General features: G+C 36.1%; 1 long non-coding RNA gene across 1 annotated transcript; it reads left to right on the top strand.

Annotated features, from left to right (window-relative positions):
• The first annotated feature begins 19,380 nt into the window (after positions 1-19,380).
• On the top strand, positions 19,381-58,900 carry LOC109495683. Its single transcript, XR_002739089.2, has 2 exons — positions 19,381-19,616; positions 58,099-58,900. It is a non-coding gene; the product is annotated as an uncharacterized LOC109495683 (long non-coding RNA).
• Positions 58,901-121,896: the final 62,996 nt, after the last annotated feature.

Raw genomic sequence — 121,896 nt, 5'->3', positions numbered from 1 at the left:
ATTCTCTCCATTCTGGAGAGAGTCCCTGGGGTCTCCCCCGTGTTCCTCCTTCAGATATTCTCCTTTCTAGATGCTACTCAGCTTTTCAAAAAAGCCTTACTTGGGTTTTTTGCAACAGAGGAACCCCGACAGTGTCTCAATTATACTAGTGCCTGTCACAACAAAGTAGAGCAAAGAAGAAGTGTGTCAGGCCATCATACTTTCCTCCTTTATAAGTTCTGTGTCTCTGTGCCCCTCACCACTGCTGTGTGTGAACTTCTGGTTTCTGGTTCTTCACGGGAGGAGCTTGGGGGTCACCACTCTATCCAAGCAAGAAATAAAAAAGCTGAACAGACTGAAAAGTCAACAACTCTTCTTGGACCTATAAGAGGTCCAAGGTAGGTCTACCTTCTGGGAGCTAGAGCTGGGGTAGGAAGCTCCATACTGCAATTGACGAATTGCTAGCAGCTCAGTGCAGACAACTTTGAGAATCAAAAACTCCAGGGGGACCTACTCATGCGGAGGGCCCTCAAAACATTGTGTGATTTAGGGGCGCCTGGGCGGCTCAGTCAGTTAAGCGTCTGACTTTGGCTTGGGTCATGATCTCACAGTTCGTGGGTTCATGGGTTTGGGCCCCACACTGGGCTCTATGCTGACAGCTCAGAGCCTGGAGCTTGCTTCGGATTCTGTGACTCCCCTCTCTCTGCCCTTCCTCCACTCATGTTCTTTCTTTATCTCTCAAAAATAAATAAAACATTAAAAATTAAATATATATATATATATTTGTGCGATTTAACTCCTGGAGTTCCCCCAGGTTCCTACAGTGAATATGGAACAGAAATACCCTTAGACTTCTGGCAGAGGGAAGGGGAAAGGAAACCATTTGAGGTACATCAGTGTAACTTATTCTCAACAAGAACTGACCTCATGGGAATCTGCTTAACCAGAGCTTAACCTGCTGGCGGTTATAGGTGCCTAACTGACCCGGGAAGTGAAATGAAAACCTCTAGCTCATTCTAGCCATCCTGTTTCACCTAAGTGCTGGGGAGGAAGAGGAAAAAAACAAAACAAAACAAATAAAACTCTTGTGAGGTTCACAGTCCAGAAGTACAGTTTCACTAAAAGGCTGAGACCTATTCAGAGGGCCAGAGAAAGCTTTCTCTCCTCTCATACCTCACTACCACATTACTAAGGACCTATTCACAGACACAATTTATGTCCATTATGTCTGCTTGTCAAGAATAAAAAAAAATTACAAGGCATACCAAAGGCAAACAACACAATTTGAAGAGACAGAGCAAGCATTAGAAACAGGCATGGCAGGGATGTTAAAAGCAGACCAGGAATTTAAAACAACTATGATTAACAAGGGATCTAATGGATAAAGGAGACAGCATGTAAGAACAGACAATGGAAGCCGAGAGCTGAGATCCCAAGAAAGAACAAAAATGCTAGAGACAAAAACATTGTAACAGAAACGAAGGATGCTTCTGATGGACTTGTTAGTAGACAGGACACAGGGGAGGGAAAATCTCTTCCCCAGGTGCTTAAAGACACATCAGTACAAACCTCCAGGAATAAAGAGCAAAGAGAAGAGTGAGGAAAACAGAAGACCCAAGGACGGTGGGACAGCTACAAAAGGTATAACGTATGCCTGATGGGGACACAGGAAAGAAGAGAAAGAAAGAAAAGAACAGGAGAAGTATTTGAGACAATGACTGAGAATTTCCCCCACATTAATGTCAGACACCAAACCACAGATCTACAAAGCTCATAGAGCATGAAGCAGGATAAATGCAAACAAACAAGCAAAAAAAACAAAAACAAACCACCTCAGCATATAATTTTTGGGTTACGAACACCAAACATACAGAAAAAAATCCTGAAAGAAGGTAGAAGGGGAAAAGGCCCACCTTACTTATAGAAGAACAAAGATAAGAGTTACATCTACCTTCTCCTTGGAAATCCTGCAGTCAAGAAAATAGTACAGTGAGATATTTAAAGCTTTGGGAGAACGAAGGCATCAACCTAGAATTCTGTATGCTGCAAAATTATCTTTCAAAAGCGAAGGAGAAATAAAAACTCAGACAAACAAAAATTGAGGGAATTTGTTGCCAGTGGATCTGCTTTATAAGAAATCATATAAATTTGCTTTATAAGATCTGCTTTTTAAGAAATCTTAGAACTTTCTAAAAGCAGTCCTTTAGAAAGAAGGAAAATGAGACAAGTCAGAAGCTTAGATCTACAAAAAGAAAGGAAGAACATTGAAAACAGAACAAGTGAAGGCAAAATAAGCTTTCATTCTTCTTATTTTTAATTAATCTAACACAACAGTTCAGAATAATTGCAACAAGTGTTCAGTATGTATGGTTCTGTGTATATCTTATAATAAATGTGTATGATATATATGTATTTATCCATGTTTATGTTTACTTATATATAAGAGAAATGAGTGAGAGCAGTGATACGAAGGGAGAGGAAGAAGGAAGTAGGATTATTTGGTTGTTACGAGGTACTCACACTATCCATGAAGTAGCACTGTGTTATTTGAAAGTGGACTTGGATTAGTTGTAAATGCATATTGAAAGCTCTAGGATAACCACTAAAAAAAGTAAAAAAAAAAAGATATTAAAGATATGCTAAGAAAAAAATGGAATCATATAAAATGCCCGATTAAAGCCACGAAAGTCAGGAAAAGAGTGAGAGAAGCACTGTTGCTAGCAGGGAGTGTTTGGTTATTCCTCAGCTATCAGAAATGCACTGATTTTGTTGGCTCAAGTGACTCTATCCAATAATCTGGAAATTAATGACAGAACCAAATTAGTGAAACTCTGATGGGTGTACCTCTTCTGTCTTTACTGTCTGTGTCCTCAATGGTGGTAAGGGGTACTTCTGCTTATTGGAAGTCCTGTTCCTAAAATTGGCCCAACTCCTTCCCATAGTAAATCTATGACTTCTGTCTTTACTGCAGGATTACCAGAATGTCTGTGTGGGCAGACTTCTGCAAAACTGCAGGATGGACCTAACAGTCCCTTACATGAGGAGGATTGGGCACGCTACATGGATGGAAGAGGGACATGTGACTCCTTCCTCTTAGATTCATGTGACTAGGACTTTACCTTAGAAAGAGGGAGAAGCTTCACAAGTGGCCTCATCCCTGCTCTTGTTAGCATAGTTTTCTTTCCTCATTTTGTCTAGAATGGCTCACACATTCTGCTCACGGACTTGGGTGTTCTTCTTGTCATCTTTAGGGCACTTGAGAGCTTCCCAGAGCATCTCCAGTGCCTTTTCCACTCTGTCTATGTATCACCACTCTCTTCCTTCAGCAAAGAATTTCCTCTGCCACCTTCTCCATTGAAATAAACGAAAGCCAGACTTCAACTATCCCCTCCCATTCTCTCCCTTTCTAACCCACCTTTGATTCAATTGATAAACTTGCTTTATCTCACTTATTCCCACATCTCCTATACCACCGTATGCCCCAGAGCAGATCATAGCATTTCCTGTCCTTGTTTTTTTCCTTACCCAGGCACTTGAATCTGTACTTTTTGCCCCGCCCATTCAAAGTATAGGCTGTATTGCTGCACACTCACCATGGTTGTATTGAGTTATCACAGAAAAAAGATGAATTCAACCAGTTGAGGCAATGTATTCATCACACAAAAACAAACGTTCATGTGTGGTTATGCAGGCAGTAGGGGGTATCTGGCCAGCTCAAGGGACCTCCAAGTTTCCTTAATTTAAATTTTTTATTTTAAACCAGTTCCAGGGGCCATTTAGTCAACATTTAATGTATGAATATCCACCATGTCACGATACTTAGGAACTCTTTAACTTAAGGCTTCTAATCAGAGGTAGAGTTTTCCAAGTAGAGACTACAATTTTTCATAGTAGGCCTGGCAATGTCTATACTGCTCTCACAACCACTCATCCTAATCCAAATCTTCTCCCTACATCAGTGTAATCCCCACATTGCCACCAGAGTTATTTCCCTAAAAATAAATCAGTAAATTTGGTTTAAATGTCCCATTTTCGCTCAAGGCTCCATGCCCTTCAGGCTCTACATAAACTGTTATAACCTTCTTCTCTTTGAATTTTTATTCTACAGACCTAACTCAGACATGTCACTTACATGAAACCTTCTGCTAACCTGCCTGGAAACTAGTCATTCTTCCCTCTGTGGTGTCTTTTCAGAAAAAAAAAAAAAAAAAAAAAAAGAATACAAAGTTTATTTATTGAGTTGTTTTGACATGTAACTGTCTCTGCAAGGCTATATTTGGCCATACACATTTCTGGAAATTTTTATAGCATATAGATAATTACTCATAAAAACAGATAACTTGTAGGAAAATAAACCCTGAATGTAAGCAACCACAGTAAGCACATTTGCAGAAATCTGTTTTGAAAGTCTAGTGCAAATGTGAAAACTACCTAGTGGTTGGAATTGAAACCCCGCTGGATAGGCTTGTAGCAGCCAGTTGTACACATGTTCTCCTCATGTGTTCAGTGATGTCACATCAGCCACATTAGGTGCATTTGCATCATGGAAATCAGCAAATGCTACAAATCAGGACTCTTTCCTACCTCCTCTGTACCCCTCCCCAAATCAAACATTTTTCAACACTCCACTGAGTAACGTTCCTTTTTACAAAACCATCCCGCATCTGTGGTTTGTAATCAAACCTTCTTTATTATCCTTATTTAAAAATTCTTAGTCTTATCATCAGATTTTATTTTAAAAAGCATGCTTTTGCTTACTAATACATTTCATGGCAGTATGAATTTATCTTTTGAGGTTATTTCCACAAACACTTGACTAGTTAAGCTCTATAGTTGACTCAATCAGCTTGATAAAATAATTCTGAATTTTAAAATCAATATTTTATATCGTTATTATGGGAGAATATTACATAAAAATACAAATGATGTCACCAAAGTTAAAAATTATTTATAAGAATGAATGATTTAGGGGCGCCTGGGTGGCGCAGTCGGTTAAGCGTCCGACTTCGGTCAGGTCACGATCTCGCGGTCCGTGAGTTCGAGCCCGGCGTCGGGCTCTGGGCTGATGGCTCGGAGCCTGGAGCCTGTTTCTGATTCTGTGTCTCCCTCTCTCTCTGCTCCTCCCCCGTTCATGCTCTGTCTCTCTCTGTCCCCCAAAAAATAAATAAACGTTGAAAAAAAAATTAAAAAAAAAAAAGAATGAATGATTTAAACAAACTATGAAGTATAATGTGATTCTTCTATTATATTTAGCTTGTTTTCATTTTTCCTTGATACTTACATTCTGTTCCTTGTGGCTTGTAGCCTCTGGTGTCTGCTGGCATTCCTTGGGTTCTGGCCACATCATTCCCGTCTCTACCTCCGTCATCATCGTACCTTCACGTGTGTGTGTGTGTGTGTGTGTGTGTGTGTGTGTCTTTTCTGCTTGTGTCAAATCTCCCTGTGCCTCTCTCTTATAAGGTGACTTATAAATGTGATTACATTATAGCCACCTAGAAAATCTCAAGATATTACCCATCTCCAAATATTTAATTACATCTTTAACCATTTAAGGTAATATTTACAGGTTCCAGAGATGAGATTAGAACTCAATATCATCCCACGATATCATTGATCATATTTTAAAAAACCACTAAGTATTTGTAAAAACCTATTCCAAGGGAGCCTAAGTGTTTCAACCATTTTTTTCAGAGGCTTGAACAAAGTTGTCTAGTATTGCCAAGCATTCACTGAACACTCAGGAGTGGCAAAAATAAAGACACAAACGATCTATCTTATTAATATTTATGGATTATTTTGGTTATTTTTGAACTTCATTCTATGCATGTCATTTTAAAGTTTATTATGTATGAAATACCTTGTTTTCCACCCCCCCCCCCTTTCATAGGTATGGTACAATCCCGTGTTCATTTTTAGAGTTGGGTTGTTTATTCATGAACAAATATTTTTCAATACTCACCTTGTATTAAGTACTTTTTAATTTCTTACCTGAACATTTTATGACAGGTGTTACCAATGATGTATTTTTTCATAAGTCCCAGCATACATGAATCAAACTGATTTGCCAAGATTCCTTATAATCATGATTTGAATTATAACATTCCCATTGAAAATGTTTTTATTGAATTCCAAGTATGTCTACAGTGCTTTATCATCTTCTCAGAAAAAGAAAAAAAACCACAAACTACTGTTAAGGAATTACAGAGTTTTAATTTTTTTTTAACGTTTATTTATTTTTGAGACAGAGAGAGACAGAGCATGAACAGGGGAGGGGCAGAGAGAGAGGGAGACACAGAATCTGAAACGGGCTCCAGGCTCTGAGCTGTCAGCACAGAGCCCGACGCGGGGCTCGAACTCACGGACCGCGAGATCGTGACCTGGCTGAAAGTCGGACGCTTAACCGACTGCACCACCCAGGCGCCCCAGGAATTACAGAGTTTTAAAGGCAACAGAGAGAAGTGAACTAGTGCAGCAAGATCGAGACCTTCAGCCATTTCAGCTGGTTTAAAACAATGTATGAGAGTATTGATTCATATGATCTTATTCTGCCAGGGTTTCATGTTTACTACCTCCTGTATTACATGGAATTTAACAATGGAGAAATCATTCATGAGTTATAGATAGCTTAGAAGGGTGATGGGGGATGTTTTTGGATTCAGACTTGGTTGGTTTCTTGATTCTGGCTCATATGTGGACAAATCACAAAACTAAACAAATCATTACCTTGCTGTATTCATTTATACTAAATGAATAGACATAGTGAGCCTCCCAATATATGATAATGCCTACTAGAATAAATAAAGTATGAGAAGACTTATATTATGTGGTTAGAGACTACATGTGCTTATGTGTACGGGATTTTTTTAATGACAATTATTTTTTGAGAGAATAAGAGAAGGCTTTAGGAAGGAAGGTCTTCAACCTTGAAAGATTGAGGAAAGGGATGAGGAGAAAACACATTACACACACACACACACACACACACACACACACACACACACGAAGGAGGAATAAGATCAGGAGGAAGAGGATAAAGTTGTGGCAGATGAAACTAACATGGTATGTTTATATGACAGCTGGAAGCAGCCCTGACTGCATTAGGGAGAATGTTAGGTAATACTAGGAAATAACGTTCCACAGCTAGAAGACACAGACACTATAGATCTTGAAAATCAGGGGGAAAAATTCGTTACATATGATGAGACAAGAGATAGAGAACCATTGAAGGTTTTTGAGCAGAAGAGTGACATAATGGAAATAGTTGATAATTTGCATATATAGTGAAAGAGTTTAAAGAATACTAATCAAATGAAATTGGGAACTGAGAAAAATATTTCTTCTGAAATAGACAATTTAATGGAAAATAGTGACAGTATCCAAGTAAATAACATAACAAGAAAAAGACTTTGCAGAATATTGATTTAATGCATCACTTAAGCAAGAGAATATCTCAAACCTGTATTATCTATGCTCTATTTCCTTGTACCTTGGACAGCTTATCTATTTACCTCCCTCCAAAGAACAGGCACATTTTTCTACATGAATTGTTTGCTTATGATGTATAGTATTTAACAGTATGATAAACTGCATCTCAAAGAGTATTCAGCACTTTTAGAAGTTATGTATTTGTTAATATGCCATGGGTTAGAATATCATAATAAAAATGACTAAAATTAAATTCAGACCAGCAGAGAATAACTGCCATCATCATCATCTGTTGAAAACATATCACTGCCAAAGAAATCACTTTCAATATGCACAAAAGTTTGTAAATTGCAATTTGACCTCATTGTATAAATTTCAATAGTCATCTGAAACATCAAAAGAACCCATTTAAAATAATTATGTTGATTCTAAATTGTACATTCAAATGATATGTTCAGTTCACAGATTGATGAAATGACAAGAACATATGCCATAAAACCAAGATGAAAAGTTGAAGTTAGTTATCAAGCCTGTTGTTAATTTTTAGATGCAGGTATGGAAAATCTACCTCTTTAAATTAAGAGGTCTAATCTGAAAAAAAACCAAACAAAGAGAAATTGTGTGGTTATATCTATGTAGTTACCATATTAGAGATAAAATTAGCCTTTATTACAAGGAAAACTCTGGAATTCTTTTAGGATAGGAAAATAAATGTCATTCCCCATTAGAACGAAGCAAATGCCTTATTTGGTCAAGGCAGCATGCATAATTTAATTAGATGCCTTAATATTCTGGAAAATGGCATGAAAGGGCAGCTCAAATATATTTAGCAGTTCTGAATTTTAGAGACACAGTAACTAAAAGATGTGTATCCTTACAGAACACTTTATGATAGCATCATTTCTGCTCATGGGTGCAAAGGGTCTTAGTACATTTCTACTTCCCTGAAACAGCAGGGCACAATGGGAACAGGAATGAATGAATGTGAAAGTTGAGAACCAGAGAGCTTTATGAATTTCATAACAAGGATCTGAAGAGATCAAGGTTTGCAGCAATCTGGAACTGGTAAGAGCTACAAAGGATGTGGCTTTAGGGAGCAGAGGGTAGAGAGAGGAAAGTCCTTGTAATTGAAATTCTTTGGGGGGATGAGAAGTTTGATCTCACTTTTGTTTTCATGAATATAAGCAAATAAGAAAAGTGATATCTTATTATTTATAAAACCCTGAATATTTTGACAAACCCTAATTTAGGGTTGGAAATCAGAATCGAATGAAATACATCAGTGTCATTTGAGTTTCCCTCCCCTGGGAGTTGATTTGACTCTAGTTCAATGAGAGAATCAGTAAACGTGAAATGATGGAGATGAACTCAAAACATTGATAAAAAGCTCTCTCAAAGAGCTTAATGAAAATCGTACCATTTACAGGCACTACAGAACACTCCAAATCAGAAGGAAAGAGTTGTAAGAGATATTTGCAGAGCGGTGCTCTTAGTGTTGACTGGACTTTTACTTCCTTAATGTCAAGATTAGTTTTTCTATTTTTGGATTATATATAATACATTACATATAATTCAATATATCAAAAGAAGCCTAGAAGTCAATGCCACATTTATTATTTTAGGTGCATTTCAATGATTCTATACCTTATCGCTTCCTGTGAGGTAAGAAAAGTCATTCTCCTCATTTTCATTTTCTCAACTAATGATAGTGCTGGGTAATAGTACATTGTCAATAAATATTTATTGGCTGACTGATTTAATCTTACTATGCATATTATAAGTGGAGAAAATGTTTAGGCCTCATATGGTGCTTGAGGCAAACTTAAGGGCAATTTTGCAGTCACTCCATGGGACTTGAAGTGACTGATAAAAGGGATATGTGTTTTTCTATTCAAATGCCATTTATTACACAAGTTAGAAGGAAAGTGAGGTTAATTTACATATCATACGATGGTTGTGATCAGAAGTTGTACCACACCTGTACGGAATGGATGTCTGTTTCTGTAACCGAACTTTGTCTCATCTGAATCAAAGGAACGTATGTCTTTGGGGGTTGAAGGAAAGATGGCAGGAAATCCGAGGGTCAGAACATAACCAACTCTTAGGACCGAGACCAGACTATGGCATTATACAAAATTCAAGAACTGTACCGTCCACATCTGTAAGCTCCTGTGCATCACTCCTAATTCTTGCTGATGATTTGCTTTACTTCCTAGTCTATGGTCTTGCTGAAAATGGACCCTCAATCCTGTATAGTCTATCGACTAACGCTAAAATCTTGTAGTCACAAGTTCAAATTCCTAGTTAGCTGGGCTTAGATGAAGTCCCATCTCTGGACCAACACGTGGTGGGCTAGGTAATAGGAGACAACTGCTCCAGTTGCAGTGTGTGGATGAAACGCTGTGATGAGACTTTCTAGAAAGTATCCAAGAGGCATTCCTGTCTACCTGTAGCTGCTGGCAGGAATTCTCTCAATAAGAAATACCTGACAGTGGGACTTAAACACCTTTTCTCCCTGCCATGCCTCCATATCCTCCCAGGTGTTCTTGGCTAGATATTGGCCACTACATTTTTATTTGATCTAGTAGCTATCAACCTAAGGACCAGTCTACAATCATCTTAGTATGCTCCATCCATTCCTGCTTTCTTTTACTCATGCTCGGATCTGCAGCTCATATTCTAGCATGCTTCACAGCCGATTGTGCCCACTGTAGAGTCCTTTCTGTCCTCACTAAGAAGCATATTTTTATCATTTGCTTTCCATTCCATGAGCCCATTTCTAGTGCTAAAGCTCAACCCAGAAATTTCCAACATAACAATCATCTGTTAAAGCGGCCCAGTGATGTTACTATCCCCCCTCACCTCCCAAATCCGTACAAGTGGAAAAAATAATCCATTTGGGGAAGGCAGCAGAAGGATTCCATTTTCTTTTTAACCTTTCTTTCAATAATTTTTATATAGACAAGAAGGACTTATATATTCAAAGTTTTATATAGACAAGAAGGATTTTTTTCCTGTTTTCAAAGTATTTTAAAATAATATTGAAAAGGACATCCAACAACCCATTTTTCTAACTGAAAATTTCATTGCTTATTCTGAAACTTTAAAATTTCAAGCTTCACTGATAAAACTTTCAGCATAAATTATTAATCCAATTTAATTTAAATTTTCATAAGTTATTAAAGAAGATTGCATGTGAGTAACCAATTTTCAGATTTGGTAAGTTCTAATTCAAGACAGCGCTAATGTGCAGCCTTTGGGTATTAACTTTCCTTAAGTAAAGCATGAAATAATTTCTTTCATCCAAGACAAAATGTGCATGGCAGATGCTTTTCAAAGGGTTTAATTAATTATCTCAATTTTAGACCACCCAAGAGTTGGAAGTAGACTTGGAATTGAGTATATAGATACAACTCAAAAGTAATGTGATGTCTGGTAAGGCTAACAATTTTCATAACTGAAGATCTTAATAGATAATTTGGTGTGTCTGTGAAAGCCATGCACTTACGTAGGTTAAGAAACTAGAGTTGGTGAGTGAATTATTATTCTTTGTGACTTCCTTATTTTATTTTCTAGGGTCAATAAGATAATTTCTTAAAGTTAATTGCCTAGAAGGCACTTTCACTAAATACAGTTATCCATTCAGTCATTATCATAGCCTGAGGATTATTTTTGAAGATAAGTAAGAAATAACAGAAAAGAAATTTTCGTGAAAGAGTCCTAGGAAGACTAAATGAGCATTCTGCAGAAGTTTCCATAAATATTTACAACTCCCTAAATAGGGCTGAAAGTACTTCAACCTTGGCATTTCACTGCGTTACTACCATATGGATACTCAATTTATACCAAGGAAGCTAGAACAGCTTAAGTTACTCATATGTGTGATATTAGAAAAAACAAATGCCAAACCCAGAATGCAGTAGATAGCACATCACTTAATGGTGTTATTTAAGGATCATAAAATAATCTCACCTCTTACCAAAATGTTTCCTCTCCAAGTAGTCATTGCCTAAAATTTTCACCACTGGATATCCAAATGGATAAATATCTTACCTAATTATATTTATTCATGCAGGTACTGTCTCGTGGAACAACACCACTGGAGAATGCTCTTTAACAAAATCAGTCCAACAATAAATTTCATATATTAAAAAAATAATAAAATAAAAAATAAAATAAAAAAAAGAAGATTAAAAATAAATAAATAAATAAATATTTCTTCTTATAAGGGCACTAATCCCATCCACGAAGACTCCAGCCATGTGACCTAATTACCTTCCAAACGCCCTATGTTTTAATATCATTACAGTGGGTGTTAAGGGTTTCAACATATGGATTTTGGGGGGACAGAAACATTTAGTCTGTAACTGCTATAAATTATATTGGGGCTGCAGTAGATATATAGATTAATTTGTGGGGATTTGATAGCCTAAAAATTCATGAACATGGTATATCTCTTTAATTGCTTAAATCTTTAATTTCTCTCAGTAATGTTAATTAGTTTTTGGTACATAAGTCTTACACATATTTCATTAGATTCCTCAAATATTTTGATTATTTTGGTGCTATCATAAATGATCTTTCTAAAATTTTATTTTCTACTTATTGTTGCTTACTAGCCACAAATACAATTATTTTGTTTTATAAAAATATAATAATTCTTGTATATTGATTTTTCTTGTACTCAGCAACTTTGCTACATTTATTGTCAATTCTAAAAGTTTACAGATTCTTTTGTATGTTGTCGTTCCACAATCATGTAAACAATATCAGCTTTACCCATTTCTTTTCTATCCTTAGTGCTTTTTTTTTTATTTATTTTTGGGACAGAGAGAGACAGAGCATGAATGGGGGAGGGGCAGAGAGAGAGGGAGACACAGAATCGGAAACAGGCTCCAGGCTCTGAGCCATCAGCCCAGAGCCTGACGCGGGGCTCGAACTCACGGACCGCGAGATTGTGACCTGGCTGAAGTCGGACGCTTAACCGATTGCGCCACCCAGGCGCCCCTATCCTTAGTGCTTTTTATTTCTTTTTGTTTGTTAATGTTTCGTTGTATCTGTTAGGGCAACCAGTAGAATATTGAATAGAAATAATGAAAGTGGGCATTTCTGACTTCAAATAAAGTTTTCAATATTTGTAAAAAAATTCAGTCCAGCAAAATGTTGAGCAAGCATTTCAGGAAAAAAATTATATTATTTTAAAATTTATTTTGGCATAAAAATATAACAAAAACTAGGCAAAAATTAGTTTTCATAGTTTTAAGTCCCCCCCCCCCCCAAAAAAATTCAAGGACTAAGTGAGATCATATCGGAGTGCAAATCTGGATTAAAGATGACTGTAATATCTCAAATGGAGAAATAAAGTAGCAGTACTCTGAGCAGGAGCTGTGGCATGGCTCAGCAGACATTTTATAGATTCTGCTTGGCTGAAGATCAGATAAGAATGTTGTGCCCCTTTTTTAAAGGCATCACCTGGAGTTCAGCAGCTGCATGAAACATCATACGCCAAGTAATAGCAAGGTGTGACAAAATGTGGAGGGTGAGGGAGAAAATGGACAGCTGAGGAGAAAGGGGGGGAAAAGAAAATGAGAGAAACTCTCCCACTGGAGATAATTAGTAAGCCGTATTGAGTAGTTGGTCCCTAATGCTATGTTCTAATCTAATACTTCTAAGTGGCTTCCAGAGCCTTGCTAATAAAAGTGTCCTCAGCTGACCAGCATCATCAGCATCACAAGGGAGATTGCTAGACAGACATGCTGAATCTAAAACCATGCCCCCCCACCTACGGAACCAGCTTTAAACCAAGTCCAAGGTAATTCATGGGCACATTAGTGTTAGAAAAGCATTGCCATGTGGTAGGTAGATATAAACACTCAAAAGATGTACTGATAAGTGAAATTAAGACTCTAATGAAATCATTGTTCTTTCACATAAATGTAATTGTGTTATATTAATCTGAGACAAGCTAATGACGATACCTTGTTTTGGTGACTTTTGTTCTAAAAATTAGAGTCTCTGTTTATAGACTGTATGCTGTCCACATAGCTGTTTCCTTCTGATTGGAAGAAACAGAAAATGCACTTTGCTTTTGATCATCGAAGGCATTAGAAGTCGGGAGATTTAAGACAACAGTAGGTCAGCCTACTTCTCTCGCTTGTTCACTTTATGCCAACACAGCCACATGAAAAGTGACAAGCCAAAATAGTGGGGTTTTTACTGTGTTCTACATTAATCATGTGCATATTTGGGAAATCCTCTATGTCTGGATATTAATTTTTACTTGTAGGAAATGTGAATATCACACTCAAGAGAGGGTAATAAACTGAGAAAAATCAAAAGCATTTCAGTCACTTAAAGGTAAACATCTAAGTTCATAAAAGGTTTGTCTTTTACGAAGTTCAAAAAAAGAAAAAGAAAAAAGAGTAGGAAGCAAACTCTTCAGTATGTTTGGCCCAACTCCCTGAGATCTGACCACACATACCAATATGTGCTCATTATAAATTCAGAACAGTTGAGAGACTTCCTGCTCAGATATCTCTCATTTTCGTCTGATCCCAATTTTCCCACCCAAGTCTCAGACCACCCATGACAAACAAAATTACTACTAACAGCTAATTTTATAACAAAAAACATTTTGTATGTAAATGTGTGAAAAGCAGAAATTTTTATGTGTCCTTTATTTCAGAATACAAAGTTGAGGCCAAGTTAGAAGGCTTAACGTAATCCAATAATTTAATACTTGCATATTTGAGCTACGGAACTCTTAACCTCCTGCCCTCGTATAGCCCACATCTCATGACATCATACCTTGTGTTGCGAGTGCAGAGACATGGTACTGATTCTATGTTGCATTGTTTCTATAAATCATGTAATTTTCCACATCTTAGTCTCTCTGTACATAGTCAAGGGGATAGCAATACTTTTCTCACTGAGTCATTGTAAATATCAAATATAACAGTGGGCCTTAAAGAGCTTTGAAATATAAGATATATCAAGTACATATCAAGTACTGTAGATATAAAAGACAGTTACTGGTAAATGTGTTTCTTAAAGACATTTTAGGATTTATAATATGGTATGCATTCTGGGATTATTTAATAATATGCAATTTAGAAGGTCCAATTCTTCCATCAATGACATTTCATTCTTTAATAGATTTTCCTTCAGAAAGTTGAAAGTATAAATTGAGCTTTTTAATGTAGAAAGAGTATTTTTATTTTTTTATTTTTTACTTTTTTTTCAACGTTTATTTATTTTTGGGACAGAGAGAGACAGAGCATGAACGGGGGAGGGGCAGAGAGAGAGGGAGACACAGAATCGGAAACAGGCTCCAGGCTCCGAGCCATCAGCCCAGAGCCCGACGCGGGGCTCAAACCCACGGACCGCGAGATCGTGACCTGGCTGAAGTCGGACGCTTAACCGACTGTGCCACCCAGGCGCCGTGTATTTTTATTTTTTGTAAATATTTATTTATTTATTTTTGAGAGACAGAGAAAGCCAGGGAGAGACAGAGAGTTCCAAGCAGGCTCTATGCTGTCAGCACAGAGCCTGACATGGGGTTTGAACTCATGAACCTTGAGATCATGACCTGAGCTGAAATCAAGAGTCAGATTCTTAACTGACTGAGCCACCCAGGCACCCTAGAAAGAGTATCTTTATGTAACAAAAATATAGATATACTCTTTTTATTTATTTACTGGACTTAAATAATTATAAAAGCACATAGATACAAATTTTAAAGAATCAGCAAAACATATAAACACAAAACTAATTTATTGGTGTTATTTTAATTTTATTTCCATCACCACTGCATTGGACATTTTATTCAGTTTCATTTTCTCAACCAGTCCTTTGCAGCTGAACATACTGAATGGCTGTTATATAGGATATTTGGAATTTTTTAGCTCAAAGTGTGAACAATAAACACAACAAACTTCAGAAAACAAGGCTCATATTCAGGTGGGGAGAGACATATGGCAGACAAGTACATTTGGAAAATGATATATTTTCTGATGCTAATAAGTTCAATGGGCAAAAAACAAATCCAGGCAATAAATTAGATTGGATAATAGGTGGGTGTCATTCTATGAAGAAAAGTTTGCCTTGGCAGTAACATGTGAAGAGAAACAGATGATGAGGGAGCCAACAGGTAAAGATCTAGGACAAAGGTGTTCCAGGCAGTGGGGACAATGAATCAAACAGCTTGAGGAAAGTCTGATATATATATATATATATATATATATATATATATATATATATGGCAAGGACACAAGCCAGATTGCATAAGTAGAGAAGTGAGAAAAAAGAAACTACAAATAGTGAATGTCACTAAATCATTTAAGAGGTTTACCCAGGAAAGACACAATACAGGATGGGGGACCTGGTACCTAAGGCAAGGATTTTCAAATATCGAAGACCCTTGAACATCTTAAAATGCTAGTGAAAAAACTTTGTAGGCAAGGAGCTGCTGACAATTTGAGAAAGGTAGAGACATTTAAGAAAAGTTTTCTGAAAAGAGCAGGAGGAGTTATCTAGGAACACTGTAATTGATTTGCCTTAGGTAGGTTGAAAAACTTTTCCATTGTAATGGGAAAGAATAAGAAAAGGATGAATCTACATTTTGGCAAGTTAGTTAGTTCCTCTAAGGATGGGAAGGCAATGCAATCTAGGGAGAAAGAGTAGAGAGAGAAAAAAAGAGTGGATAGCATTGTGGAAAATGAGAAAAGCTGAGTGAGCAACCACAAGTTTTATACAGCATTGGGTAGTCAAATCTGGAGACTCTGAACTTATAGTGACGTCTTTTATAGATGGATTTGATTTTTATCTAGCATCCCTTGGAAGCCCAGAATAGAGGAGATTATCCTCTGTATTTATCCTAAATTTGATTTTGCCTGGTGGAACTGATGGGACATCAAAAGGCAAACCAGACAAGAAAGTTGGGTATCTTGACCAGATGTGGTATGATGTCATGAAATATGGCTATACTAGGGCAAGGCGTATGAAAGGAAAGGGAATGGAACATGGAAGAGAATGATAGGTAAAGAGACAATGGAGGAGCCAGAGAATTGGAGGTATCAGAAAAGGTTGAAAAAGAGGTGTAGAAGGGTGGAAATAGTAGATAGAGAGTAGGTGACTTGACTTTGTAGTATTAACAGTACACTTTTCCAATCTACAGTTTGTGTGGAGTGATTGTGGTGGGAGTGGAGGCGGCCCCATCATCAGAATTGAGATCAGTGAAGTCAGATATTAGAGTGTTGATTAGACTGCCTGTATGAGCATTGAACTCAACCAGGGTGATGGCAGAACTAGAGATGAAGGGGGAATCTGAGACCCAGAAGCCTTGTGTCCAGTGAATAAGGACTGAAGACAACAAGGAAGAGTTAGGTAACTGTGTGCCAACCTTGCGACCATTAGTTCAAATCAGTGTAAGTGTCCTGTATGATTAATTTAGACCAAAATTGGTGAGAATCTGTGGTCTCAAAATAGTTTCCCTATTTGTCCTCCAGTGTCTGATTCATTTATTTGGACTTTATTTTAAAATATTCTTTTTAACACACGAGCATTATTTATCAGATTTTTTTGTGATCTGTTGGCTACCAGTGAATAGGTCACTGCAAAACAAACAAACAAAAAAAACAGCAAAAATTAGTGTCATCTCTACTATGATAGGAATTAAGAGGGATTAAAAATAGTGAAATACAATTCAGCCCTTGAAATATGTACACTATAGTAGAGAAACTTAACAAAAATAGGATAACATAATATTATCACTTGAGTGTTGTATGAGAAGACAGAACTAGCAAAATTCTGGATGGGGTGGCAACAATTTATGGGAAACTAAGCACCACTCAATGAAAAAAATATTCAAAAAGAAGAGGACTAAAAATTATCTTCTAATTCTACTTAGGACCTGCATAACCTATTCTAGCTACAACACACTCTAGGAGATAGCAGTATGTACTTTAGATTGCATAGATGGTGAGGATGCAGTCATATTTCCTTCAGGAATTGCCTCCAGTCTACAAATAGGCCACATGGAGATGAGGAGGAGTGAATGCAAGTTCCTTAGGCTGGAGGAGGGACACATTCAAAAAACTCCAGGAGGACTCTTGATATTTCCCTAGCAGAAATAGAATTTTTGATGCCATTTTGGAAAGGATCCATGACTTGTCTGATCCTATTAATTCATGGGTTTCAAGCTCCAAACCAGTTGCAGGACTCCTTAAACTACAGACTAATGTTCTGGGAAAATGCATTCCTTCAACAAATATGGAAGCTTCTATTGTTACAAGATTCTATGGAGGGGCTCTCTCATGAGGCCCAAAGAAAAATATGGCTCCATGCCTGCTACGCTAATGCCTATTTATAGTCACATTAGGGTCACTTTTAATGGTATGGTCTAGGTCTGATCTAAGCACACTTACATGACTGTATATTCTCTGTTTATGCCGAAACATTCAAATATATTATACCAGAAAGAAAAAGGAAGGAAGGAAGGAAGGAAGGAAGGAAGGAAGGAAGGAAGGAAGGAAAGGAGGAAGGGAAAAAATATCGTCTTATTCAACATCATGATGACAATCTCTATACAATACATAGTAAAATGGATGAAAATTGGTTTGAATCAAGTGCCACCAACTACCAACTTTATGACACTGGGTAGTATAAACCCCATTTTCTCTTCTACAGAGTGGGGATAACAGAATAACTAACCTATTAATAGTTGTAAGGATTGAACAAGATGATGTGAAGTGCTGTGCACATTACCTCGCATACACAAAAGGAAGATACCTATAAGAGATAACCATTATTGTTTTAGAAGGGAACATATCTATTTGAAAAACAAGGACATGAAATCAGTCAAATATGGGTTCAAAACATGACAGCAAATTATCTGTCTTTGCCACAGAGAAACGAAAGTAACAAAACAATCTATGGATTGTTGTAATGATTGAATTAAACAAGAGTGATTATGTCTCGGTAGGCACACAAGAAAGAGCGAACTCCTATTCACTTCACTATCCATTTATTTTGCATAACTCTGCGGATCAGTGTGAATGGATAGAGTTAGTATTTGTCAGAGACCGCCTTCCTCACCTTCAACCCTAGAAATATGGCATTTGATCATCTCTTGGGTAACTTGTACCCCTAAATCTTTACAAATGCACCAGTGATTTTTAGGAATCGGGTGAATGAAATCATCCTGAAGTGACTGAAAAATAAATTCTGGCTGTCAGTATTATTACAGTTTTGCATTACCGTAAGTGCTAAATTAAAGAATGACTTTAGAAAAATTATACTTCCTCTCCAGCCCTGCTTAGCTGAAGCCCTTACTTTGATTTCTTTGACATTGTTGCCTTTTAATGTTTTCCAGAGTTATTTTTCCCCCTGCTTTCAGCAGCAACTCAAAAAAGTTAATTCTATTTCTGGGTCACTATTGAATAATTTAGTCTGCTAGTTTAGAACTGCATAAAGCTTGTGTATCAAAATAAAATCTGAAAATTCATGATTGACAAAAAGAAAATGATTTTGTGCTTCCAAATGTGATTGAGTTCCACAAAGGAATGAGATGAGAATTTACTTTCTGTCACCTCCAAAGTTAACTGGGAAAACACACACACACACACACACACACACACACACACACACACACGTTTTTCTGACAGGCAACCAGGCAAATCACAGACAAAACTGCAGGGCAGGGGGATAAAAAGGAAAGAAAAATCTTGAAAAAGCTGAGCTTCCAATCTCCTCCCACTGGTTTCTGTGAAGGATGACTTCAGTCCCTTTCTTAACTAATTCTGTCACTGTAAAATCCTACAGTCATTCTTCCACACATAAAGGACAAATAAACTCAAGAGGAGGATCCAGATGCTTTCAGTTTTAACTATTCACCAATGGTGGAAAAGGCAGAATGCCTAAGCTATGTCTTGGTGGCCAATAGGATGGCTGTGTATCTCCCACATGACTCGCTGCCTCTGTCTTTCACATGGGCTGTAATTTAGTTCAATTCAGAACTGCAGATAGTACAGCTTTCACAGGAGCAAGGATGCCTGAGCACAAGTGGCTGAGTTCCGAGTGACTTTATGAAGCACTTTCCTACCTCCCTCCGTCATGAAAACGGGGATTCTGCACCTGCATCAGGGACAGTCTGGCAAAAGCCTCTGCTATGCCTCCGGGGACAAGGAACTAGCACAAATAACCATTTTGAAATTGTAAGTATACATTTCTTTCCGTCAAGTGTACTGATTAAAATAGTTTTATGTCATAAGCATCAAATATTTGAAGATTTTTTTAGGGTACTCTTTTATACGTGTACGGAAAGGTATTCAGCAGGCAGGAAAATGTTTCAGGGACAATTGTTGCATGCTTTATTACGTTAAAGATAAAGAATTAAAAATAAAAGTCAGGCATTCCAAAGAGTAGCTGCAGGAAGCTGCACCCCGGAACATTGCTCCAGTATGCTGCTTTGTTCATAAGAAAAAATGAAGGCACACACATATGTACTTACTTCACTTCTTTTCATTCTTTATGTCTAATCAGATCTGATCTGTCCCCAAGAAAAATAAAAGACAAACTTTGCTGACTCCACTGACAAGGGTACCATAGACTTTCCAGACATCTGACAGTTATTATAATTAGCTATGAAAGACTGCTAAGACACTTGGGGGCAAATAGCTCTGAAATTCTGAACAATGGCTTCAAGCCAGAGCTTTCTTTTTATTTATGTTTTTTAACTACCACTTTTCATTTCATAATAATGATAGAGACTGAACTGGTTTCAGCATTTTAGTCCACAAAATGTGAAATAAAGTCCCGGCAGAAGTGAAAGGTGACCATGTAAAGTGGTCAGTGTAAAGACAGAAGGAAAAGACAGCTTTCTGTATCAGGATCCAGCCTTCCATGTATAAAGATTTTTTTTTTTTTTGAAATTCCTAATAGGGTGGAGTGAGGATGTGGGGGTGGGGAGGAAGCATGCGGAAGCTTCTTTATAGAAGAATGCTTGAAGAATAAAATAATTTGGGATTTCTTCTTACTAGAAGGCAAAAGATATGCTTAGCATCTCACATTCTTGGTAAGGTTTTTTTGATGGAGTTTCAAACAGAAGCGACGTACAAACCAGTTTTTTTAAATTTATTTATAAAATAATTGGAAACAAATGGGGGAGAATGATCCTGTATTATTGCTTTCTTTTTACATTCAGCTAGGGTAATCTAGCAATGCATTATGCCTTTACTTCTAGAATCATCCAAATTCTTAAAAAGTTATAAGCTAAGTCTCATAAGAAATTAAAAGGCAAATCAAATCGACGTGATTGTGACTGATGAAGATTTTGAACGACAAAGCCTCCAACAAAAAGAGAGTTTGTAAGAAAACATTGCCCTCCTTATTTTTAAAAGAGAGTATCAACTCCATCAATTATTGAAAGGAATTATTCAAAGGCTCCAGACATAACTAATTATGGCTTAAAGAGATCTGCCAGAGCAGAGCTTGCGTTCTAATTATAAAAGTCCAAGACGGTAGGATTCATTTTTTAAAGAGGACTTGGACACAAATTTTCGCATAATCTTTTTAAAATACACCATTTTTTTTTCTTTGTCTGCTCTCATGTTATCTACACCTCCCCCACCGCCGCCCACTGTGTGCTGAGACACCTGAAGGCTAGACATAATGATCAACAGAGCTCCAGCCTGTCTGGACTCCAGCCAGGTTTTTTTCCCCCCTCTACAATCAAGGAGCTTGCACGCAATGCATGCCGAGCCTATTCCGCTGCTATGTGCAGATCCGGGATGGAAGTCTTACACATACTGCGGAAAGATTAAAGACAACAATATCCCCTTTCTTTTACCCCAGACAGCCTCAATTTTTAACCCTTTCATTACCTTTACAACCAAGACGTCTTATCCTTTCAAAGGCAGGTCTCAAGGGACCCTGCAAGTCCTGCATCGTATTATACAGATACACATGCCTCATTTGGTATAGAAATCTCATCTCAGCAGACCCATCGGGGGGATATTTTAGGATTAACAGTGTGCTAACTAAACAAAACATAATTTGCCTGTGCGGGAAATGCATTTTTGAATGAACTTAAGCTGTAAGAAATCTGGAAAAAGTCAAAGGTCTGTGGAAAGATTCTTGCAAACCTTGCAGAAGGTTATAGCATTTCTGATGATGCTGTTCTTTAAGGCTCTCTGGTCTCTCTCTCTCTCTCTCCCCCCCCCTCTCTCTCTCACACACACACACACACACACACACACACTCAAGAGACACACTCAGCCAGGCAATTATATCATTATATCACAGAGAAACCCGGGTTTGCTGGTGATGTCATCACATATAAAATTTCGCCTTTGTGGGCAACATTTTCAATCACCTAATCGCCAATGTCTGTTGGGTGTGTGCCCATAGGAAGTTCACATGTTTGTGGGGTTAACCAACACCCACAGGAAAGGACTATTTTATTTGTAGCTATCTCTTTCTTGAAGATGTGTTTGTGGGGCAGCATGGGCATGTTTATAAAGATATATGTAGTCAGGCAGAGTTTTTTCGTTCTGGGAAGCGTTACTAATATGCTGGTTGAACGTTTCAGAGGTGGTTGAATTTCAATGATATGAATAGGAGGTAAAACTCCAGAACATTTTGCAATCACTTGGATAAAAATGTTATAATGCTGATAGATGTTATGACTTGGTGATTCTTATTTGCCATTTAAATTTTTGCAAATATTAAATCGTTTCACTCTCAACTTATTGGTTAAAGAATATATGCAAATGATTTAAATATAATGCTTATTTCATGTGCTCTGGGTTAGATGTTAATTTGGTTAAAATTTTGTGGGCCGGTGTAGAGCTTATATCTGTTTTCAAGTTTATTTTGTGGGTTTTACACTAGACAGTTATCCACCAAAGGAGTGTCCAGATTGTTAATAATGTGTGTATTTACTTGTACTATTTTATTTTACTCAAATAGAACAAAGTTGAATAATTTTACTGAAACATATTGCCATATCTGAGACATCAATACAGAACAACTTTGCATACATAATGTTTCTTCATTACTAAGTTTTTATATGTAATTTAAATTAATCTCTATTATTCTAGAATGGCCAGGTGTACTTAACCAGTTCTTATATGCCAAACATTCGATAAATTCTGTTTTAAATTTTGGAAGTTGAACTTAATACTCCCTTCTTGCACACTTGGGAAAGGATTAATTTTGAAAGGATTTGTAAGACACATGTATATGAACAGCACTATTTATACACCAACATACAAATTAATGAGATGAACCTTGCCGATGTATTGTGTGATTGTTTTAAAACAAGAGAAAAAGTGTTTTGTTCTTTTTTTGCTTTCATGTTACTTTTGTTGAGAAAAGTATATAGCTCAAAGAATGGACACATTTTGTACTTAGAAAAAACAAGCCACACAAGTTAGGTGACATTCTGTGGGGTAAAGACTCCAGTGTGAACTAATAAATAACTTTTTTGAGAAATTTTTGGGCCTGACTCCATAATTTTTACATAAATAGTTTTTCCAGCGTATAGTGGAGTTCTTGCCTGAGGATGAGTTAAGAATTGTTTTATCAAACATAAAAAATTAAAAATTGTTGGATTTAAATTTCACCTACTTTCTAAAAACAAAACATGACATTGCCCACTGGGAATACAGGTTACTAAAGAGGCATCTTTCAAAGAGAAGAAGATAATGGACTTGATTGAAATAGTTGAACTACGTAACGCCAATTCAAGAACAAATGGTTTTTCAGAGCATAAAGGAGAAAGAACAATTTACTATAGTACAGTTTATTCTTCTTACACAATAGTAATGATTTATTTGAAATGGCAGAACAAACATAGTAAATATACAAAAACAACCAATGATATCTTATGTCAGAGATCTGTCAAGATTGTTGTGTTTCATATATGAGAATATTCTTAATTCAATTATTTTTCTGAAGACTTTAGTGAAAACCTACACTCTTGCTTAGCATATATGTTGATATTATAATCGTGTATTCTTGCACATGTGTGTAGATACAGTATATATAAAATGTATTTGAAGAGAGTCTGATGACCAAATATAATTGTTGGTATTTTATTATAACCAGAGTTATTTTTAAATGCTGTTCCATTAGGATATTAACATATTTTAACACAATGAAATTTACATGGGGAGGTCAACTAGCTATGTCTATGCTAGCAGAAGGGCATAGTCAGATAATGGCCAAATTAATGTGTTGATGATGTAATTATTGCAAATGCCTCATATCAAACTATATTTCAATCATGTCCAAATAGAGACGACTCTAATGTGGCAAGAGGTATACAATGTTATTTAAAGAAACTTTGTTTCTTTACATTATGAAGATGGTTTCTAAAAGTAGACTCACACTCAGTTTCTCTTATGAAAAGACAGGTTGGTTTTTTTTTTTTTTTTTTTTTTAAAAACTTAGCCTTTAGGCTTTGAGGCCTGAAGTTATTTTGAGTGGATGTCTGAGCACCGCAAAGAGAATGCCCAGGAACCTCAAGTCTCAATGAGAAAAGAAGGAAAATTGGTTTGGCTGCTTCATGCCTCAGATTTTATTCTGTCAAATCTACCTGCAGACAGCCCTCAAAATTAAATTGAGTGAAAACTATCCAAGTTATTTTCACAATTTTCGAAAGACCCACGGTCCTGTTGATATCCCATTAAGGAATAGTATTCTAAGAGTGATTGAATGTTCCACTGCCTGAAACTCAGTCAAGCTCAGTGAGGCGCTGGGGTCAAATGGGCTCATGAATCACAGATAGGAAATGATCTGTGTATTGCATATTTGGAGGTTTAAAAAGAAACATTTGGGATATTTTACCGTAAACAGATTTGGGGTTGGTTTTTGGCACATCTTTTTAAACACCAAGTCTGCAGTTCAGCTGAAATAACTTTTTATATGTATAGCTAAGACCAGATGGCCACGTGCTCCTTTCTTATTTAGATGAGACTTTTCCTTTCAATAACATCTTTCTTCCTGACCTGCTTAAAAATTCCAGCGAATGAAATCAGCTCAGGATTTTCAATTCTAATTGACCATGTGCAAAGGAAGGGCCAGTGGAGAAATCAGTGGAGGCATTGTGAGGCTCACTGCCTCAGTTTTGTCTTTGTGTTTTCCCCTTACTAGTCAATCTAAACTAATTGAAAACATTTAATATTTAGTCATATTAATATAGCTACAAGATTATTGCTCAATGCAAATTATTTGAGTCGGGTGTTTCTGCCATTTCATAAGTAATCAAAAAAAGTTATCACACACCTCCATAGTCTCTCAACTACCTGGTAAGCAATTTATGGGTTAAAAAAACATTACAATATTGGCATAATGATTGAATTAAGATGAAAGAATTATGATACTAAACTTATTTGAACACAGCATTATTATTGAAACACATATATACTGTTAAATTTACCTTGAAAGTATCTACGATATAAAATTCCTGGTCCATTACATGTGAAGTCATTATATTTATAATTTTTTTTCCTGGAGATTTCGTTTGGACTTGGATTTGTAAAAGATACCAAACATTGAAGATGATCTATAGGGTCAATGGCTAAGTAGCAAATCATATATGCTGGTAAAGTGGGCATGTGAATTTTTAGGGTGTTTTTCTTCTTGACAAGTTCTTGACTCAAATAATTTTCTTCATAGTTTATTACTTCAAAAAGTCAAAGATGTTCCCTTTTTAAAAATGTAATTTTAGAATGGCAAAAGTGTTAGATGAAAACAAATTATCCTTCTGATACAGACATTATTTTGACTAATAAAGACAGAAACCCGTACCAAAGGTGCAGATTTTTAAAATACATGCTAGCGATAAGAAAAACTCTGAATTAATTATCATTGTTATTGAGAAAACACTGGCCTCACAGCAACACTGTCTCAGATTTGGAATTCTTTGCTCATTCTTATCCAGGTAACCTTTTATCCACTAGTTATCAAAAATGGGATGCCTAATCAAAAGCCACACTAGTGCAATTGTTTGAAAAATGCTTTTTATGAGTGATAAGATCAAAACGAATTTCTTTGCGTCAAAAGTACACAAAAATTGACATGCGGTTGGTCATGGGATTCACATCTATGAAGGCATGTTCTATGCCACCAACGTATAAAGTCAATTCTTTATGCACCTTGTAAAACTTATATTTCTGAGATTTTCATATATGTATATTATATATATATGTATATATATATATATGAGTCAATTTGTATTAACAAAATATTAAAACTCCCATTGCATCAAATATATGTGTTAGTTAAGGTGTCTCATATTTTATAAATTTTCCTCCTGATTTGTGAATCATAAAAATCCATTAGAAAAAATATATATGGCAGGGATTTAGCACATTTTTGTTCTACTACCCGAAATGAGTAAAATATATTTAGGGACTTGAGACATCAAAATATAAACAGAAAACCTAAGAAACACAAAGTCTAAAAATTATACATATTTTTAGCTTAGTTTTACTCCTAAAAATAACAGATTCCAAATGAAAGTGAATGTGGCTCTTATGTAGGAGATAATGGATAACGGGATCTTGAGAAAAATAGTGAAAATTATATTGGCGGAGTAATTTCAGATGGTTGAAGCTAAGATGGTCAAAACGGATAGGTAAAAACAAGGAATACAACTGGGAGTTACTCCCACTTTCTCTTCTTCCATGTTATTCTGAAAAATAGACCTCAATTCTGCAGGATCATAGATAATCAGGCATTTTAAATGAGCTTTACTCTTTTTATTTATACGGGGTCATGATTGAGACTTGCTACTCTGTTTTCCTGTATATCCTAATTCTTTAGATGAAGAGCACAGGAGAAACTATAATCAGTTTTGGGAGCTTTGCAGCTGTGCAAGATGTCTGCCCCTCACTATATCCCCTCTGCTGTTCTGTAAGCCTGTGATCATCAGTCAGAAACAGAGATCCTTGAGAAACCCAGGCCCCTTTAATTCTCTGGGGGCACCATTTGTATCTGTTTTCACGTTCCTTCTGAAGAATCTTTCCCCAGACTAGAGGACACATCTGAACACTTGCTTCCCACCCAGTTTGCTATGTTCACAGCCATTTCTGCTTAGGTAAGACTTTGCCTCATCCTTAATTATGCAGCTACGGTTCACACTCAGAGCTGTATTTTTTTTTTAATTTTATATTTTTAAACTGTGAAGGAAGTGGGGCCAACCGGGTCTACGTGACCTCAAAAGAATAAGTGTAGGAGCAGACGCAGATGTCTTTGGCATTCTGAAAGTCTGCAGTGTGGTAAACAGAATAACAAGATTGCACTGAATTTGATTGGACAGCTCTCGCTTCCAGCAAGTGGACTATGCTCACTTTGGAGGGGAAGTTTTCTCTTAAGTAATGCACTTGTGGTGGACTCTTCATTCCTGCAACTCATACTTGATTTGGTGTATTTCCTGCAGGGAAATTTCCTGTTTTAATTTAAAGGGCCTAACCTCTCCCTCAGCAAATGCTGAATAGGACAACGGTATGAAAAGAGATTATGTCCATAAGCATATGAGAGAGCAAACTGCACCAGATGATCCAAAACGAGGCGAATATGTCAAAAAGTTGATTCGAGTTAATTATATGTTTGTCACGCATATGGGTTATCTAGTCATCTGTAGGTAAATGCAACCTCTCTGTGTGATGGGAAACCAGAACGGAACCAAAATTCTATTTAAGGTTTTAAGTATTATGTTTATTGTTTAGAAGCATTCGTAAAAGAGACATATTTCACTGATTTGTACAGTCGTCTGATTGCCTTGGTACTATCAGCCATCGCTAGGATATTCGTCCACGTTAAATGGGAGAAAATGCCAATGCTCTGGTTGTTGTAAGCACTTCGCAATGTGTTCCCCTCACCCTGAAAGGACGTAAAGATTTAAGCTGACAACAGTGACCGGGAAGAAATTCGTTCTTTGGTTAGTCTGAGGACAGAAAAGGGTTAATTTTTCAGATCTCTGTGAAGAGGTGGGGAACAAGCCCTGGAAGATAAAAATCAAACCAAAGCCTAAGCTGCTAGTGATTTGGTTGTATTTATGGATTATACTACATCTTGAAAAGAAGAAAATCAGAGCTGTAAGATGACGCTGCAGGGGTCGTCTGGACTTTTCACTGAGTCTAAAGTCTGTGTAGTCAATGCTTATTAAGGCCTGGATTTGACCTTTGCTCTCCTCACTCCTCCCTGTCCCAGGTGCAACATTTTTGCAAGTGCTTTACCATTATTGGACACTATGTGCAAGCTTCAAATTGTGAATGAACAGAGTGCTCTTAGCATAAAAAGCAATCCAGTAGTCACCATGCCCGCGTTTAAAAAAAAAAAAAGTTAAGATCTGTAAACTTACATCCACTTTCTTTTATAATTAATAAACAATGACTGTAGGTGTTCTTCCAGATATAACAAAGCACAACTTACATTTAAACCAGCTTGGTACGTTTGCTGTTATGGTGAAGTTTTTTTATGATAAATTTTTGTAAGAATATTTAAGATAGTGATTTCTATCTAAACAAATTATCTTTGAAGTTAACATAGAAAAACATATATAATGATTTTGTTTAAATTTTTACATAGACACTCTTATAATACCTGAAGCTCTTATGGTCTAGGTTTTGTTTTTGGTTTTGTCTGTTTTCCTAGAGGATGAATTTTACTTCTAAAAACTGCATTAGCTAAGAGAAGAGGACAGAAATGCCTTAGTATTCGCTCCTGGGATATAGTATAACTTGTTTACTTCAACATTTCTATGAAGTATATTTCTGTATTTGCATAGTGTTTGATAACTATAAGAGAAAATCCATTTATACTATTCATTAATCGATATTTTGAATTAAATAGCCAGGTTTATGCCTCTGGAATGATAGCTAACATGCTTAAAGCATATAAAATGACTCAAAATTAATTATGTAAACCTAAAGGGAGAAAATAGAACTATTCACCTATAGAATACACTAAAAGATTTACACTTTTATTTTATCTTTCTGTTGAGTGTTTTGTTTAATTGACAATTCTTTAAATGGCATAAATTTACGGTTGAAAACCCCAGCCCCATTTCCATTTTTCGATGTCCCTTTGGATATAGAAGTAATCACTATTTTTTACTTGCTAGGCTATCTTTTATATCTTCATTTTTAATCACCTAGTTATGTACCACAAGCAGTACAAAATGGATGAAATATCAAATATGAAGTTCCTAAATTCGCTGCTTCTAAATTTACCTTAAAATTATTGAGAATTTTTCAAGTGAACATATTTGTTGGAAATAGCATTTATCCATTTGTAGTTAAAAAACTGTAATGATGATTTAATATAAAGACTTAACAGATTTCTTTACCCCACGTCGACTAACTCCCTTGGTTGCAGAAATTGAGAAAATGTCTGTCTCCCTTTTATTCAAACTCTGTAGAATCGAGTCCTGCACACTTTACTATTTTCACTTTACATAAAGGATTGGCAATATGGTTAAAGTTTTATACTTTAACACGACCTCTGTTGCTCTCATTGTATTGTTTTTATAAAGGAGCATGCATTATAGACAACTTCATGCCTGGATGTTAATTTTCATACTTTACACTTATAGCATCTCATAAGCATGCTTATTTTAAAATATTCTAAGGAGCCACAAAGTCATGTTTGGTTTGATTTGATAAGAAAATATCAACAGTATCATAGGTAAAGAAATGAGCATTGACTTTAGGATTGTTCTTTGTCTCTTCATGTGGAGCCAGATTTCCCTCTAAAGAGGAGCAAATGCATTTCTGAAAAATGGATTGAAACTGAGATCCTTATTTGGAGACAGTGTTGCTACAGATTTGCATAAACTATTTGGTAATGCCTTGCCATATAGGCCTTTTAATTCTACGTACCCCCCTGTGAGGGCATCAGGGTGGAAATCTGCTTCCAAATTTTATTTTATTTTTTTATTTTTATTTTTTTAAATTTTTTTTCAACGTTTATTTATTTTTGGGACAGAGAGAGACAGAGCATGAACAGGGGAGGGGCAGAGAGAGAGGGAGACACAGAATCGGAAACAGGCTCCAGGCTCTGAGCCATCAGCCCAGAGCCCGACGCGGGGCTCGAACTCACCGACAGAGAGATTGTGACCCGGCTGAAGTCTGATGCTCAACCGACCGTGCCACCCAGGCGCCCCTGCTTCCAAATTTTAATGGTGTGTGTTCCCTTAAACATAACCTTCAGAGAAAAAATTTCAGAATTACATTAGGGTGAGTTTAAATATATTTTTCCCTGTAGATCCCTTACTAATTATTTAGGTAGTGGTGTATCAAGAGATACCTAAAGTCAATTTAAAACCATAAGAGACTCTTAAATACAGAGAACAAACTGAGGGTTGATGCGGTGGAGGGGGAGAAGGGCAAATGAGTGATGGGCATTGAGGAGGGCATTTGTTGGGATGACCACTGGGTGTTGTATGTAAGCGATGAATCATGGGAATCTACCCCCAAAACCAAGAGCACACTGTACTCACTGTATGTTAGCCAACTTGACAATAAATTATATTTAAAATAATAATAAATACATACATACATACATAAATATTGGGACAGACACATACACACACAAAATTAAGTCAAGATCTTAGTGCTTAAAGGGAAAACATGCAAAGAAGTCCCTAGGTTAGATAACTTGAGCTTGCTGTCCAACCAAACTCAGTGTTTTGAACTTTCATTTATGAACTACATGTTATTTCAAGATTGGATCATATTAACCACTAGTAAATATTTACTTTAGGCAGTATGTAGGCTAAGATAGTTTAAAGATGGTAAGAGATGAGTACGTAGGATTCCATCTTTTTTTCTGGCTCAAGCCAGAGTATCCTGTAAGCTTCAATAAATGTGACCTTTAATATTTTATGTTAGGGGTAAATAATAATAATAATTATGATAATAATAATCATAATACAATGATTTTGACTGCACCATTTCTTAAAAGAATAAATTGCTATACAGTGTATTTAAAATTTATCTCTTCTATAATTTTTGTACAGCAAAGTGATTCTAAGATATCACTCTATTTCTATAAAATGAATTCAAGAGTATGGAAAACTGTTTTTTTAAGTTTATTTATTTATTTTGAGAGAGAGAGAGAGAGAGAGAGAGAGAGAGAGAGAGAGAGAATGAGTGGGGAAGGGGCAGAGAAAGGGAGAGAGAGATAATCCCAAGCAGGCTCTGCACTTAGCCGGATGCGGGGCCCTATCTCATGACAGTGAGATCATGACCTGAGCCAAAATCAAGTGTCAGATGCTTAACCAACTGAAACACTCAAACACCCCGGGAAAACTGATTTTTAAAAGCTCTTTTCCTATAACATGGCCCAAAGAACAGCAAACATATTTACTAAATATCTATGGAACTTTTTTTCTTTTCTCTCTCTCAGCTGCCTATCATCTTCCTTAGCCTTTTAGCTGCCAATATCCTTTTCCTCCAGATAACTTCTTTTTTTTTAATTTCTTTAAATGTTTACTTATTTTTGAGAGAGAGGGAGAGAGAGAGACAGTGCGAGCAGGGAGGGGCAGAGAGAGAGGGAGACACAGAATTTGAATCAGGCTCCAGGCTCTGAGCTGTCAGCACAGAGCCCAATGCGGTGCTCGAACCCACTAACTGAAATCATGACCTGAGCCGAAGTCAAGACGCTTAACGGACTGAGCCACCCAGGCACCCCTCCTTCCAAATAATTTCATAGTCAGTGCCATTCATTGAGGTCTTTTTTATTCTCCTTTCTCCAAAACTCTGGTCAATTCATTAACATCTCTCAGTATTTTGATGTCAGTTTCTCATTAGAGTCACACAGCAAATAGAAAGAACACTAGGTATGGAGTAAGAAGATATGTTACTAAATAACTGAGTGACTCCTCTGAGATCTCAATTTCCCTGTCAGTAGTTTAGGGAATTAGGGACACAAGACCTCCAAGGTCCCAGGACATACTTCTGCATGATTAGCTGAAATTGAGACTATTAACAGATTAATGAATTCTGTGCTTGCAAAATAATCTCAATATGGTATACATGTGCCAAGTGGTCCAGCCTATTGGAAACACAGTCATATTTACAGTTTCTCAAAACTATTGCTTTTAAATGTTTAATTTTCACTTGTTAAATCCCTTTGTATGTAAACTTTGATTCTTGAATGTGCTTTCTGATGGATATTCTTCATGTGAATCTGCTAATATCCTGCATGAAGTATCGTATGTAAAATCATATAGTGTAAGGAAAGCCTAGATAATTCAGACAATGCATTTTACTGTTGAGCCAAGTCAAGTCAGGAAACAACATGGTCACTTTTTCATAAAATTTTTTTAAGTAGGCTAGTCTTTACAAACTCCATAATAATCTGGAACCACTGGGTTGTACAACCAAAGAAGGGATTCACTGAAGGGTAGATCTTAACTGTTATTACTGCAATCATGTGATATGACTGTGGGGGTTTCCCAGATGCTGATCTAGACTTTAGTACTAAGAGTTACAAAATAGACATCTTCAAAGTATTACCAAAGTTGTATTTCAAGTTAGCACTACCACTATTTTTATTATAGGGAAGTTGATCATTGAAAGACTGTTGAGGAACTCTGACAACATTTTTACCCTGGATTTTAGCAATGCAAATTTGTTCAAGTTTCTTATTTATGAACAACTTAAGCAAGTTATAAATTCTCTTGCTAATTTAGGCTATGCTTTAGGTTTAAACTAGTTTATGACTGTGGTGTATGTATATTGAACTCCTACAGGGGTTAAATATACAGAACCGAATTTTTAGATTCAAATGTCAGAAGCAAAGGTAATACTAAAAGTCCAAAAATCAAGAGTACAGCATGAGTGATGGGAGTCCATGGAAGAAAATATGTCAAGTGTGTTAACTAATAAACATAAAGTGAATTACAAAAATGCACTTGAAATATAAAGAGCTATAATTATATTGAGTTTTTTTTCTACTAAAGTCTATGTAAGAGATTTAATTTACCCTTTTAGGAAATTGTGATCAACAATCTAACAGCTATTCAGATTGTGTCATAAATCAGACAATTACAGATTAATTTCTTAAGCTTATTTGTCCACCAAAATGATCTCTGCCTTCAGAATATTGTAAAAACACAAAAGAGATCCAAATTAAAGTGCCTGGTAGATATCCACAGAACACAAAAATCAAGTGTTATCAAATTATCTGTAATATGAAATTGTAGAAATGTCTGTGATTTCCTTTATCCTTCTTTTAAAAAATATTTTGGGACACCTGGGTGGCTCAGTTGGTTAGATGTCTGACTTCAGTTGAGGTCATGATCTCACAAGCTTCATCTAGGGCTCTGTGTTGACAGCTCAGAGCCTGGAGCCTGCTTTGGATTCTGTGTCTCCTTCTCTCTCTGCCCCTCCCCTGCTCATGATCTGTCTCTCTCCGTGTCTCAAAAATAAATAAATGTTTAAAAAATTTTTTTAATAAAAATATCATTTTATACAAATAGTCATATAAGCTTAATCTTTAGAAAGAAGGAATGAAGAGGAAAAATAAAAGTATCATATTAAATCTAGAAAGTAGTTTCTTAACTTAAAATGTGAAGTTAATGATTTAACGAAAATCATGTCCACTTTCAGAAATATTTACTTATATCAGGTTTGAATTTTGTCTATCATTATGTAAAGCCGTGACACATTATACATATGCGCACGTTGGCACACAATACATTATTAACGATCACATTTGGACTTGGTAGGGAAAAGTTTAATTCCATAATTGCTGTCAATGCTAACTTGATTTTATGCATCTGAATTTCCATTATACCTATTTCTGAAATGGGATGTTAAACAAAAGGAAGTAGGAAACATCAGTGCCTGAATAACACGTATAAAATGAAATGCAACATTTTTTTATGATCACAATGTGGATTTCTTTTCTTTTAACTTGAGAAATTTATTTATTAGAGTCAAATCTCAAAAACTCAAGAGTTTATCTGGTTTGTGAAATAATATTATTTTCACTGTTGCCAGTAGACAACAGAAACCGAGCCTTGAAAAAAGAAGTGAGTAATCCAGATTCAGGGAGTAAATTATCTAGAATGATAAGGTAGAATTCTTTCAGTTTCTCAGGTGTCTCTCTAAAAATGACTGGATAAAAGAAAACATATAGAGATGAAAGCACAACATTTCCATTTGCCTAATAACATCAGTTCTGATAAAAGTCCTGGTAAAGATAAAGCTGAGTCAATTTGCTTTAATGAAAGGCATCAAACCTCCTACAGAAGCACTTAAAGCCTTTGTTATTCAGCTCCTCATTTGTGAACAGTCTAACACATACCCCATACATCCCATGACACTAAGCATGTTTATTAAGTGTTTACAGCCTCTTAAATCGTGGTACTATGTACAGTGTGCATCTAATTCCTATTAAAATTTCCGTGATGTAAGTCCCATTATCATCCCTTCTTTGGAAGTGAAGAAATTTAGAAACAGGATGGCCAAGTAGTAAGCCCGAGCTGCCACAATGCCTGTCATGGTGGAGTAGCATTTGAACCCAAAGACCAGACATCACATGTGCATCTAACTGCTTTTCTTCCATTATTGTCCTAAACTATGGAATAATAAGTGATGGTGGTGGTGGTGGGGGGGAACATCAATGTAATAAAGCATTTTATAAATGCAAGATGGTATTAATTCTAGAAAGGATGTCTGCCCGATCTCACATTATCATGGGTAATCAATTCTTAGATGTGCAGGTCAAATCTCTCTAATGAGTTCCATTACAAGGAAGATTGAGACAGAACATATATTAGCACCGTGGAAAAGCCCATTTATTTTACTTATTTATTTAAAATTCCTCTATACTGAGTTCTCTTGAAAGTCACTATAATAGGATTTGACCTGTGTGGATAATACACCTTTTATTTTCACACCAATTATATTTGTTTTATGAAATCAATTTGTTCTCAGTCATATTTCCCTGTGGCTCATCAGTTTCTTGTTTTTATCTGCTTTACCTAATCAACAATTATATTCTGCTATTCCATCTAAATAGCACTAATGCTGTTTCAGACAAAAATGTATATCAGTAATGGTTGCAAACTTAAAAAAAAAATTAATCTCAAAGCACTTTAGTAAATGCACTGAACTTGGCTTTAAGACAATTTACAGTAGCACAGAAGTCCAGTCTGTAATGGCCGTCGTCCAAATGAATGTAGCCACCAATGATCCTTACAAAAGGACAAAATTACACCCACAGACAGTGCTATCAAATTGTTACAGTGTGGCCATTTAATAATCAATCTAAAATGTTTACTGAATGTTAGCTCTAGGGAAGATATTGGACATCAACATAGTTCGTGTTCTCATGCTTTAAAAAAGAAAATCTGTAAACAATCTCAATCTTGGATCAGGGTTAATGGAGTCTGTCAAGAAATAAAAATACGTACTTAGAAATTCTAAAATCTCACACCTCTCATTTTTTTTTCTGTCATTTTCTAAAATTTCTATAAACAGCTAAAATTTGGTTTAGTTGGAGGCTTGGCTGGACTCACAAGACTTTCTCTCTCATGATTTTTTAAGTGTTATTCAACTGGATGTTTCTAGATGTGAAACTCTGACTCAAATCAACTTCTCTCTTGGAGAAGAAATGTCAGTCATTGCCCGAAAATTTTCTTGTTGCTTCTCAGCTTTCTAAAAAAAAAAGTTCTTGATTTCACGGCAGGTAGTGAAACTCATTACAGAAACTCATTCATTCCATAAACAACAGTAGAGCATTTTTTAAAAATACGTTACATCTGAAAGAGTTTTTACTATATGTATTTTTAATTCACTTGAAAGTATCTTTGAAGGTACTCCCTATTTTAAAAGATGTATCTAGTGTGTCTATGTGTAATTTCAGCCTACTATGGTAAAACTTGTGAAAGGTCAAAGGCGACATCCTAGCAAGGGACTGGAGGCTATTTTGGCAGTTTCCTGTCTGCAATATTGCTCTAAATTCTGAGAAGTTCTACAATAAATTTGAAATTGTCTTCTAAATTTATGTTGACTATCCTGAAGAAGTTCCATTAATTTGTCTCTGGGAAATAACCACTCTAATCAGTCTTTCAAGTGGTACTGAGTAGTTATTGCAAAAGTCTCTTAGAAAACTCTTATTAGAAAGTTTTATATTCAAATACTTGTTCATAATTTCCATTCAGTTTTCTCTTAAACATTCATATTCATAAGTGATTTTCAAATCATTCGATGAAATATCCATGTGTTATCATGGGTTTGTTACCAAGTACATAAAGAGTAAAGTTAAACTAACATGGTGTCCGTGAAGAGTAGAAAGCAAAAGAGATGTTGACCAAATTGCATAGATTCTGGTCATAGCGAAAAGATAGAGACTGGATCACTGTGCTACTTTAGTTCAATGCCTATTTATCAAGTTCTTGTTAATGTAAATACTAGGCTACACAGGTAAGAAGGTATCCAAAACATGAGAAAAACTTATTCTCCATCCTCAAAGTGTTCATAATCAAGTTGGTTAAAAATAAAAGTGCTGAAAGTAATTAACTTTTATTCAAAATATATGCTAAAGTTAAGAGACAACGATCTTTCTGCATGGTTGTAAGAAATTTTGTCATAAAATCTTAAATGTGAAGATAGCAACCTCTTAAGTATGCACAATCCAAAACAAGCAGAAATTTCAAAGAATTGCATTTTCTTTAAAAAAAATTTTAATGTTTATTCATTTTTGAGAGACAGAGCACCAGTGGTGGAGGGGCAGAGAGAGAAAGAGAGAGAGAGAGAGAGAGAGAGAGAGAGAGAGAGAATCTGAAACAGGCTCCAAGCTCTGAGCTGTCGGCACAGAGCCCAATGCAGGGCTTGAACTCACTAAGTATGAGGTTATGACCTGAGCTGAAGTCAGACGCTCAACTGGCTGAGCCACCCAGGAGCCCCAAAGAATTACATTTTCAAAATTATTCTTCTTTCAATAATTTTCAGATAATGGATGTTCACAATAAAGACCAGAGAAATATCCTAAACTCAGAATTATAAAAGTAAACATTGGATTATATACAGTTTAATTTTGGGATAACGTCTATGTTTTAATACCGACAATATTTGAAAATGGCAATCTAAGGATTAATCAAATGTATCAGTTCATTTCCAGAAAAAAAGAGACAGATCTGTATTAATGTTCCTTGTTTTGTGTAATTTGGAAGAGTATTTTTAATCAGATAACTACCACTTGTTCTGATAGTGATGTCAAGTCATTATTATTTGACTATAATCCCATTCTCCCCAGTTATGAGAACCTGTACATATTTTGAAAGGAAACACTAAGCAGGATACCTTCAATGTGATCAAACAAGTACCTTCTGCTGGAGGACATTTGTTCCAATAAATCTACAGGCATTTGGAAGAACTCAGATACATTTCAAGTAACACTTTGGATCTTAAAATTCATTCATGTTATTCTCTGTGTTCTAGGGGTCACATTCATCAAATCAGTGATATCATTGAGGATGTAGATGGCACAGCATTAGCACAGTGAGCATAAGCATTGACCACATGTTTTGGATCAACTTAGTCCTACCTGTAGCTGCTTCAAGAATCTTCAAAATTAGAGCTGGTCTATTACTTTTTAAAAATTTGTTTTAAGTTTATGTATTTGTTTGAAAGAAATGTAAACAGCACAAGTGGGGAAGGGTCAGAGAGAGAGAGGGAAAGACAGAATCCTAAGCAAGCTCCACACTGCCAGTGCAGAGCCTGATGTGGGGCTCGAACCCATGAAACCTTGAGATCATGACCTGAGCCAAAACCAAGAGTCAGACGCTTAATTGACCGAGCCACCCAGGCGCCCCAGAGCTAGTCTATTCTTATGGCTTAAATGTGTTATAGTATATAATCTTTACAGCAGACTTGAAAACCAAAAAAAAAAAAAATGTGGTCTCAAAGTCATTTCAGAGCAGTGCAATTGATGGAATACCATAATGCTTAGGGAGCTAGAGAGATGGAAACGAAATATTCCCATCAAACTGTAATTTCTAGAATAATTTGGAGTCTCATAACAAGAGTAGCTCATGGGATCATTGATTATAGAGCCATTGGTCCAATTTACAAGTGAGTTCTTGCCACTTGTCATCTTGAAACTTGGGCCTTTATTTCTTAGATCCTAATATGAATCCTCATATTATTTCTGTCCCATTCATCAACATCACCATGATGACCTTTCTACTCTTTTCTTTATGCAAGGAAAATGAGGAGGGGCTTATTTTGATGTTGACTCATCTGCAATTAACCTTCAGAAGATTTGAGCCAGATGACAGAATCCTTCTTTCTAGGAATGGCCATATCAACATCAGGGGTTTTGATTCATTCTGGAGAGGGACCTGGAGGGATCTATGCCAAATGGAACTGCTAAACAGATTTTAAGCTAAGATAGTTTGCAGGATGGCATAGAATGGTTCCACGAAGAAAAGAAAATGTCAGGAAAATAGCAAGGGAACATATTGCAAAGACTACAGGGAGGCCATGGGACACTACACTCTGACCGGGGAATCGGCATGAAACTTGTGAGGCATTCAGAAGCAACGGCCACATTTCTCGTTTGGTCATAGAGACTCAGGTGCACGGGGCTACTTCCAAAGAGATTTCAAGTGTCACGAATGGTAGCCCCTGCCATTCTGCTCTCACCTCTCATTTTTGTGGGAATGACACTCTGGTGTAGGATTCCAAGCACCTATGATAACAGCTACCATGTGCTCCCCCAGAAAGGCCCTCTCTTTCTGTTTACTCAGGTCGTGGTCTCTAGTGAGCCTGTCAGTATGAATATTGTTCTTTGTCAGCCGCCTCTGAAATGCTGACTGTGACATACATGTAGTCTCAGATTGTGTCCTTTGGTTTACTACTGTGTCTTTTTGCCCCCAATGCAGCCACTTTCAAGAGTTTTGACTAAATTGTCATCGCTTTCATATGGTTAAGCATTCTGATGCTAGAGTGGCATCCTACCTCTACTGACACCTCTATGGTTCCAATTGCTGAGAAAGTAAATGAGAAGGGAGACTTTTACTTAGCTCTTAGCTTTCACGGGTTTTCTCAATGGAGAGAAATGCTCCCTCTAAATTATGAGGAACACCCAAGAAAAGAATAAAGAAATCATCATACGGTAACAGGGCAGGCATCATACTCTATCTTGGCTCTTTGTATGTCTAAAAGTAGTAAAGGATTAAGAGGTTTGTAACAGCAGTACACATCAGTTCTGAAAAATAGCAAAGCCTGTGGTAAAACTTAAAAAAAAAAGAAAAGAAAATTGTTAAAGCGATTTGTTTTGGGTCAAATTTACATAATCTAATAGAGCAAAAGAAGGCATAATACAGGTGTTTGCCATCAAAAGTTTTCATTTGTATTCGCTGGACTTATCCTAAAATAGGTACAGGTTATGATTTCACCTCAGAGAAAATGAAGTGTCAACACAACTAATTGAAGATATCGAGCTAAGGCTTTTTTTAAGAGAAAAACAAAAATATGTCACGTTGGGCCCTATTACACACACAGTTCTGAGCCACAGTTAAAAAAGAACAGGGGTTATCATAATAGCAGTATGACATATAGGTAAATATATGCTGGTAGTGCTTTGTTTCCTGCAGAGGACAAGGATTTTGTGTGTCTCAAACAATGCTTGCATAGTTAAGATTCTTGAGGCACTCAATAAATAGTACCCTTCTTTCCTGCTCAAGTTCTGAAATAAAAAAAGTAAGACAGATGGAGAGAGGATATCACCTTTATTACTGCTGCAGCTAATCATTTTGAAGAAAAATATGGCTTATACCTTTGAGCATGCGGGCTGAACATTATGGCATGAAGGTCATCCAAGAGTATATACATTCTGCAGGCAGACCAGTTCTTCAGGGAGAGAAACGGAGAGAACAAAAGGCAGACAAACACACACACACACGCACACGCACACACACACAGATGCATGTATGCTGGCTCACATACCCAGTTTGTCCTTCCAAACTTTCCAATTAACTGCCTGTCGGAGTAGAATGAATAAGAGTGAAGAGTATTATGCAGGTGTGCCGGTAGAGTCACTGCCCACAGATAATGAAGAGCAAGAGAAGGAACCTTTCCCCATAAAGATATACACAAAAGACATAAAAGGAAGTAGAATATACAGAACAAAATAATAAAATATAGCTTTAGAGTAAAAAAAATCCCATCTTCAATGATCTAAATTAATATTCTTTTTTATTTAAAAATTTTTTTAATGTTTATTTATTTTTGAGAGAGAGAGAGTGTGTGAGTGGGGGAAGAGCAGAAAGAGAGGGAGACACAGCATCGGAAGCAGGCTCCAGGCTCTGAGCTGTCAGCACAGACCCCGATGCGGGGCTCGAACTCACGAACCGTGAGATCATGACCTGAGCTGAAGTCGGACAGTTAACGACTGAGCCACCCAGGCGCCCCTAAATTAATATTCTTAAAAACAGCTAACAAATAACATGTGTGTGTGTGTGTGTGTGTGTGTGTGTGTGTGTGTGGAGAGAGAGAGAGAGAGAGAGTCAAAAGGAAAAAAAATTCTCCATAAGGAAGAGTTGTGACCAAAGGTTGAAGTGATGGCCAAAAATCTCCTTTTAGAGCTGTAGGTAAAGAGCCCGTGGAGATTTGCACCAAAGGCATATTCCCTTTATTTTCTCCAGGACTAAGATATAGGGTTCCAAACTGTAAAGGGCAGAGTAAATTGATCCTTCGCCCAAGGCCGCCCGAAGAAAATTGCTTCTCAACCTTCTGTCCACCTTTCTACCAACCATTCAACTCTGGTTTCACTATCAAATTAAACATGCTTTTAAATAAAGGATTCCATTCAATGTTTCTACAAAGGCTCCTTCTAAAAGCACCTCACTATCCTAATAATTAAAATAAGAGGGCATTGCAAATATCTGGAAAAAAAGTATTTTGTCATATGAAAAATTTTGTTGCCTGAGATTCGTGTTTGATAAAAATTCTTCCACAAATACTTAAAATTGTAATCACAGGAAGAGAACTTCTCTAACCAAGTCATTTCACCGTGCAGAATGAATTAATTTTTGCAGATACTGGAAACCATTTTGCTCAAAATATTGATGGAGGCATGGAATTCTCTCATTTTTCTCCCCCACTGTCTTCTGTTCTCAGCCTTTCCACTGATATCAACTCTTTGCCTCCTGGAGCAGCTAACAGCAGGATGTGGCATACAAGAGAAATAACCTTCACAGTTGCTGCCTTTCAGCACAGACGTTCTAGAGATGTAATAGTGACTCTCAGAATAGCCGGTCTTGAATGTTGGAATAATTCTAGTAGAAAGGTGAAGCCAACGCATCCAACTGATCTCTACTGACCTAGTTCTAAAATTATTCCAAGAGGGAGTCTGTGACAGGATTTGCCAAGGAGTTATACAGCAAAACCTACCTGAAGAGGCTAACTGGTGTTTAGATAGCTATTTTTTCTAATTTTTTTTTAACATTTATTTCTTTTTGAGAGAGAGTCACACACAGAGCACAAGCACAGGAGGGGCAGAGAGAGGGAGGCACAGAATCCGAAGCAGGCCCCAGGCTCCGAGCTGTCAGCACAGAGCCTGCCAGGAGGCTCAAACCCAGGAACTGTGAGATCATGACCTGAGCTGAAGTGAGCCACCCAGACGCCCCTAGATAGCTATTTTTAAGACATCCAACCTTTCTGTATCAGTGGTGTTCTCCATACAAACAACCAGTAGTGTGCATCAGCACATGCACATGCGTGCATGTGTGCGTGTGTGTGTGTGTGTGTGTGTGTGTGTGTGTGTAGATAGAAGGAAAGAGAAAGACTGACTTTAAGGAATTGCTCATGCAATTGAGAAGGGTTACAAGTCCAAACTCTGTAATATAGTCTAATAGGCTGGAGACCAAGAGAGGAGTCGCAATTTCAGTCTGAAGGCAGTCTGCTACCTAATTCCCACAAAACACCTTGGGTTTACAGAGGCATTTATTCAATAGGTACATGTGGAGTTCTTTATTCTGGAAGTCCCATGTAGCCCTTATGTAAACACCTGGCTCATTCACGCAACCATGAAGCACTTGCTGTGCATCAGGTAATCAGGGGTCACTCAGTCTTTCCAGGATTATGAACAGAGAGTATGGCAGGATCAAATCTGCATTTTGGAAGAATAACTCAGGCATCCGTTCAGATGAGGTAACATCATATTTGCCAAAAATAAAATAATGATCCAAACATGAACTATAACTTGTGTTTGTCCCAAACAGTTTATTCTCTAAACAAAATACTAAAAACACACAGCCGTTTATTTTCCTCTTTATTGTGTCCTCATTTACACATTTGGAGCACATGTTGAAGTCAGTGTAGGTAATTTCAGGCTAGATATAATTTTATTCTTGGAAGTATAAAAAGCAAATGCAGCCCACGTAAGGAAGGACTCTAGCTTGTTAATCCTAAGAGCATGTGCCTGGCTCCTAAAGGGGCTGATGGTACCTTGGGCCTCCCAATGCCCGTGTAACTGCTCTGCCTTGCTCAATATCCACTTTGTACAGGAACACTGACAGCAGTTTGCATTTGAAAATGATGCTATATAAAGTGTAAGATGCTTTCAGATGTGGAAAGTGCACAATGCTGACATTCTAACTGGAAGTAATATTCTCTTCCTTTGCCACTTATTTGTTAGTAATGCGATGGAACATGAAAGTTATACTGAAATTATAAATCGTTTGTTCTCACTAGAAATACAAAAATGGAAGAACAGTATTACCCTAAGTCCTCCCAACAAGTTTGCCATATTTGTATTCATTGGGTATGCAAAACAGGAAAACAACCTCCATGTGCCTATGAAGGCATGCATCTTGCCACATAAGCAAATACCTGATCACTTACGATGTAACCTAATATATGTGGCACATTTCCTAATGGCTTGAAAATTTATATTATTTTTTCTTTTTTTTTCTTCAAGTACTCAAAGCTAAATATGAGTACATTACCTGTGATAATGTATCATTATTGCGTACAGAATTCTCTAATCTACTGTGATCATTGAAAATTTATTTTTGCTTCAAAATATAAAACTAGGAAAAACAATGGAGATGTTTTAGTTTTTGAAATGAATATTTTCAAGTGTATACACAAGTGCATTTAAATTTAGGCCTTACTGTATATTGGAGTTAGTATATTTTTATACAGAGAACTTAAGTGTATAAACAGTCATAGTCCAAGATTTCCCATTATTATGGGAAGCTATTGTTTTCTTTTCCATATACCTCCCTAGTTTGCTTATGCTATTTCCTACTATTGAAATGATTTTTCCCCGCTCTTCTCTGAATGTCCAAATGTGGCCCAACTCAAATGCCACCTTCTCCAATACGCCTCCCTATCTATCACTGCTGGACTTAATCTCTTCTTTAAACTCTAATAACCTTTCAGCTCTATCCCTTTCAGGGCACTTAACACTTTGTTTCTTGTGTTATTGTCTTTCATCCTTAGAAGACCAATCCTTGAAGGCAGGATCTCAATCACTCAGCAGAGTGCTCTTAATCTAGTAGGTGCAAAGTGAATATTTGTTGAAATACTGAATGGGTGGGTAAAGGACTTAGAAAAACTCCTGCGGAAATCTGAGAATTGGTTCTAAGAATGAAATAGCTCTAGCAATTTTAAGAGTACTAAATTTTCTCTGTCTAAATTGTAATAATCAAATAGTTGCAAAATAGTTGTATAAGCTGAATATAAAAACCTTAGAAATTGAGGGAATCAGGTAGGAGTTGTATCATTTTATCATATAGATTGCATTTAATTCTCATGACTACAAATCTGTGATCAGTAATGGCCAGCACGGAACACAATCGTGACTTCTCCAGATTGTAATGAGAGTATACCCTAAGTGTTAATCATTAAAAAGTACAGATAAAGAACTCATCAAAGAATAAACCTTGAGAAATCAGTGAATCACATAAACAGACATACTACTGCAAGATTAGAAGAGGTGACTGGGGTGTGCAAAAATAGATGTAATCTGAAGAGATTTTTATGGCTTATATACCTCTAAAACTGATTGCTAGTCATTAGTTCTGTTATTCCATATGTATTGCGCACCTATATTTTAAGACTGACACTCCTTTAGTTACTGAAAAGACAACGATAAGCAAACAAATTCTCTGCTTACAGTAAATACATGTATAAAATCAGTAAGGTGACAGGTAATAAGTGTGGTATGAAATTTTATATAAAGCTCTCAGGGAAGACCTCTATGATAAGATCATATCTGAGCTAAGGTTTGAATAAAAAAGTAGTGGGAACAATATGAATATTCAAAGAAAGCTTTTGAGACCAGGCCACAGCAAGTGCAAATGCCCTGGGGAAGGAATGTGCGTAAGGTGCTTGAGGAAGAGTAAGGTGACCATTAGAGTTAAAACAGAGTGAACAAGGGAACAGTGGCGGGAGATAATGTGAAGGTATGGGGTGGGGGAGATTCTGCAGAGCCCTTGCAAGACATGGTTAAGCTCTGGACTCTTATTCTGAGCAGTGGACTTAATGTGATTTGGCTCTAGACTTAAAAGGTCCACTATGATTTCTGTGTGAAGAGCATGTTAGGCTAGGTTGGTGGTGATGTGTAAGGATAAAGGATGGAGACCAGTCAGGACATTATGGTGACAATCCAGGCAAGAGATGCAGGTGTCTTGTATGAGGACGGTAGCAGTGGGGTGGTGAGGAATGGCTGGATTCTGGATATATTTTAAGATAGTACCAAGGTCAAATTATTCATTCAGATTTTTACTAAGTAGAATTCTAACAGATGTTGATCAAAGAAAAGTCCCTTTTCTAAGAGACCCCATGATATCATATTTATCATGGCAATTATTTTCCCACTTACTCTTTGGCGGGGGGGGGGCTCATCTGTTAGGATGAATCCCACTTCTCAAAGATTCCTGGTGACATGCTTTGTGTCAGAAGTGAAGCCAGGTCCCAGATCCCAGAGCTCCAAAGCTACTGTTCTTTTCACTTTTCACATTTTCCCAGGTTTTTTCTGCATAACCAGGAAGAGTTTTGAGCTAAAAGGTCATATGTAAAATATTTTTGGCATTAAGAAAAATTCTGAATATTAACTAGATGGTTAGTTTCATAAAAAATCATGAGCATTTTATGGGGCGCCTGGGTGGCTCAGTTAGTTGAGCGTCCGACTTCAGCTCAGGTCATGATCTCACAGCTTGTGAGTTCCAGCCCCATGTCAGGCTCTGTGCTGACAGCTCGGAGCCTGGAGCCCACTTCAGATTCTGTGCCTCCCCCTCTCTCTGCCCCAACCCACTCACATTCTGTCTCTGAATCTTTCAAAAATAAATAAACATTAAAAATTTTTTTTAAAAAGTCATGAGCATTTTATTTTCAAAAGATTGTTGTAGTGATTTTTTTTAATTAATTTATTTATTTTGAGAGGAGGGGAGGGGCAGAGAGAAGGAGAGACAGGATCCCAAGCAGGCTCCATGCTGCCAGTGCAGAGCCAGACAGGGGGTTCAAACTCACAAACCGTGAGATCATGACCTGAGCAGAGATCAAGATGGGATGCTTAACCAACTGAGCCACCCAGGGGCTCCTGTATGATTTTTTTATCAACGTTTTGAATTTGATAGGCCTCAAACAATAATGCAAAAATTCATATTTGAGTGATTTTTAACTCTATGTGGGAGAATGCTGACATTTGATTAGTGATATTTTCTTTGTTGCCTTGTTTTTAAATATGTGTGTTTAAAATTTAAATGTTATTAAAAACAGGCCTGAAGATACCATTTAACAAACTATTTTTAAACGTAAAAATTTAAGTTTCCCTCTATTGACTAATTCATAATTAGTCAATATTGACATATTGACTATGGACATAATTCTTTATTGTGAAATGTTAGCCAAAGACCTATTTTAATTCTAAAAAATTTCTCAATCATCTATTCATTTACTTTAAAATATTAACTAATCAGCTAACAGGTTTTATTGTAATGGTAGTACATTTTACTGGACCATTAAGGGTCTACCCAGTTCGTTTTTTCCTGTTCTTGAATAAGGATTGAAGCAATTAAGACTCTTGAAGAGTCTTAGTTGCTATTATATTTAGACTGCTAAAGCATGATGCAAATGTCCGTATTTTAATCAGGAAATATGGACATTGACATTAAAAAATCTTCCCCCTCACATTCTTATGAGTCATTTTTCCTCCATAAGAATCCTCTCTGCATATTTCTACTAGACCCACACCTGACTCAAATAAACTCTCAGCCTCTTGAGTCAAGCATTCATTTCTCTCTCTTCCCCATCTCATTCCTCTGAAAATTCAAAGAGAATTTAATGCATTGTGCATCTACAGATGGTCCCTAAAATGCTTGCCATCCGGGCTAGAAGATAGGAAGAATAACAGAGAATTGGACACAGCCCTTGCTTTCTGAAGACTTGACTCCTAAGTAATTGTTTTAAATGATCTGAGGAAAATCCCGCCATTAGCCTTGAGAAGCTAAATAATATCTGGTGACTCCTACCAGTTGTTTCTTCTTAAAGAGGGCAAAAAGGCATTTTGTTCAGTATCCAAAGAGAATTTTTATTTGGAGAATTCTCCAAAGAGGATTTTTAACCTCTTTCTGTCCCATCAAAGATAAGTTTCATCATCTCTCTTAAGATAGTTTCCCTTTGGATCCGTCTTTTTTTTTTTTTCCTCAATGATTGTGCTAATTAATCTTTGACCATAGGAGAATTTGCAGATGTGAGTATAGAAGATGTGGAGCATAAGAAATAGGAAACATCAACCATCTTCTACCAGGGCTACTCATTCCATGCATATTTACTGGACTGAGAATATATTAAAATACAGAAAGGAACAGTGTTTAAACATGTACAGTCACCAAGGGCATTCAAGATGGCACTCTATATTTGTTACGTAGAGTATCGTTGGGTCCAAGGATGCTTCCAATGCAAATCTTTCATGTTCCCATACAGATGTTAAGAGGAACAAGTGATTTTTCCTGTCTTAGGAGATGCTATAATGGATGCATGTAGATTCACTATAAGTAGGATAGAATAATTTATTCTCTTAGAGCCACTGATGCTCAACCCTATCTTTCTAAAAATTGGTTTGATTGAAAGCCAGGCATGCTTAAACCCTGATTGCATATTTTAGATGTTTTCAAAAGATTATGTAAGAGTAGAAATTGGAGTGTATTATCCTCTGTGTCTTCTATTTAACGTTCTGTTCTGTTTTCAATGAGCATACTAAGTATGATGAAAGAGTATAATGAAATAGCTATTTGGTAGTTTTGTTAGGTTCCAGGGCCCAAAATTTTCTAATCCCATTAACAAAAAAATACATTGCCCCTCAAAACCACAAATATCTCAAATATTTAAGTTTCTGAAACTAATAATTAGCATTAGGAATATTTTCTCATAGAGCCTTACAACATAACCAAATAATTCTTCTTGAAATTATACATGGAAATGTAGTAACAAAATATAAAAAATAAAGAAGTTTTCTTTTCATACTGTATTGACAATAAATTTCATAATCTACATGTTAACTTTGTAAGAGCTAATTATTAAAAAAAAGATATTGCTGCATTATATATGATTAACATTGTACGCTATGCTGAAAGAAAAATAAATGTTGAATGGTTTTGCTTCAGAAGCATTGTTAAAAGAAGAATTTTTATTTTCTGAAATTGTAATTTGAACTCGTGTAGTAAGTTTGGCTTGATCACTATATGCGGCCATGGAATTTACAAGAGAAAGTGCAAGGCATACCAGAAAGAAAAGAAAATTTGTGGTTTTCCTATTCAATACACCCCTTTCCTAGATGTGCAAACGGCTGTTGGTTCTATTCCCATCCTGTGAAATGTGGACCACAAGGAAGAAATCCGGGCTGCCAAATAAAAGGGCACGCCCCCTGTTTATATGAGCAATAAATACTTATTTAGGGAACGAAAAAAAAAAAACAGAAACAAGCAGAGCTGATTTGTGTCCCATTCTCTGTGCACAATTTGACATGCCTATTCATCACTCTTCAATAAAAGTGAGCCGAAAACTTCAGGGATATTGTATCCCATGCAGAATAGAAATGTAGAATTGAACAGCATCGGTCCCCAAAAGTTGTGCACACATTGTTCCAGTTTCCTTTCATGGAGAATTTATGTACCATGTTTTAAAAGTTTCAATAAACCTTTTATCTGGAAGCAAATAAAATTTAACAAAATTCGTGATGCATCCTTAGGTTTTCTAAGCAATCTTTAAGTAAATCACAGCCTCTTAAAACTTCAGGAATTCTCTTTAAGCAATGTCATTCAAATTTTTCATTTACATTTAAAAACTGCAAATTATACTTTAAAGTTATTTTCATTCTTAAATTCCCACAGATTTTGTAAAGCAGAACTAGATCAGCTTCCGAATATATTTTGGATGTAATATATTGTACCTGTTAAGCTACCAAGACAAACTTTATGCTTTTGCTTTCTAAAATTAAAACTTATACACCTAATTTCCCTTCTAGCAAAGCAAATTTGGTTTTCTTTGAAGGAGTACTACACAAAACTGGTAGGAAAAGAAAATGAAAGAAGAATAATATTAATTAATGGCAGTAATAGTTCGCCATTTGCCCTGATTGTAAGGCAAAAAATAGAAAGGGTGATGTTTATATCTTAGACATGTTCTATTGTTCATTACAGAAGAATCAGCATTCCTGGTATTTATAGACCACGTACATGTCCAGTCCTGATCTATATTTATACTACAGATAAAATTTTAATTGTTACTCCAACGTAAGTGCCACCAAAACCACCATTTATTCATGCTTGGGTATTTAAAAACTGGTCTTCAATCTCAATAGTTTCTGCTGCTAGCACATTATTAACCAAATAACATGTTTTCCATCAATAGGTTTGGTATATTGCAGGTTGCATTGTTTAGAAAGATGACAATAACAGGAAATATATTGAAATGTGCTAACTCAAGCACACAAAAATGCAAGGCAAAAAGAGCTCCAGAAACCTGGTTGAAGTTTGGAAGAATCTCCTCGTTTTGAGAAGTGTGGAATAGTTTTTAGAGTTTTGTTTGATGATAACAATGAAGCTCAAGGGGGAGCAGGGTGGGGGTATTGAAACTGCTACATTCCCTGTTAGAGAGTTGGACCAATACCCCAGCTGTTTCCTAGCTCTTCAGTCAATGGTGTAAATGGAGATTGACCACCTTGCACCTGACAGTCATAGCAGAAATTTCCAGCTTATATTGGGAATTTGCTAGGTGCCGGGTAGACCACAGGAGCTACTAATGATGTTAGAAGGCAAGCGTCATCATGCAGTCAAGAAATAATTTTGCCGGCTTCCATTCATATCCAAGTTGTACCTATTTGAAATACCCTTTAGAGAAAATTTACAAAGGGCTAAGTATGTAAATACACACGTACATAAATAAAAATAAAAAAGGGAAAGGCAGAAGTCAGGTGATAGATTTTCGGTGTTTCCTGGGGCAGTTTCCTAAAACACAAATGAAAACTAGAAAACAGTGCCATCAAACAAGAAGCCATCAAACCTAGATTTATGTGATGGACAAACAGAAGAGTGAAATTCATATGCTGTACACAAGCCACTTGAACCCAAAGGTGTCACCATTAGAAAATTTACACAAGTCTAACTTTGCTTTATCTGTTTTAGCTCTTGGATCAAAATATTGTTCCAAGCCCAATGTAATACTGAGATTCATGTCCATTATATTTTTTTCTTTCCAGACTGCATTTTTAGGAAATGAAATTGTAGTTAGTACTTTCCTACATAAGCAAGATGATTTACTGACTCTGTGGCAATTATGTGCAGAGCTCATTGTTATTCTCTTGATAAATGCACCGAAATTTCCCCATCAGGTTCATCTAAGAACTAGTACATCGTGCTCTGATGGAGTCAAAGGAAAGAGGGGAGGTATCCTTGCCAGGCATTGGTGACCCTATTCAACCCACCTGAGAAATAAGTGTAACCAGATCTTGAGTGGCTCTGGGATCATTTCATTGGACAATGTAACTCATATCATCTATATCATCTTTAGGAAGAACCATTTCCAAGAACAACTTTAAATACTCTGACAGGAGTGCATACAATAATGAGTCTGCCTGTGAAGACAAATATTTTTAAGTGTATCTTCATTGCTTCCATATAAATTTATGGTTAATAATTAATAGATTTTAGCTTATACTTAAAGTCTTTCAAGAAAATCCTTTACCTAAGAATTTTGGAAAAATATTTTATGTATTTAAAAGCATCAATTTGCAAATGGCATAATCCTAGGACTAAACCTGCTGGGCTTTACTTTTCTTTAAGGATCTAACAAAAGAGAAGTGTGATGACATTTCTTGTAATTTAGGATTTATTAATTTATGTTTTTCTTACAAAAAGTATTCTGAATAACTGCCATATTCTTCATAATCAATGTGTGTGGTTCATTCCCTACTTCAAAAAAATCCAAATAAGTATGCTTTAAATTTAATCATTTAAAATTTTACACACTTTTCTTGCTCTTCTACAAACTTATTACATTTTACAGCTTAGAAAATATTTTACTTGCACTTTCAATTAACAAAGATTTATCCTTATATTTTTCCAATTCATTTTTTCTTTAAATTAAAGATATTCATTTTGTGGGTTTCAAAATCCACAATGACTAAAAGATTCTGGAGATAAAGTGTGTCACATTTACTTTTCCTTATCCACACATATATATAATAGGAAAATTCACATTTATTTTTAATTAGACTTACTCTGCTTTAAATTTATATTTATTGCAGATTTTGCTAGTTCAGTTACATGTATGTATATTACACATGGACAAATACCACTGCCCCTAGTACCCAGAATACATTCTATTCTCATTGCTCTAGTGTTCAGATGTGACTTACTAGGAGCTCACCAGGAAAACACATAGCTCTGGCTGTGTAACACAGTTTAGATTTCTCCTTATTACACTAGAATCATCAAAATACATCCTTTAATTTGCAACGTAGTTTATCATAAAACAAAAACATTTCCTCACTTTTGCCATAATTTTTTATTTCCCTATTCATCCTCTAAAACCAGAAATAAACATTTGATAAAGCTTCATTTTGCACTTAGCAGTTCTTGGATGGATAATTACCTTTAAAATGTAGTAAGACAGTGTTGCTTAAAGGATTGCCATTTATACCTAAAAATTAACTGCAAATTAAGTGGCTACTGATGTAAAAAAAAAAAAAAAAAAGAATTAAACAAACAAATTCAAATCGAATTCAGTGTTTCTAAGAAGCAGGGAAACCACATATCACATCAATTTGCTGCTTCCGAGGTCAGTACTAAGATCAGAGAGCCCCACTGTATGATACAATTGGAAGATAAAGACACATTACTTCCCAGGGAAGCTTTGTCTGAAGCTTTAGCACAAGTGGGTCAAGTTCCCAGTGATCCTTTGCGCCTGTCTAATTAATGACTTTGCATTTAGTTTGCCTGAGACTTTATGATTATATACCCCCTCCCACTCCAAATAAAACAATCTTACACACACCAAAATTATCCTATTAAGTGTTCTCATTTCCAGAGTTTGCAGTAAGAATAGGCTTTAAAAATCTCATAATAATGGTAAAAAAAAAAAAAGATTGCCCTCCTTCATATTTATTTGATTGTCTAGAAATTCTGTTTTCCAGAAATAAGGCTTTTCTGCCTAAATGTTAAGCACACAAATAACCTGAGATCACTTCAAATACTAACCAGTGGGAGAAAGGATTACACTCTACAAGCGTGTGTTTGAATGGTCAGAAATTGACTTGAAATGTAAAATTAATGATCATTTACTCTGGAGTTTTATGTGAGTATTGCATAAGTCCGTGGTAATGGAGCCACTGTGGTGTAACCGTACAATGATGCATTGTTTCATTTCCCACGTTTCTGTGTATATGTTACTGTTTTCAGTTTCATTTGTCAGCAAATGTCTGTTTACCCCGCTTCCTGTTATTAATTATGGGAAACAGGTTTTCTTGAAATATATTAGAGACTCTTTTAACTCTTGTCCAGACACTTCCAAGGCAAGATATTGATGATTCCTTTAATGTCTGTACAAAGCCGGAAACTGAGTTAAAATACATTGTTGTCTCACATAGCTTACAACTTCTTATCTCTCCCAGAAAAAAAAAAAAAGGACAAAAATAATAAACAAATCACAGCAGCTTCTATTCCTAAGACTAGACACTGAGATAACAGAGTTGGATACTTTCTTCATTGGCCACAACAATTAATTAACATTTCACACTGTGAATTCTGAACTCAACCCTCAAAAATGTTTCAATGATCAACTCATAGTCAAGTGCTAAAACACAATAAGATATATTCTAACGTAAGTGAATCCGTAAAGAGACAAAAACACTGATCATATTATTGGTGTATTACAAAGCTTTTTATGTAGAAACATATGGTCAGTCCATCTAGCTCTGTGTCTTTGAAATAGGAGCAAATATACTTGCATGCATTAAAATCATAAAGGAGCCAAAACATCTGGAAGTTTTAGAAGAAAAGCAAAATAGTTATGGGAGGAAAGTCCAGATTAAAAAATGCAGATGTTTAATTGGGCTGTCAGTTATGTTACGAGGAAATAAGGGCAGAAATAACCAGAAGCCACTGGTGGAAAATTAAAATAGTTTCATGAGCCATTGCCAAGCTAAAAGCAATGAAATCGGTAACATAATATGGACAGGGGCTTTCTAAACTGAGATCTGAAAATGTTACCATGTGCAATTTTGTAAATTAGCCATCTCCCCCAAAAAAATCTTTTTCATTAAAGCACAATAAAAGTTTTTCAGACTCTCCTTTCTCTCTTCGGTCATTAACATCGGGCAGTTATTTGGAGTTTGGCTTTCATCAATGACAAGCTCTCCCCCCACTCTCCTCACCCCGCTTGTGAGACCCTCTAATACTGCTGAGTGGCCAGAAATTACAGATGCAAGAAAAGCTGACAAATGACTGCCAGGCCCCTCCCCCAGTGCCTCGATAGTCAAAGCCCCTGCCAGAACATGCCTGAAAGCAGTACACGGAGAGACAAAGACACAAAGATTCCATTTTCTCAGTGAAAATAGATTTCATGTGTAAAACACTAGTGAGAAAAAATTGAAAGCTGACACATATGTGCAATTTTAGAGAGGCAGGGCTGAATATTTCAAGAAGATTGAAATTGCATTTGATTGCATCAAAGCCTAACAAATGTTGTTTAACCTAAAAGTCTTTTCAGTCTGTAAAAAGACATTCAGTGGCAAGATATTTTATTTTTTTAAGCACATGGTTAAAAAAGAAAAAAGAATCTTGAGCTCAGTAGAGAGATGTTGATTACATACTACTGTTGCATAAAGAATTAACACTGGCTCACATCACTGGGTCTACAAAATAAAGGGGGAAAGTTAAAAAAAAAAACCTATTGAATCAAAGGGTTCAGAAAGATAATATTAAATCCTTATGAGTATGTTTCCTATAAAAAGAATCCCCTCCCAGCAGCCCCAGGGTATCATTACTGGAGAGGCAGCGAGTGGTTTATTAGAGATTCAAACCTTGGCATCTGAGCCTTGCCAAGCATGCAAGTTTTAGCTTGTGAGCCCAGGGCCCTTGGCTTACATAGTCCCTTCTGGCATCTAACAGTGAGGGCCGTCTGGTTGGTCTCCACACGCCAGGCAGTGTGTGGGTGCAGGGGCTCAGCCTGGGAGACAAAGGAAGATCATCACTTGCTATGGAAGGTCATGCTTTGTGTTTTTCTTCCTACCTAGATTCATACAGGCCAGGGTAACATTTAGGGATGAAAAGAGAAATATGTGAAAAAGGAAGAAATAACAAAATGAATCAGGGAATCCATCCATAACATATCTTCAAGTGATATTATAAATAAATACACAGAGAAAGAGGGGAAGAGAGAGACAGAAAGAGAAAGAGAGAAATGGAGAGAAAGAGAGGTGAAAGGTTTGATTTAAAATAATCTTTTCAGGGGCGCCTGGGTGGCTCCGTCGGTTAAGCGCCAACTTCTGCTCAGGTCATGTTCTTGCACTCCGTGAGGAGCATGGAGCCTGTTTCAGATTCTGTGTCTCCCTCTCTCCCTCTCTCTGCTCCTTCCCCACTCATGCTCTCTCTCTCTCTCTCTCTCTCTTTCTCTCTCTCTCTCCCTCCCGCCCTCCCTCTCTCTCTCTCTCCTCTCTCTCTCTCTCTTTCAAAAGTAAAATAAACATCTAAAATTAAAAAAAAATAATAATCTTTTTAGGGCTGCTTGGGTGGTTCAGTCAGTTAAGTGTCCGACTTCAATTCAGGTCATGATCTCCTGGTTTGTGGGTTCAAGCTCCAAGCCGGGCTCTGTGCTGACAGCTCCGAGCCTGGAGCCTGTTTTGGATTCTGTGTCTCCCTCTTTCTCTACCCCTCCTCTGTTTGCTCTCTGTGTCTCTCAAAAATAAATAAACATGAAAAAAAATTGAAAAAAAATCTTTTCATGCAAGGAAAGGATTTCTCCCACCTGCCTTCTTAGATTTTTAACTTTGGTTTGTGTTTGTAAATCTTTAACTTCATATACCATGCAAAGCAAATTCAGTATATGAAAAGTGACTGAGGTCATTTTTGTTTATTTTTTAAAAGTTTGTATTGAAGTATAATTTATATACAATATTCTGTTAGGTTCAGGTGTACATCATAGTCATTTGCTATATTTAGTTACCATCGCCATAGAAAGTTATTACAATGTTATTGACTATATTCCCGATGCTGTACATTATATACCCATGACTTACTTATTTTGTAACTGTAAATTTGTGTCTCTTAATCCCCTTCACTTATTTTGCAAACCTCCTAAACCCTCCTCACTCTGGTACCCAATAGCTTATTTCCTGCATCAGTGAGTCTATTTCTGTTTTTTTTTTATTTGTTTTGTTTTTTTAGATTCACACATACGTGAAATCATACAGTATTTGTCTTTCTCTACCTGACTTATTTCACTTTGCATAATACCCTGAAGGTCCATCCATGTTGTCACAAATGGCAAGATTTCATTCTTTTTATGGCTGAGTAATATTTTATTGTACATATACACCGCATCTTCTTTATCTGTTCATTTATGGATGGACACAAGTTGCTTCGATATTTTGGCTATTGTAAATAATGTCGCAAGGAAGAAAGAGGTACATGTATATATATTTTAACTGGTGCTTTTATTTTCTTAGATACTTACTCAGAAATGGAATTGCTGGGGGCGCCTGGGTGGCGCAGTCGGTTAAGCGTCCGACTTCAGCCAGGTCACGATCTCGCGGTCCGGGAGTTCGAGCCCCGCGTCTGGCTCTGGGCTGATGGCTCAGAGCCTGGAGCCTGTTTCCGATTCTGTATCTCCCTCTCTCTCTCTGCCCCTCCCCCATTCATGCTCTGTCTCTCTCTGTCCCAAAAATAAATAAAAACGTTGAAAAAAAAAAAAAAGAAATGGAATTGCTGGATCATATGGTATATATGTTTTTTAATTTTTTGACTCCGTACTGTTGACCAGCGTGGCTCTACCAATTTACATTTTCACCAACAGTATATGAGGGTTTCCTTTTCTCCGCATCCTCACCAACACTTGTTATTTTTTGTCTTCTTGATGATAGCCATTCTGACAGGTGTGAGGTGATGTCTCATTGTGGCTTTGATTTGCATTTCCCTGATAATTAGTGATGTTGAGCATCTTTTTGTGTGTCTGCTGGGTATCTGTATGTCTTCTTTGGAATAATGTTCTGTTTAGGTCCTCTGCCCTTTTTAAAATCAGGTTGTGGGAGGTTTATATTAAGCTGTGTACATTCTTTATAATTCTGAATATTAACCTCTTATCAGATGTATGATTTGCAAATATCTTCTTCCAATCAGTAGGTTGCTCTTTTGTTTTGTTGATGGTTTCCTTAGCTGTGTAAAAAATGTTTTCGTTTGATGTCATCCCATTGGTTTATTTTAGCTTTTTTTTTTTTTGCCCTTGTCTGAGGAGACTGGTTGCCCCCAAATATTTCTAAGACCGATGTCCAAGAGCTCACTGCTTACGTTTTCTTCTCTCTCAAATTGGGCCTGCTTGCAATCCTGACCTAATCCATTCAATAGCATGCTGTCCTTCATAGATAGGCTCAATATTTGCCGAATAGTTGGAATTTACTTAGTATGTGTTGAAAGTGTTAGACCATTAACAGGTTAAAATGTAGTTAATACCAGCTGTCAAGGGTTATAGACCAAAGAAGTGTGCTGGGAATATTTTAATTAAAAAAAATTACAATAAAGTTTTTAAAAATTGAGGACACATTTTGTACTCTGCCACTCCCTTTGAAGCCCCTATAGTTCTTAAATCCCTTTCATCAATAGGAATATCAGAGAGAGAGAGAGAGAGGGAGAGAGAGAGAGAGAGAGAGAGAGAGAGAGAGAGAGAGGAAACTAATTACTTCATAGTCTCATAAGAGACGGCTGGGGGGAAATGAGGATATTAGGTAATTCCTATGACCACTAAAATGCTTTGCACAAACTCTTTGTTCCCACAATATTCATATCAGGATGCATTCTAGCTATCCTTTCCCATCAAATGAAAATACTAGACAGCATTTTGAACAAGATATTTATAACATTAATAAAACTGATATTTCAATTAGGATATTAAAAATAATCTAAGAGTTAAAAGTGTTCACCTATTTGCCATCAAAAAGGAGTGGAATATATATTTGGGAGTTTAGGAGCATAATTTATTATGCATATTCAACCCTCTGTAATTTTAGTGAGTTTCTGAGTCTCAGTTTCCCTGTGTATAATATGAGGAGTTTTGTCAGTCATAGGAAAGTGGGGATTAATCTTCTAAGCTGGTGTTGGCTCCAAAGTGCTAACATGCAGTGTGCTCAGTGGGACGGGAGTACAAAACTTTTACTGTGTTTTTATTTATTTGTTACTGTTTATTTTTGAGAGAGAGAGCGAGAGCAAGAGAGTGAGAGCTTGTGCATATGAGCAGGGGGAGGGGAAGAGAGAGGGGGAGAAAGAGAATCTCAAAACAAGGTCCACATTGAGTATGGAGCCCTACGTGGGGCTTGAACCCACCAACTGTGAGACCGTGACCTGAGCTGAAATCAAGAATAGGGCACCTAGGGGCACCTGGGTGGCTCAGTCAGTTGGGCATCAGACTTTGGCTCAGGTCATGATCTCACAGCTTGTGTGTTCCAGCCCGTGTCTGTGCTGGAAGCTGGGAGCCTGGAGCCTACTTCAGATTCTGTGTCTCCTTCTCTCTCTGCCCCGCCCCCACTCGCACTCTATCTCTCCCTCAAGAATAAGTAAACATTAAAAAAAAAAAAAAAAAAAAAAAAAAAAAAAGAATAGGGCACTTAACCTACTGAACCACCCAGGCACCCACTGTTGTATTTCAATTTTCAAGGTTTAATATGAAGAGAAATCTCATGTCATTAATAGAGATAGGAAGCCCCTGGTGAATTCAGTAAAATAAATCAGGCAAAAACTATGTAATTACCACACCACAGACCGGTTAATTGATGTCTTGGTACACATTTCAGAATGTTTCTGTAACTTGGAATCTGATACTCTGTGATTTCAAATTTCTTGAAGTACATGTCACATATTTACATTAACTTTCTCCCCCGGTAGTCATTTTTCTGCTAAGTGGATATGCACAGAGTAGCTGAGTGAGCCAAAATGAATCAGCATAAGGTCCAAAACTCTGAACAGAAAGAACTAGTTATCTTAGGCCCCGCCCCTCCCTGCCAAGCCCACCGCCTCAGAAGACTTGGGAATAGCAGCGGAGGATGTGCCAAGTGGTTCAATACATGTCCTAGCGGTCCCAGCCCAGGACAGTGTCATCCACACCTCTTAAGTTGTGCTTCCTCAGTCCCCAGCGCATGACCTCAGATGCCGATGAACCCAGAAGAAAATTATGAAAATAAAGCATGTTGTTATCTGGAGGATATTGGGGAAACTATTGATAATCTTTTAACAGAAATCTATTCTTGAAGACAGAATATGTATGTCTAACCTGAAAAGGTCAACAAACTTATTAATTCTAAACAGTGTTTCCCAGAATAATTTTTTAACCAAATAACAGGATTCCCTAATTCAGTAGTAAAAAGGAAAATAATACAAGTTCTTGTCCTCATTTAACCTAATTGAAAGGGAGAACACCACTTTGCTTCATCACATTCAATATTTTCCTTTCGGAAAATTCAACTGCTATCATAGACTAGAATAATGATATAAAATAGCATTATATTATTTAGACAAATTAGTCTCTTTAGAGAAATTAGATGATGAAAACAAAGCAAAGATATTTAATATGTCTGGGAATAAAATCTAGATTATCTATCAATTGTACTAATAGTAGGTAATATTATAAAAACCTTTTGAAACATGGAGATTACATCCAAAGGAAAATGAACCCTTATAATTAATTAGCATATTGAAGGTAGCCAAAAGTGTTTGTTTTATATTTTCAGGGGCTTCTGGTTTTTACTTGACATTTTATGGGGAAACCCAGACAATGTTTCTAGGGCCAAATTAGTAGCCTTAGGAAAGAAAAAAAAAAACTTAGGCTATGAAAAGTTGGTAGATCTCTGTGGATTGTTGGATTGGAAAACATCCCCATAAGAGGATAAAAATCAATTTTAGCTAATTTGCTTAGCATGGCTTGAGTTTCACATAATATCTCTTTTTGTTTTGTACAGGGATCTTGGCAAAATTAGCAACAAATCCATAAAGGAAACTGAAAGCAATTGGATCTCCATCTTCAGTGGAGTCCCACAAAAGTTGGAGAAATACATTGTCTCCAAAGAGGATACAGCTGTACCCTAAAATTAGGACATAATTAAGGTATGAAATTTCTTTTAGTTCATTTCTTTAGTTTGGTTGCAATGCTTTGTTCTTTCCATTACAGATAATTTTTTCTTTTTTTTTCCCCCAGTCTCTCTCTCTCTCTTCCTTTTCTTCCTCTCATTAGCAAATGTCTTTTATAATTGATCTTGTTTACTGTCCTTTCATCAAATATATGCCACATCACTCAGGCGAGCCATCTGACAGGGCACCTAAATACACATTAGAAAGTACTGGGAGCCATGCGTCACTTTGACTGTCTCATCAGGGCAGTTATAATAAGCATCTTGATGCCACTGAAGGCAATGCTGTATTCAGATAATAGCCTTCATTTTTACCCTTTTTAAATATAAAAGTAAACCTTGAAGCATTTGAAGGACCTAACTAAACAACACACATGTGGAAACAGACCAGGGAGCCTTTGAAAAAAAAAATCTCTATGTAAAATCTGTAAAGAATCTTAGCAGTTTTTCAAAAAGACCTCCAGATACATGATGCCTGTGAATAAGACACATGACCACCTTAATTATGAGAATCATTATTGTAGGCCCTCTGGGCCATTTTTGCTCCCAGCAGGATTTTTCTTTCCTCATCCAGAGTTTCCGGGGATGTCTACTATTCTCTGTGTGTAAAGCACATTTAAGTGGTCCCACAAAGCTGCACTAATTAAACACACACACACACACACACACACACACACACACCAATAACAACCAAAAAAAAATACAAAACACTTTGTCAAGTGGTCAGACAGACTGGAACTAGAGGATTATAGGTAAGAGGGATAAAATGAAGGGTTGAAAGCCATAATTTCTATTTTTGTGGTGGTAACCGCATCAGCTGTTGGAGTCAGGCAGTTTAAAGATATGGCTACTTAAGCATAGAGTCTGGGAAGAATGCCCTTCAAAATGTAACAGTAAATCAGGCCTTCAGTGGTAAAGATGCAGTAAATGTTGGGGATTCCTTGCTGGATCCCTTTTCCAGTTGTCCTGGCTTCTTTCCTCTTTCCCACACCCGTGTCTCCCACTTCCCATTTGATTCTATGCCTATCTTTGACAATTCCATCTATTACTTTCTTTCTCATATATATATGTATATATATATGTATTTATATGTATTTATATTTTATATTTATATGTATTTATACATATTTATATTATTTATATGTATTTATATTTATATGCATTTATATTTTTAATTTCTATATTTATATATGTTTTTAAGCCTTCTATTTTAATCTTAGTTGCTTGGCCTTTAACTACCAATCCCATTCTCTGTGCTGCTAGAAAACAGAGAACATGTTATAAAAGGAGACACTGCATCTCAAAGGGTTCCTTCATTTGGCCAGAGACTAGTTCATTCTTGAACATGATGTGGCTTTAGATTTTCAGAAAAAGCCCCTTCCTTAGGGTGGTTTTGAAGAACATGTAGGTACATATGGGTGTCAGACAATCAAATTTGTAGATGCAGTAATTTGAAGAATGAATTATTATAGTGACAGGATCGCCCATAAAATAATAAGAAATATAGAGGTCTTTCTAGCTTACATAATACTGACTATGATCTTGAGAGTTTCATTCCATAATTTGGCTTTATCCTTATTTTTATTGGAATTAACAGAATCAGAGAGTTGGTAGAAAGCATAGAAATTTTGTAATACAGCTCTCATATTGAAATGAAGAAAATGAAGCCCAGAAAATAATCTGTTCTAAGTCATTCTGTTTGTCTATAAATGTCATTGGTTTAATTTTAGTTTTGCATATATTTAGACAAAGAAAATATTTTCCCAGAAACTGGTTACAAATCTTTGAGATGAGATATAACCATTAAAATACATATGCAGTAAAATAAAACTATCATTCAGTAGTTGATAACATACATTGAAATTGCCTGGGGATATTATTCATATAATAAAACTTACTTTCATTGTTAATACATTATCTGACTTCTGTGTATGTATAATATGTAAGCCAGCTCAAATTACCTATATAAATGAACATTATTTTTGTATACAAATATAATCCCCTTTTGATGTTTTTATGTTCTGATTATATATTACTCACAGTTTTGTAATTTTAACCAGAAAAAAAAAAAGGATTGCCCATAAGAAAAGAAGGTAAGTTATTTCATAAGTTGGGTTGGAAATTCAGAAGTTCTTTTTCCATTACTAACATTGTGTTCTTAAAAAAATAAGACAAATTCTTATTTTTTCACTTATAAGTATTCCTATAAGAATTGGCAGAAGTGGGGTGAGGAGGAAATCCACTGTAGACAGTTAGACCTTATTATTAGAGGCAGTTGGTGGTATCCTGTAGAAAAAATAGTATATTCTTGAAGACATGACTACTTAATGTTTAAAAAATCCCTAAGGTATCATGCATACAAAAAAACATTTATAAAACAAAGCTTTTAAATTTTTAATTATACCCCTAAGCTGACTTTCTAGTTCTTTAGGATATCAAGGCATAAAAAAAGACAGAAAGACAGAAAGAAAGACAGAAAGAAAGAAAGAAAGAAAGAAAGAAAGAAAGAAAGAAAGAAAGAAAGAAAGATTTACTCAGATTAGTGTTGGAAACATCACATAGAAATATGTGTGGTGATGTTACTGGAAATGAGTATTTTTGTAAAGTAAACAAGTAGACTGTCTGAGCTTTAAAAAGCCTGCCACGCTGCCTTAAGGTTAAAAATGCAAGTCTAGATATACCTAAGAAATTGTACTGTTTAACTTTTTAGTTCTAAGTATGTTTTGATGCAAATAATTAAAAGATGCCTATGTCTGCAGTTAAAAATGAACATTTTGCTGAAGTGGTAATACTTAGGTTGTTTTCAGTTTCCATAATTAAATGCTACTTGCTACTTATTTAGGGCGTATGTTTCAGTCCCAGAACACCGAGGACAGATCTAAGTGACATCAAATTTTTAAAAAAAGTTACACAAAAATTTTGTGGTAGCTTTCAGGTTTAATTTTAACTTGTGTTTTAGGGACTTCAGATTTAGTTAAACAGCATCACGATCTGTATTGTCTCTATGATTGTCATACTTTAAGTAATGATATATAAAATATGGAGCACTATAGTATAATGAATGCAGACTTACGGAAATATTGCATTCTCTTAGCCAAAAAAGTGGGGGAAATCAGAACAAATGAGGATGAACGTGATTAATTTTCCTAGCTCTTTCATAAACTCATCTGTAAGAATTGGGTTTGATATGTCTTGTCTTAATGGTGTATGAAGAAACCCACGGCTGACATCAGAGTTTGTAGGTATGTGGTATGTGTATTCTTAATAATGATATCTATGATCAAACACTGCAGAGATCATTAGGCTTGACATAAAACTACCTCTTCTAGAATCTTCAGGGACAAGGAAATTCAGCTGTGTGTCATACCCCCCTTGCGTAGATAGTGGCAACGGATCTAACTCAATGAAAATTCAAATCCGAATGCACGAAAACACAATATTCCCAATCTGCTATTTATATTGCCAGATAAATTACATACGCACGACATTTTTCCATTGTTAATTTTTATGTTGCACAATTATACTAAATTTTGAATGGCATCTTTAGCAAAAGAAGCCAAGAAACATCCTTTGGCTAACAAAGGAAAAAGCCATCACATATGCTGGAGGGAACTTCTTCAGAACTATTGTAGGGGTTGCTGAACTACACAGTGAAAATGTTTATGAATCAAAAATGGATTTCATTTAGAAACTGAGCTGTGCTTTAGTATTTATCAGCTCCATAAAACACTTGATTTATAGTGCTCAGTCATAAAAGAAATGTAGAAAGAGAAGAAATGTAAACGAAAATCTTGTTAGAAGAAGTATTTATATAGATTGTGAAGTGACTGCTCGTTTTTTCAAGTTGAAGTCCCATTTTAAGTAAATAACGTTTTTAGGACAAGAATTGGTTAACAAAATTGAACATTCACACAAGGCAATGTGCCATATAACTCAAAACACCAGTGCCAAAATATTAGCTTGTAAGAGGGGATTCAGTGCTGGTCTGTAATAATTAGCTATGGTTTCTCCACCGAGAAGAAAAGCTCTCTTCAGATCTTAAGGGCTAGTGTGGATGTGGACATTTTAAGTATAAGAAAAGGAAATTTAATTCATGTTCCATAGTTATTTGGCTATGATGGAAGGCTTTGATTTCTCAAGTGGGTATCATGAAAATGATAATAGCTATGATGAAATTATATTGTCTAAATAGGACTTAATTTCTTTCTAGGCCAGGGTTCCTCAACAGAGGCACTACTGATGTTTTGAACCAGATAATTCTTTGGCATGGGGGATTGTACATTGTAGCATTTTTAATCAGCATCCTTGGCCTCTACTCACCAGATGCTAGTAGCATCCCTCTCTCACCACAATATTACTAGGCATTGCCCTTGGTTGAGAACCACATGTCTAGACATTTCTTATTTCTTCTCTTATCTCGATGGAAAATGAGTTATGTTGGTTTTGTATTATTTTTAATAGACATTTTCTGTAGAGAACTCTTATGTACTAAGTGAAGAAGCAGTCTATAATGAAATGTTCTGCAGGATATAAAAATGTAGGAATCTCAATGGTACATTCATTGCTTGAAATATTAATTTAAAAAAATTGGTAATGTTTCTTCATTTTTGAGAGAGAGAGAGAGAGAGAGAGAGAGAGAGAGAGAGAGAGAGAGAGAACCAGCTGGGGAGGGGCAGAGAGAGAGGGAGACACAGAATCCAAAGCAGGCTCCAGGCTCTGAGCTGTCAGCACAGAGCCTGATGTGGAGCTCAAACTCACAAAGTGTGAGATCATGACTTGAGGCAAAGTGGGACGTTTAACCAACTGAACCACACAGGTGCCCCTGAAATATTAAATGTCATATTAAAAATACATGAATTTGAATGGATATTGAATGTGAGCTCATACTTCGTGCCATAGCTGAAAACTTGCGATGTAAGCCATGTAAATTAATAAAAAATATGTTTGTCTTTGATTGGACATGAAAATTAATTCTGTGTATTATAGTTAAATATAGCAATACATTTTCAGAGGGGAATCATCATCTAAATGGACTGATAATCATGTATCTAAAATGTGAATCATCAATTATTTTTTTAACTAACAGCAATGAGATGGTATAGAAGTTATTAACTTGATATGTCTTTGGTATTTGAGGGGTTTTGGTGGAAATACATCAATAGAAGAGGAAAAAAATAACCTGCATGGAAGTCTAAAAAGCACTTCCTCAAAAAGAAATATTCAGGAAGCAAGGAATCCTGTTTTAGTCCATAGGAAAAAAAATATGTTGATGGTCTTGATCCATTGGTCTTCTGAAAACTGTGGAAGTCATTAAACCACTAAGTCTTAGCTTGGTTTAGCTTTAACAAAAAGCCACATGAATGATTTCAATACATTAAATGACATTTTATTTAGCTTTTGTATACAATGATAAATGTATTATGAGTGTGTGTGGCCTCTCCCGTGAGTTCTTGAAAAAACTGGGATGATTTGCCCTTCCTTCTTAATGGCACTCATGAACTTTTTCAAAAGCTCTTTAAGATCACTGACCTAAAGACCTTATACTAGATGATGTGGAGGCATTAAAATTTAAATATACCAATACTTACTTTTTATTACATTTTTCAGACTTGAGATTTAAAAAAATCTCTGGATCTATGGAAGATAAAATAACAAGTTTGCCTTTTACAGACCTTGAGTTCTACACTAAGAATAGATATGGGCTGAGTTCCTTTCTAGTATGAATTGGATTATCACTGAACATATAGCCATGAATCTATAATGCCAAGAGTTAGACACAAAACTTGGAAGGGCTTATAGCTCCAACTTGTAGTAATGAAATTAGAAGATACAGTTATGCTTATAGCTTTTTTTTTCTTTATGAAAATCTCAGAGTAATGATGCTTTATTTCTGTATGTGCCATTTCCCTGGTAACATATAAGAGGAAAAGTGGATATGAGGACTTAGCATTGCTAGTGAATTTTAAAAGTAATAAAGCATTTTTATAAAAAATATGTAGAAATTGAAAATACAATTTCCTTTACCAGTGCACTATGTCACCATTTCTTGCAATTTAATTACTAAAGAATGATTTTGATGATCACACATTTTCTAGGTCAAGAGTTCCAAAACTTTTACTATATCAGAACTACTTGGAAGGTGTGTTAAAATATAGTTTGCTGAGTTTCCTGCCCAGGATTTCTGATTGAATCGTTGAGGCCCGAGAACCTGGTAATTTCTTGCAGATAATCCAGGTAATCCAGGACCAAAAAGGCCCACTGCTCCAGAGACATGTATAATTTCAAGTATAGTTTCTTAGTGTGACTTGATGCCTTCCTCTTTATGGAAAATTGAAAAGGCTGCAAAATATAAATACATTAAAAGAGTTGTATAAATTTTAGTTTATTCATTTGCAATAGACCAAATTAGCTTTGTCACGGGGAAGAATGACTTATGAGAGTGGATGTTTTCAATGTTTATTTATTTTTGAGAGAGAGAGACAGAGTGCAAGTGGGGGGAGGGGAAGAGAGAGAGGGAGACACAGAATCCCAAGCAGGCTCCAGGTTCTGAGCCGTCAGCACAGAGCCCAGCGCAGGGTCGAACTCTGGAACAGCGAGATCATGACCTGAGCTGAAGTTGGATGCTTAACCGACAGAGCCACTCTAGAGAGTGGAGGTTTTTAGTAAAATAGCCTTCACATTGCATTGAAAGACAGGAAACCTTAAAAGGAAAAGACAGCCAATAAACCACTCCCAAACAAAGATTTAAATTAGTTAAGAACATTAAAAAAATAAAATAAAAGTTTGCTTACAAGTAAAGTTTCATTTTCCCACACTAGCAAACGCTTAGTTATCATTATAATATATCAAACATAGTATCAATCATATTTTTCCTTAGTCATCCTTTTTCCACCTTCCAGGAAAGAATTAATCATTCTCACCACTCAGTGTCCACCGTCCCAGAGTATGCAATAGCTCTTGTCCTTATAAATTTTATAGCTTAAATGTACAGCAAGGCCCTATTAATTCAATACTTTTATTTAAATTTTGACAAGGTCCTACTATATTTAAGATGTCATTAAACTACAGAACATCAGGGGCACCTAGGTGGTTCAGTTGGTTAAGCTCTGACTTCGCTCAGGTCATGACCTCATGGTTTGTGGGTTCAAGCCCTGCGTCAGGCTCTGAACTGACAGTGTGGAGCCTGCTTGGGATTCTTTCTCTCTGCCCCTCTTCAACTTGCTCTTTCTCTCTCTCTCAAAACAAATAAGCTTAAAAAACTTAAACTACGGAACATCTAATATATTGAATAAATTATTCAGGATTCAAAAAAAATCCTCTCCAAAGGTATTTAGAGCTATCACCTATGGCTATAATGGCTGTGCCCTGCAGAAGTCTGGGAGGGACCATTGATATGGATGATGATGTAAATGGTACTTTCTGGAATTGTGCAATCAGGTGTTCCTTAGTCAGAAGTAATAGGGCAGGTTTAATAATGCAGACATAATGTTCTTGTCTTAATTCCAAAATTCTACAGAATGGGGGAGTCGTGGCTTAAGAATTGCACGTGTGATTTATTTCTATTTAGTTGACTGCTATTAGCTCAGTGTGAGTCAATAGTAACATACAACTGCCCACAAAAACCATGAAAAACTTAGTGTTTCGGTGGGTTGGGTTTCTGAGGGAAAAGAAAAGTGTCTTATCTTCCCAGCTGGTAGAATGAATCCAGAAATGACCATTTCTCAGACACTATTTTCCATCCTGCCTTCTTTGTAGGTAAACCAAGGCACCAACTGTTAATGTTCATTTACAAAGAACCCTAATGATCTACACTCAGCATGATAATTGAGAACGTTAGACAGAAAAGCATGAAATTGTTAAGCTGAATTTTTTCAATTAATCCCAATGACCTGTGAACAAATATGTACTGGTTTTGCCAGTGAAATATGCCAAAATTGTGGAGTCTTTAATAGAAATATGACAACACAGCAGGGGAAGCTGAGAAGGGAGTTATTTTAGCTGAATACTGGAAAATCATCATCCAGTTTCCTCTGCTCAATCACTAATAATCACAGGCAGCCATAAAAGAGTTGTTGATTAATTAATCTGTGTCCAAACATTTTATTTTTTTCTTAATGCAGTGCACAATCTGTAGTTCAGGAACACTTACAATTAAAACTTGTTTGGTTCTATGCCTTGTAAGACCGACTTTATCTGGTAATACCTATTAACCCTTACAGATGCTTTGTAAAACAAGCAATATAATGCTTTGAGAGTTCTCACCCTTTGTTTCTCCCACATTTTAATAATTCTGGCCCATCCTTTCCTCTGAAGCAAGATGTGGAGACACTTGTACATGAAGACCTAGTTTCTAATGTGCATATCCAAAGCACTGACATTGATGCTGTATCCATGGTTTTCAAAGGGGAGGGTAATCTGTGATAACAAAATTGTATCCCTTCCTTCCTGCAATTACCTCACTATCCTTACAGCCTTGACATCTGGAAACCCACTGCTACAGTAGCAGCTGTGATTCCTGTTCTACAGCAGGAAGTTAACTACACATTCCAAAGTGCCCTAATTGTTTTGATATTTTCTGGCTGCTTAAGAATTTTGGGTGTTGGAGAACACACTATTTTGCACCAACCACGTTTTGGAACCAGACACCAAAGTATATCTTGTCACAATCTAAACCACTTAGAGGTGATGAAGGCTGTCGTTCTCTTCACAATATATAACTGTACGTTGTGATCAGATTCCAGATTTGGCCACGTTAAACACAGCGCACTTTAGTAGAGAATTAAACCTGATTTTGTTCATAATCACTGTATTTTCCATAGTTTATGTGATGGTTTCACCTCTGCCACAATTTTCTCAAGTAATCAGCGTGGAAGGCTTATCCAGAGACGTGTTCTTACATAAATATTTGGAAGAGAATTGATTAATTTAAGTTAAAAATTGATTCCCATAGTATTGTGAGAATCATGATGCTTTACATTTGCTCACATAGTGCCCCAGTTAACAGAGATTTGCAGATACTTACCGATTTGCTAGAAATCAAGAGATCTCCAAAAGAAGTGCACAATTATTAAGTGTTGGGCGAACACACTTGTATTTTGGCTTTATTAAATGTCCAAAACTATTTTGTGTTTTGAGCCAATGAAATCTATATATTGTTTATTCAGTATGCTTTTATTCCTTAGAAAGAATCGAAAAGAATATCTTCTGTGTCATTTTACTGTTAATTTAACATTAAAATGGCTACAAATAATAGTTGTCTTTATTATAAAAGAATTAGTACTTTTTTTATTCATCAGATGAAGAATGAAATGGATTTTAGTAACACCCTACAATTATCTTATTAATCGAAATTATCACCAGTGATCTCTTAAAAGCTAAACTCATTGGCTGCAAAACAGGTTGAGGATTGCTGTGATTCTAAGCATAACTCTGAACATAAAATATATCGATATATGACTTTTATTTAAATTACAAATTTTATTGGGATTTTTCTCTTTCCTATATTTCCTCCAGAATATGACGCTGCCTCCCATTGTATATTTTTATTTGCGTTAATCTCCAATTTAGTCTTTCTTTTCGCTTAATTGCTTCTTCTGGAATTTTACACTCATAAGTGATTAAATTCCAATCTCAATCTCTCTCTCTCTCTCTCTCTTCTTTCGTAATTAAATAGTTGATATTAAATAATTATTTATGCTGTCTATTCTAGTGACTACAATCTCTGATATTCCCTTGTGGTTAGAAATGTTTTTATACTGTATTTATAATATATTTTCTGTGATATTGATTCTATGGATGCTTAAGCATCTTGTCAGTTTTATCCAACTGTTCTGATGATAACCAGTAGATTTTGTGCCTTCTCCTACTATTTTAATACTCCAATGTATACTGAGTGGTTAAACAACCATAAAAGCAATATTTGTTTGCATAGCTATTGGTTTGTTTATCTTCACTGCTCCAGAAAATCTTGCTAAGCAATCTGCCTGGGGCTGATACTTGTAACCATTAGCAATTATGGATTCCAGAAAATTGTTGACATGAATTTTTTTAAAAAACCATTTCAAAATCAGATACAAAATACGCAGTGTTTTCCTAGGATAGTTTTCTTTTGTTGCCATTCACACTCTTGCCCTTCTTGCTATCTTCACCGTACTTCACTTTTCATCAACCTGCACCCAGTAATAGGAAATTCTCTATCAACCTTGGGTCCTTCCTTGACATTCATAGGCAGATGCATTATTTGCCAAAATTAATAAAGCAGAATTACTTTTATATGATGGTGTGTTTACACACCATTTATGTTTTGCAGGGCTTTGGGTAAAATAGTGATGTACTTTTCATCGTCAAGGAATCCATCTACACAAAAGAGGCATGTGGGTGCACCAGCTAGCAGGTGGGGATCTGTCATCTGACAGCCATATTGAGCTCTGGGGGAGACACAGAAAAGAGTGCATGGGGTACTCTCTCAGGGAGGTTACACTCTAGAGTCTGTACTAATAATATGCCCCCGGTGGGCAACAAGAAAAGCTACGCAATGACTTTTCAACAGAAACCTCTCCACTACTCCTCACACTGGGACAGTGTGGACAAAAGAAGCCCCCATTTCTGCTGAATGCAAACCACTCTCTGAAATATTTAGAACAGCATTAATGAAGAGTTCAATTATAGGCTTTGTTTTTTATTTTGTTTGCTTGTTGACGGATGTTTTGCAGAAAAGCCTGATGCATTTGAATTGTTTTACTTGGAGAATGATTTGCGCCAGAAATAGCACTGAATACGATTTTCCTTTTTCTTTCATTTTTAAAATAACTTCTATTTTTCTAAAAAAATACCTGTCAATCAAAAAGTTGACTTCTAGAATTTTGTTATGTCACGATATAACAAAAGGTATCAAGGAAGAAATAAATAAAAGAATCACTATTTATGCATAAGATGCTTCACCTTTAAACTATATCAAACCTGACTTTAGTAGTTGATTATCAAGATTTTAGTGGTTTATTGTCAGGATGGTATAAATTTGACAGCATAAAAATGTGATTTTTTTGACCACTAAAAATCTGCTTCAATCATCCCAAAATTTTCACCCAGAAGAGAAACTGGAAATAGTTCCTAAGCATGAGAATAGAAAATAGAAAAAAAAAATGACGTTTATGTAATATTAAATTCAATCTTGGCAAAAATACTCTTTTTTAAGTTTCTTTTAATGTTTCTTCACTTTTGAGAGAGAAAGAAAGACAGAGTGTGAGCAGGGGAGGGGCAGGGAGAGAAGGAGACACAGAATCAGAAGCAGGCTCCAGGCTCTGAGCTTTCAGCACAGAGCCCGACGCAAGATTGAACTCACCAACCGCAGGAAGGTGACCTGAGCTGAAGTTGGATTGAGCCACCCACCTGCTTCTGGAAAAAAATATCTATTTTTAATTAATTATTTCTCATTATTTAAAATAAAAAGAGAACCAAAATATAAATACTTAAGACCTAAAGTTTACTTTAGGTTCTGGGAACTATCACTGGCACATTGTGGTCTAAAAATAATATTTATTTTTGACATGAATTTATTTACAATGAGCTACCAAGACTATGTACAAATCACAATGAGTGATTACTTTTGTCAGATTTTCCAAAGAATAAGATACAATGAATCTATTATGAAAATCTCCCACATCATACTTTCTCTTAAAATGTAACATACACATTAAAGCCCCCTAAATTGTTAACATATCACAAGTTTTACAATAATCAAGAGTGTTACTCAGCAGAGAATTCACTGTGATTTTGCAAATGACTGTAGCATAAATTTTGTTGTAGATTATTAGCTACTGATTTTCCTCACAGAGGTCAAACGTGTGTTTATGTTCTGCTGAGTCTTATATGCAAAATATGTCCTTACTCTTTAAGAAGAAAAATGTATAGAAGAAACTACAATGTGCTTAATTCCTAAGATACAATTGCCAGTAAACTGTACACATCAAGACATTTGGAATTAGAGTCTAGTCACTTTAAACCCAGATGTGTGTATTTTGAGCACATTTTTTGAGCCCTACATAGTCATAAAGTAACCTAAAATAACAATGAAAGAAAACTGAGCTCTGCTGATAAAATACACTTTACTTTTTATGTGGTGTTAACAAAATGACTTAGATGGAAAATGAAATCTGTCTTAGCTTAAGACAGAAGCACAAAGACATTTCCCTTCTGGACAGCAGACTTTGGCATTGAAAGATCAAAGGAACAATTTTATCTGCATTGTGACTACAGACCCAAAAATTTTACAGTATTCCTGTCTCCATGCTAGAGCTTATGTGTCTTTAATGGCATTTAAATTATAGCCCTTCTGCAGTCAAGCAGTCAAAACACCACGTCATCTGATGAGACACCATATTATAATCTGTCAGTATGTCTCATTTAAAAATTCTCCTATACTGTACTTGTCCTCATTTTTCTCTTTTGCTAGAAAAATTGAGCAAATTGTTTTTTAAACTGGGTTTATGAGTTGACCTAATCAAGCTAGATAAAAGGCATACTTTGGTTTATGTTATTTTAATTTAATTAATTTAGACCAATTTGTAACTTTTTTCTTCCTTTTTATTATGATAACCCCTCACCATATTTTTTGGTTGTTTGTTTTTAGGGTTTTAATCTTACATGTGAAATGATATATGGTTTACTATATACAAATATTAAATGAAAATAAAGAATGAGGGTCCATTAGAGAATAATAGCTAAAATATTTTTTTCCTAAAGCAAAGTATTTTATGTTAAGCTAAAATATAATAGAGTGACTATTATATATAAATGAAAGGAGCTGTTGTCTGAATTTTTGTGTAGCACACAATATAGATGGTGTTTCAAATGTCACTGGAGAGACAAGTTTTGAATGTGTAGCTTTAAGGTAATGTTTATTATAGTTATTTAATAATCAAAACTTTCTGAAAATGACTATTTCACTTAGAATATTCCTGCTGATAGGTAAATAAAATGTTACATTTTCTACAAAAACAGTAATTTTTTTCTCAAAAATATAAAAATTTTAAGAATCTTATTAAAAAGATAGCAGGAATATGTAATCAATTATCTTATACCTTAATTAATGCTATCCAATATTTTATATATTTACCGAAATAAATTGATTCTGAAGTTTCCAAACAATTTTGAACTTTTATTGCTAATATTTTTTTCATGTGGAAAATCACAGAAGAGTATGCTATCTGCTACATATTGAGTAGGAATTAAGGGAATAACCAGACATAAAAGAGGTTTGAAGAGTTAGGTCTCTTTCCCAACCTGGAAATGCCACAGATGCTTCCATATTTTACTTACATGAGGAATTGCACAAGATGCTTACTGAGCATGGGACAATGTAATACATCACTTTTTCACAGAATCAGGAATGGATGTCTCTATGCTTAGTTGACATTTGACAAGAACTCTGGACAAGCATTTTATTTTCAGAATTTGGTGTAGGCCAAATAGAGTCATTTGGTACAATATTTTGATTTAAAATATGTATTTTTTCTTAGGTAGCAAAAAATAGTGATTTTTAGGGGTGAAAGAAAAGAGTAAAATAAAAAATTTTCCATGTATGGAAAACAGTTGACTTTATATCCCCATTCTCTTCTACTCTGAAACTCAAGATATATCCTAGAATTATTCTGGGAGTCTATTAATTGACAAATACAAAAAATTATATGCAACATAATGAATACCTATAAATCTACTACCCAATTTAAGAACTAGAACGGTACCCAAACTAGAACAGTACAAGCAGTATTCTCTCTCCCTTCTTCCCCGGAAGTTACAGTTATCAAGGCCATTGTATACAGTTGTACAAAATGTGTACTTTACAAATATGCAAGATGTGTACTTTCATATCCATCTAGGCCTGATATGAATGACGTCCTTTGAAGTATGCAGTGTAACCTACACATATTCCTACAATGGCTTTGCCACTTTTGTGGCTTGTTTTGTTATTATCTTTTCATATATGTAAGATAATTGTGCTTGTTTAAAACTTTGCAAAAATGACAACATTTTCTATAGAAAATGTTCATAGAACCAGCTTTTTTCACTTAAAATTATGTTCTTAAGGGTAATCTACATTGTTGCATATAATTATATGTTTGTTTACTTCACTGCTGTATAGTATTCAATTATGCAAATACCCTCAATTTATTTCTCTATTCTCTTCTTTGACATTTGAGTTATTGTCTGCTTTTCAATTGTATATGCTGTTGCTATAAATATCCGTGTATACATCCTTTGTTGCACATGGGCAAGAAATGTTCTAATAGACAAGAATAGAAATTTCTGAGTCTTAAAACTTTTGGATAGAGCAAAGGCATATGTGAAAAGTAAAACTTAAAAGTTTTACACTGATGAGTGTATACAGAGAATATTATGATACTTGGCTGTACTTTGTATGAATACTCTTTATGTATAGGCATCAGTTTCATTCATAGGTAGCTAATTTGGGTGTTCTATAAAATGCCTGCCTTGCTAATCAATCAATTATTCTAGTCCAAATCCATTATCTAGAAGAGGAAGCAAATCCAAAAGCCATTTTGATTATCTTAACATGGATTAAATGAATTTATTTTAAACTCAGAAAATGGGGATTAGAATGAGATGATTCAATCAAAGCAAAAATGATCAATTTTACTCCCCTTTCCACATCCCATTCAAATTATTTTTGGAAATACTGAATACACACCAAAAACTGAAGATTGTGATTATAATTCTAAGTATAAGGAGGCAGAAAACTATACAGACAGTTAGGGGTGCCTGGGTGGCTCAGTTGGTTAAGCGACTGACTACAGCTCAGGTCATGATCCTGTAGTCTGTGAATTCAAGCCCCCCGTCAGGCTCTGTGCTAACAGCTCAGAGCCTGGAGTCCTGCTTCTGATTCTGTGTCTTCCCCTCTCTCTGCTCCTCCCCTGCTCACTTTCTGTGTCTCTCTGTCTCTCAATAATAAATAAACGTTAAAATTTTTAAAAAATATATAGACAGTTAATAGATGGGAGATATCTTATGGCGTAAAATGTATATAACGTAAAACTTAGATGACATTTAAGTGTACCTTTCAGTGGCATCAAATGCATTCACATCATTGAGCAGCCATCACCACTGTCCATTTCCAGAACTTTTTTCATCCTCCTAAACTGAAACTCTATACCCATTAAACAACAACCTTCCGTGCCATCCTCCCCCAGCCCTGTCAATCACCATTCTACTCTGTCTCTATGAATTTGACTACTCTAGGTACTGCAAGTGGAATCATGAATCATATGTGTTTGTCCTTCTGTGATTGACTTAGCATATTCAAGGTTCATCAGTGTTATAACAGAACCTCCTCACCTTTTAAAGCTGAATAATATTCCACTGTATGTACACACCACATTTTGTTAATTCATCCATCTACTGATGGACAGTGGGTTGCTCCTACCTTTTGGTCTTTCGCATGCTACTTACATTAATAATAGAATACTAATCTGCAAAATGCTTTCTTATACTTTATTAATATTTGCCAGCACTCACAATGTGATGATTACTTGGTAGATGAGTACATATGTAGATAGAAAGATGGATAGATGATAGATAGGTACATAGGTAGATGTATCAATTGAAAGATTGATAGATGATAGATAGGTACATAGGTAGATAGATAGAAAAATAGATAGTGGGTAGATAAATAGATAGATAATAGAGAAACATATAACTAGTCATTCTGGCTCAACTTTTTTATACCCATTTTATAGAAGGGGAAACAGATTTTGAAAGGTTCTTCAATTAGCAAGTGGCAAAAGTCAAAGTTCAAACTTGGTCTTCTTAGTACCAAAGCCCATTTTAACCGTTATAGATTCTGTCTTCCCTTAGCTAAGCTAATGCTCACCACAATACCATGAAGTCCATTGGGAAGTTGAGAGCTATTCATTTTCTCTTGAGGAACGGAGCTCTGAGAGATTAAATCATTTGTTTAAGATTTCATAGCTGATAGGTGATACAGCAAAAAGGTCTTCTGTTCCATCCTTTACATTTCTTTCTCCACCCCCTTAACCTATGCAGCCCATGACTGGCATTAGTTTTTGTTGAAATTAACGTATTATATCCCAAAAGTTAAAGTCTGGGCCACCTACCTTAAATATACATTTTTAAAAATAGGCAAAGTATGTAACTTGTCCTATGCCATACTACTTTTCAGTGGAATGAGCATCTTATTTTAGATTTGTTGAGGTTTTTTTTGTTTATTTATTTATTTTGAGAGACAGAGAGAGCACAAGCATGGGAGGATCAGAGAGAGAGAAAGAGAGAGAGAAAGAATCCCAAGCAGGCTCCACACTGCCAGCACAGAGCCTGATGCAGGGCTCAAACTCACAAACCATGAGATCATGACCTGTGCCAAAGTCAAACGCTTAACAGACTCAGACACCCAGGTGCCCCATATTTGTTGGTTAAGGTCCATTATATGAATTTGTTTTTCACATTTATTTGTTTATTTTGAGAGAGAGAGAGAGAGAGAGAGAGAGAGAGAGAGAGAGAGAGAGACAGTGAGTGAGCAGGGAGGAGCAGAGAGATAGAGGGAGAGAGAGAGAATCCCAAACAGGCTCCACACTGTCAGTGCAGAGCCTGACGCAAGGCTCAAACTCACAAACTGCGAGATTATGACCTGAGCTTAAACCAAGAGTTAGATGCCCAACAGACTGAGTCACCCAGGCATTATCTGGACTTTTATTTCATCACACTTAGGAAGAATTACTGTGAGAAATTTTATTAAATATAAATTTAGGGTACATTTATGCTTTGGTAGTATTAAAAATACTTTTAAGCTTTGATGCAAATCCTACTAGTCCTGAGCTGATATGATAGGTGTTTCAAAACTGAATCCTTCAAAGGGTTCCCACAAAACTTGTCTTCACAGGTAACTCTGTATAACTGGCACTATTCAGGATCTTCCAATGTGCTAGTTTTTAATCCATGGAAAAAATCAGTGATTACTGCTAGAACTATTTGTAACTTCGCTATCTTTGAATTTTAGTAAATAGAAATGTTATTTGTGCATTAACACACAGGGAGGGAGGTATTCCCTAAAGGTCCTTACTCATTATTTTGAGTTAATCCAGTTTTTTGTCAAAGAACTGGGCTATAATTTCCACACATTCGTATGCAAATGAAGAAGTACAAATGTAATGAATTTACCTTCTTTTTATATAGCCTAAAAATCCCCCCTCTAGTCATTTTATCAAAATATCTGTGTCCTTTTCATTGTAACGTCTTTTCAAAAAGAAGGGAGAGAAGCTCATTGTAAATGTTAAAATACAGAACTATATGAATGAAGTGCTTTTTTTTTTTCCTAAATCCAGATCCAAACCCTCTTAGGTTTCTATTAAGAAAACAGATATTACATCATCTTATTACAAGTGTGTTCGTTATTACCTCTCCCACTGCTGGGTTTCATTTCCACCTAGAGACATCTGTATATGAATCCTAACAGTAATGCCTATGCTATAACAAGTCAAAGTTCACATGGCCCCTCTTTCCTGGAGAATGTATTATTATTATTATTTTGTTTAAAAAATTGTTTAATGTTTATTTATTTTTGAGAGAGACAGAGACAGAATGCGAGTGGGTTAGGGGCAGAGAGAGAGGGAGACACAGAATCCGAAGCAGGCTCCAGGCTCTGAGCTGTCAGCACAGAGCCCAACGCAGGGCTTGAACTTACGAGCTGTGAGATCATGACCTGAGCTAAAGTCAGATGCTCAACCAACTGAGCCACCCAGGCGCCCCTGAATTATTATTATTTAATGAATTATTAAAGTAATCTCTACTTTTATCCAATTGATTTCACTTCCTCCACATTTTGATTTCATTAGCATAAAACAGAACAGGTCTTAATGATTACTTAAAACTAAAATCAAGGAAAGGAAAAAAAATACTTTGTTGGTAAGAGATGGTAGGTAATCATATTAAAATGTTTTCAGATGCAAGCAAAGTAGATATACTAGAGAAAGATGGAAACATACCTCTGTTTACACTGTCAATATAGACACTACTTTAAAAATACAAACATTCTGAAATATTTGTATAACACATTTAATTTCCAAAGGAGAATAGTTATGTGTTCTTGTTTTTCCCCATTTAAATGAAAAAACTTCGTTTTTCTCATGATGGATTAGATAATTGAGTAGATTTTTTTTTCCCACACAAAGTATAAATAGTTGTCTTCCAGACATCAACTTTACAAAAAGCCTGTCATCGACAGCTAATATGGTTATGCATGGTTGGAAGAGGTAGGTTCTGATCCCCAGGAGATACTTTACTCCACTCCATTTGTTTTCAAGTTTGTGAAGTGGCCCTTCCTTTATAATGGTACTCTTTCAGTCCTTTCCAAATATTCACTGTACAAAGGTATACAAAAAATGAAACCCAGAATGTGTTTCCAACTTTGAGCAATTTGAAGGTGTGGCATATTCTAAATATATACATATATATGTGTGTGTGTGTGTGTGTGTGTGTGTGTGTGTGTGTGTGTATCTATATATATGGACAGATGAGTAAAAGAAGACATTAATTAAAACAAAATATGGATGGTAGTCAAGAAGGCAGAGAAAGGGAAATAATATGGGGAACTAATGGGGGGTTTCTGTGGTCACTGCTTAGGAAATATCAGGATCTACTGGGAAGGGGAACATAAAGTTTACAGATGACCTATTAGTTTACTTCTATAAAGCTCACTACTTAAAGCAAGGCAATAATACTGTTTAAAAAATATATACAAAGTATGTTACAAAAATATAGATACATGTGATATACACATAAACGCATCAAAACCATCAGTGCAACAATCGCTTTTTTCTCAGAAACAATGACTAGGATATACATGAATGCCATTTTCTGGACTCAGTGTATTAATTAGTAAGCACTGTAGTAATTTCTAGAACTTGGTCACTCTTCTTCATGGTGATAACTTGGTTTGGCTTAGGCTTTATTGATTCAATATGTGTTAACTACTTAGATATGAAAGTGGCTGGAATTTTCTAATACAATCAAAGTCCAGCGTACCTATGCTTTTTTTTTTTTTGTATCTGTGTTATATGTATTCTTTTCTTTTTGACTTATCTGTCCAGAAATGGATTTCTACTAAACTTTCTTAGGTGTATTTTACAAGCTATTGCTGAAAAATACATATTAATTTTGTATTGGCCTATACTGTAGATGTACTAATGTGCTAATGGCCATGTGAATTATATACAACAACTCCAGGAGACAAACACGATCTCCGGTTACAAGTGAAGGGCGCACATGGGGTATCCAACATGTGAGTCATCAAGAAATGCAATACTGTGCAAATACTGGCAAATCACAAAGCCTGTAAAGGCAGCTTTTGAGCTTTTCACACAGATGGCTGTTGTGAAGCATAACAAGGAGTAAGGAAGAGGAGGACGTAGGGGAAAGGAAGGGAGGGGAAAATAACATGGTGGTGGGGGGCTCTCTGGAAGCAGTTTTCATTGTTCCTTAATTTCTTGACCACTGAACCAACCACAGAAGGGAAACTTGCAACCCTTTTTTTTTATAATTACCATTCTCATATATACATAATGCCACTTGAAAATTCAAAAATTGATCTTTTCAATTTAGAATGATTCCTTTAAGTTGTACACTCTCTACACTATAAGGTGACTTGGGGTGTTAAGTTTCTGTGTTGCTTATTTAATGTTGTCCTCCAGTCTGTGATAAGCTACATGAGAGCATGGACCATATGACTCACAGTTTACAACGACCTGGTGCAGGAAAGAAAGAAGGGAGGAAGGAAGGTCTTCTAATGGTATTTTAACATCTGTGAAATGTATTCACTTTTTAAAGCTCAGTCTCTTCCTTGTCCTCCTCATCTTGAAACAATTCATGTCAAAGAAAGCATCTTAGCGCACACACACACACACACACACACACACACAAATAGTAATTGTTGCTGTAGCCCATAATGTAGATGTACCAGTGGTCATATGGAAATATATACAACAACGCTGGCAATTCTGTGTAGAAACTGTCCGTACATTCAACTACCTGTAGAATAGGGTCCAAACTCCTTATTAAGATGCTGAAAGCGCTTCATACTCATAAACTGAGCATCTTCAAACATCCTCTTGGCCTCTGTCCTCACCCTGTGATCCATCCATATTGGCCTAATATCTGTACACTATTTCCCTAACACATAAATTGTTAAACCCTGTTGCCTTCTCTTCAAAACTCTTCAAAACTTTTGGAATGCCTCTGTTTGTCAACTTTTCTTTGCGGGTAATTTCTACTCACCTCTTAGTGGACAAGAATTGTTCAAAACTTCCCAGAGCATTTTCAGGGACTTTATACTTAGAGAAAAGAGAACATTAAAACAGAAAAGCATTTAGGGACTTTCTAGCCCAGCTGTTCCATTTTGCAGCTGAGGAAACTGAGACACAGTGAGAGGATACTGCCCCAGATCACACACTAATGAATGATATGGCCGAGACTACCTACTGGTCCCTTGCCAATCTCTTCAGTGGTGATTACAAATGCCTCCAATTCAGACAATTCTGGAATTAACCTTGAGAAAAGTGTTAATCTTTCTGAGTCTAAATTTAAAATTGGAAATAAATAGGTAATCCAAATAGTTCCTTTCTTTCTTTTCATAGTCTTTTGTGGTTCCAAGTTCAGCCATTTAATCTATGTGCCACGTAGACTTTCTAACTTTCAAAGAGAACTGGGTTATAGCAGCAGAGGACAGTAGTTAGCACATGGACTATAGGGTTAGGTGGTTTTGTTTTTTTTTTTTTTGTTGTTGTTTGTTTTTGGTTCGACTCTTAATCCACCTGGTACTTTGGGCAGGTTACTTAACTGCTGTGCCCCGGATTTCTCATTTGCAAACCGAGAGCAATTAGCTAATCCATTCAAACATGCTTAGTTATAGCTTTCTGTTCTAGGCTTTGAGGGTTTGGCAGGGAACCACGCAGAGAGAAGCCCTGCCCTAATAAAGCTGCCACTCCAGAGGAGAGATAATCGACTGAAAACTATTCCTGCCCTCATCTTCCTCCAGCCCAGAGTGTTCTTTCTTCGGCCTGGGGTTTCCTTCCTGCAGCTGTCTTAAGGGCTAGCTTCATCCCAGCATTCAGGTTCTTATTTACAAATCACTTTCACTGCCCACCTGCTTTACATTTCAATCCCACTCTTGTCCAGTAGTTCAATTCCCTTTCCTCCTCTATTTTTAAAATTAATGATTCCTTATTGCTAACATACCATATATATATACATATATATATATGTGTATATATATATATATATATATATATATATATAATTTATTTGCCTAGTTTTGCCTTACTCAAATATAAACTCCACAAAGGCAGGGGCTTTTGTCTACTTTATTTTCTGCTACATCCCAAGACCCTAGGCCCATCTTAGTATGGGCCTAGTGTGGGCCTGGTATCTATCAGGTATTCATTATCTATTTATCAATAGCTGCATTAATATCTAGCCTAACTTCCTATGGTGACATATGCAATTAAGCAAAATAAAACACAGTAAGTGTGCAGAGAGATCCGGGCACTATTTTAGAGAGAGTAGTGAGGGAAGGCCTTACTAAGAGGGTAACCTTTGACAAGACACATGAAGGAACTGAGAAAAATAAGCCATGGGAATAACTGATGGTCCAACATTCCAGAGAGCAAGAGCAGCCTGCACAAAGGTCCTGAGGCTAATTCATATTTGACATGCTCTATTAATGACAAGGAGACAGAAGTGACTAGGGCAGAGTGAGCAAGGAGAAGAGAAGTAGGAGAAAAAAGTGAGAGAGACCATTTAGACCATTCATGTAACCCCCAGTGAGGACTGTGGATCTGATGACAAGACAGTCAACCAAATTGAGGTGCAGAGATATGCTGAGAGTTGAAGCAAAATGTTTGATGTGTACACGTATTCAATACAAGTTATTTGCTGCATCCCAGGGATGGATTCACACTTATAAGTTACAAATGAAGGCAATGTAAAGAACAAAGAAATGAACATTCAATTTCCTTCCCAGTTTCTACCCTTTATGACAACAACAACAACAAAACACACAGAAGGCAACTTAGGATAGAAAGGAAAGGGACATGTGGAAAGTTTTATATATATATATATATATATATATACTGGGTCTATATATATACCAGGTGGGTTATAGCTTTATTTTTAAAAAGGCGTATCACATGTAGCAGTCACACTCATAGAGCCTGAAACATTTTAGTTCTAGTCGGTGTTGTGGATTTTTCTACACTTACATTACACTCTTATAATATACAGCTGTATTTTGTCAAATAATCAGTTAATGAAATGACAATAGTTTTCCATCACAGAATTTGTTTATCCCAAACTACTGTTTGATCTCACAAACACACCAAAACATTACCAGCCAGACCATTAACCTCTTTAAAATATCCCCCCCCCCCCATGGGGCGCCTGGGTGGCTCAGTCGGTTAAGTGGCCGACTTCGGACCAGGTCATGATCTCACGGTCCGTGAGTTCGAGCCCCGCGTCAGGCTCTGTGCTGACAGCTCAGAGCCTGGAGCCTGTTTCAGATTCTGTGTCTCCCTCTACCCTCCCCCGTTCATGCTTTGTCTCTCTCTGTCTCAAAAATAAATAAACACTAAAAAAAAAAATTTAAAATATCCCCCCCTTGGAGGAAATGATTTTTTACTGTTGGTAATGTCAGTCCAAATTCAGTATATGTTAATATGCATCCTACAGCAAGAAAGTATGTGGTAACACTAAAAGCATAGCTTTTAATACATTTTAGTGTTACCACATACTAAAAGCTGTGCTTTACTATATGCCTTATTGATCAAGATTTTGTATTAATTAGTTTTTACCCTCAGCACATTCTCTGGAATTTTCAATAAATCTGATGGCATTTATGAAGAGATAATTTTCAAATCGCATAATACTTAATTCATTGTCAAGGTGGCAACAGATTCAGTGTAACACCAAAGCATGTTCTTTCAACCTCGCCAGAGAAAGAAGAAACCGCTTTCTTAAAAGACTCAAACTCGGAGTCTTTGGGGGTTTTTAAAATTAAAGGCCATACTTATACTTCATTATTTAGTCCAATTCTTGTGTAATAGCGAGCATCTAATACATTTAGCAGATTATATTTGTCAAGCTATAAAAGCATATGCTATATTTAGTTCCAACAAGATTTGTAGAAATCAGTTGAGATAATTCACATAGAGTTAGTAGAACACGTAGGCTTTTAATTATTTTCCTTTTGTCCAAAGGGCACAGCAATTGGGCAGACTGCCTACTATACATTATAAATTAATTCCATTTGTCCTGAAACCTTGTTCATTATTTCAGTACTTTGAATTTTGGCTGCCTTAATTAATCTCTGTGTTATAATTCAGGCGCTTGAACCTCTAGAAGGGCTGCGTTCTCCCAGCCTATAATCACACCCTCAGACAGCCAAGTGCTACGAACAATGGCTCCTTCAGCCTCTCGGCTGTACCTCGGCTTCCGTGGAGACAGACTTTCTGTCTCTGATTTGTGTGCTGAGGCCTCCTTGAGAGAAATGCCTGGGTGAGGAAATGCACAGCCTTAAGGCAGATTACTTGCCTTGGTCTTTGGTGCTATCACCTGAACGCTGTCACTTGAGCACTGGTGGAGAGCTAAAGAGGAGCCTTAGAATGGCCCCTGAAAGACACAACCCCCCCCCCATCCATCGGCCGCTTCAGGTTACATCTGCTTTTGAAAAAATCCAAGTGCTGTGAAACTGTTGTTCTCAGGGATCTTGCTGCCGTTCGTTTCCTTACCGCAGCCAAGGAGCCTGGAGCAAAGGGACGTGGGTAGGTGCACCCTGCCTCCTCTGACTCTTCAGAGTAAAGGGTCAGAAGTTTCCATCTCGCAATTCGTTCTCAGAGTTCTCTCACTGCATGTAAGTCCTTTTCAAATGAATGGAAAAGTATTTTTAACTTCAGTTGTTGTTCACATAGAATGGGAAAAAAATGTGTTTCATCTGACCTCTTCTGATTAGTTTCCTTCTACTTCATATAATGATGCAGAGAAATGCCTTACAATGAATTCTGTGTTCAAACAAACAGACAACAATTTACTTGTCACCTAGTGCTTCATTTATTTCTGGAAAATCTATTTCGTAAATCTTGTCAAGAAATCATAGAGAAAAGCTGGCACATTGTTTTGCTTGTTGATTCTTCTAGTGATTGTACAGGTAAGAATAGGGCCATGACTCCGTCACAGAAAAGGACAGGAGTCCAGGATGGCTCTTGATGCCTGATGTTATAGAGGACTGCAGACCTCTGAAATGAGTTTTGTTCTTGGTCAGACAAAGCTACAGAAAATTTGTTATTTTCCCATTTTTATGGACATCTCCCTTTTCTCCTATTCTGTTTTTCTATATCTTTAGAAGAGTTTTATATTTTAAGAATCCAATTATCTATATTTTGGTGTGTTTAGATTGGGTTGACGGGAAAAGGCAAGAGACAAAGCCGTAAATAGCAAAATGCAAACTAGTGTAATGCTAACCCATAACCTAAATATCTATATTAATAATACAGATTGGTAAATGTCTCTCACAATATATTTTCAAATTATCTCCCATATAGAGCTAGTAGACCTTGAGCTTTATAGTATTTTTTTTTTAGAAAATCAATAGAATAATGGGAAAATATACAGGGAAAATTCAATTTTAAGGTCCAATGTATAATCCTGTGGGTAATGTATTCTTTTGTTTCCAAGTTATGCCTCACCCTTCTTTATTTCAAATGTTGAAACTAATGTAACTATTTTTTGAAGAAGAAGAAGAAGAAGAAGAAGAAGAAGAAGAAGAAGAGGAGGAGGAAGGAGGAGGAGGTGGAGGAGGGAAGGAGGTGGGAGGGGAGAGGGGAGGAGGAAAGAGGGAGAGGAAGAAGGAGAAGAGGAGGAAGAAAGAAGACAAAGTATCCAAGGAGTTAAGAATTAGATAAAAAAGTGTTTTATTATTATTATTATTATTATTATTATTTTCTTTTTTGAGAGAGAGACACAGAATCTGAAGAAGGCTCCGGGCACCGAGCTGCCAGCACAGACCCCAATGCAGGGCTCGAACCCATGAACCATGAGATCATGACCTGCATCGAAGTTGGACGCATAACCGACTCAGACACTCAGGCTCCCTGATAAAAAGTTTTTATTTATTATAAAACATAAAGCATTCAACTTCTTGCCCCAAAGAAAAATACCAAAGGAACAAGTCCAGTAAATATCCTTGCTCTTCTAAAGCAAAGTGAATGGAAGTTTGTTTTATGACATTTTGAGGTCAAATGTATTTCCTAGTGGCTTTTGGGAGATGGGAGGGAAGGGCTGAAGGGAGAGATTGGCTGTCCATGTGGCATGTGACACCAGTGTGATGACACTAATGTGAAGGAACTGCAAAGTTCTAGATTCTTTTTTTTTTAATTTTTTTTAAAGTTTATTTACTTTTGAGAGACAGAGAGAGATACAGAGCATGAGCAGGGGAGGGGCAGAGAGAGAGGGGGACACAGAATCTGAAGCAGGCTCCAGGCTCTGAGCTGTCAGCACAGAGCCTGACGCGGGGCTCGAACTTAGGAACCGTGAGGTCATGACCTGAGCTGAAGTCAGACGGAGCCATGCAGGCGCCCCAAGGTTCTAGATTCTTAAATGCGTTTTTTTTTTTTTAAAGAAGGGCTTAAAAAACAATTTGAGTAGGAGATAAATGATATTAGAATTAAAGATGATAAAACTCTAGGTGTTATCTTTTGATAAAAAGATATTTTATGAGACTGTATGTTTGTGTTTTTAAGCGAATATGAGATCACCCAAATTTATACTCACTTTCAGCTAAAAATCTATAATCAAAGAAGCAGTACATTTCTGTTTACTTAAAGCATAATATATATTGTATATGATGTCAAGTCCTCATATTAGTTTTCTCTGAAATTAAACCATAGACTTTTATAATTTTAAATTTTATGAAGAAAAGCCAAGATAAAGCATTTTTAAAAGGATTTTTTGTTTTCCTTTTTGTTAAGATAAAGTTGTTGTTAGAACATGCCAGTTAAACATCTTTCCTTTTCCTCCCTCCGTCCCTCCCTCCTTCTTTCCCTTCCTTCCTTTCTTTTTGGTTTTGTGTTTCATTTTAGTAAGAAAAATTTTAAGTTATGGTAACTTTACATGGAAAAAATATTTTTATTTATTTGTATTTGAGGCTTTTGTATGCAATTACTAAATTAGTAGTAGAAGTAGATTGTTAGAATTTGATGTTTCCTTCTAAATATAAGAAAAAAATGGGCTGTTCTTGTTTGGGATTTTGAACTTCAGTTTCCTGCAGACTTTCCTTATGTTTGTAAAGTCTTGTCACAGCTACCTGAGCCCACTCTACTGAGAATTCTAAAACAAACTTTGTAAAACCATAAAGTAAGAAAATTGATGCAGCCTCCAAATTCAGCCTTGTTCTTGCAGAAAGATATTTGAAAACAGCTCTGGCATATATTTTTATGCACCAAGTTCTGAAATCGTTAAAAATATAAAAACAAAGGAATGAGCGCTGAGCAAATACTTTATAGACATGTACAAAAGCATGAAAATAAGTCAGCTTGAAGCAAATTACCGATCTTTAGTCTCTGGAATATTCCTGCAAATGGAAATGTTCTGTTGCACTTCGAATAATTGTGAAGCCTCAACTTTATGAAGCTTTCATTAAGTATAGAACTTTGAACAAAATGTGTCTTTCCCCTCTCCCCTGCCCACCATCCCATCGGCATACAAGTTGTCCTAGAGAAGCAATGTCATGTTTTGGGAAAACACACTGTTTATAAGCATGCAAATATACTGAATTTCAGGAGACATCTGTTATGAATTTCTCTGTGTGCTACATATATATATATATATTTTATTCCATTATTTCTCCTAAAGTATTCCAAATTTGTGATAATGGATGTACATCTAATTTTAGATTTTACTATCCATTCCAATAAGATATCTTTAGCAACTATAGAAGCTTATGAAAACTGTACTTTCAATGTAATATTGGTTTTAACTAAAATAAAAGTTTTATTTAAAGACCACAGGAAAATTGAAGCCCCTTCCCATTCCTTCTGCCATGTGCCTCAGGCTATTTCCCATAATAGAAAGGAAACCTTATTTTTTATCTTTTGTTTCCAATTGGCCTTTTATTTTTGATTTTTGATACTTATTTTGTATCCCAAAGAAAAGATAATATTTCTTTGGAGTGCCTTCCAGTATTTTCAGTGTGGGATGGGAAAACTGTGGTAAGCTTAAAAGTGCTCATGGAAAGATATTTCATGAAGCTAATCTTGTTTATTAGAGTTAGAGTCTTGTACTTTGTACCCATAGAATTGTGTGCTTTTATGGTTGTTTTTATGTCAGTATAAGCAAACATTTTATATCATTCAGGTGATCTTAACAAAACTGGGCAGAGTATGGAATTGAGAGTGTGAAACAACCTATTTTTAAATGAATACTGAGGTCAAAAACTCCATTTTGTTAACCTAAAACAACAAAAAGAATTGAAGGGACTCTTTGACAAGTTATTGCCAAAATTATTTTTTTTTGCCAGAAAATAAAAGCTGAAAATAGACTGAAGCATAATATATTTTTATAGCTCTCTCTCCAGAATGACAGAATTTTCTGTAAATCTCATTATATAAAATATGCCTTCCCTGTGGTAAGTATGAGGTATGGGGAGAAGCTAATTGGATTGCTCAAATTAGTCAATATGTTTGAGACTATTTTGGGGACTAGAAACTATAGTTACCCTTTTGGGTAACTATGTAATACAATTTGTTGCTTTCTTGTGAGAACTCTTCTTTTGAGCAACAAGGAGATAGCCAGGGTAAACACGAAGAAATGCAATTTTTTTTCACTGTTGCTGATACACTTAATTTTTTATTTTTTTAATATAACTTATTGTCAAGTTGGCTAACATACAGTGTAGACAGTGTGCTCTTGGTGTTGGGGGTAGATTCCCGTGATACAACACCCAGTGCTCATCCCAGCAAGTGCCCTCCTTAATGCCCATCACCCATTTTCCCCTCTCCCTCAATCCCCGCCTCCCCCTGCCTGGGTCATCAACCCTCAGTTTGTTCTCAAGAGTCTCTTACGGTTTTTCTCCCTCCCTCTTTGTTTGTAACTATTTTCTTTTCTCCTTCTCTTCCCCCATAGTCTTCTGTTAACTTTCTCAAGTTCCACTTATGAGTGAGAACATATTTTGGGGACGATGTGATGACTGCAGATGACCACAAAGTCAATAGGCATCTCCAAGAGAAAACTGTACTGAAAGATAAAGAGTGGTACTATGACAATGGAAAGATTATCAACTTTTCAGACATACATGTAAGCTGAATTTAATAAAAGCAAAAGAAATGTTAGAGAAAGAACACTTTAGAATAACTTAACTTGTGATTTGTTAAGGTCTTTCTAATGGTATCTTCTGGAGAAATATCTTCTAGCTAAAATGATTTTAATTAAAAGAAAACCCCAAAAGGATGAATATTTTCCTTTAAGAATATTATAATTGATAGCATCTTAAATTAGTAAATAACCTTCTGTGTTTCTTTAAAACAGCTGTGGATGTGTGCCTGGGTGGCTCAGTTGGTTAAGCTTCCTTTTGGCCTAGGTCATGATCTCACCGTTCCTGAGTTTGAGCCCCGCGACAGGCTCTGTGCTAACAGCTCACAGACTGGATCCTGTTTCAGATTCTGTGTCTCCCTCTCTCTCTCTCTCTCTCTCTCTCTCTCTGCCCGTCCCCAACTCGCCCTCTATCTCTATCTCTCAAAAAATAAATACATATTAAAAAAATTTTAAACACCTTTGGAATAAATATTCCACTCACTGAGGTTTTTTAAATAAATATCAATATTTATGTTAATGTGAATGATTCTTGTATAAACACAGTCCTATATACACCTCAGAACTCCATTGACCCCTTGGAGTTAACTGTGTTGGAAGATGGCACCACAGACCAGGGAATCTGCTCAGCAATCACAACTTTTTGAGAATTGTCTTTAAATCTAACCCCACTTATTCTTTATTTTATTTTTCTTGTGGCTTAAACAACATAAATTTATTTTCTCACGATACTGGAGGCTGGAAGATTTGATCAAGGTGTTACCCAGTAGTTTCTTCTGAGTCTTTTCTCCTTGGCTTGTAGATGGCTGACTGCTTCCTCTGTGTGTGTGTGTGTGTGTGTGTGTGTGTGTGTGTGTGTGTTTTAAATGCAAGTTAGTTGACATGGAGTAATCATTGGTTTCAGGAGTAGAATTTAGTGATTTATCACTTACATATAACACCCCATGCTCACCCAACAAGTGCCCTCCTTAATGCCCATCACCCATTTAGTCCATTTTCCCCACCCAACACCCCTAAGTTTGTTCTCTGTATTTAAGAGTCTCTTATGGTCTGCTGCCCTCTGTTTTTATCTGATTTTTCCTTCCCTTCCCTTATGTTCATCTGTTTTGTTTCTTACATTCCACATATGAGTGAAATAATATGATAATTACCTTTCTCTGGATGACTAATTTCACTTAGCGTAATATATTCTAGTTCTATCTATGTTGTTGCAAATGACAAGATTTCATTCTTTTTGATCACCGAGTAATATTTCAGCATGTATATGCACCCCATCTTCATTTTCCATTAAGCCCCATTTTTTAAATATTGAAAGAGGAAGACAATTCTCCACCGTTTGAGTGTGATTCAATTTTTAAGACTAGGTGGAAAACACATAATGTTACAATATTTTGTGCATAAAGTAGTTTGGTCATTGACTCACAAAGACTAGAATAAAACAACGAATCTAATTTTCATCTGTGCTGAACGAAATATTTCTGAACTTCATTTTGGTGAACAGAACCAGATTAGCTGGATATTTTTCTTGAACACCCATCTAGAGAGAATACTAAAAAAGTAATGAAATGGGAAAATAAGTTTTATCGTATGTCAAGGAGGGAACAGTATGTGGTTAATATGTTTAGATAGAGGGCATGAAACTCACTTATACTGAAGGTATGTTTTGGTAAGAACAGATGAAGGTAAGAAGAACTTTGGTTTAACCAGAGCAAATCACTACCTCTTTGCTTTCCTTTATACAGCTTTTCACTACACAAAACTTGGGAACAGTTAAAGAATAGGTTTGAAAGAGTCCCCCAAATATTATACTCTCCATAGTATCCACATGTCTTGTTCAAATTAGATAATATATAAATGTTTTCAAAAATGAAAATATTAACAGAAGAAGTATACCTTCTCTCAAGAGGTATTTTACGGCTAGAAAAATGGTTATGATTGCAAGGTTTACAAACATGATTTTCTTTGTTCATGTCATTTGAAGAAAATATATGGTCCATTGCACAAAGAGTAAAATTCTTAATTTTATGTGTACTTTATTAAAGAAAAAGAAAAACATTATTTGTCTGAAATTTAGCCCTGTGCGATGCTTTATATCAAGGATCCTGGTGGTGGCCAAGATCTCTGATGAGCATTAACCTGTTTGAATTTTTCCATGTCAGAATCTTTGAGGATGATTAGCTTCTGTGGCTTAGATTGTAGATTTCAGACCATCCAAATGCCTAGGGCCCCAACATGGAAGCTAGGTGCTCTACACTGCTTTATATAAAGTCAGAAAAATGAGGGATAGACAGGACGTAGACCATGTCTGACTGAGCAGCTAGATATAGATGTGTGCCAGAGAATTAAGGAAGAGGCAACAAGTACACACTGAACACCTACTGCATTCAAGGAAATACATTAGGTCCTCAGGGTCCAAAGATGATTAAGAAACAATCCCTGACCTCAAGGATCTCACTGTCTGGTGGGAGGAAATAGACAAAGAAAGAGAGAATACAAAAAGTACTACTGTAAAATTATTTGTAAATCTATTTTTAATTTTTAGAGTCCATTTTACAGAGAAAATATATGAAGTATTGACACTAGAATTCTGTGTCTTCTTGGTGTACATGTTTTTAATCCATTATATTTCCCCATTCTCCCGTCATTTTAAAATTCAACAGGAAACATCAGATGTCCTTTAGAAGTCTCAGGGTATATATATGGAACATTATATTGTCTTATTGTACAATTAAAATAATTCTTAGTTAATAATTATGTAACAAAAAAAGTGTTAAAAATAGATGCTAAGTGGGGTGCCTAGGTGGCTCAGTTGGTTAAGAGTTTGACTTCCGCTTAGGTCATGATCTCACAGTTTGTGAGTTCGAACCCCACGTCAGGCTCTGTGCTGACAGCTCAGAGCCTGGAGCCTGCTTCAGATTCTGTGTCTTCCTCTCTCTCTCAGACCGTCCCCTGCTCACACTCTCTCTTGCTTTCTCAAAAATAAATAAAACATTAAAAATAATAATAATAAAATAAAATAAATAGATGCTAAGTAATTAGATACAGAGAATTTGATAAGGAGGTGAGGTGGGCAGTAACCATAGAATTCTGTCACTGATTGCTTGTCTGAAATCAGTCAATGCTTTTGAGTCTCAGTGAGTATATAATTTAATATTTTTAGAGAATAAATATTTTTCTTTATTCTACGGTTATATGATGTGTTTGTTTATTTGTACAATAATCATCATCTGTTTTATAAAGTGTTTAAGGTACTTGTGGGTATATCTATAGTCTTATGTCTGAAATTCTTTGACTTCTAAGCCTGTTTTCCCCCCAAACCCGCGCCCTTATAGACTCTTATGCAGAAGAACTGTAACAGCATTTGCATCTGTGTAACTTACTCATCGCTAGCTTCATGATTGGAATGTTGCAGCTGTTTTAACAGCTTCCAGGCAACACTAAAAACCAGTTTTAAGACGGGAAACTGGGAAGAGTAGTGTATTTAATTGGAGTTTCAGAGGGGATGTATATAAAAAATTGACTTTGATCCAAGATTAAATGATTAATACCTTCACTGATTAAAAATTATAAGCTACAAAGCCACTTAATTATTAATAGTAAATAACTGTTAAAAACAATTCCAAAGACATGTCATTGTGTCAGTTTCCCTCAGTATTAATCTCTAATAACCATTTATGATTAATACAGGAGAGACGTTGCTCATAAATTAAGTCCAAAAAGGATAATTTCAAAAAGTATACTACAATTATATCATATCTTTACCAGAAACTAAGAGTTTGATAGCAGGATTAGTGGTGGTGGGAGGGTGTCTTCTCCGAGTTGCAAATTCATAAAGATAGCTTAAATCAAATCACAATTTTCCACTAACCTAATAACATCAAAGATGGCTTACTTCCATTTCTGATAGACTTTCATATATTTCATGGTACTTTTCTGCAAATTTAAGCCATTCAATTTTCTGCAAATATGTAAATATAAAACGAAAGCATCCCCAAAGTGAAGATTTGAAGATTTGGATGGAAGGAAACTTTCTTACCATGAGGTCACTTTCTCACCTCTCTCTCTCTCTCAATCTCAAAATGTATTTTAACATATAATAATTTCCATGTGACTTTTTTGAAGAATAAATAGTTATAAAGAATATAATTAGTAATATAAACTTATCAACATATCTGGATTATTGCTACATTTTTAATAAGGAAGATTCTTACATTGGTACAAACATAAAGCAATTCTGAAAGAGGTTTTGTCTTTTCTCTCTTAGTTATGATTTCAGTGATTGAGTTGCCATGTGGTCCTATTGTTCAAGAAACAAACTAATCTATTAATATTTCCTAGGAGAGAAAAATACTGTGAAGTTTTAACTGAATATTGGAGTTTTATCTGTTTATTCTTTTAAAATGTAGAGTGGAGGAAATGTTAATTAAGCCCTATAGGAATTGTTCTCTTTGACTAAGAAAAATTAAAAAAATAGAGTAAAAACTCTAAGAATCACAGAATCTCAGGTCTTGACAAGGTCATTTTTCAGGGTTCACATCAATGCATAAATCCTTTAGACAATTAATCCAAATATGTCATATGGCATATATTTGATGAATAACTTGTGCTAAAGCATTTCATTTTCATAAGATTTATTGAGCAATCTGATACTTAACTGTAAGGGACTCTTGACTTTTGGCCGGAATCCTTTCTCAGCCCAAAAGTCACCTGTGGAGAGAACATAGCAACCTGCTGGTTATATTTGGTAAGGTTCTTACACATCCAATTTTACTTTAGATTATTCATTCTTAAAGGATAAATTCTTATAAAGGTGGTTTTGATGGAGTAAAACAAAATCCATGTAATGCATATCAGAACTCAATACCAGAAATTTTTAGAATCTTCTATATTTTCCAAATATAGTATTTTACATAATATAGGAGCCATAAGAAATAAACTTTTATTAGAGATGCAGCTTTGTAGTTAAAATTGTCAAATTCTGCTAATCTCATTAATTTTTAAATCTCTATGTAGAACAGAAACCTAGAAAGATATTATAGCTACATTTAGACCATAAATTCTTTTTTTAATTTTCTATATTTATTCTATTTATTCCATTGTACTTTTGTTCTGTTTTCTTTTTTTTTTCAATTTTCTCAGATTGTACTTTGTAATACATTTCTAGTTTACAATATTTCATCCCCCTTCTACTATCTAATCATTCAAACATTTTTATTTTTTTACTACCAAGTCAGTGTTTACTAAAAACTCATGGGAAATAAAATGGTATTATATACATTGTTTCACACAGATTGATGTAAAAAACATTTGGTATCCTGTTGATTGAAAGAACAGATGCCTGTATAATTTATGAAGCCAGAAATACCTTCACAATATCTTCCAAAAATAGTAAGGTATTTTAATAACAAAGTTAGTGGGGAATGAAGTCAAAAAGCTTGGAAGAATTTAAATTGTAAGCTGAATTTTGAAAGGAACCTAGACAATTTTAAAGATGTTACCAATATTCAAAAAATATTATTGTAATCATTCATGTATAATGTAACAAAATAAATCACAAATTAATATTTGATTGTTTCACATGAAAAATAAAAAAGCCTGTCATTTTGGGGGGATTATGCATCTCTGGTGTCCTCCACTGACAAATTTTAAGCAAGAGGTCTGCCTCTTTTCAAAAACTGATATGTTTTTCCTAGAAAAATATTTATTTTCTGTAATGCATGCATTACTCTTAATTTTCCACAATTAATTTACATGATTAATAATATCAGCATGCTAAGATAAGTTGTATAACTAACATGGTATGTTTACTGGGGGTTAATTCTCAAATTATTTTAAATATCAGTCAATATGTCCATTCTTTACAAACTGAGGGATTAATCAGCCATTCCTGCAAATCTTAGATCAAGGGCACTATATTTCCTTGCCAAAAATAAACACTGCTGACCATGGTGTTGACACAGTTTGTGACAGTCATGATGGTTATCCTGTTGTCACGATGAATCTTCATTATGAAAAAAAAAAATTTAGTTTCACCTACAACTTGAATTTTTCATTTTATTCAGTTCACTCCAAATTTCACGTTATCATTGTGCCTTTACTATAAAAAAGAGGTTTTATTCTAGTCAAAAAAAAAAAGACATTCTCCAGTAAATTGTTTATTTACATAATTAATTACTCATAAAGGGATAGTTTAAAAGCCCAATATAATTTAATTACAAAATATGCCCATGAGTTTTGGGAAAATGTAGTGATGTATATATTTTCTTTTCTTTTTTTCATTTGCTTCAGAAAGAAGGTTAAATTTCACAGCAAAGAAATACTGAACTATTTTTCCATAGACAAACCTTCAAACGTTACAAAATATGAAGATTTGATGAATGTTTAAAGATACAGTGATACTTAAACACAAATCTGATTCTATGCATAGCCAATTGCATACTTATTTAATTTAAAATAATTTAGGACATCAGCTCAAAAACAAGAAACTATATTGAAAGATGAAAAATCGTCCTGAATACACTGTAGTCCCCACACCGTGCTCATGTTGGAGATTAAGACAAGGATGCATTAGGTTAGTCAACGGTTCCCAACTTCAGGAGAGCTTACGATTAATTGTCACTTTTAAAGTAGACATCAATCCTCTTTAAAACTAACCTACGAGGTAAGGAAGTAACACAGAGAATGCTGATCTTACTGGGAATGTTGTTATGCTGTTTTTTTTTTTTTAGATCATATATCTTGAGGCTATTAAGAAAAGAAATCTAACATTTCTCTCTTTTTCATCTTAGAAGTGGGAAAGCAGCTGTTTTTAAGGGGAAGAAGCATTAGAATCTTAGAAGACCTAGATAGAAATCTCTATCCCTTAACTAAAAAGGAATGTTATGCTACCCTTTGCAGAATATCTATTATAAAAGACTATTTGTAAATAAGTTAAACTAGTGTAGTGAGGATGACTTTATTATCTAGATTTTATGTAGGAAATTAAAGCTCTGAGAATTATGTAACCAAACCCAGTGAGGGGCAAATCCCAGTCCATTGACGCGATTCTTTTGCTTTTTGGTTATCATACTGTGTCGTCCAATAAAGTATGTCTTTCAAACTGCTGCAATTCACATACATGGCAAGCCTTTATAGATATATAAACATAATTCGTATACATTCTCTGCAAAAGCAACAAGAAAAAAGTTTTAATCCAGCTTGTGATAATAAATGGTTAGTATAAGGAAAGTAAGAAACGCGAAAAATATCACTAATTTTAGACTTTTATTAAAAGTGACATTCGTGTTGGAGTTATGCGGATTCTTTTTTTTAACCTTCTTTTCTAGATTAAACTTTGGTTTGAGATAGTATATAGTCTTTAAATAAACACACAATATTTATGTATGAACACTTCCAAGAACAAATACCACAAAGATGGCTAGTCTATAGATTTCCAAATCTTCCCAGAAAATAAAATTTTCTTATAAAATTATAAGGGCTCAATAAGTGTTAGTTGGACTGATTTGTCTGTGAAAAATATTTTAAAATCATTCACAGTTTATTTTGGAACATACATACTATATGGGTTACTTATATATAAATCCAGTTAATATGTATATTAAAAGGCAATCATTTTTTATTCAATTGTTAGTAACATTGCCAAATAGTACAAAGGTTGTGCTGGAAATGTTTCTCTTCTCCAAAGCAAATTCATAAGACATTTTACAAAGTGAGTAGTAGTGTCGAATTATTTCCAGTTTTTCGGGGGAAGGAAAACCAGAAATGTTCAGGCCCTTTGCTGCCACCGGGGGTAAGGGCTATCAGGAATTAGAAAGCTGTTGGAAAACAGAATTATAGGCCCCTCTGGGGTGTCAGTATTTCAGTAGTAAAGATGTTTAATCTAAGCCAAGTTCTGGCTTGACTTGCCCTGAGTTTTCTGCTTTCTCAGGGCAGAACCAGGTCCAAGTATTCAACTTGGCTCTCTGTGCATTGAGTCAGTTTCTGACCTCTTTGATGCTTTCACTCTTCCTGCCGAAGTCACCAGAAGTCCCAACAGTTGCAATTATAATTACCAAGAATGAGCATTTCTGCAACAGGCACTTTACCTGTATAATTGGTAAGGTGAAAACATGAGTGTTAAAACATTTTCTGAGATTTCGTATCCTGAATAGAGAAAGAAATCTTCCAAGAAAAAGGGTAGGAACACGGAAAAGGAATCTAGCCCCCAGCCCCCTGCAAAATAACACATAAACTGACATCTCATTCGTTATGGGTGTCAGAAATAGTGTTATTTTCTTCAAGGGGAACCGGGAGGGGACTGCAATGGCTATTTTTCTAATACAACATTTTCACTTGTTACGTTTTGAAAAGATTCGTTTCCATAGACAGAAAATACAACTGATTAAAATATGAATCTATTCATGGCTCTATGCTGTCCCTAAAATGTTCAAACCAACGAGAATTAATAAAACTCGTGTGGTAGCAAAAATCTCATTCTCTTTCATTTGTCCAGATCAATGCCCACATGCTCAATTTAGGTCAAGGCATCGGGCAGAGGAAAGGACTGGAGGCTGACAGTGAGATGCTCTATTTCACACACTTGCCCTCTGGAAGGACTGGCAGAGGCAGTCACTTAAATTAAATACAGGTCATCAGACAAGATATATAATCTATTCTTAAAACAGACAACTTCAGCATCCCAAATCCCTATGGCCTTTTACTGAGGCACATCACACTACTTCTTCCTGTTCCTCTGTCAATTCATGTTAGGGTTTGCGGTGTTTAAAAGTGGTATTTCATGTATTCTGTGACCCTCTTGCTCAAAGCAAAGAAATTGCTTTGGTTTATTTATGACCTCCTAACCTCAAGCAAAACTGAAATTTTTAATGTTCTCACAAGCCTCCAGATGAGAAATAAAGGCTAAAATAAATCTGGCCTTGTGCAAGTTGGTCTTATTCTGTCCACACAGCCCTCCAAAATCATGAGAAGATGGGTAGAAATATATTGGTCCATAAGTGACCTAATGCTGTGTCTCCTTTCATTCAAGGAAAACTATGCAAGAATGCAGATTGCTACCATCAACTTAGAATCCCGGAATTATGAACAAAGTGTTCTAAAAACAAATGACACTGCCCATTTTCTTCCAGAAAATGTAAAATTTTGGTGCTGTTGAATCTCACTATTTTAAAGATCAATGTTTTATAGCCAAGGTTTAAGTCATGAAAATAAAGATGTGGAAGACGGAGAATTAGAAGATATGAGATAATAATTAGAAGCACACGTGAATTAGCAGAAAATTAAGTTGACCAGCAAGTAGAACACTTTTTCCATATGGCACAAAAATAATCTAAACTGTAGGACCCTAAAATTTATTCTCTTGCCTGACAGTAGGGAACCTGCAAGCAAGAACACAGACATCGTATTTCCAGTCTTGGAACATTTACACAGCTCATAGATGAAATTGTACTCTCCGCAAACTATAACCATATGAAGCATGCATCTAATTTATCTTAGGGAAAGAAGAAATTAATCACTGTACTTATCATTGCTATTTTATGTGTGTATGACAAGATATTTAATGTAATTTCTTATTGTTATAAGTGAATCATTTTTATAGTTAGAAATCTTAAGTTTAAGCTAATTGTATTATGTAAGGTACTTATGGGAAAATATTTTAGAAAACAAATAAAAACATAGCAATGCATCACAATTTTAACTGCCTTTGAGTTTTGCGTAAGCCCAACACGTATTTTGTGTTAATGCAAAATACACAATTTAGAGTCTTTTATCATAGAATCCCTATTATACAAATATTAGCAGATGTAGCAAGAGAGGGATAGGCATGACTGAAAATGGTTGTATGTTGACCTCACACTAATATCACAATACGCAGGCAACAGAACAGGAGTGATATGCCTTCAGTTGTAATTGATAATGCAAACAAATGAATCCCAATCCCTTCACAATACTCTTTCCAGCAGCAACACAGAAATACTTACTGATAAAGCATTCTCCTAAAAAGTTTTATTCCAGGGGTGCCTGGGTGGCGCAGTCGGTTAAGCGTCCGACTTCAGCCAGGTCACGATCTCGCGGTCTGTGAGTTCGAGCCCCACGTCAGGCTCTGGGCTGATGGCTCAGAGCCTGGAGCCTGTTTCCGATTCTGTGTCTCCCTCTCTCTCTGCCTCTCCCCCGTTCATGCTCTGTCTCTCTCTGTCCCAAAAATAAATAAACGTTGAAAAAAAAAAGTTTTATTCTGTAGGCAAAATTTGGTTATTTCAAAATAATTAAACATTGCCAAAGTTCAAATTAATCACTGCTTTATATTTTAACATTGTGACCTCAGTACATATTCCCAGTAGATCACTAATCCCTCTTCCCCTAAAAAATCAGTTTCCACATAAACATTTTATCTAGAAGGCATTAAACAATCTGTGGCTATAAAATGTTCTACGTGAGTGAAATATTAGAATGTATAATCATTCAGAGTAGATCCCTCACTTACATTTCAGGAGCAATTGCCTTGGTTGAACAGACCGTAGTCACCTTCAAAGCAGTATTCCAAGTTGTGGTGGGGCGTCTCACCCACAGATATTTGTAACCACACGGGGTGCCAGTTAAGTGCATGAAGTGGTGATTTCTATCTTGGTTTTGATACATCCAAAGCGACTTTTTTTTTTTAATTGATGATAGAAAACTATTGAAAGTGATTCTAAAAATGTATTCTACCGGGTTTGCAATAATTTAAAAATAAGCATAAGTCACAAAGCACTCTTAGATAAAGGGAATACGAAAAGAGCCATACGAAGGTGTTAGGGTTTCCATCTCCTAAGTAATTAGAAATGAATGGTGTTGGAGCATACCTGGATGGTTTCACCTTTCACAGTTTTAATGTAGTTTTGTGCCATAAGCTAAGAAAAATGTGTTGAGCTGGTCTTTTCACTTATTTTTTGCTCAGTAGTTTCTAAATAAGTATTTTTAAGAAATTGCAGTAAGTTTTGTAACCTTATTTTAGAAAAAAAAATATTACAGATAAAAGGATAACGCTAACATTAATCTAACATTAATGTGATTTTTGGAAATTTAAGAAAATTTGGTTAAATCTATGTAACCTAAATACCTCATGTGTAAACATGATACTATAAGCATAGCAATATTTAAATTATAAGATATTGTTTTGATTTGATACTTCAAGCTACTTTGAATAACAAATTCTCACTGTCATTAAGAGTGAGATAATTTCTCTGGAACTAAGCCAAGATAGGCATTTTTTTTAGCTCAATGAAACAGATCCTTTCCTCTCACACAGCGTGATGTGGAGGTTTGCCAAACTCTTGGTTGGAAGAATCCCATTCTTCTTGCAGATTTTTAAAAAATGGCTTAAAATGCATAAAATGTATGACTCAAGTTACTCTATTGTTTCTGTCTCCCACCCCCTTCAGACACTTATAGACACTATAAAGTCAGCAGGATTCGGGGTTGAGGTTGCTTCAGTGAACATTCAACGCTGTCGGTGAGTTTGGAATTAAAATCAAAACCATCGACCGTTGATTGTACCCTATGGCTAACCATCATCTACTACGCCATGGCCGTCAGCGTCTGCTGAAGACAGGAAACCAAAGCAGGACAGACCAGGATGTTCTCTTCCCCGCGCAGAGATTATTTTTTAAAAGGTCACAATCAACATTCATTGCTGTCGGTGGGTTGAACTGTGTGGACAAGCTCACTGAACAATGAATGCAACTGTGGCCCCGCTTTTTGCCAGCACAATCAAGGGATCTTCCATCTTTGAAAGACGTGTTGAACGTAGTAATGTTTTTCTTTAACTTTTCCAATCTGCAGCACCTTCAGGCTTATGTATTCAGTTTTTACCATCTGGTCAGATTTAAATGAAAAAGGCACTGGTTTAAACGAGAATGATGCTTCGCTACATTTCTGAATGGTACAAACAGCACTTTTTAAAAAAAGGTAACCCATTTTATTTGTGGAATCTAGATGATAACCGTACAAGTTAGCACACCTTCCTACTGTCGAGGTGTGGGTGGAAAAGAAGACAGGAAGAAGCACATCAGCACCCATGGCATCTGCCACCCATGCCCTTAAAAATATCATTCTATCTTTTATTAGATGTCCTGGTCAGATGAGGACAGAAACGCCAGGTAATTTTATATTTCTGCTGCTCTGGATGGGGACTGACTCAAACAACCCTTTCTCTTGTTATGGATTTGTCAAGGAGGGGGAAAATGCATGAATAAGTATGTAACTATCAGAATACTTGTGCTAGTCATATGGTAGATTTCTGTGTCTAATTAAATCTAACTTTAAGATAAAACTTTAGCCACTTGTCTGTGTTTTGCCTTCCAAATTGCTTACCTGTATTATTAGACTTACAACTGGGGACTATGAATTGCTTCGTATTACTCATCTGACGTTTCCACAAAAAGACTCTAGATATCATGGTTTTTCTGAACTAGTTTGGCTGTATGTTTTTGTATTGAACAAATGTCATTCAATTCTACCACGGCAGTGGTAAGATTATCATTTGAAATAACAGTTATTGGGGCGCTTGGTTAAGCATCCAACTCTTGGTTTCAGCTCAGGTCGTGATCTCACAGTTTGTGAATGAGAGCCCCGCCTTGAGCTCTGTGCTGACAGTGTGGATCCTGCTTGGGACTCTCTCTCTCCCTCCCTCTCTCTGCCCCTCCCCTGCTTGCTCATTCTCTCTCTCTCTCTCAAAATAAATAAACTTACAAAATATTTCGAAATAATATTATGTTGTTATTTGCAATCATAGTAATTATAATAATATATATACTTCGAGAGTGCCTACATTTGGAATATTTGGAAGGCTTGAATACTCATATTTTAAAATCCATCAGATACATTATTTGTTTCATCCCTTACCCTTTTCAATTCTATTTTCCATCAAGTCTCATTGCAGAAACCCATTCCTGGGACCCTGCTCCAGATCTCATCATGACCATAAAATATTTCACCACATCCAAGATTGAAACTGTGATACCTCACTCTCTTCCTATCATTTCCTGCCAGTCTAGTTTCTCACTGTCTTATCCAAAACTGTCTTTTCAGTTTTAGTGTTGCTGGAAAAAAAAATTCCCATAATCATATGTATGTGTGTTAGTACATATCCATGGGCTTCCAAATTCCTTGGTCCCCCAACTCTGACCTAGCAACCTCCCACCCCACTCCCCCATTGTCAGCCCAAATGTCTGCCTCTTTCATCAACTGCTTCTCTCCTCCATTCCATTTCCAACAAATGAACTCACTTCTGGTTTTCACCGAGTAGCTTTAGTGTCCATCTAATTACTCCCTACAATTCCTCAGTCACAGTTTACAAACCTATAGGCTTCTGCCCCATAGTTATCTTACTTCCTCCTGCTTGGTTCAGTACCTGCCTTCCTCCATGGTATCCCTCTCCTCATTCATTGTATTGGCGCTTTCCATTTAACATGTGACAAGTTTTAGTTTTCTCTTTTCTCAAACAAAAATCAAAAGAAGTTTAAGAAAAATCTTCTCTGTGCTTGCTTTATCCCATTTGTTATCTCCTCTTTAAAGCTGAGACTTTGAAAATAATGTACAGGACTGTCAAAGTTGTTGGCTTCCTATTTTCACCTCAACTCTCTGTAATTTGTCTTCTTCTCCCATTCATCTCTCCCACTTGTGCATGATATTATTCTACTGAAACTGCTCTTGACCAAATCACCAGTAATCTCCATATTGCCAAACACAAACCTTCTTTCCTGCTTAGACTCCCTCTGATGTCTGTCACTACTGACACTTCCTCCTTTTTTAAGCTCCAATCTCCATTGACTTTTGTGACCCTATTGAATTTCTTTCTGTCTTTATAAAAGTGATGTCCTTTTTTCTTTTTTAGAGGCCTATATTAGTTTGCTTAGTCTACCATTATGTTCCCTTGTTATTGTTCAGAGTTTCTTCTCTTCTCATGCTTCACAGTCTTTGAAGGAATCTCAGCACATGCATGATGTTTATATCTACTTAGAGGTGCTGATGCTCAAATCTTTATCTCCTGTCTAGATATTCCAAATCTGCATATCTAATTGTCTTCTGCTCTTCCCATAGACACAGAACCATCCATGACCACAGCAAACTCATCGTCTTTTCCCCAAGGGATAACAACACCGTTCCTCTACTTAATAGCCAGCAATCTGTATATCATTGCATTTCATGACTTTTCCTTTTTGTTCTCATCTGCACATATAATCACAATGTCTTAAAATGCTCATTTCTTATTATCCTGCTAAGATTCCAGTTTTTCTGTGTACTTCTACTACATAGTTTAGAAACTCATACTTCTTCCTTGGACCATTCTAATAGTGTCCTAACTAATTCCTGTCTACAGTCAAACATCTGTTCAGTATTTTCTCCACAGTACTTTTTAAATTAAAAACTTGATTATGTTGTGGAACTCTTTAATTGTCCTCTAAATAAAGGTTTCTCATATGTTTAATAGATGGATTTTTCTGATGGGAAAAAACGTGAATATTAGCTAAGTAGGGAGAAAATGAAATCTTACCTGGAATTTCACACAGTCTCTCAAGATTTAGTTCAGAAAATTAAGGAATTAATTGAAATTGTAAAAATGTGTCTAAATTAAATGCAGTTGAACATTTACTAATCGTGAAATGGTGAAGAACTTCTTCAATATTAACATAAAGCAAAAAGAAAAAAATTATGGGAAGATCTTAATCTTCAATCTGTATGTAGCATGTCAAAAAGTACAATAAAAGACAAATGCCCAAAGGCAAAAGAATATAATCAATAAACAAGACAAATGAATAATATGCTTAATGTATAAATTTTTAAAAATATTCTTAATATAGAAAAAACAATGAAGGAAAAATTAACACCTCAAGAGATAAGTGAACAACAGATCTGGACAGAGAAGTCACAGAAGAAATGCAAATGGGTGAAATAAATTTTACAAGCATTATGTAAAACTTTACAATTAAAAATTCAAACTTGAAATACTCAGAAGTAACTTATCTTTAGTAAAGCTAATTGATAAAGAAAATGACACAAGCTATTCATGCTGTAATGAATGTTCTCATATCCTAAATATGATTATCTTGGTTTCTCCTGATACTTTCAAGCTTGTTCTTACTGCCTCTTTTAAACATGTGATCTCCCCAGCAATGCCTCATTGATCCAGGGGTATTTACCTGTCCCAACAGAAACCAATTCATAGGCTTTGCAGAAACTTTTATGCCATTTTTTTTTTAGTTTGAGCTAAAATATACTAAATCAGTCAAGGGTTAATAGGTGTGTACAAGATGCATAATGTCACAATGATATGGGGTGGACTGACCTTTTACCCTGCTTATAGGTCCACAAGTCAGAAGGAGAAAGTGAAAAATGAAGAGCAACAGTAAAAAACAGGTATGAGATGTTGTGTCGTTCCCTGGAAGATAGAGCAACGTTAGTCCACAAAGTCCCAGGTCTAAACTCATTTTCCCAGCTGTCTCTGATGGTTTTTAGTGGCTTTTGGATGTCTATAAAATGTCTGAAGCCTTGAAATAACCCTACTTTATGTGTTAGCTAATGCTAGTATTTATTCTTTGCCTCCTGGACCAAGCATTACTCATGCGAGTGTGGACTGATGCCAGCTTTATGGAAACAATTTGGCATTATTTATCAAGCATTGAAAAATGTTTTTAACTTTGAATCAATAATTATATTTCCAGGATTCTCTTTAATGTATGTACATATGAAGATATACAAAGCAACATTATTTTTAGAAATGTAATAATGCTGTATGCCCAGCAGTAGAGAATGGAGCAATGAATTATGATAGGAATATGACAGGAAGTAATAATAAACCAAAGCTGGTTCAATGAGTGGAGAGTCTGCTTATAATTAAGTAAAACTCAGACTGAACATTCAATCCCAGCTTACTCAAGGAGAAACCATGAGGAAATTAGTTAGCTTTCCTAATTCTCAATTTTCTCAGCTGTATAGTTGGTATAATATTTTTTTACCTGATAGTGTTGTTTCGAGGGTAAATAAAATTATTCATGTAATGACTTTAGCATAATTCCTGCCATTTAACAAATAGTAATAGTAGGAGTAAGTAATAACAGTAAACTCTATCCTATGTATTACACTTATCATTTTTATTTATTTCAGTGTTGAAATTTTGATCATCTTTCCTTCTCTCCAAATGCATTACATCTTTTCTTCTCCTTGTTTTGCTTTGTTATTGTTTGCTTTGTTATTTTTTTGTTTTGTTTTATTTTGTTTTGTTTGAAGCTGATAACACATATGTCTTTATTGTCCTAAAAGACAGTAGGTCTTGGTCAATTGAAAAAAATAAATAAAGTTAAATATAATTATCACTTACTTGAGTGAATTTACACAATGATCTAGGTATACTGTGTCCTTTAATCTTCATAAGAACCATTTGAGGAAGGAAATACTACTTGGAAGATGGGGACGAGACAGTAAGTCATATGACTGCTGTCACAGAACTAGTTGAGGGATGACTCTAAACTATACACCTAGTTTAAATTCAAATTTTGAGAATCTAGCCTTCAATGAATAACTATTTCTGAGAAAGAATAGTGTATGCCTTTGAAAATGACAGCTTGGCCAAAATTAATTTTTTTGGGATTTACATAAAATACAAAGACACGATCTGAGAACAAGGTATATACTCCCAGATGCCATATTTGGAAAGATACTGTAATTTAAGTGATTTAAGATCTGGCTTTTCTTGTTCATCAGAGAAAACAATCCCCATAAGTCAGAGCCTTAACTTATTTTGTTTGGTGCTCCAATCTGGCACTGAGAGCAATGTCAAACACATAATAAGAGCTCTATAAATATTAGTTGAATGAATGAGTCATAAACACGACTACTCAGCAAGCAGTATTTGCAATGACTGACTCATAAAATATAATACTTCAGACTAGATGCTGTGAGTCAAAGTTGAGTCTCTTTGAAAAGTATTTTTTTTTTCAGAAAACTATATACAGAAGCAACATTTATTTGTAGCCTCTGGAATGGAGTCTTAACATTTTACTTATGTATTTACCACATATGAATTTAACTATTATATTTCTTCCAATCTAATAGACGATTAATGACAAGACAAGCTATCATTATCTAAAGTAATAAGAAGGGGAAGAAAGAAAGAGAATAGATAAGAAAAAGAAGAAAAAGAAAAGAAAAAAGAGGAGAAGCAAGGAGAGGAGGAGGGGAGGGGAGGGGAGGAGAGGAGAGATGAGGAGAGGAGAGGAGGAGAGAGGAGAGGAGAAGAGAGGAGAGGAGAGGAGAGGAAGAGAAAAGAAAACAAAAGAAAAGAAAAAAGAAAAGAAAAGAAAAGAAAAGAAAAAAGAAACCTTATGGAATGCCCTAACTTCTTTCATCATGTAAGGACACAATAAGAAAGCACTGACTTGAACTAGGAAGAAGGCTCTGATCAGAAGGAACCCTGCTGGCACCTTGATCTTGGACTTCCCAGCCTCCAGAACCGTGAGAAATAAATTTCTGTTGTTTATAGGCAAATCAGTTATTTGTATTTTGTTGCAGAAACCTAAATGAAGTAAGACAGATGATTCTAACAAGATTAATAAAATAATACAGAGAATCCAGTTATCAGGACATAAAATTGAGTAGAACCTAAAATTTAAGCAAGATTTCAATTAGTGTATTAAAGCTATTCCCTGATTCAAATGAAAATTCAGAAAACGGAGGATAAAGCAAACATTCTTAAGTCTGCCAGAGAAAAATTAGCGGACATATAGGGATCTAGAATTTAAGTGACATCAAACTTCTCAACAACAATTCTGAAAGTCAGAAAACAGTGGAAAATTGTTCTTAAAACCTTGAAGAAAAGTGATCCATTCCAGAATTCTATACTCATAAAGCTATCATTAAGTAGACGGACAAATAATGATACATAGTATAAACCAGCCTCTTTGTAAGCAGTCCAATTGCCCTGAGGGTATCATGCTGTGAAGAAGATCAAACTAGATCACATAAAGAGACCAAACACACGGGCCCTAAAAATACACAGAGAGATGCCTGATCAGCACCCAGCGACTAGAAACCTCCAGTGGTTCCAACCCCAATCTAAATGCAACTTCAGTGAGAGACCCTAGGCAAAAAGTGTCCTAGCTGAGCTTTTCCCAAATTCCTATCTTACAGAAAACAAGAGATAATAAACGGATGTTGCGGCATAATGCCACTACGTTTGGAGGTGGTTTGTAACATAGCAATAGCAATTAGAAGAGTAACTCAAAATTTTTACAATGTATCTATTGTGATCCACCAACAGGAGGAACTAAACCAAGAAAAAGAAAAGCTTTAGAGACAGGAAACAGAAGACTGGAAAGCTGGGCCTGCAGGCCTAGAGGGCTGCTGGTCCAGATTGGAGTAAGAGGACAGAAGATTCTAGGAGAGAGCAGGATGAGAAGGAAACAAAGCTAATAGAATACCTGCTACATTCACTCTTCCGATGAGGATTTAAGTGCCTTCTCTATGCCAGAAACTATTCTAGACACTGGAGATATAACAGAGAACAAGCCTCTGTTCTCAGAAACCTGAATTTTGGTGGAGGGTGAGACACAATAAAGGAATGCACTCATAAATTTATAAGTATATCAGAAAAAAGAACGAAGGAAGGAACAAACCCTGACTGTTATAATCTTCAAATGCAATCGATCATCTCATGCATCTTATGTATTTTCAGATACATAAAAAAAAAAAAAAGAAAAAGATGCATCTTGGAGTCAATGAAATACAGTATTTATCCTCAGGACTCCACCATTGATGGATTGTATTACTTATATTAAACAATAAATACAAATAAATCTGAAGAGATAACGCAAGTAAGAAAATGGTGGAGAAAATGGTGGAGAAGTCTTGGGGATGATGTTAATTTTTCTCCACTAATGATCACAAATGATCATGCATGGTTTGAACTTTACACATAGTTTAAGGATTTTCAAGGGTTATTTTAGCTATATATGATTGTTATTATAGGTGCTAACTTTCCCCTTGACCTTCAGGTAAAAATAGCTCCTGGGTATATAAACTTTTCTTTTTCTTAATTTCTCAGACTATAAATTACAGTCTAGTAAGAAGAGATTGCATTTGTTTAGCAGCCAAATTTGTATTTTACGAATCCTTTCTTTTACTTTACACAATGCCATCACAATTCAGTACGATTTTAACAGGTCTTTATCACATTTTCCAAGTCATTCCCCATCCTTTTTAGACAAACTCACTTATTGTTCCTTCTCCTTCTAAGAAAGCAATTGTGAATGCCTTCAGACTTCTTTAAACCACCCCTCCGTATGCCAATTTTCCTGAAAAATCAACACCAAGTAATAAGAATAAAAGATTCCACTATATTCACTGCCTGCATCTCTCTCAACCCCGGACAGACAGATTGGACCCATGCACGCAAAGCCTTAGTGGTGCCAAATCACACAAAGCCATTTTTAAGATGCCTGGTCTATGCTATCAATCCTCTTACCTTAGGCAACCCCCTCCTGCTGGTTAAGTGCTAACACATGCTTTACAGCTGCAGGAAGGGATATGGTTTACAGATTAAAATTAGATGCAGAATTAAATTGCTTGAACACAGCAAAAAAGAAGGGAGTAGTAGAAGGGGTGGAGAAGACAATTTGGGCATGCCAATACTCACACACACTTAATTCCAAGACTTGTATTTCCATGAATTTCCATTAGAATTCTTGGGTTCAGGTTCTACTTTCATTACCGAGAGTCACTTTCAGAGCAATAATACATAGGATCTGTCAAAGAATATGCAGCCCCGTGAAAACGCATGGTCAAAATGTGGAATTTACAGTCATAAGAGATCTCTGAGTCAAATACCAGAGCTCCTTTTAGAAAGCCAAGTTGAGTAATTTAATGACTACTAATGACATTTGTAACTTTTCAGGCTACTATAATAAGAGTAATCAGATCTCAGGCTTCAGGGTGTAATATGATCACCTGTGCTTTTCAGAAAGGAATTTCTGTACACATGGACAGCACCGCACAGCTGGCCAAGCACATTATTGGTAACGGCAGAAGGAAGGGGAAGAGAGATCACCTTCTCCACATCATTACATGCCTTTTGCAACTGGTAAACACAAACTAACAAGCAGTTATGATAGATGTGTCTTTATTAAATTAAAAAAAAGCCAGTTGTTGCTTGAAAATTTAAGATCTAGACAACTAATTAAAAAAAAAAGAAAGAAAGAAGTTCATAATATGTACTTTCTTGGTTTAGAATATAAGGTCATAAAATGTAAGTTATTTACTCATCCACTAAACAAATATGTGTTGAGAGCCTAATTATTTACTAACATTTTGCTAAGTGCTGGGGGATACCACAATTAGCACAATTATTTCCTAGGAACCTGAAGTCTAGTGGCAGAGAAAGATATTCATCACATAGTTGCATATTTAGAGGGCTCTAAAGGAAAGGGCTAGAGAATAAAAGGAAGACCACCAGAACTTAAAAAAAAAAGACAGAAATAAAAAAAGATCAAAGTTGCATCTTATTTAACTTACAACATAAGGCAACACTTACCGGTGAAGAAATTCACTAGGTCATTCACCAACACAGAAAAGTTACAGGTTTTTAAGTGCTAGAGAGTGGTATTCTTGGTCATGGGCCAAGTAAGGCTTGAAAACTAGCTCTCTGGATAAGAAGATGAATGAATCCAAGGTCTATACCCTTGGGTAAGAAAAATTGTCATAGTTTGTTGGTCAGTAATGGGTCCTCAGGTCAAGTAAGGGTTTGGTATACCAAGGTAATTCAGGGTTTATGGTTTTTACAAGCTTCAGCTGGTTTGAGCTAGTTATGATTAAATTTAATTTTGGTGTTTTTCAGGAAAGTGCTGCTTTAGTGGAAAAATTTCCATTTACAGATGTAAAAGATAATTGGTAAAGGAGTTAGAGATAGGGGGTCAGGGAAGGAAGACAGAGCATCCGAGGCAGAGGGAATAACATGTGCAGACATCAATTGTGGGATAAGAAGGACAGTTCAAGGAAAGGTTAGGGGCCAGTATTATGTGACTGCAGGGAAACTGCTGTCACTCGAGGCTGAGGAGGTTGGCTATGGAAAGGCCATATAGGATGGATAAGCCATGTTAAAAATCTTGGTCTACTGTCCTAAGAGCAATAGGAGTCTACCGAAGGATTTTAAAACAAGGGTAGGAGTGGGGATTAGAGGGTAGTGGATGATCTGATTTGTGTTTCAAAAAACCCACTAGTTACAATGTGAAAGATGAACTGAAGTGTTTCCTAATTGAGCAAATTCATGAGCAAGTCACTGCTTATGACTAGCTGGGAAGAAGTCATCATTGTCTACAACAGAGATGACAACTTAAAAGAGAGGGTTCTGGTAAATCTGGATGATTTCAACAATGAAAGAAAGTGATAGTGTGAGGGGAAAGGATAATTAGGGCACCCAGATCTCAAGCTGCCCAATTATTCATCAACATAATGCTTAACCCCTGATCCAACCACTTCCCTGTCTTAGAGACTGTGGTTGGCAGCTTCTAAAAATGGGCCCCAAGGATCCTCATCAACTGGTATTTACACTCTTGTGTATAAACATACACAAAGCCTCCTCTTGAGTGTGGGTTGGACCTAGAGACTTAATTCTAATGAATTAAATGTGATGTAGGTGATGGAGTCGCTTCCAAGATTAGGTTACAAAAAAAAAATGTGGTTTCCATCTTGGTTGCTCTCTTTTGCTTCCTCCTGGATCATTCCCTGTGGGAAAAACTATGCCATATCATGAAACAGTCTCATGGAAAGGTTCCTGTGGCAAGGGACTGAGGCCTGCCAATAGCCACTTGAGTGAACTTGCAAGTGGATCCTCCTGTAGTCAAACTCAACATGACTGAAGCTGACTCAACATCTTAACTGCATCCAAGAAGCACCAAGAGGAACCCAGCCAAGCCATGTCAGGTCCCTGATTCCAGAAAATGTGAGCCAGATAATGACTTTATTCTTTTAAGCTGCAAAGGTTTGGGGTGGTTTGTTACACAGCAATAGTTGGCCAACATTAAGCAACCAATTTGCCCTTCTTATTTCACATTCATAAAAAAGAAAAACAAAACCCTCCAGGCACACTTCTTTATACTTTTTCACTATTTTATCTATTTTATTTACCACTTTTCTTCCTGAATCTTTTCTTAAAATGTTATTTTTACTGAAATCAATGTACAGAGACGACATGATAGAAGATGTGAATAGTTTAAGTTTTAATGATTTAAAGAGTGGTTAAAAGAGAAAAGAATAGGAATGTGATGTATTTATAAACTCAACTCTGTTATAGGGCTAGGAGGTATTCTGCCTCAATAAATTTGGCATTTTTAAAGAATAGATAAGCTAAAAGAACTCAAAGTATATTTATCTTCTCTCTTTTGTTAAATTTGAGTTATTTTTAGCAAAAACCCTAGTTGTACTAATTACATAAAAATAACTGCTTTCCATTTTCTGCTGTAATTATATAATGAGAGGAGACAGACCTTTTTCGTATCTCATTCACGCTCTTTGGCTACTACAAAATACGAACGAACTTTGAGCATTTATAAAATATGAAATTAGCTTATTTCCATAAAATTCTTGCCCTCTGAATACTGCAGGAATTTAGTCTTCAGTAATTCCCTCCCTATCTCCAGCCCTACCTTAAATATTTCATGGAGTTTCTAGGAGATTTGACAAACCTGATCAAACTTTACGTTGTACTAGGCCACCTTCTTCCACTTCTTTCTGTTGAATTATAACCATTCCCATTTAGCATCACTGTTCTTTTGGCTGCATACAGTCACACCCAGCAGACGCTGACTTCTCCTGCTGACAGAGCAACCTCCTTGGGTAACAAAAACATGGCTGCCAAGTTCTGCCACTTCTGGGTACCACCTCTCCCCTGCAGTGCTGACTCAAGCTGTCAAACCTTCACAATATGGAAAGTTAGAGAATTGCTTTCATTTCTCAATGTAACCCTCCAGTAAAATGCTACCAAAGAACTGCGTTTTTTTCAATACCACATAAAGCTTTAATGGAGTAGTTCTCTATGTTTATTCAGAGAATTAAGCATAAATCCATAAGATGAAGCCAACAGACTCATCTACACACATGTCAAGCACCTTGCTAAATTCAGAATTGCTCTTCATGTTCAGGCCAAGGCTGAGGCTGAGGCTTTATAATTGGGCCAAGCCTAAAAATATTTTTTTTCCTCCTTCTTAGAATGAAGTTCTGAAAGGAAGTTCCTCAGTTTTTCATACAAAAGATTCCTGGGAAGGCATCTGAATCACAGCAAAAGCAACTACTTGGCCTGAAACTGGTCTGCAAAGGTGACTGACTTCAAAGTGGTTCCACACAACACCCAAGTAAAATAATCCGTTACTTTTTAATTTTCTCTTAACAGCAATTGTTATAACGGCTACAGTGACAACAGAAATAATAAATGTCTCAAGATTTCCTGGTAAGAGCACTGAATTAAGAAATTGGGAGATTTGCGTAAGCCCTGTTCTACCATGAACTACTTCCTTGATGCAAATCAGACTGACAACTTTTGCAGAATCTTCCATGCCAAATGATTTCCTTATCTCTAAATAAAATCTCTGGAATAGTAGGTCGTGAAAGTCACTTGCAACTCTAAATCTCTACAATTGAGAAAGAAAAAAAAAATTTAGAAAAATTATTCAGGCAAACAAACATATATCTTGGAAACTTTGTTTTGCGTTTGTCTTTATTGATATCAGGACTTTTAAAAAATATTGTAAATTTTCAATCATTTGTGCCATTTGTTCAATTGAAACATAGAGGAGAAAGTATTTGCTGGTTTGCAGGAATAAGCAGATTGATCACTTATAAATATATAGATGAGATTTTTCAAAAAACAAAAACTTCAAAAAAATCAAATAGAAAATACATATTAAGGCAGGGCAAATATAAGGAAATATGCAAACAATGACAATAAGAGCAAAGGGAACAAAGGGTAATCCCAAAGTCTCCATTTTGGGATCCATTTCAACACTGAGGAAGTCCGTAGTAGGTTATAGGTTTTTGTTGTTTTCTTCACACTTGTAATTCCCAATGTGGTTGAAATCTCATTCCAGGCTAATTGAGAAAAGAGGAATGATTCAGATTCCTGATTTCGAACACAGGCATCCAATCTGACTTACAATGCTTTTATTACTAACTAACTTATATCCTACCAAGGGCACCCCCAACGCAATTAAACATGCCAAATAATTATACATGTAAACTATCAAGAAGCACATTTCTTTGTTAAATATTTACTTGATCTTGCAGGGTATTTGCATGGGTACCCAAGCTCTCCCTGGGTAATAGAAACACTACGGGTCTTCTATTCTATTTGACTCAGGGCCATCAAAAGGAAATGTCAGGCACTGGGGAAAAAATTGGCCTTTGATTCCACAAGAATAACTTGCTCCCCTTGCAAATCTTTACTGAAATGTCCAAAAGAAACTAAGAGTAGAGCACAATTGAAAAAAGAGGAAATAGGAAATTTTCATACTCCAAAATTTTTGAAAAATTCTTTCATTAAATTAGTAATATAGGCCAATGAGTTTAGACTGACAGAAAGATTGACACCCTCATATTTTACAGATGCGAGGGAATGCAAAATACTGCAACCCCAATGAAACAATTTGTCAACGCCTAATAGAATGATATATGCATTAAATATAATTAAAATATTTAAGAAAGTTTATAAAATTAAAAGTGAACTGAAATGGATGAAGCTAACTGCATATCCAGTTGGTATAAAAATAATTATTTCTTACTGACTTTACATAATGCATGATACTTGGATGGTACCACCTTTGTGGAATATGTTCCATACAGAGTTACAGAGCTCTAAAAAGGTGTTAAATTTCACCCAATAGTTTAATTTTTTTTTATTATTTCATATTAGAAAACTATTTTATATAAATTATAGAATAATATAAGTAATTTACAATAATACATAATGTTATTACAACCAAGATTTCCAGTATAAAAGGAAAGAGATACAAATATAAAATCAAAGAATTTAATTAAAATTATTTAATGCTATATTTTAATTGGAACTATTGATATAAAAAAGTCTTAAGAGCCAAACATATTCTTTCAAATTTTATCCACAGCAAAACCTAGAAGCAACAACAATCTTGATAAATTGCATTATTTGTTCAAACCGTTATCTGTCCTTTTCTACTAAATCTATTCCTGCAGGACACCCTCAGGCACCCCTTCCTATTGGAGAAGCAGACTTTCAAGGAAAAGCACAACCACACCTTGGAGAAATGCCTCCATAATGTGCAAGGTATTCAACTGAAAAGCAGTAGGCAACGTCAGTAGACTACCCCCAACAAATTAGGGACCTAATTTACATGTGAAGGGATAGTTTGGGGTTCAAATATGTAAAGGAGAAAAGAAGAACTAGGAAAGACATTTTAAATTTTTCAAGGAAAAACTGTTTTTTTTTCCTCTAATTATAGTTTCCAAGGAAAGAGTGCGTACGTAGAACGGGCTTGCTCTCAAGGTGTGAGAAAGATGAGAATCATCTCATCATCATCCCTTGATCAGAGTTTTTCTGGCTGAGTTTATGATTGTAGCTGGTAAACTCTGATCAAAAGACATTGATTTTCTCTTTTCTCAGTTTCCTCTTCCTTCCCATTTATTTGTATATAACACTAGTTCTCCTCAGGGACTATGACTAGATTTAAGTTGTACTGATGTGTACTGGTATTATGTGTAGCATAGCAAAGCATATTCACTTGATCCGTGGGCATATAGCATGTTTACTTGATAAATATTACTGAGGGAATTGGTAGTTAAATTTTTGATAGTTGCCATGGCATCTTTGTTACAAAGATTTGAGTGTGTTTTCTAGTTGGGCAAACAGGAAGGGTTCCATGGATCTTTGAAGGCTCTGGAGCACAAGGGATACCTGAGAGATGAAATGATGCTGAAGGAACAACTCCTATCCCAGTGGAAGGTAATTGTGGCTGTAGCTGCTGAAGAAGATACCGGAAATCACTTAGGCACCTCAAATAAGATTTTTTTGATGAAGACAAAGTGACAGTAAGAATAAATTAATGAGAGATGATTTTACACATATTATTGTATTTTCACATCTTGGCTATAAAAATAAAGATAAATTAATTTTATCAGATATTTAGACTTTATTAAAATAAGAAATACATCCCCAATATAAGTTGATCCTGAACTCCTTTTTGTCAGCAAAACAATCCTCAAGATGTCTTTGAACTACATTAAATATTAAAAGAATTTTTAAGTGACTAAAAAAAAGGATCTATGAAAAATATGTAAGTTATTTTTTTAATCGCATATCCTATATTTTCGCAAAACATTTATTGACATTCTAAGACACAGGTGTCCTGAAGACAAGTTTAGGAAATGTCTTTCTTGAGGAATTTCTTCTGCCTGGGGTGGACTATGGGTCTCTAGTGAGCTGTTAGCATTCAAAGACACACCAGCCTGGCACCTTCGCATGTCATGTTATTAAACTTCATAATTTGCAAACTAAAGGATGATCATGGTGAAGGCTTGCAAGAAGACAATCCCTGCTTGGTAATTATTTTTAACTATATTGAAACATTCCATATTTTAAATTAGGGTAAGATTTCGATAAAGTAGACTGAGCACAGACCTTAAATGGTATTGGAACAACCAGAGCCACATGCAAAGCAGTGAATCCAGACATAGACCTGACATCCTTCACAAAAATTAACTTAAAATGCAACACAGGTCTAAATGTAAAATGAAAAACTATTACACTCCTAGCAGATAACATGGGAGATAATCTGATGATCTGATAATCTTGGGTAATCTGATAATCTTGGATAATGACCTTGGGTTTGGTAATGACATTTTAGATACAACACCAAAAGTATGATCCATGAAAGAAAGAACTAATAAGCTGCACTTCGTGACAATTAAAAATTTCATAAAAATTAAAGATTTCTGCTTTGCAAAATTTGCTGTCAAGGAATGGAAAGATAAGCCACAGGCTGGGAGAAAATATTTGCAAAAAAAAAAAAAAACATATCTGATAAGAACTGTTATCCAAAATAAACAAAGAACTTAAAACTCAATTGTAAGAAAAAAGACAGACATTAAAAAAATAGGCCTCACCGAAGACACATATGGGTAACAAATAAGCATTTGGAAAGATGCTCCACGACATATGTCATCAGGAAAATGCAAATTAAAACAATAATGACATGTCACATCATACCTATCAGAACGGCAGAAGTCCAGAACACTGACAGTACCAAATGCTGGCAAGGATATGGAGCAATAGGAACTCTTACTGCTGATGGAAATGCAAACTGGTGCAGCTACTTTGGAAGACAGTTTGGCAGTTTCTTATCCTAACATACTTTTCCCATACAATCCAGCAATCAAGCTCCTTGGTATCACCCAAAGAAGCTAAAACTGTATAACCACACAAAACCCTACACATGGACGTTTATTTATGTGAATGAAGTTTGGCACGTGCAGACAATGGAATATTAGAACCGAAAATGAATGAGCTATCCAGCCATGAAAATCCATATAAGTGCAAGAAACCAGTCTGAAAGGCCGGCATACCATACGATCCAACTATATGACATTCTAGAAAAGGCAAAACTATGGACACAGTAAAAAGTTCAGTGAAGAGGGCATCTTTTGGGATGAGCACTGGGTGTTGTATGGAAACCAATTTGACAATAAATTTCATATATTAATAAAAGAAAGTTCGGGGCGCCTGGGTGGCGCAGTTGGTTAAGCGTCCGACTTCAGCCAGGTCACGATCTCGCGGTCTGTGAGTTCGAGCCCCGCGTCAGGCTCTGGGCTGATGGCTCAGAGCCTCGAGCCTGCTTCCGATTCTGTGTCTCCCTCTCTCTCTGCCCGTTCCCCGTTCATGCTCTGTCTCTCTCTGTCCCAAAAATAAATAAAAGTTGAAAAAAAAATTAAAAAAAAAAAAAAAGAAAGTTCATTGATAGCCAGGGGTTAGGGGTTGAAAGGATGAATAGGTAGAGCACGGAGGATTTTTAGGGCAGTGAAAATGCTCTGTATTATAATTATGGATACGTATCATTACACATTTGTCCAAACCTATAGAATGTATAACACCAAGAGTGAACTGTAATGTAAACTATGGTCTTTGGGTGGTAATGATTATCAACGTAGGCTCATCAATTGAACAACTACACTATTCTGGTGGGGGATGTTGGTAATGAGGGAGGCTGTGCATGTGTGTGGGCAGGGATTATATGGGATAGCTCCGTGCCTACCTTTCATTTTTGCTTTGAACATAAAACTTATCTAAAAAAAAAAGTCTTAAAGAAAAAGCATAATAATCAATCTATCATTCAATTTCTTATCAATACAAGATCCTAAAAAAGAATGGGAACAAAACTTTCATGACATGAGAGGGAAAATACAATTTTCAGTCTTAATCTCCAAGCCCAGACAAATATATCAACAATAATTTAATTATGAGACTACATAAAAGACATTTTCAAAATCTGAGGACCAGAAAGCTACCTCCCACATACTTTCTAAAATGATCTACAGAAATCATGTAATCCAAAACAGAACAACTATTCTCGATGGAGAAGGCAGATAGGGACTATAGGGAGAAGGAGGGTCTGAAGAATAACAACAAAAATGTGTTGTTGGAGAGAATTCTGAGTCTTATAATTTTTTTATTGAAATCTGAGGGGAAAATCTGAATTTGTAAAAACACAGAATACAGAAAAGAAAGACATTATAAAGGAGAAACTCAAGTGAGGTTTTTTTAAATTATTTTCTTAAAGTGTTTATTTTTGAGAGTCAGAGAGACAGAGCACAAGCGGGGGAGGGGCAGAAAGAGAAGGAGACACAGAATCTGAAGCAGGCTCCAGGCTCTGAGCTGTCAGCACAGAGCCTGACGTGGGGCTCGAATTCATGAGCCACAAGATCATGACTTGAGCTGAAGTCGGACACTCAACTGTCTGAACTACCCAGGCGCCCCTCAAGTGAGTTTTTTTTTAAGTTTATTTATTTATTTTTGAGAGCATGAGAGAGTTTGCATGCACGCACAAGAGTGTGTTTGAGCTGGGAAGGGGAGAGAGAGAATCTCAAGCATGCCCTGTGCTGTCAGTGCAGAGCCTGATGTGGGACTTGATTCCACAAACCTTGAGATCATAACCTGAGTTGAAACCAAGAATCAGACTGAGCCAAACCAACTGATTGAGCCACTCAGGTGCCTCATCAAGTGAGTTTTTTTTTTTTTTGATGCTCTAAATATGATATAAACAGCTCAGGATGGGGCAAGCATTCAAAGGTCTTCAGAACAAGAATGGAAAGCATCCCATTAAGTAGGTAGAATTAGCAAGATACTGAAAAATAATAGGGATGTGATAAAATGTATAAACTCATACAAGCTCTTCCAGCCTAAGAAGAAACAAGAAGACAAAGAAGGATGGTGATCAGATTTTGTAGGAATAACAGAACCTGCAAAAGAAAGATCTGCTGAAAAATTAAGCATTCGTCATGGTTTTGAACGATCGGTAGACTGCAAGAGTAGAGAACCCATATGGTTGTTTTCCTTAAAGAACACGCTAGGGCAGTAATGAAGGATCCTTACAGTCTATTATACTACTGTATCCCAACACACATAATACTAATAGATTCATAGTAAGGTGAATGTTATTTTCAGCTTTGAGGCGATGTACGAAAGATTCAGTTTGGGTTTCCAGAGCTTTCAAAGATGTGTGTTACCATCCTTGATGATTTGAAAGTAGCAGTGAACCTGCCAGAATGCGGGAGGCATAAGAAAAGTTAGAGAATAGAAGTTTGGAGGCATTTATATCTTCATTTGAAGAAGTAGAATGTTACAATACTCTGTCAGTGATGATGGAAAAAAGAAACAGCAGTGTAAGCATATTATTTAAAGCCATAAAATTACCAGTCGAGGAGCCATATACTAAAAGGGTGGAGAGGAAGGAGTTAGAATCACAGCACAGAATCAATAAATTATGCTAACAGTAGACAAATCAATAAGTAGTTGCATAAAGATATCATTTAAAAATATAGGAAAGGCAATAGAAACTCAAAAAACAATTATTTCTGAGAAGTGAAACTTGGGAAATTTAATTTTGTTTTCTTTATGAACCCTTCTATACAAGTCAACTTTTTAAAACCATGATTTATATCATTTGATGAAAAAATATTTTTAAAAATATAAAATGAAATTATACTGGTATAATCTGTGTTTTACTGGTTCTCAGTGAAAACAAATGTGTCATATTAATTTTAATAACTCATGTTTGCATGACATTGTTCACATTAACTAAAGGAGCTCTTCCACACCCCTCCCCCATTACCCTCCTTTCCAAAACTTCACGAAATTATTTCTGGGAACCTCTAAGATATTTCACATGATTCCAATAACAATTACGTTCTCATTCTTTCTGACCCCCGCTGTCAATATCAACTATGAAGGTTCTGGTGTCCTTTCCAATGGTGCTATTGCCAAAGCCACTAATGACTTGACCCTGACTTGACAAATTAGTGCTAAACAGACACCATATGGTCCTCAGGAGTAACTGGGGTGGCCACTCCTCTTTCCTACCCCCTCACACTCATACCTCAAGGTTTCAGAATTTTCCTTGTAAAAAGGAACTTCTTTCAGCTTCTGGCTGCAGCTTTTCTCCACATAAAACTCAGGGAGAGACAGATCTAAGGGGTCCAGCAGGGGACTCTGCTGGGCAGGCATAGTTTTGGCTGCCCTGCTTCTTGCTTTCAACTTGCAGGATGACAAGGGTGTGGCTGGCCTCAGTCCTTTGGAAGATGCCAGAATCTACCAGGTCCTTCATTTCAGATTCTCTTTTCAGATTGGCTTTATTTTTTCAGACACAAGTTCTCTACACAATAGGTGTTATGACCTCATAGCTACCAAAACATACCTCTCCCAGCTTTGCAAACAGAATGGGCCTAAGAGTGACTCATAATATAGTTAAATTCAAAAATCTTAGGATGGGATTCTTGCTGAATCAGGCAATCTAGGCCAATCAACGATCACAATCTACATGACTGAGAAGGCAGTCATGTAAATCCATTAGAGTTCCAACTGTAATCAACAGTGGGGAAGAGATCATTTTCCAGAAGAATGGCAGGGAAGGGGCCATGTTACTTCTCTGCAGAAGAGAAGATATACCCAGGTACAGGAAACATCCCAATTGCAAGGTCTTGGAATGAAAAATTAAGGAATATAAGTTGAGTAGTTTATACATTGAGTGCTTTTAGGATACGAGATTCCTCACAAATAGCAGATATGTGTGTTCAGATGGTATAATTTGAGATAAGCAAAGTCAGAACGATACTCATTTTCGATCTTATTCTGGAGCCTAAATTTTCCACAGCTATTTAGTGTTTGGTTTAAGTAAAGGTTCTTTTCAAATGTAATAAAGGGCAAGTGCAAAGTAGAAGGATATTACATTATTCTGTTATAAATATTAATAACGTTCCTCATATTGGTTTCTTAGATTAGCTATATAGTCAAGGAAAGGCTCGGATGGAACGTGTATAAAACTCTTGCTATATAAGCAAGATTTTTAATGCCTATTTTTGTGATGCAATGCTTAGAGAAAATATCAAAGTATTAAGTCTTATAAAAAATAAAAATTTAGCCTTAGAAAGAAGCAACTCAGAAAACATGAAGCATGTGGTAGGGCTCAGGAGGAACAGGACTGCTCCCATATGCACATACTGGTTAAATGTCAGTCTTTGGAATTAGAATATCAGATTTGAATTCCAGTGACGTAAGCCTGAGCAAGTTCCTTCACACTCTGCTTCAGTTTCCTCACTTCTAAGCTACAAGGGCTTTTAAAAGTAACCTCATGAGGCTATGGTGAATTTAAATAAGGAATATATATAAAACACAAAGTGGTGCCTAGCATATGAGACTTAAAAAAGTATTAGCTATTACTATTAGCAGGAATCAGGTCCTCTAAAGTGCAGTGGAGAAACTAAAAGGGAAGGGAAGAATTCAAGAGTCTGAGAGGCACCCATGGTGATGTTTTCTTACAGTATTCCATTTCTGCGGGGGCTCAAGTGACTATAGAATTGGCCTGGGTTCTATGGTGCCCAGAGCTTCCCATACAGATTGTGAGATGGACTTTGGAGGTTTTTGCCATGCTGAGGGAGTAATGCCTTATTAGACAGTTTATTGCAGAAGTCATACTTTCATGTAAACTGGATACTTTCTCTCCTGAATTTACTCAATAGCTGCTTTTAACTAAAATCTAAACATGGATGTTATTTGGCCAATCAGTGAGAATTTTGCAAATGTCTTTTAAAAGGAAAAAAAAGTGTAGGGTAGGGTTTCCCCACTTCTCCACGTGATAAGAAAGTAGCACACACACAAACACACACACACACACACACACACACACACACACACACTGCATTTGGGATCCTAAGATTGAGCTGAATTTCAGCTCAACTATTAGTAGCCATGATATTGCACAAGTCACAGGCCTTTTGGGCCCCCTGTTTTATTTTGTTGGGAAAATAACAAATTGTATTAGTAAAAATTGTTTGTAAGCATCTTTAGAGGGAAAAAATCTTTCCAGGAGGCCCTGTGTATAAAACAGATATGAGTGATGCTTCTTTGGTTACAATGGGAAAGGTCATGGAGGCCTGAAAATTCAGATCTCTTCAAGCCCTTTCTGTTTCTAGTCAAGTATTTCAACTAGAGTGCCCACTTCTCTGAAGTCGAGTTCAATTAAGGTGCTATAGAAGTTCCTTACCACATCTTGCCTTTTCTGTTCTATTCTGTATATTTTGTCTCTTCTGCACTTTAAGCCTTCTTAAAATATATTTTTAAATGTGTCTTAGTCAATTTTAAATAGAATAGTCAGTAAACCATGATAAGAAACCATTTTAAAATATGATAAAAGTACAAAAATGTTCATATTAAGCAATCTTAAGTGGGTCACTCTCAATAATCGGATTGTTCTCAGTTTTCTGGCCAAAGGTTGGCGTGATTTTCTTTTTGCAGATAAGAAAACACTTTTCTCTTGTAACTCATGTTTGTAGCTTTTTTTTTTAACTTTTATAACAAGTATGGCTTATCCTCTAGGCTTCTAGAGTTTGTAAGAAACCATTTGGATTTAAAATCAAAGAGCTAATTTTAAATCCAATTTATATTAGCTATTAGTTCTACAAAATTTAATACAATTGTTAAACTTAAAAAAAGTTTATTTATTTTTTAATGTTTATTTTTGAGAGAGAGAGAGAGAGAGCATGAGGGGGAGGGGTGGCAGAGAGAGAGACACACACAGAATCTGAAGCAAGCTCCAGACTCTGAGTTGTCAGCACAGAACCCAATGAGATCATGACTTGAGCCAAGGCAGATGCTTAACAAACTGAGCCACCCAGGAGCCCCATAATTGTTAAACTTTTTGAGTCACATGTATCCATAAATAGTGTTCTTCTCTGCATTCAGGTTCCTTTGAGAACACCATACTCCTGGTCATTCTCATGATTTATCCTCCTACCTGCTTTGTCACTCCCTCTAGCCCTCTTTAATGGTTCTTCTTTTTCCTCACCTCTTGTCCTTGCATGTCCTGGGGGGGGGGGGGGCACAGATCTTGGCCATATGCTTTATTTGTGGGAATCACTTGATGATCTCAATCAGACTGAAGGCTTTGAATAATATTTATATCTTGGCAATTCCTAGAGTTCATCCCTAGCCCAGTCCTTTTCCTCACTCCAGACTTGTATATCCAACTGCTTCCATGGAACTTGCAATGAATACCATATTTTTGCCATGTTCAAAACAAAAGCCCTTGATTTTCACCTCTAAATCTTTTCCTTGTACAACCTTTCCCATCTTAATTCAAACAACTATGCCATGATAGTGGTTTAGGTCAAAACATTAGAATCAGTCTTAATGCCACTTTTTCACCCTTGAAATCAACTCAGTCATGGAATTCTACTGGCTATTCCTTACAAAGGCTACCACTATAGTCAGGGCCACCTTCAGCTCTGCATGAATTGTTGTGACAGCTTCTTTTTTTAAAAAAAAATAATGTTTATATATTTTTGAGAGAGAGACAGAGTACAAATGGGGCAGGGGCAGACAGAGAGAGAGACACACAGAATACGAAGGAGGCTCCAGGCCCTGAGTTGTCAGCACAGAGCCTGACGCGGGACTCCAACTCAGGAACCGTGAGATCATGACCTGAGCCAAAGTCAGATGCCTAACAGACAGCCACCCAGGTGCCCCTATTGTGATAGTTTCCAACCTCTTCTTTCTGTCTCTGTTTCCTTTGGCTACCTATCTATAGTCTCCTCTTTATAAGGCAAAGAGAAAAATATTTTTGAAATGTAAATTATTATGTCACTCCTCTCCTTAAAAGCCAGCAACAGTGCCTTATTTTAGCCAGAGAAAAAGTCCCTCTACTGGCTGACAAGACCCTACATGGCATTCTGACTTCTTCTATTGCTCTACACCTTGTTTCACCTCCAGCCACACTGGCCATCTTGCTGTTAGGCTTACAGGACAGTTATCCTTTTGATTTAAGATCTTTTGTGAGCTATGCCTTGTACCTGTAGCACCTTCCCACAGATACTCTTATAGCCCATTTCCTTGTCTTTTTCAAAATACCACCTTGTCGGGGCACCTGGGTGGCTCCGTTGGTTAAGCGTCCGACTTCGGCTCAGGTCATGATCTCACAGTTCGTGAGTTCAAGCCCCACATCGGGCTCTGTGCTGACAGCTCAGAGCCTGGAGCCTGCTTCACATTCTGTGTCTCCTTCTCTCTCTGCCCCTTCCCTGCTCATGCTCTGTCTCTCTCTGTCTCAAAAATAAATAAACATTAAAACAAATTAAAAAAACCAAAAAACAAAATACCACCTTGTCAATGAGACCTATTCGGATCATGCTATTTTATTGGGCAGGCTATTCCCCACTCTACCCTCCAAATCCCCCTTACTTATATTTATTGCTCTTTGTTTCATATATTTAGCCATCCTTAATATATTCCATAATTTATGTGTTTATTACACATATTTATTGAATATTTTCTCTTCCACCGCTAGAATGTAAGCTCCTTGAGTGCAGAGATGTTTGCTTTCTTCACTGATATATACTAACTTGAGTAGTGTCTGGTCCATAGCAGGAAATGAATAAAATCTTGGTTGACTGACTGACTGAACAAATGAATGAATCATTAAATAAATATATTCTTTGAAT

Source organism: Felis catus, chromosome F1 (assembly GCF_018350175.1).
Source record: "Felis catus isolate Fca126 chromosome F1, F.catus_Fca126_mat1.0, whole genome shotgun sequence".
In the NCBI taxonomy this organism is placed as follows: Eukaryota; Metazoa; Chordata; class Mammalia; order Carnivora; family Felidae; genus Felis; species Felis catus.
Note: the sequence above shows the minus strand (reverse complement) of the source record. Positions and strands in the feature narration are given on the sequence as shown.